The 144,179-nt window shown below is 43.6% G+C and overlaps 4 protein-coding genes and 2 long non-coding RNA genes across 30 annotated transcripts in view; 4 read left to right on the plus strand and 2 right to left on the minus strand.

Moving 5' to 3' along the window:
• The first annotated feature begins 5,732 nt into the window (after positions 1 to 5,732).
• Positions 5,733 to 6,324, plus strand: LOC118241758 (uncharacterized). Its single transcript, XR_004776347.1, has 3 exons — positions 5,733 to 5,749; positions 5,833 to 5,938; positions 6,278 to 6,324. It is a non-coding gene; the product is annotated as an uncharacterized LOC118241758 (long non-coding RNA).
• An 8,097-nt stretch (positions 6,325 to 14,421) lies between these two features.
• Positions 14,422 to 20,653, minus strand: cahz (carbonic anhydrase). Its single transcript, XM_035528653.2, has 7 exons — positions 20,191 to 20,653; positions 19,566 to 19,763; positions 17,878 to 17,996; positions 17,288 to 17,380; positions 17,112 to 17,174; positions 16,861 to 17,016; positions 14,422 to 15,429 (listed from the first exon to the last, which is right to left on the minus strand). The coding sequence occupies exons 1-7, from the start codon at positions 20,222 to 20,224 to the stop codon at positions 15,310 to 15,312; spliced, it is 783 nt and encodes a 260-aa protein (XP_035384546.1). The 5' UTR covers positions 20,225 to 20,653; the 3' UTR covers positions 14,422 to 15,309.
• A 6,573-nt stretch (positions 20,654 to 27,226) lies between these two features.
• Positions 27,227 to 106,763, plus strand: dlgap1a (discs, large (Drosophila) homolog-associated protein 1a). 14 transcript variants are annotated; one of them, XR_014125932.1, is made up of 14 exons: positions 29,264 to 29,401; positions 57,071 to 57,156; positions 77,424 to 78,537; positions 81,494 to 81,705; positions 84,909 to 85,086; positions 86,591 to 86,828; positions 99,972 to 100,399; positions 100,710 to 100,789; positions 101,587 to 102,005; positions 102,305 to 102,396; positions 102,523 to 102,675; positions 102,870 to 102,985; positions 103,175 to 103,205; positions 103,932 to 104,067. XR_014125932.1 is itself a non-coding variant. In XM_081722998.1 (13 exons), the coding sequence occupies exons 4-13, from the start codon at positions 77,500 to 77,502 to the stop codon at positions 104,145 to 104,147; spliced, it is 3,054 nt and encodes a 1,017-aa protein (XP_081579124.1). In that variant the 5' UTR covers positions 27,227 to 27,875; positions 57,071 to 57,156; positions 60,723 to 60,835; positions 77,424 to 77,499; the 3' UTR covers positions 104,148 to 106,763. The 14 variants fall into 14 exon arrangements, 12 of the variants coding, with proteins under 12 accessions (XP_081579124.1, XP_081579125.1, XP_035384465.1 ...); XM_081722998.1 differs by lacking the exons at positions 29,264 to 29,401; positions 102,870 to 102,985; positions 103,175 to 103,205 and adding exons at positions 27,227 to 27,875; positions 60,723 to 60,835 and having other exon boundaries at positions 103,932 to 106,763; XR_014125931.1 differs by having other exon boundaries at positions 102,870 to 103,357; positions 103,932 to 104,062.
• Positions 106,764 to 107,200: 437 nt separating this feature from the next.
• ptf1a (pancreas associated transcription factor 1a) lies at positions 107,201 to 113,559 on the plus strand. Of its 2 annotated transcripts, XM_081723004.1 has the most exons (3): positions 107,201 to 108,913; positions 112,363 to 112,932; positions 113,043 to 113,559. In XM_081723004.1, exons 1-3 carry the CDS (start codon positions 108,637 to 108,639, stop codon positions 113,243 to 113,245), a joined length of 1,050 nt encoding a protein of 349 aa, XP_081579130.1. In that variant the 5' UTR covers positions 107,201 to 108,636; the 3' UTR covers positions 113,246 to 113,559. The 2 variants fall into 2 exon arrangements, with proteins under 2 accessions (XP_081579130.1, XP_026857075.3); XM_027001274.3 differs by lacking the exon at positions 107,201 to 108,913 and having other exon boundaries at positions 110,150 to 112,932.
• A 373-nt stretch (positions 113,560 to 113,932) lies between these two features.
• Positions 113,933 to 121,157, plus strand: LOC113572019 (uncharacterized). Its single transcript, XR_003410055.3, has 3 exons — positions 113,933 to 114,302; positions 115,319 to 115,441; positions 120,110 to 121,157. It is a non-coding gene; the product is annotated as an uncharacterized LOC113572019 (long non-coding RNA).
• Positions 121,158 to 125,002: 3,845 nt separating this feature from the next.
• The window catches only part of LOC113571998 (uncharacterized), a 19,211-nt gene continuing 34 nt past the window's right edge, over positions 125,003 to 144,179 (minus strand). The window contains exons 1-17 of one of the 11 annotated variants that reach the window (XM_081723732.1): positions 144,075 to 144,179; positions 143,505 to 143,611; positions 142,144 to 142,287; positions 141,898 to 141,980; positions 141,644 to 141,791; positions 138,110 to 139,470; positions 137,946 to 138,011; positions 134,683 to 134,748; positions 132,699 to 132,812; positions 132,295 to 132,374; positions 132,123 to 132,181; positions 131,844 to 131,931; positions 131,086 to 131,169; positions 130,905 to 130,983; positions 128,705 to 128,860; positions 128,057 to 128,160; positions 125,003 to 127,571 (exon numbers count right to left, since the gene is read on the minus strand). The exon at positions 144,075 to 144,179 is cut by the window's right edge and continues 28 nt beyond it. In XM_081723732.1, the coding sequence (XP_081579858.1) occupies positions 130,974 to 130,983; positions 131,086 to 131,169; positions 131,844 to 131,931; positions 132,123 to 132,181; positions 132,295 to 132,374; positions 132,699 to 132,812; positions 134,683 to 134,748 (501 nt within the window). In that variant the 5' untranslated portion in view covers positions 137,946 to 138,011; positions 138,110 to 139,470; positions 141,644 to 141,791; ... (2 more) ...; positions 143,505 to 143,611; positions 144,075 to 144,179 and the 3' untranslated portion in view covers positions 125,003 to 127,571; positions 128,057 to 128,160; positions 128,705 to 128,860; positions 130,905 to 130,973. Of the gene's footprint in view, positions 127,572 to 128,056; positions 128,161 to 128,704; positions 128,861 to 130,904; positions 130,984 to 131,085; positions 131,170 to 131,259; positions 131,932 to 132,122; positions 132,182 to 132,294; positions 132,375 to 132,698; positions 132,813 to 134,682; positions 134,749 to 137,945; positions 138,012 to 138,109; positions 139,471 to 141,643; positions 141,792 to 141,897; positions 141,981 to 142,143; positions 142,288 to 143,504; positions 143,612 to 144,074 lie in introns of all 11 variants that reach the window. The other 10 variants (XM_081723731.1, XM_081723728.1, XM_081723736.1 and 7 more) reach the window with 10 other exon arrangements.

A 144,179-nucleotide genomic window follows, 5' to 3' on the forward strand; every position in this document is an offset into this window, starting at 1 on the left:
GGATTAGTGATTTGTGCATGTTAACTAATCATTATTTGTAAATGTGGATCTCATGTTTCAAGAGGAAGGGTGGGGCTTTGGTCTAAGATATTGTAAACACTTTCACTAATTTGTCCTGTGAGAGACAATAACAACATATGCATTTTATGGTTAAATACTCATAATAATTCATAAGATCATCAAACATTTCATATGATGGCATTTTTATCTCAGGATGAATATGTGTATGATTCATTTTGCAAAAGAAGCATGGAATCTGTCATTAATACTGCCTACTGCATCAGTGAACTCAGTGTCATCTTTGTGAACTCATAGGTTAGTAAACAGATCCTTCTAGGAAATCAAGGGGGAAAGTTGACCTGCAGTGCTGAATTGGTGCAGTGTTCAGTCTCAGGTCTGTTACAGAGATGCAAACCTGCACAGGTACCATTTCCAGGGCCTGCAGCCTGGCTGGGGAAAATAATAAATAGGGTCTGTGAATGCCAGAGTAATTGTAGATGCTGGTTATTCATTAAGACCCCTTATTTGCTCACTATTGAATGGGAACCTCTGAAAACAAGAATGTTGAAAATATCTGGGTCGCCTTAGGATTACTGGGGTTTTCTTCCCTCCTTATTCCATTCTCACATAAACTGCATCTAGTCTTCTTTTCCATCACAACATGTTCAGCTGTACTATTAACTTTTATTTCCTTGTGCTTTTCATAATTCATATCAATATCCTGATTATGAGCCTGGAGTTTTATCTGTTCCTCCTATTATACGCTGTTATGGCCAGACGACCACAGCTTAATGAAAAACTATAAAGTTTATTTAAACTGAAGTATTTAAGATAAAGGAAAAAGTGTCCAGTGCAAAAGGTCAAATTAAGTCCTGAATGGAGATGAAAGTAAGATCCAAACAGTACGCCATAAACCGCACAGCATGCTTGGTTCCAGCATGGGAAATACTGGAAAGAGAGAAACAGACATTGGCTTAAGAACCCCACACAGTCCAATGCTTCCCCTCTCTCAGAGACCTGTTCCTAACTGCACACCCAACTGGTGCAGCACATAACCAGAGCCCTACCCCTGGCCCTGCAATACCCTAACTAGCCAGCGGAGGACATGGGGTGGGGGGGTTGTATTATGTTGTATTATATTTCCTGTCTGGTTTGTGACACTGTACCCAGTGTCAGGTTGTAGATGTAAAAAGAAAAAACAACAACACAGATTTGTAAATCAGTTAAGTAACTCTCTCACGTTTTTTTTTTTTTTTTATCTCATATACAAGGTTTAAAATTATTTAAATTTTTATGGTTTCAGTTTCTGTTTAAATTGCATATTAAAGTGTATATTAATATAATATTTCTAATTTTCTAAATGTATGCTTTTGAATCATGCATCCATGCACCATCCCCTTCTATGTGACTAATGTGACTAATATGTAAACATTCATGTTCTTCTTCTCCCCCACCCCCGTGCTTCATAAATGGATAACTGAAACTTTGTGATTTCACCAAAAGAAATGCCAAACCATCATTTCTGCTTGCCAACCTTCTCAAGAGGCCAAAAATAATTAGTCAGTTTCCATTAAGTAAAATTACTAACCACTTGGGCAAAGAATGGATTAGCATCATTTCTTATGTAAGTTGAATCAATAAGAATGATCTTTTTCTTCTAGCATCTCAATTGCTCTTTTTTGGTAGTATTTGTGAAGTTGATTTAAAGGCAAGAAGACATGTGTACTCATTACTTCTCTTCCTGTGTTGCAATTTGACACTTAGTGAATCCACAAAGATCAAGAAGTACAAGAAGCCAAGCGGAATCTATATTGGCAGTTCAATAAATGCCACCATATTCAATTGCAAATCATTTAGGGTTAGAGCCATTCAGAGTACTTAGACAACACTCTGGCAGAGTTTCCTCAATGACCCATTAATTGTTCCATGGGGATGTGGCAAGCTTGTAACTACCAGGCTTTTTCATGCATTATGGTCCTTTTGAGTTTCTGAAGCCACTTAGGCAACAATATCCCAATCTGCACTCTAAAAACCCAATAAACGCCAGCTCAAAAAACCACAGATGTTTTCTCTGTTCACCCCTCTGATGATGCACTGAAGTCCTGAGCTACCCATTTACAAGGCACCCACACCAGCTTCACCACCCAGACTGGAGCGATGGGCCTAAGTATGGCCCCAGTTCTTCCATTCCTGAACATCATGTCCTCGTGTGCAAGCATCCGGTGCGATTTATAAGCCCTTGTAACAAGCGTTCTCTTATCATGGTAATTTCAGAAGGGCTTGCAGGGCACAAGGCTTGAGGAGTTCTAGGGCTCTATGCTCTGATGTTTAACACCCCTCACTCCTAACCCCGATTTACCTGTTGAATGCTAGCAGGTCTGGACAGCACAGCACTCAGAGTTACTGATGGATGAAACAACAAAATGATCAAAACCCCAACACAGATCCTGCTGTGCACATACGGTGGCACGCAGAGTGCTGGTGGATGGACCGGACTACTAAACGGTTATAAACTCGTGCTGGGTAACTCACGATAGGATGCCCCCACCCGACAGCCCTCCAAGGAACTCTATCAAACATGACCTGTGCTGTTGTTTTTTTTGTATTCAAATTTGTCTGCTATAACAAACACAGGAGCTGCAGATACAGTCTCTGTGGGTGGTATAGCGATGGCTGTCAGTACCGCAGTGCAAGGCCCTGAGGCTACAGCTGCTGTGCTCTTATCTCCTGTTAGGATGGTGGTGTCAGTCCAATTCATCAGGTATCACGAGACTGCACCGTCATGGCCTGATAAAATCTAACCTCAAAAGCATTTCTGAGCACCAGCCACCTAGTAGAAGCCATTCACTACTCAATAAATAATGTATTATACTCATGAATAGGGTTAACTGTTTTATAATGTATAATTTTTTAATATAATTTTATAATATATAATTTATTATTACTATTTAATGTCACCTATTTTGACATATGATAATTTTTTAATAGGCATAATACAGAGAGGATCCTGTCATTGATGTAATGATGAGCAGGTGCCACTTACACTCACTAGGCATTTTATTAGGAACACCAAAACATCTGTTCACTCAGCTAATTAACCAATCAGCTAATCCTGTTGCAACGGTGCAGTGAGTACACTCATGCAGATGTGGATCAAAAGCTTCAGTCACATCAGAATGTGATAAAACTCTGATTTTAGTATCTTTGACTCTAGGATGGTTGTGGGTGCCAGAATTGCTGGGTTAAGTGTTTTAGATATCACTGATTTCCTGAGGTTTCCCAATAGCTGCTGGCATTTACACAGAATAGTGGAAATAAACCACAAAATACATCCTGTGAAAGGCACTTCTGTAAATGGAAATGCCTTATTGATGAGAGACATCAGAGGAGAATGGAAAGATTAGTTCAAGCTGACTGTGAAGCTACAGTAACTCTCCCAGTGACAACTGTGAGCAACGAAGCACCTGAATGTTCTTCAGCCTGATGATTTTCAATTTCTGCTGCAAGAAGCAGATGGTAGGGTCACAATTTGCTGCACACAGTGTGAACCCATGGACCCAGCCAGCCTTGGGTCAGCAGCTCTGGTTGGTGTTGCTGGTGTTCACCCTGGTGGTGATGAATGTTTTGCTGGCACACAGCACACACCGTGATAGCAATCAAGTGTTACTCGAATCTCACAGCGTTTCTGAGCATTTTGTGCCTTTATGACCACAAGTTAAACATAATATAAAGCTCATTGTCAGCATGATAATGTGTCATGTCACAAAGCTCAAGTCATCTCAAACTGGTTCCATGACTATTCCAATGAATCTAGTCTCTTTGAGTCCAGTCCCCTGCACATAGTTACGCACGTCATTTGTGTATGTTTATAAACCCCTCAGTTTGTAGAGTGAGTTGTTGGGTCATTGCCACCAGTCAGTGCTTGTGTTTGTGATGACGGTTCCTGTGTAAGTTTATGTTTATTGTACAACGTTTCATGCTCGTGTTTATGTCCTTGTGATTTTTCATTGTTTATTTCGCGCTGCACTGGTTTGTCATGTGTGAGTGTCATTATCGTCTATCGTTTGTGTTTCGGGTGAATAAACTGTCTATGTCACGAGACGCTTCTGCATCTGCTCCTTCCCCTGCGGCACTCGGGCCATCACAGCAGAGTAAAAATATGCACCTGACAAGTCACATGATGTCATCATATCAACAAATGTCTTCCATGTGAAGTCCATGCCATAAAGATCTTGGAGATGGAAGATCATGAAGAAATAAGATCTTCTCCTGTATCTGTATAGTCTTCCTAATCCTCATCCTGTCCTGTGAGTGCACTCTCTATGCACCTGGATCAAGAATGACCACCGTGAGCTCATTCTAGGCCTCTGGTCAGGATACTCTCCCTAGTAAACCCAATCCTAATCTGCAGTAGAATTTAGTGACCTTCCTTTTATTGGATTACTATCACATCCCTAGAAAACTACAACAGAATGACCTTATCAACTGCTTTTACAGAAGCCAAATGTACTCTTGTAAAATTATGGAGCCTTCCACTACCATAACCTTCATTTCTTGTTTCAGGGACATGATCTTTGGTGCATGCAATGGCTAGGATAAATAACGCCCTTGGTCGGACTTTATTTATTGTATCTAATTAGAACAAAGTGCCCTTTATAAATCAGGTGACTTTTTCATGTCTTTCAACGGGCCATAAAATGTTTACTTTTTATCACTCGTATCACTTTTATCACTTTTATTCAGACTTATTCAGTCATATTTTCACACAGGTGAACTAAATTGGGTGAATCTTGGACCTTGGTGTACATGGATTGTGACGGCCCGAGAGCCGCAGGGCAAGGAGCAGGACGTTCAGACTCCCTCAACGGTAATAGATGTTTATTGTGAAACAGAAGACAAGGGCACTCACATAAATGGTGTAAACGTAGTACATGAAACATCGTGAAACACAAACACTAACTAGCAACGATACACGTACCTTTAGGTTGACTGACAATACAGCGCACACCAATGTCGGTTTAAATACACACAGACAATATACACTAAACCATCTGCAGGTGTGCGCAGACATCTGGGGCATGGCTACAAACAAAACCATTACAGTGATTTCCCACTGCATGCGGCGGGCCAAATCACGTGGCCAGTGAAAAGAGGAGCAGTTTGTGACATGGATACTATGTGTTATACATTGATGTAAAATATACTTTTAAATAAAATAAATACACACACACACACACACACACACACACACATATATATATATATATATATATACATACATATATATATATATATATATATATATATATATATATATATATATATATATATATATATATATATATATATATATTAGAGAACTAAACAAAGTGCAGAATTAACAGAACAAAAACAAAAAGGCACATGGAAAAAAGCAGGAAGTAAACAAACAGATGCAAGGCCGGAGTTGCCATGGGAACTGTGACACCAGGGAGTGGCGATTGTGACAATCCAACATAGATTTTTGGATGCAACATAGAAAATGGGACATTGAGATCGATCGTAATGGACTGCTTGTGTTGGGACAGAAAAGATCCAGCTCATATGTAGCGTGTCTCTGGTTCAGGGAGAGTAAAGAAGGGACGTGGAAGGCAGCCATGGCACCTGGAGCTCGATGTCACATCAGGGCTTGCATAATGTTCAGCTGGTTGGCATGACAATCATGCTAGAAGGGTCAGCTGTGCAAAGGCCAGGGCTTATGCATGTGGAGGTGAGTTCTGCAACCATGGGGAGGGCGCGGGTGGCAGGAGGTGGTCAGCTCTGTGAACTTGCTGCCTTTTTTTTGTTTTTCAGGCAAAGCCGTTTCACCACCTGTTAACATGTGTTAACCAGCCCAGGACCTGCTGTTTGGGCTACAGCCGCCTTCCTGTGCATCTCATGGTCCAACACACCCGATTCGGTACCGTCAGCATGAAGTGTTAAAAGAGGCAAGCTGTATAAAGCAGGGGTGCCGCGAGACGGCCACCACGAGCCACCTCCTGCCTCTCATTTTCATTCAGGAGTGGTTTACAAATCCAGTGGTGGTCTGTTCTTTGAATGGTGCTAACACACTCTGTGTACATGCGTGTGTGTGTGTGTGTGTGTGTGTGTGTGTGTGTGTGTGTGTGTGTGTGTGTGTGTGCACTCCCAGTTCATCTCAAAGCTGTCACACAATTCCTATTTTTTAATTTAAAGCTCAATTCAACTTCATGTACTGAAACTTCTCCTTTATTGTTTTGTTTTGTTTTTTGATCTCAAGCTGCAGGGCCCACCCGGGATGGAGGCATGGCTTAACACAGGCTTTGAGGAAACACCGCTACCACCTTACAATGAAAACTGCTAGAGTTTATTAAAAAGAACTTTATGGCAAGAGCAGAGGCGTGAGACATTTAAATCATGCACAGCATATATAATGATTATGTATTATTCATTGCATTATGTGATTTAATGATATACTGCAGTTTTCATTCTACATGCTGATATGAAATGTGTTTAGTCGATAGATAAGTCATGGAAGTGTGGAGTGATATCATTTGTATGCTGACTTGCTGACAGATGAATATTCTATAGCCTGAAGATGTGCACCGGTGCTGGAAGCGATTATGAAAATAAAGAGGAAACACAGGGCCACGTTTCTAATCTTTCGGGGCTGTCGAAAGATGGTCCTAATCATCCTACCCTTCTGCATAGCAGTGCACTGTCATTTCCATTTCATGACCAGGCATGAGACTACAGTTGCTATAGCTACCGTTTCCAGTTAGCCTTCACAAAAGAGAGGGAGAAGATGAAAAGGAACGAGGATGATGATGATGAACAGAGTGCGTGTGTGTGTGTGTGTGTGTGTGTGTGTGTGTGTTAGTGTAGGGGATACCATGTTACATAAGTGATGTTAAGCATAGACTTACTTACTATAAATCAGGTAATATTATTGGATGTGTTTTTCAAACTTCTGACATTTCTAACACTCTTTCCAAGGTTCTCACTTGTTATTTAAACATTTTCTTTTTATATTCTAAAATGCCATCCTTTCTCTCATATAAATAACATAAAACCACACAAAAGTGATAATGAAAGAACATATGTATTATATTACATTGTGACACAATATTATTATGTGCGTGTGTCTGTGTTTCAGAGTGAGACTGAGAGAGAGTGAGAGAGAGATGCTGTAGCATTACTCTGCGAAGTCTCTTTCACTCCCTCTCTCGACATCCCTGAGCCTGTGCTTTGTTAGAGCTTTGTAATGACACACACTATCAATGCAGCTTTTATCTGTTTACAAAGACACAAACAAACACACACACACACACACACACACACACACACACACACACACACACATACACACAGAAAGAGAGAGAGGGACTTTAATGAGGGCTACTCTCCCTCAGCACGCATGCGGGCACTCTCAGTTCCCCCCACACTCTCCGTTTGAAGAGGGCTGCAGTAACTGTCATGCTGAGGCCTCTCCCTCGCTACGCTAATCGACTCAGTGCTCCTGACAAGCCTCTCGCAGTGTGGCCAAATGCTCGCAGGGGTCATCTTCGCACCCTCTCTTCACCCTGCTGCCATAAACACACTCCAGCTCTGCTGCACCAGCCGTCAGGATCTGGCTGATAGCAAGAGCTGGATATATCAGCCAGCAAGATCATTCAGGATCTGTTTCCAAGACGCACAATAAGCTTAAACCTATACTTAAGAGTATTTTCCACGGGAATTTCCCGTAGGCAAGTCCAGGAAGCCAGGCCTTAAGGTGGCAATGAGCTGCACTGAACCTGAACTTTGGTTGTAAATCTGTTTTTATCCAACTTGAGCACTGTATCTCAGTGCAATTCCCCGCAATGTGCTGTGAGCTGGTGTTTTAAATTGATATTGTGACTAAGCTACAAGCTTAATTGATAAGCTCCCTGTAAATCTTTCATTGGCTGATGCCTTGGAAATGAGAAGTACTGATTTTTAAAATGATTTACTGAGCAATTTACCATACCTGTATATTGCCTTTTTTCCAGGAGTATTTCTGCTTGTCATGTTTAATACTATTATCTTCCACTCACCCCAGGATTTGGTGCTTTTTTCAGCATTGCTGAAAGCTGCTTTGAATTGAACCATTATGCTTTTCCAAGGGAGGAAAATCAATTTAATAGTATGTTTAATCAGGGACGAGTCACCCAGTAATATCTTGGCTTCAGGTCAGTCAATAGCAGGTTTAATGACGAGTGACTAACCTATGTGCTGTGAGCCAAGGTCACAACATACAGGCTGCTAGAGAATGTTAGGCTTGTTCTACTAAAAGGAAAAATGTTATTCAGGCATATGGAGGTCAGTTACAGGAGTTTAAATGACTATTCTATTTGTGCTTTCATGTTTAATGTGACAACCCTCCTTTTGCAAATGTGTGTGTGTGTGTGTGTGTGTGTGTGTGTGCGTGCATGCGTGTGTGTGTGTGTGTGTGTGTGTGTGTGTGTGTGTGTGTGTGTGTGAGAGAGCAAGATAAAGATAAAGATAAAGAACATGCTGCATGTATGACGTTTGTTGAAAGTGTACAAGCTGTTGCCTGGCAAAATTAAAAAAATAATACTCCTCCCAACATAGACTCTCTCTCTCGCACACACACACACACACACACACACACACTGCCGGTGCAAAGGTGGCAGTACCTTTCAGGTGAAATCAATCTCATGGCTTCCTAGCTTAGAGCCTAGCTATCTTGAGGTAAGGTAAAGGGCATCAGAGTGTTTCAGCATACCACTAGAACAGAACCTTGTTGGTCACGTTCATCAATAACACAATAACATGGCTCGATGTACCTCTGCTGTTCGGCTCACTTGACCTGACTGATGTGATTTATGTGATAACCCGCTCCACCTCCCACTGAGCTGGATATCTGAGAAGGTGCTGACGCACGTCTTTTGACAAAACGTATTAAATCATTCGCACGCACACTGGGTGCTTCTGAACATCTACTGGAGCTCCAAGCTAACGCAAGAATAACATAGCTGTGTTTGCCCTATTTAAGTAAACACCGACCTTCGACATTTCTGCATGTTGGACTATGGCGCCTTTCTCGTAAATGTAATGTAATGTAATTAACAGTAAGGCTTAATGTCATGTTGTGATGTCATTTAAAGGAAATAAAAAATAATTACATTTGGTTAATGATGAGCAGTTACAGGAAGTCAACATTTGAGAACATCCAACACTGCTTGTCTGTTTTTAATAAGATGTAGAGAATGCTTTTGATGTTCTTAGGACTGTCAGTGGCCCTGCAAGGGTTTCTAGTCATCTAGTTCATTTGGAGTTCTCGTTGGCTTTCTCTGCAGTGTGGTTTAATGTAATCTGGAATTTCTGGCCATAGGTGAAGGGTGAAAGATGAATGTGCCATTTTGTGTTAGCAACAGTGCAGAGTTAGCTTTATACCAGTCTAAGTGAACCATAGAATGTCCAATAGATCACAGGGCATGTTAGCAATGAGCGTATGCGACTGACCAACAGTTGGCCAAGGTCAAGGTGGAAAAAAGTGCTTTCTTGCATGTCTCTTTACCATGAAGCTAAGGTCTTACCTTTCTTATGCTGTATGCCTGAAAAGAACTTGTTTATTTCACGCTTGACTTACTAAACGTCAAATTCCCGCAAAGGCCAGCCTGTCGAATGACAGCAGACTAACTAATGCGCAAGCACTCTGAGAGTAGCACGTTAATTGAACATGCGTTGATTCCTGTAATATGAGTGAAAACATGAGGCCTAATGATCCTAACCAGAACTCCAAAACCCTGAAAGGAAGCAACACGCGTAGCAAACAAACGATCACACTGAGACACTGTGCGCTCGGGCTGTTGCCTCAACTGACTCGACCTGCAACATGCGTTTGAAGTGCAGGCAATGTGAGCTGCAGGTAGCACACATAAGAGTCACACATCATGTTGCCACATGTTGAAAAATGTCAGAAATGCTGTCAGACGTTAGCCAGATGAATTTATGGCAAAAATGACACGTGGGGACTGTGGGAGCCCTAGGCTGACAGCAAGTTTTAGTGGAAATGATAACAAATACTGACAGGTTTGTTAGTTAGGAAAGGCACACCCCAAGTCAATTTATCAAGTCTGGGCAGCAAGGTCTGGGCCACCATGATAAAAGAGGGACATTGGGTGCCAGGGCATTTATAGATCTTATTCATTTTGTATGTACACACAATAATAATTATTATTATTATATGGGTTAGTGGTTTTATGAAAAATATGAAAAGATATTAAAGGTATTCAATTTGGGAAGTGTGTGTGTACACCACATAAGGTATACAATTTGGGGAGTCCAAGCATTTTGGTTCAGGCTTGTATGTTCTAATGTGTCTGTGAACAACTTTGTTTTTCAAAGCTGTACCATATAGCTGAGTGGATCAGCTTTTGAAAGTGGCAGTGCAAGTCTCAGTCTTTACTGATCAATAACTCAGTGGGTTTAACCCTGTTGTAACATGTAGACACAGAACAAGATGGAGTGAACAAAACACAAAAAAGGGGTTTTAAATGAAAAGCAAAGAAAGTAACACAGCACCAGCAGTACAAACATGGCACAGACAAACTTTGGCAGTCAACCATGCAGCTCAAACACAATGCAGCACAGAGAGGCACCTGTGGAACTTAAATAGGGAAGTAAGATGAGGACCAGGTGCAGGGAATTAAATAAACTGCTGTGAATGTGAGAGTGATCATGAGGTGCGAATGGTGGATCTTCAGCTGATTAACAAATGTGGCGTGACACCTGGAATGTCACAAGACTGATCATTCTTTTTATGGCGCAATTATTGTATCTAGTAACCTCTACAATCGTTAATAACCAAATTCTGAAATCATGAAAAACTCCAGAATTTCATACAAATAAATAAGTAAACAGCAAAAACCACAACAGAATATTCTCTCAGAGGTGGGAACTGTTAGAGGTGTCCTACAACTCCTGGTGCAGCAAGCCCTTTTGAATGGAATATATATTTTCAGATAGGCAACGAGCAACAGGCTTTATACACTTTCTACAGCCTTTTCTCTGCAGCCAATGAGCTCGCAGGTAATTTTTTTTCCCAGCTAATGGGGTGGGAGAGTGGGTGAGGTTATTTATGAGCATTAACATATAGAACTGGTATGATTTTTCACTTAGCATGAACGCTGTAACCATTTCACCGGATGTACAATTAAACTAATCCTAATTAAATATATTAGAAAATGGATTTGGCCTTGATGTTTATACAAGATCAGCTCTTACACTGTGGGCCTTCCTGGTCTTTAACCATTGTGCGCATTGTAACACAAACTGTATTGTGACACAAATACATTCTGTTGTGCATTTGTAGACGTACTGTTGCATAAGTGCATACTCCATGCCACCCTCCCACTTCTTATCAGCCAGTCTCCATTCCTTATCTTTCTCCCCCAGCCTTGAAACTAAGGTTCCCTGGCTCCGCCTCCTGATGCTGGCTCACCCAGTTCTCCCGTTCACACAAGCCTACACTAGCTCCTGTGTAACAATCACCATCGGGTAAACATTATCACCGGCTGTATGCACAATAGGTTTTCCCAGGCACAGGTTAAAGGTGTGATTAAACCCAACATTTAGAAGCCAAAAGCCAGCAATGAATTTGTAGATTTTTAGTCCTAGTTAACAGGAGACCATGCCACCTTTTACCACCATATAATCATTCACTGCTATGTTGACATTGTTTGGCTGACAAATCTTTAGGCCTAAAATAATTAGGCTTAATGTTACTGACTCTGCACTGGAAATCCTAGAGTCTAGAGCCAAGCTCATAGGAGAGCGGCACTGTTCCAAATCCAAGACAGAGGCTTAACATCCCTCTCCCCAAAACAAGCATTCCAGCATAATGGTTGTGTTTTACTTATTGTAACAATCAGGATTTTGGCTCGAGTCTTTTAACACATCAAGTGTCACAAAAGCTAATGCCGCCGTGTAATCTTGTTGATCAAGGGATCAGAGTGCATTACACCCCTCAGCCTTATGAATACTGCCAAAGAGCAACCCTGTGTTGCTGCAGCTCGGTTTTGCTGGCAGGGAGGGTGGGGTGCCCTACCTATTTTAAGACACTTCAACTTATGCATACACATTTAAGTAACCATAAGAATTCCAATTTTGCAAGTGACTTGCTGTCGTTTTCCAGTTGTTTAGGTGCTAATCCACTCTTCGGACTTGGCAGTGTACCAACAGTGTGATTATGGTATTAGCCGGGCTTTTTAAACTCAAATCCTCCAGCAACTCCTACAGCCATTCAAGAGCACTGAAATGAAACTGATCTGGTTTTCCAGGTACAGTAGTGTTGTTGTGTGAGCTTTTATTCCAGAGAGCTCCTCGGCAGTGCAAAGGAGCTGTCAGCCAGAGTGATGACACCGCATTCCATATATGTACGTAAACCCACTGATGATGCCCAGCAAGCATGTTGGCCTGGATTGGCGATTAGCTAGCAAAATGAGATATAAAGCTGTGAGAACAATGTGATTGGGCTATCTTGCACTTAAACTAAATTTGGTTCTGATCAGGAGATAAACAAAATTGCATGTTTTTTTTTTTTTATCAGAGAAGGTCAAACCTGCACCCAAATGTCTGATTCGAACACTTTTCAAGAAGTCATTATCCATAGTGTTTATATGCATTTTTATCAACAGCCTTAATAATTTCAAACATTTGATCACTAAAGATTCAGTGCTATAAATTGTTCTTACTTTCATTAAACAATTCATTCATCTTAAGATGAAAACCAGATTGCATTTTAGGTGCCTTTCCTACAGCTACCCACATCATCCTGAAGTGTTCACAAACTTTCTTTCAGGTGTACTTGTGTTAGACAAAGGCTGCTGCCCTTGTCTGAGTTCTTGGTCATGGAGCTAACAAGCCTTGAAAGGGCTAGCACTGATTCATCCATTGTTCAGTGCCTTTGCACAGTCAAATAAATGAAATTCTCCCTTTCCACTTTAATCTGTATAAAGTAATAAAGCTGAATTTTGTAGATCAGAAGGAATTGCTTGATTTGTCTAAAAGCTACTAGTGTAAACCAAGAAGGGGAATTATTAATTTACAGAGGATAAAACAGGAGTCTACAACCTTCCCACAATTTTAGCATGATGCGTATGCTCGCCTATGCCCCCCCCACCGTTCTGTCCAGATCCATCTCTAGTCATCATCTCTCCCCCTCCTTTCCATGTCCGTGTGGACCCTTCCTGTAATTACCCAAACTTCGGAATGCTTCAACTGTGACCAGACTGCACCAATCAGACGGATAGATTTAGACTCATTGCAAAAGACCAAACTGTAGGTAGACTGTAATTACGGTCTTTTTTTCAGCTTGGTTCTTTAAGGTATGGATGAAAGACTACAGACAGATCTCTGGGCAAGCACATGGCCTCCAGAAATGTGCCTAGAAATCAGTTTTTTTTTTCTGGGAAACAGGGTGTGGTGTCACGTCTTTTATAGCACCCAGACACGTGCTCACTGAGAATGTTAGTCCGGAAGGGACAATGTGAGGAGAGAGAACTAGTGCGCTAACACACAATCACATGCAGATTACGTAAGCATGATACCCACAAAGAGCCATCAGCCATGTCTCAAGGCGGTATCGGGAACAAGACTGGCGTCCAGAATTGTCCACATCTCCAACAGTGTGCCAACATACAAATAAAGCATCTTTCACAACCTCTCTTGTACTAGTGAGTGGGTAATGGATTGACTGTGTCCTCACAGTTGGAAAAAACAAAGCTAACGTGTCTAGCGTGAATTTGTGCGTTAGAGGCGCATGCAGCATTGCAACATTTCAGTGTTATTCAGTACATGGGTAATGGAGCCAAACCTATGTTTACAACTGCTTTTGTGGTGGTGTCCATTGTAAACAAGAAACAACAAAAAATAAATAAAATAATTAATTACCCTCTTCGATTTGCATGTTGTGCTCTGGGTCCCATGACATTATATATATATATATATATATATATATATATATATATATATATATATATATATATATATATATATATAATTCACAAATATATATAAAAGATAAAATGAATTAGTAGATGTAACATATATTATATGTGTGGGGACACATGACAAACTGAGACAGCCTTGTACTTAAAACCTGAATGCCTGGGTCTGGGAGGCTGCAGTGTGTGTAACAGCAAACCCTTCAGGTCATGCAGCAGGAACAACCCAGTAACCCGAGACCTGAATGACTGAAGGAAACATTTGAAACTACTCCAGGCTGTGCCTTTAAGAGATAAAGCCCAGATTGTTGTATCCTGGGGCTCTCAAGTCCAAATGGCGACGTTTATGAACCGTCATCATTGTATCCCAGCATCACAGCTCACCGCGTCCAGCACCGCTTGGCTTTCAGACAAAATCAACATCAGTCACTGATAATCTTAAAATATACTCATTTATTGTTCATAAATGTTCATTCATCAAATGTCAAACATTAGCCTAATGACATTATTCATATTACTCTTCGAGATTAAATATAATAGTACATAGTGGAGGATTTTATAGTCAAACATTTCTATTTCAAATATTACTAACACATGCTGAAGTGTCTTTTTGGCATTGCACCATTTTCCCGCTCCTCAGAACGGGAGGGAGCTATACAACATCAACAAGGGCTTCATTGGCACATACTGGGCTTCTGCTCAGCCTTTCAGATGACACTCTGACAACACACTTTATACCTAAGTGCCACTATCTCTCACACACACTTCATCTCATGCCGTAGTACACCTGGAATAACCATGATTTCTATGGGGAAAAAAACCCTAAACAAAATCCAATATACATAATAACAAAGTATTTTTCTCTCAACCAGAAGGAGGTGGGTTTGCACAGCTAAAATGGCACAATAACATAGCTGGGGGTTGTGGAATAATATGAAGTGCTGTGTATTGTGTTGTGCCTGCAATTAAACGATTAACTGGAATAGAAGTACTTTAATGCACTTGGTTTATTCATGATGGACATGTAGATCTGTACATTTCCAAATGCATGTCTACTGTGCAATATGTCCTTTCAGCACTTTGTCTCATTGTGTTCACTTGTTCTAAAGGTAATAGCTGTTAGATATAGCACATGTAATTTAATATGTTGCAGGCACTGTGAAAGTAGACATTTAAAGAAGCTTGCAAATCAAGTGTTTATTTTCAAGTAAAATAAAATAATATAAACAATCATATCGACTGTGTTGCTGTCAGCAGAAGGAGCACTGTGACTAGAGGACTAGTACAGTTGAGACGTGGTCATGGAGCTGGCCACTGCAGTTTACTTGAAGTTGCAACGGACTACGCGTCCTTTGAGAGGCTGGGGGGGCCTGAAGTTGTCCTGCATATGTTTAGGAGCCTCTTCTTCTGTGGAGAACAGCAAACTACGGAATATAGTCATCTAGGGGCAAGGAGAAAGAGACAGAGTGAATTAGAGAGTTCATTCATTTCTATTTCACTGTTTTTTGGAGGAAATGCAGAGGCGGACTACGCATTACGCTGGGCTGTGTGTCCTTCTCAGATCATTTTAAGGCTGAGTGTCCAATAACAGCTGTTGTCTACATGCAATACAATGCTGGCACATTTGTTTGAATATCAATACACTCAAAGAAAATTATGTAGTGTTAGTTCCTTTTGTTTCAGTGCCAGGGTTCTAGTCCCCCCACGTTTTTAGCTAACCTTCCACCACCTTTCTGAGTCCTCTGCCACGCACTGTGTCCTGTGGTCTGCAACTATTTCCCTCGTCTTGAACTAAATGCAGAGGACGCTTGCCCCGAGCAACGCTCACTTCCTCTGCCAGCGCCAAGTGCACCACCATGATTTCTCTCAGCCATGGCGGGAACACAGTTAGGATTTAGACCTTGCCGTGTCAAAAACGGCAGCTCACGGAGCAGCAGACCACACTGAATCACTGAATTATTTCAACTTGCAGAATTATCAGACTGGTCACTTGTGCTTCTTTTTAAACAGCAGTCACCATAAATGTGAACCAAACCCTTAAAAAGGCTTAGGAACATCCTAGTACTTTGGCAGCAAGTAGGAACGTTGCTGTCAAACCAGTGTTGCTGGCTGGGTGGTGTTTATTCGCGTTGGCGTGGGTGGGGGAGTGTCTGTGACAAAAGGCATGTGAGATATCCAGATAATTATGACATGACAGAGCAGGATTGTCTAGAGTTTGGTACTTGAATGAGGAAAACATCCTTCACCCTCTTCCAAACAACGGGTGGGAGATACCACACCCTAGCAAACACTACTGCACTCCCACCCCTTTGGCATCGAGGAGCATCGAGATAATGTAATCTGTCTAAACAGGAGGTAAACTTAAATATGTCCTCCCTGTTTTTTCAAGCACTCACGTCTGCTAATTGCAGTAAGGACACATGCCACGTGTCCGGAGTAGGTAAATAAATAAGTTCATACTGAATAACTTTTAACTAATCAGTTTCATGTTACTGAACAGTTCATGCTTCATCTAGAGCACAAATCCTGAAAATGAGTGAGACAGCATGTGCACTACACAGCTGCTACGATGCTTATACTTACAACACTTATAACCATTATTTGACTTCCATCATAGAAGCCTGGCTTTACTGCACAGATTTATACAGCAGGTATTATTCTACTAGCTGTGTAGCTGGGGGGAAAAAAATGTCATCAAACTATATTACCTCCTCACCGGTCCGTTCTTAAATATTCCAAAGTATGATGGCTAGAATAGGACAGTTAGGATTGTGAGCCGATGGGTTTACAGTAACGGGTCACCTTTTCTGCTAGCCGTGCACTGGGCATTTCCACATATGGCAAATCCTCATTTGATGATGGAACAGCATACCTGGGCATGGCTGACACTGACTGCATCCTTCAGCACGATCCAGGTGACACTTTCACACAGAGGGGGTGTGGTTAGAGAGCCTTCATAAGTCCAGTAGTGCAGATGATGTGGCAGCAGGGTTTTTGGGTCAAAGTTTGTAAATTCGGCTTGCTTGCCCTGGAATGGGGGGGGGGGGGATCAAATGTTACTTTTATGAATGAATGGACAGATAATTAAGTAAATAAAAATTCTGAGGCAAAAGACCCTCTCACCTTTGACTGGATGGCACTGAGTTTATCTAGCACTTTCTGCAGACTTGGATTGGCACTACCAAGCTAAAGGGGTCAAAAAGAAAAAAGATTGACACATTGAACAAATTTGACACATTGAATGAAACTGATTCCATACATCCCATGGAGTGAATTTAAGGAGTGAAGTTTGGCATAACCTTGAGGAAAACGCCAACAACAGCCAGCCCGTCGGGCTTGTCTGAGGCCTCGCTAAAACTCGGGTACTTGGTGTTCCAGTGCACCAGGTGAAGCTGGAGACGAAAGGAAGCATTTAAACCAAACCATGGCATCACAGCATGCACTGAACAGACAGGCATGACACAAGACCATGGGAGTCTCTATTAGCCAACAAGGTCACATTATCAGGGTTTATGGGCAGATTCAACGCTGCCTGCACTACAAGACTGAGGCATAATACAGAGAAGAAGGAGATAGGGAAGACGAGGCATTTCAGTTGCCATTTATGCATCAGTGTTTCTACTGTTATTTTATGTGCACAGATTCCTCATGTGCAGCTGTGAGACCACCTTATACGCCAGTCTGATCTGTTTCTGGGAGCCTTTTAGAGCATGGTGTATTCTGAACAACTAGAACTGTAATCCAGTTGAACACCAACTACTGCAGTTTTATGGTAGCGTCTCCCCACGCAGTGTCTTTTAGTTTAGCATGAAGCACAAACACACTCCAGACAGGAACGGAGATGACAGAGAGTCTGTCTGAAGTGTCACCAGGGAGTGCCGGACTCTACCTCGCAGGGGAACGGGATGCCCCCGATGGTGTGCTCAGATCCATGGTCATCTCTGCTCCCCCAGTGGAAGTGGAACTGCTTCAGCCTGTACGTGCCAGTGACAGGCCCTCCACTGAGAGCTACACACACACACGCACACACACACAAACACCAGTTAGTCAAGCAACTGCATTATACAGTATAAACAAATGATGCATCGTGTCAATAATCTGCTAAAAAATGCAGTCTTTGCACTCTGCTATGTGCTCGTATGCAGAGTATTAAAGAAATAGTTCAAGAATGATTTCAAACCAGGCGATTGATGAAAACTAGTGGAAACTATTGTGGATAATGTCATTTTCATAATGCTAACTGGTCCCTTTGTTTACTTTTTTTTCAGTCACAGTAGCATTCTGGATGGGATATTCTTTTAAAGTCACAAGAAAAAAAAGAAATAATTACAGCCCCTATGATCAAAAACTCTGAATGTGAACAGCAAAAGCATGCCATAAAGATTTATATAATAATTATTTGTCCAATAATTATTTGTCCATAGGCAAAGTCAGTATAATATTCATCTTGAGTTTCACTGAAAATGGCAAGTGTTTCTCATTCTTCAGTATCACTGTTTCCATGCGGTGACCCTATACTGAACATCTGCGCACACAGCCAGAGTATTGAGATGGAAGTAATGACGTCCAAAGATTACATTTTCGGGACGCTAACTGCTTCCTCTTGCCTCCCCTTTATCGCTAGCATTTTTCCTTTAGCGCACAAGTGTAGAATGTATGTTTGTTCTCCTTCGACTTAAAAATCCTGCTGAAAAAAACTCTCCTTGTCAGTCCAAGCGGGCAGGGGGGATCTGACTCCATTCTACTGCCCATAATAGAATACATTAGGACTGAAGTGTACATAAAGCATAGTGGAGCGGCTGATGGCTCTAGCCATGGGAAACGGAGCGCTCTTATTGGACGCTCTTATTTCAGAAGTGGTAGAAGGAAATTAGAGTGAGCCGACTGAAATCAGACTCCACAAAGCGTGTTTACGAAGCAGGACTGAAAACAAAGCATGTTGTTTTGGCTAGCAGGGGGCACATCTGCTAGTGGAATATCATCCAAGCAAAGTCCTCTGCAGCTAATAACTTTCAAAAAGATTTTTAAAAAAGAGTCACAAAACAGCAATGAGGATGTATTTAAAGAAATGGCAGTTTATTTTTGAAAATGAAAAAATAAATAAAATATATACTGAAAAAATACCAGTACCAAAAGGTCATAAGCACTCTACCTGTATCACTTCATTTTGTAGCAAAACCTAATGACCTAATGCCCATAACCAACCTATGGCATCATCTATCCTGTGTATTGTTTCATTGAGATAATGTAGTGGAGCAGGTAAAAACATGGCCATTACAATCATCACTCATGACTCTTCTCCGACAGTTGAAAGGAGGTGTATTTGAGACTAAATCATTACTTTTCCTTTGAGTGCCATATTCTCGCTGCGAGCTCCTGGGTGACTTGTTCACTGTGCCCATGTGTTATTGGTTGTGGCAACCTGTGTGCAAGAACCCTTTTTGCCACAAGAATGAATACAATCTCTCATTTGTCTCTCATCATTGTCACTGATGCTCAGACAATTTATGTTTGCATACATATTAACAAGGAGCCATCTGAAAACCTACAGGGTGACCAAGTGATAAATGCACTCACTTGATTTGTTGGTATCGTCAGCAAAACCCACTTGGAAGGAATGGCCATTGTTGATAATTTCAGTAGCAGTGGAGGGCTCGTACTTCAGTTTAAGATGTTTGAGAGTGGGATCATATTGTGCTTGGCTTGGTATAATCTCAATAGGAGACTGTCGGGTTCCATTAGCAACTGGGTACATCTCGCCCCAGTGAGCTGGCCCTGTAAAATTAAATAAAATTCAATTCAAATAAAATTTGCAATCAACAAATTTTTTTGCCACCATGCACTTGTGGGGAAGAAATCATTATATGTAATTGTAGCTATAAGTGATTGTGCTTGAGAAAGATTTCATATTCTTCCAAAAAAAACTTGATATTCATCTGCACTGTTAAGCAATTGTTTTTTACAATTGACCAACATATACATTTCTTTAATAAGTACTTTCTATAGGAACTGCTACTTGTACAAATGTAACAAGAAAGATCACTTTATTGGCAGTAAAAAAAAATGTTTAAAAAAAACCTATTGGACGGGAGTGAAATAAATGCAATATGAAAGCAATAAGAAAAAATCGAAAATAAAACACAACCGGTCTAGTTTATGATCAGTGTGATAGTTTATGGATTAGCAGAAGAAATAGGTTTACCATTATCATCTCCATATCCCCAGTCGTGTGACATGGTTCCTGTTAAGACTTTTCGGGAAACTGAAGTTCGTGTATTGTCTACCTCACACTGTAGATGCTGAAGACAAGCCGGTGACTGCCAGGGCGTCCTGTCAAATGGCAGCCTTTATATAAGCGTCCCATCGACTGGCGCAAAAGCCTTATCTCAAATCAGTGGGCTTGGCAACATAAGCTCAGGGCACGTCAGACACCCCAGGAGGACTTAATTGGAGTCTGTGTAAAGAATCGGTGCACGTCCCCCTCCCGATGCACTTCTCCATACTGTCTCGTCCCAAAACCATTGCGATGCTCGCTCCGGCGACATCTAAGGTGCTTTGTGGAGAAGGCTATGGAAGTTAGTCTGCATTCCGATAGACGAACACTACCGTGCCAGCGCATTTGCCAGTTTTCGGGCTAGATTTTTCTGCATGAATGCCTGGAGTCTGATCCCACCGTCATGCCATTTCCCTCCGAGCGCCAATACGTTATTGCGATGTCTCACACACTGAGAGAAATCGGACTGCACTGGGACAGAAAGAAGGAGGCGTTATGCCTATGGTGCCTGTGAACATTCTGTAATCCGTATTCTGACACATACTCCCGTCCTCCCGTAACCGACACCCTGCCCGGCGCACATTTAAAGGGACCAGTAGACTTGTAGGATAGTTACGAGCGTTACGACAGCGTACTAAGATGCAACAGGAGAGATTAAACTGCTTATGTGTTTCGTGTTGGAGTGATAATATTCATTTGCGCGGTGTTGACGTGTTGATTGTTTATCTTATACAGCTATATATATATATATATATATATATATATATATATATATATATATAGAGAGAGAGAGAGAGAGAGAGAGAGAGAGAGAGAGAGAGAGAGAGAGAGAGAGAGTCTCGTGTAATGAACTAGTTGTGCACAAAATGTATTATACTCCCATATAAAATAATTTGCTGCCCTCGTTTGGCTAACTCATGAAAAAACGCCCAGCCAAATAAATCACAAATGAAAATGCCAACGTAACTGTGATTGGGGGAAAAAGGGTTTTAGGTAAACATTTTTGATAACGCATTTATTTAACCTATATAATTTTAAACAATACAAATGGCAGTAAAGTAACAAATAGGAACGATTTGTTTACTCTTTGGATCCGCCTTTTCCACCCCGTCCACGAACACAGCTTAAGTTGTCATGACTTCACGTTCGAGAGACAATGCAGGGTGTTTATTAATAATGCTTAGTTATTTCAATATAGATGATAAATGTATGATATTGTGGTATACACTATGCAATATATTACAATATTTATTTTAATGATATCCTATGAGTTTATCAGTCACTACCTGTATTAGCTTGTTAGCATCGTTAGCTGCTAGGGAGACTGTTAATCATTAGATAGGAAGATAGGAGCTGGTTCAACCAAAACATTGCTTTACATAGCTCTCTCGGTGGTAAAGATTTATCTACTCTATTCGATATATAAAGTCTTTCAGTCAAACAGTTAAACGTATACAGATTGCGTTTACATAACTAACCTATCCAGCTATCCAGTCTTGTCCAGGAGGAACGTCGCTAATTTCTTGCTTTTCGCATTTCAATTGAGAAAGCACTCCAGTGTTAACAACTCTTCCTTTAACACGTTTTTTGTCTTTGTTTTTGTTTTGTTTTATTTTGTTTGTTTGTTTGTTTGTACAGCGTGGGTTATTTTTTGTTTTTTGTTTTTTTTTGCCCCATTGCTCAAATGGCGACCCTGTGCACTTAACAGATGCCGCCAAAACTGACGGAGGTGGTGGTGGAGTAATGGGACGTTGAGGAGCGTCTCATGAAGTGACTGACAGGAGGTTAAACACAGGCAGGACTCCGGTCAGTTCTTCAAATAGGTTTTCTCAGGCAGCTAATACACATATGCTAATACACATACCCTTTTTTCATATTTCGTACTTATTTGACTTTATTTGAATTAGTAAGAAGGCGGGGTCGACTAAAGTGCAGTTTTGAGTGAATGAACTTCACTGGAGCAGGGATTTATTCTGTGGAACTCAATACAGTACCTAGACTTTCTTTTTATTTCAAAGCATCTTTACAAGAACAAAGTGTAAAGGCCCCTAAAGAGCAAGCCAGAGGCAACTGTAGCAAAGAAAAAACAACCTTGGTTGAAGGAAGAAACCTTGGGAGAACCAGACTCAAAAGGTAACAAATCCTCCACTTGGTGACAGTGGATCATACTGGATAGAAAATGTACAAAAGCAATTAAGTAATAAGTCAGGTGAGTCTGGGTGGCCAGGTAGTCATCTATGTTCCTGAAAGAGGAGAGCAGGAAGTGCAGGTTCAGGTTATGCAAGTCAAGGTGGCTAGGTAGTCCAGCTTGGGGAAAGGAAAAGATCATTCTCAGTCAATTGATGTCAATTTCTTTTTATAGAATCATTTACCCTATTAATGCCCTGTCTCTTTCTTGTTTTTCCTATATTTATAAAATAAGTGAGTTAATAATATATGTTCTAAGTAAATTATATTTTGAGCCACTAGGTGGCAGAACAAAACCATTATTCTGGGGGCTGCCGTCGGAAGTGAAAAGTTGCAGTGGACATAAACAATAACCTATGGAAGAACTTTGTCAGTTTATTCACTTTTAAGAAAATGAAAGATTCCTTGACATTTAATTAAAAGAAAAAACAATTGTCTCAGCTAAAACTCCTTAACAAACTGATATTGGAAAGCAAAAATCTAAGATGTTTGTTTCTGGTGAAATACATCCAAAAACGTAAACAGTCTAGTAAAGTACCTATAAATTTGGTTAACGCAGTATTAAATGTGCACATGCTGAACACTGTTTACGAAAGGAAGGGAAACAAATGAACAATTTCCACATTTACCCTTGTTGCATAAACTTATTAAATGTGCCAATGAGCATAACACAGACAACAGACGAGGTATTTAAGTGAATTTACAACTGGGCAAAAAGAAAATAACATTAAACTGATTAATGAACATTAAAAGAATGAGCATTAAATTGACCAGAAATATTGATAATATTGTGTATGATTAACAGTTTGTCCAGAAATGTGTGGAATATTAAATTTTTCAATGGAATATCCACACTGGCTTACAGAGGCCCAGCTTCCAACTCAGCTTTCAGCTTCCATCCGTCTTGTTTCTAGTAGCACATTGTGCTTGTTAATCTGAGTTTAGTGAACAGGCTAATTGTTCATGAGAAAACACTTTTACACTTATGTTAGCACAGCGAACATAATGCAGATTAAAGAAAATTCTTCTGAAACCTTACAAACTATTCCTGTTCTAAGAAATGAGGGCTATTCAGTATAAGAAACTGCCAAAATACTGATAAGGTGGTATGTATTACCACTTTTGCAGAAGTGGGCAAACTGGCTCTAGAATGCTAGAAAGAGAAGTGGGAGGCCCCAGTGCACAACTATGGAAGAGGAAAAGAACATCCAAGACTGAGAGTTTGAGAAACAGAAGCCATACAGGTCCTGAAACAGCAGCTTCGTTATATGCTACATGCAAAACATTAGTCATCAAAACACTAGTTTACATTAAAGTGCTACATGCAAAACACCATTGACAGAAAAATCACCATTCTCAATATTAACAGATAAATCATATCTGAGACTGGATAATAAAAGGAAAAGATTGAGATGGGCAAAAGAACACAGACACTAGACGGAGAAATATTAGGGGAAAGTTTTACGGAGAGACAAATCTAAGTTTGAGGGATTTGGATCACATGGAAAACAAATTGAGACGCAGAAAAGATGTACAGATGCTGGAGGAGTGAGCGATGCCATCCGCCAAGCCTGATGGGGTGAAGTGGTGAGTAAAAGGGATCATGAACAAAGAGGCCACTCTGCAATTTTGCAGCGCCATGTCTCACCCTCTGGACGGCACTAGACCGGAGCCAATTTTATCCTACAACAGCCGAAAACGCTCAATTTACTCCAAAAGAACTGAGGCAACGTGTTGCCTCAAAAATTGAGCCTCATAACTCACATAGCTGAGGTTCATGGTTGGGGTCACTACACTTAGAAAATAATAATGCGGAACATGAGAATTAATCACAAGTTGACGTTATTCAAATTGATAATTTAAGACTAGTTGATTTCATTTATGAAGTTGATTATACTTGACTGATGGATTTATTGAGGTTTTATTCGTTGAATATTCTATTTTATGTAACTAAACAACACAATATTTCAAATATATGAATTTGTTTATTAATCAGTATGCTGACAATAGCTTTATATAGCTTGATCACACGCTCATGCCCATTCGAATTCTTTTACACCTAAACATGTCCTGAAGACTGCAATTATGTGTTGTATGAACTCAAATACGTATTATGCAATACATAAATGAGTCCATAAAGAACATAAATAGCATGTGGAAGGTCATGGAATATCTGAATGTTTACTCAAATGTAACAGATCAAATTACAAGTATAGCTAATATCAAACTCTGAACTTGAAACAGAATCTTGTAATTATAACTTAAAACTAACAGACAGTTTACATTTGCAGCCAAAGTCGTGAAAGCAACTTTGATTTCCAAGTTTTGATGAGATTACCGATTATTGCATTGGTATAGTAAAGACCAACATCAGGTTTTACAGTGAATCCTGTTGAGCTGTTGTGCGAGTAGCTTGAACAGAGTCCTGAAAAGGCCACAATAGGAATCTTTTTTTCTTCATGTGCATGATGTATTAAATTGTGTTCATTGTGCGTACAAATTAGTTTACAGTGCCAACTAAATACTAAATAGAGATCCTGTAATCGCAAGTTGCGCACACAATGTAATTTACTTGTGCATTCATTTTTTTGTATGTTGAGTACTTGAATGAATAAAATAGTTTTGCTTTATTTCACCAAATCACACAAGAGCTGAGCACCACTTGGAGGATAGTTCCTCATTATGGGCCTGTATAATTCTGATTTGTTCAGCACTGAGTCATTAAAAAGCACTTATATAGTTACTTCTACGTTATGGGATGTGAATTTTAACTATAGATTAGAAGATCATGCTGTACTCAAAACCAGATATCAGTATTTTAAAATATTTCAAATAAATTATAAGCATTAACAATATCTTGATCTTGATACAAGTTGACCTCTTTTTTTGACAAAAACATTTGGCAAAAGTGTTGGACACTGGATGGTGAAACACAGAGACTTCACAGATTGCTGTTGGTTCATGTGGTTATTCCAGCATGATGATGAGGGTCATTTCTTATAAGTGCTATCTTTGCACCTGTTTGTGAACCACTTTTCAGAAACCTAAAATGTTTAGTTATTTATTACAATGAATTTAATAAATCAAACTCGATTGTGTATTGTATTGCGCCTGTGTCGAAAATCACACTTAAAGTCAGTACATTTAATCAGTGCACTGCTCACTAGCCTTCAGTGCTTGCACAGTGGGCACAGTGCTGCTTCATCTCTATGTAGTTTCTTGTTGCCACGTCAAACTAATTCATATTCACCATTTAGAACGTTGCGCACACAAAACCAAAATACAGTTCTTGCTTAGCCTCTTGAGAGCTCTACAGAGGATGGAGATTTTTAAATTAAAGAATATTTTTATACTTTAGTTTTTTTCTGTGCTTTACGGATACATGCTGAGAACACTTGCAACCTATTGTGAGCAAGAGGACTGACAAGAATATGGCTTTACTGTCATGAATATGCTGATTTGGATCATTGGATTATTTGGATCATATGGTTACACCATGAATTCAGTAAATGGTATGCACACAGTTTTGTGACCTCTGTTTAGAACCTCATGGCAATATACTAATTTGTATACACAACAACATCAACAGAGTTACAGAATGGCAAAACTCTGCAGGGCCATAACTGATACCAACGTCAGATTCTTTGACGAAATCAAAGTTTTAATGATAAAATTATTATTTCAATCAAATATTGTTTATTTCTAAGATTATCAATGTTTTCTGTTCACCTTGCAACTCGTTTAATAATAAAAAGTTTGAGTTGTCAGGGAAAATGTTACATTTTCTGCGTGACCCAAAACCTTTGACATGTAGTGTATTATTTATTTTATTTGTTGTCTAATATCAGCACAGCTGTAAAACCCAGTACAGTCTCACTGTAAGAATTGTCTAGCTTCTGAGATCCCAGCCACCTCCTTAAAAAAAGGTAATGCCGATTCCCAATGATTGAAGCAACAAACTCTGGTGCTTCTTTCCATTTCTTATTATGGCTAATCATGGGCGACCGCACTACAAATCTAGATCTGTGAAAAGGAGAAAAATCCTTGTGCATCCCACCCATTCTCCATCCAAGCCTCTGTGTGCTGCAGTAATGGCAGTGGAGAATGGGAGAACTTTCATTTGCTCCTCATTCAACTGTGTGATTAGACTGTGGTGAGGTGGTGTGGGGTGGATGCTGTACAGATGGTGGCATCGGGTGGTGTCTGGGGGTGGGTGCTCTGCAGATTCGGCCGGCTGCGTCATTGCCCGCCGATTACCCATTATGCTGCCCTCTGAGCCTCTTTAACACCTGATGTTGTGGTCTAATTGGTGTCTACCCAAGCTCATTTTTAAGGGAAAGTATGATTACAGTGACCATAGCCTTTATGAACCCTGTTACATAAATGTCTTACTCACGCTATACTATCAGTTTCATGACTGGTCCTGTATGCTTGGCTTCTGTTTTCATGGTCTGTTCTTGTTAAATGTCTGTACCTCTATGTAAATTTCAGGCTGTAATTTGTGCTATTTCTGCTGCACACACACACCCTCTCTCTCTCTCTCTCACACACACACACACACACACACACACACATATATATATATATATATATATATATATATATATATATATATATATATATATATATAGTATTTTTGGTGTTTCCTATAAATTCAAAGGCATCTGTATAGTAAAACATGCACAATAAAATGCAGAATCAAAGCTGCAGTTGTTTGTGTTCTGATGTAATGAGGGTTGACATCTCTGCAAACACTCTGGCACACAGTGTGCACATCCTCACCTGGTGTCGCAGCAGCCAAGGCAATGACAGCATGTTTGCTCCATACATCATCTACTATTGTCCCTTTACTGGAGAATACAGAGTCCTTAAAGTAATGCAGTGTCCCCACTGTACCGCGGCATTACCTCAAATGTCCCACAGAGTAACTACGTTGTCGTTTCCTTTCTGCCTGTGCACAGTCACCCACAGCGAAGGAGGGGAGGTCACAGAGCCCGGAACCATGGAATCCGGCGCTGACCAACTACCGATCCTTGGCATGGATTCGCAAAGATGAGTGACAGAGAGAGAACCGCCCGCTTTGTTCCACCAATCACAGCTGAATAGAGGCTGCTTCCTGTCCTTTCTGGCCCTTCTAAATGACAGGCCTGGTCTCTCCAAAGGTGAAGTTGCTCTCACGACAAGTCTGTGGTTAAAACGTGGCATAAGGCTAGCAGTAAGTGCTATTTTTCTCCCTCTCCTCTCCCAGTGCCTCTGGGTTTTACTAAAGCCCTGGTTCCTCAGTGAAAGGGTGGTACAGAGACACTGAATGGTACTCCACCGATGTCGCTGAAATACACAAAGCTCAAAACAGAGTCCTTTCAAAGTGCCTCTTGGCCTGCGGCGAATACTGGGATACATACAAGACATCAAACAAGAAAATTATGGTAAGAATATTTTCTAATTACATTTATCGAAATTCTTCTTAAAGGTAAAGGAGAAAAAAGAAAGCGGATCCTGTCCTTAGAAGTCTTTTTTTCATCCTCCCGTTTGCCGTAGGTGTCACTATCCTTCAAAACTGAATGATTCGAGTAATCCAGTGAAGAGTAATGGAATAGACTTAAACTTACTCTAGACATAAAATAATGTCCTCGCTGTGGAATAACACAAAAAGGTTGTAGGTTGTCAAAGCAACACTGAAAATTGCCCCGCTCATGCATTTGTCATCAATCAATACATGAAAATGATCCATTCATAATCGTTTTACTTTTCTGTTCTCCATGTTTAACGTTAGTCTATGTGGCATCGTCCAAAACCTGGCACGGATTAGGCATGCCGACCAAACAAGAACTTTGTATGAAATAATAAATTTATCTAAAGGGTAACGTTTTTCAAGCACAGAGATATTTTCTCATAAGCAAGACCTAGGTTATTCTGTCCATTGTGAGAGCCAAAGTAGTCTACTTTTTTGGAAATTCAAAGTTGTCCTACGTCCTGTAGAAATAGGTAAAACAAATGTACAACCCGGACGAATTGCACACCTGAAAGAGAATCACCCCTCTTCATGTGGAGGGAAAAGCGTCACTTTCTTTGACAGAGATTTTACAAACTTTTAAATCTTTTACAATGATTTATTGCCGTCGCCGCCTCTGAAGCTCAACGATAAGAACGGACCTTGTCGAACTTAAACCAAAGAGGGGCGACATAGCTCCAAAAATCCCTCCGATTGCAAAGTAATAAACAAATGAACATATATTTCCAAATGTTTTTGCTACTAGCTAGATAGAATTATTATTTTTGTAATGGTCTCCGTTTTACTGTAGATTGAGCAACTGTAGTTTAGGGGTGACGAACATATCCTGTGGTGTGACGCGAGACCTGACCTCGGAGTGCGCGAACGTGCAATTAAACGGCTTCAACAATTAAATGGTTAAGTAATCGTTAAATATAACGGATACATGTTTAGCGCGTAGAGTGTCCCATTAAGAGTGTTTGGCTGTAGGAACGTAATGATTTAAGGAAACGTTTGTGTTTTAAAGTTGTTTTGAGTTTAAAACTATTGCCTCTGTGTCACCGTGTGTATCTTAACTGTGTATCTTAAGTTTAAAGACCAGCCTTCAGATATATTATTTTTGATACGCCTTTTACAGAAATTCCTCCAGAAGCCTTAACCTATGAGCCCCGTTTACACAGACCATAAGTCATTTTTCATCTTAGGATGCATTCGTTGAGGTTAAACGGCCGCTCCATTCACTCCGACGTCCGATCCGCTCCGCGTTTTCCGACACGCTATTCTGAACCGAGGACCATATTCGTATCTCCGCTGCAGCAACAGCGCGCTGTCAGGTGCGCAGGGGAACGGCTCGACTCTCGTATCTCAAGCAGCCCTCCTCCGTCCACAGCGCTTTTCTTGTTCTGGTCGGTACTGCTCACTATTTCAGGAATATGAACTGTGATTAATACCGAATCCGAGGTAAGCCTTTATTCTTCCTCTGAGCTTTTGCAGTTGATCCACAATAGCACAGAATGGTTCTATATGGGTCTATATTGCAAATTACCTTAATTGCTGAGGCAAAACCGCGCCATTCATATTGCACTGAATTCTTTCAGATACGAGAAGACCACATTGACTAGAAAATGCATCTGTACTGTCTCCCGATCGATGTTTTACATTGGTCAAGACTTAAATGTTATGACATCGCGTTCCGTCAGCACTGCCTCTTTATCGCCAGGCTGGTACATTACGCCTGACGTATAACAAAGACCGGCTTGCTAGCAATTTGTATCGACTTTCGTGCTGCCAGTGATGTAAACCTGCGCATTAAACGATAATCAAATTTATCTTATTGAGCTTATCAGAATCAATAGAGTCGCACCACCTACGCCACAGTGTGAAACGGGAATATGCAGGCAGTAATAGGCATCTATCAGTCTAATGAATTAAAACTGGAAGCCCTTTACCCCAGCGCACTGGTCTCTTGGTTTATTGGTTGTTTCCAGGAGAATTATGTGGCTTATACGTCCGTGCTTCTGCTGATACCCGGTAGCCTATATCTCACTGGGATTCATGACTGAATTCCAATGTATCCTACTTACTATACGTGACTTTCCGTCTGGTGAGATCAATCCCTGTGCGCATTCGCAAGATGCGCACGTGCTTATATCTCTTTCTACCCCGAAAAAGTGTCTCCATTATTGCATGAGTTGCTGTCCTTTCAGAATTTGTTTGTCTGTGTATACGTGTCTCCATTATTGCATGAGTTGCTGTCCTTTCAGAATTTGTTTGTCTGTGTATACAGAAACAAGAAAGTACACGAAGTCCAGTCTGATATCAGACTTGGTGGAGGGTGACAGGGACCCACTTTAATTTCTTGTCATCAGTCATCACAACCTGTTTCCATGGTCGCGACCTGGTGACATTTCTGTCCTCTTGGGGTTCACCACAACCGTATGAGGAGAAGCCTCACCACCCAGTTCGGACTGAATCGTAGTAATTGCTCTTTCTGTACAGTGCAGTTCTTTTAATTTTCCTACAGTATAAAAGCTCTCTCTGGGCTTCAGGATGCATGCGAGAGCACCCACCTGGTAAGGCAGGTGCGCAAGGTGGTTGCAGCAGCAAGATCGTGGGTTTCATTTCCAAGGGGTATGCATGCCGTCATTCTGAGAAATATACGCAAGCCACTCTGCAGAAGAACATGTACCAATGCAACTGTGATGTGTTCCTGTAGCTCAGCTGGTGCATCAAACACCCCAAGGTGCCAGCAACACCAAAGTCATGGGGGAAGTGCACTTCCTGTCATACTCATAAATATGTTAGTTGCTCTGGATAAGAGTATCTGCCAGTGCTGGTAATAGACTCATAAAGCAGTGGTAGCCAAAAGAAATGGCATAACTATTATTATTATTATTATTATAACCTGTTTCCCAGTACAGAAAAGCACCTTGTCAGTGTATCGCTCCAGGCCCTGTGCTTGTTGTGATAGAGACCTGACAAGCTTTCCATGCCTTGCTCTGGGACTGGGGGAAGATGGTTTACCTCCTCTTAAATAGAGTGATACAACCAATCCTGGCCATGTGTTTCGTTTAGGCACATTTAGCTGTCCTACAGTACAGTGCAAGGGGCAGTGTGAAAAGATATAGTTATTGGATATACACATCAAGGAGGAGGCATGCTTTAGCCACACCCTATATCCATGGTAGCTATCAGAGGACAGAGGAGATTGTGGGTAGTAGGTAGTAACTAGCAATGGCATACATTGGGAGAGAATTGTTCAGAGTTGAGTGAAGGACAGAAGGAAAGAGAGATAAGATGAGGGAGAGAAAACTTCAGAGTGTTGTCTAGAGTCTTCTGCTATCTCTTCAGTTTTGAATGTTGAAATTAAGGCATCATGAACCAATGTATCTGTGGTTTAAACACGAGTCACTAAAATTGGAAGAAGTATAAGCTGTGAAAAAGGACCTTGTCAAAAAGGATAAGCTCATATGCAGTGTAAACTGATACCACAGTCCAATACCAGTATCAGTCCTGATGTCTCCATAAAGTGATCTATCGGGCAAGCTCAGCTGTGCAGTATACAGATAGCTGTTTGTTTCAGCCAGGCACAGCAACCTGGAGAAACTAGCAGAGAGCAACTACCGAGCTTGGCTGTATCCCTTTCCAGCACCACATCTGCTGCATTACTTGGAACTACAAATGAAATTATCCCATTAGGAATGAAATGATTCCATTAGGAATTAAATGATCCCATTATGTTCTATAAAGCTCAATTAAAGACAATAACCAGTTTAATAAAATATACCTTGGGGCAGCTAGGATCCCCTGACCATGACCTCTTTGTTGATGCAAAGTCCAACCTCGTTTTTATGAAGCTTCTTTGAATTTCATAGCTTGAGTTTGAATCCATTAAAAACTATTTAGTCATGCAAAAATGGAAGGATGTGAGAGGTGGGATGACCAGGGACACAGCCAGCATGTGTGTGACAGAGCGATGCTCCAAGCCAGTCAGTTTAATGCTATCTGACTGTCGATTTGGTCAGCTCCGTTCTCATGACTCAACGGAGATGACACACTTTCATAGCGCATTACTGTCATGTGGACCGAAGAGGCCCCTCTCTATTATGACTTGCGACCTCTTCAGAGCAATTTAAATGCCCCGCAAGCTTTTACCGCATACACACACCTTTACTCATGTTTTTAACAAGAACAAATTTCTGTCTGGGCCATATTGCAAGAGGAGTATCAAAATGGCTCAATGGACAGTCCTCTTGCATGTTACTTATACACTTGAATTAAGAGCCCTGCTTCACAGCAATCTGTGATGGAATTAATGTCAAATTATATCAAATCCCGTTGTCTATTAATGGCAGTGCTCTCACAGTTTGATTCTGCTGGTAATCTAATTTTTTTTTCTTTTAAAAAAGTTTAGTCATTTAAAGTACTAACGGTCCTTAGGTGTATGAGGTTGGTGTTAGTCCTGCCTGTAGATGCACCTGGAACAGGTAATAGTGGGGGGCATGCATGCCAGTGAAGGGCTCCATATATGTGCATCTTCGTGAGCCTTTGCAGAAGTCCTGCCTGTCTCTGGGGAACAGGTGGTATTTATGCTACTCAAGGTGGGAGGATGATTCACAAAAAAAAAAAATGCTGCTCTCGGTATAGCAGTGGTTGCATCATGAAAGCACCCATGATTCACCGCAGCTAGCTCAACTGATCTGTGTATCAGAGCTGACTATACAAGGCAAAGTATGGGATTATAAAGTCCTTTTGGTTTGCCACATTGGTAATATGTTGGTAATATGTTTTGAGACACTATAGTCTATTTGGTACTAGAACTGTGCTCGAGTAAGTGGGATGTTGCAAAAAGACACTGGACGAAATGACACGGAGCTAATAGTCTGGCCTATCAACACAGGGGACCTCCACCTAAGTGATATCCACTCTACTGATAAAGCCTCCAGCAGGGCCCCCCACAGGTTTTTTCCTGGTCTCTCTTTCTCTCTCTTAAACACGCACACACACACACACACACACACACACACACACACACACACACACACACACACACAGACTCATGCATTTCATTGATCTGCTCTCTAAGCCTCCCAAATCACCAACAGGTCAACAAGCCTCAAATGGCAACAGCCCTGCATCTATAGTGCTACTGCCACCCAGACAGCAGTATATATGTACCTCCCAAGGCTGTAGCCAGAGAGTTGCAAGCATGATGTAATTGCTTTTGCTCTGTTTTATAGCCCTCCAACTGTTTTCACTTCTCAGTGCAGCCAGTGATGCAGTCTAAGGATGCCACAGAGAGCTTCAACAAAGCAGTTCTTTCATTTGACAAACAAATGTCTCAAAAATAGAACTTCTGCTAGATGTTTGATCTAGAGGAAGGTGACATTCTAACTCCATGATGGCAGCATTAGTTGGATCTGGGATGGCTGTGCATTACCCTTGATTTGATTTAGAGAAATGTTCGTCTACCACATTCGTCAGCCCCTTGGTCTCCAGCGCTCTGCCCAGATATGCTTGGGCTGCCATTACCACACCTGTACTTTTACCTTCCCCAAACAGCCTGCTACACCTACCAGAATCATAGCTCAGAGTGACCCCCAGGCAAGAAAGGCTAATGTCCACACACTCCAAAACACTGCTAAAGAGGCAGAGACCTCAGAGACAGCACCCAGCCTCTAATTACAGGAGCTCCACACATGCTTCCTGCATCGGCTGCAGTGCGTTTCATGGTTGAGCGAAGCCGTGCGGTGAGAAATTACGATTCTCTCTGTGCCAGGTCTGCTTGCGTCGCACAACGCACCAAGCGACTTGGCTCAACTGACAACCCCACGCCTTTATTACCGACAGAGTTGGGGGGGGGGGGGGATGTCCTGTTGCCACAGCTACGGGCCCACACGCTTACAGCAGAAATGACGGTGGGTGGCACCAACAGAACAGCTCGCACAGTTTTTCTCCCTGTGAGAAACTGAAAGCTGGCCGGAAAGCCTGAGAGATTGCCTTAATATTGCCCTGATTTTACGAGGGCGACTGTCTTTGTGAGGAAGGTGCTTCTTGGCCAGAGAGATCTCTTGCTGAAGAGATAAGGGTTTCTATAATGTATCTAGAGGAGAGAACCACACTTCAGCCATCTTTTTGAATCACACAATATGCAAACATGTTCCATATTTCTAGGAACATGAAACCTAATCCTTTTGACTTGTGATTAGTTTCGAGACTGTGGGTGTAAGATGAAACAGACATACACACACCGGCTATCTGACTGGTAACCACACCACAGTGTCAAAGCAACTGTCTAACCTGAAGAATAACTTTCATTTGAAACACATGTCTTAGATCATACATGCAGAGTGCTTATGGGTGATTAAATACTGTGTTGGTACAAGTTTATGCACACTCCACACTTTTCTGTAAAATTGTACAATATGCATTTCATTAATATTTTTTTAGATTTTCAGTTGTAAGTGTCCTATATCCAGCTCATCACATGGACAGCCACTAGACAAAAAAACAGAAGTCAGTCCTAGCCACCAGTACCACCTGCAAGCATTGCCATCACATCTGCAGACAAGATGCCATCATCAGCTTTCACTAGGCAGATCCCATACCAGCCATGATTCAGTTTCGCTTCAGGATTCCTTAAAGCTCTATTGGGAGAATTCTTATTTTGAAGTAAATAATTGTACTAAGATGTAGAAAGAAAAAAAAAAACAAAAACAAGCCCAGGAGCAGCACAGCCTGGCCAGTACAGAAGTCATGCTGATGGACTGTTGCCTGGAAACAACCCTATTACAGAATTAATCACCAGCACCTTCAAATCTGCAGGGTAGTGTGCTTTGCTAATCATGAATCTTTATTAATAATAATTTTATAAAAGATAAGATTTAGTTTTTTTGCTACCACATGCTGAGATCACAAAGCTTAACTAGGTGTTTTATTTATAAGTAGCTGGTGTGCATGCATTTGGGCTGACTCACAAAGAAGCGAAAAAAAACAGGTGAGTTAAACCTAGGAAAGCAGACTGATCCAAGGTCAGTGGTAGTACTCACATTTCATGGATGAGAGGTGCAGTGCAAAAATGGTTCAGATTTGAAATTCAGCTGCTGGTTCAAAATCTAAATGAACCTATAGTAAAACCTGCACAATGCCTTCACATATTGGCCCAACCTCAATAACCGGCTATACAAAAGACTAGGCGGCACTATCATGTATAACTCCTGTAGCTCAGCTTTTAGTGTGAGGTGCTAGAAATATCAAGGGGGTTCATTTCCCAGGGGGAACACATACTGAATATATAAGTACTTTCACTCTGAGAGTGAAATGTTTGTAAGTGAATGTTTAAAAAAGGCCTTTGTACTACTGTGCACAACTAAAAAAGCTAAGGGCTGTTAATTATAGTGGTAATGACTGGGAGTCTTTGCTCGCTGTTACTATTTGTGGTCAAACTGTTCCTTCAACTCTGCCACCCGGCCATGGGCTTGGCAATATAGAGGTGGTGCTTTCTTCCTCCCCACTCCTCACACCATCCATCAGTCCTGCTGGAAAGTGTCTGGAGAGCCTTGCTGTTAAGAAGAGCCCTGGCCCGTTGTCAGAGGTGCGTCTTCGCCCGCTCTCTGGTTGACTGCCAGCTTGCCTTTCTCCATGAGGTGTCTCGGTTATTGTTTATTTATTTTTCACCACTGGCTATTTTAGGAGATGAAACCCCATTCCATTAACTTACATTTGATCGCTTGTGGCATCAAGGCGGTATCAGGAAGACACCTGTTTGTGTGGAGCTTGTCTCATTATCTTTCTTTTCACTGAGGGCAATGGTAAGGCTTCTGACCTATAGGTCTTCCTTATTGCTCTGTTGGATGGGGTAAGTCTTAGAACTGTTCTAATATTTCATAATAAATAAATTCATTAATAAGAAACATTTCTATAAATTGTATGTGATTTTATGGAGAAAACAACTCAGCTTCAACTTAGGTGGTCTGTCCGCAAGATATGACAGGGCTAGGCCATTAAGATATTCTGAAATATCTTATAAATATGTATATATGTCTTGAAACGATATCTTTTTATACAGCTGTTTCGTTTCACCGCCTAGCACATTTCAATGAAATGTAGCTAGCAAGCTTCCAGGGACTTGCATGCTGCGTTCAGTTTGTAGAGAAGAGAGGCAGCCTACGTTAGCCAAATATGTCATTTCATGTAGATCCAGCCTGCTTCAAATTATTATTGTAATATTGTAAGTTTTATCAATACGTAAATGTGTTGGGGCACAGATGTATTTCTAGCTACACGTTAATTGTATTTATTTCGATTATTATATTGGTTACTTTCGAGAATGAGTTATGTTCTACACTTATCTTGCTAGCTAAATGAGCTATTCGTCAGAAGATCTTGAAGATATTGATTTATAGGTACACTGGCGTGTTAACTTCACACCAGCCTGGCCGCTGTTCCTCCAGTTACTGCAAATATGACTGCGGAACACTAGAGGGAGCCAGCGAGCAAAGCCTCAGCGAATGGGGATGAATGCGGCCAAACGTAGCATTAAACATGGCATAACGCCAACGTTAGCTCACCAACCAATCAAAATTAACCGACGAAAGCATCGTTTGCAGATAGCGATGCATTTGGAGTAATACTTTAAATCAAGTGAATGGGTTTGAGCTTGTACCGTGACTTGGTTGCGTTTGTAGCTATATGGCTACTTGCTGAATCTTGACCATTACGTATTTTATTTACATGAAATCATGTTCCCAGTGTGGCTGACGTTAGCTACTTTTTCTTACATCTCAACTTTTTCACTTTGGCCTTGCAAAGGATTTCAGCTCCCTTAAAAGTATTCAGATTTGTCTCGAGTACAAATAAGCTAGCTTTTTTTGCAAATCAGTATGCTCAAATGTTCAAAGTCAAAGTTGATTATTTGTCAGCAGATTTGTATTTACTTATTGGGTTTTTTTTTTTTTTTTTATTAATAGCTGAAAAAATGCTGCTTGCATTATAATTCCACCCTTTTAGATTAGCCATCGGCAGGGCCTGGGAATTGTATTAATACTGAAAGACATGCAGTTGGTCATATAGTGCAGGGACATACTGCAAGACAACCTGCTTTAGTCTGTTAAAAAACTAAAGCATGTGCTGTAAAAAAAACTTCACCTTTCTACAGGATATTAATCACAAGCACAAGGAAAATCAACACAGGCATGGTCAAGAATCTGTGGTACCGTTTGGAAAAAACTGAACAAACTCAGTCTCAAACGTTGTGCAAAGCTGGTACGAACGTACCCCAGCAGACTTAAGGCTGTTATTGCAGCCAAAAGTGGTTCTAATGTGTAAATGCATCCCCACAACGTGATGATGCCACCACCACACTGAGATGTTTAGAGCATTTAGAATTTTGGCCAGAAACCTTCATTTTGGTCTCATTTGACCACAGCACCTCTCATACTGTCTAGCCAGCTCCAACCTTGCTTTGTTGTGATTTTTCTTCACTGTTGGCTTCTTTCTAGCTACCCTACACTTGCATGCAGAAGTCTTGATATTGCTGACTAGCGCAGATTAACTCCAGTTTGAGCCACTGATCTCTGTAGCTTCTCCAAAGGTATTGGCCTCTTTGTGGCTTCCCTCACAAGTCCCCATCTTCCTCTAAGTTTTGGGGGATGCCCTTGTCTAGACAGGGCCTGGGTGGAATGATGTAGCTTCCATTTCCTCACAGCTGATCCAGCAGCGCTCACTAAGATATCCAAACACTTTGGATGTTATTTTGTAGCCTTCTGTATCTTGTGCATGTCTATAACTTTCTTCTTAGAATGCTCTTTGATGTTTATTTTCACACCTTTCCTTCAGATTCAAACTCTGAGCAGTACCTGCGTTAAGGTGGTGTTTTATCTAAAAAAAGTGAACTTTTAAAGTGATTCACAGGTCAGATGTGGGCCAGCGGTGTCCATGTTAGGGCAGTATCTTTCAGATGTATAAACCTGGAGCTTTACAGCGCAGGAGTTGAATACATTAAAGAAGATTTCAAGGAGTAACCTCAATGCATTATAGTGAAAAATGTAGAAGTAGTAGAAATTTCAGTGTACTACTCAAGGCTTCCAAAGAAACAGAACATTTCAGACAGTCCTTCATCAAATTTGTGCATGCAAAGTGTGTGTCTGTGTGTCTGCAGAACAAAGTCGATAATAAGATGCAAATAAAATAGCACATTATTAGACATGCCAGTCTTCCATGACAGTGATAGGGGGATCTTGTGCAGAATTGCAAATGTGCCAAAATGGTTTTGCTTTGGCATTTTCCTTTGCAGCTAAACATTTTTTCAAGACATCTCTTTGGTCACTCTTGGATACTTTTTTTTTTTCTTCTTGGTTGGAGCACAAAGTTAGAAGCCTTTCCTGGCCCACATGAAGTGGGTTTATTCTGCCACTGTTGGACATCTGTGTCAAAGCACACGCTGGAAATCATGACCCACTGGACGTGGCTGCAGAGATACAGTGGAAGAGGCTGTTCCTGGCCAGCGTGTTGAGGATCTGGGCTCAGTGCAGTGCAGGGACTCTTTTATTTGCAAGCTGCTGCGTCTGAATGGTAGTGTGAAACCAGTCGACGTGCTCGCCCGAGGGGGAATATCTAACCAGGAGAGAGAATGAACTCTCCAGATGAACAAATTTGTGCAGAGAGACTTCCTGCCTTTCACTATCTTGAAGGATCAGTGCAATTTCATGTGCTTTTAGAGAAGGAAAACAGACTGCTTTGTCCTTTAGAGGAAATTGGTCCTGCAGGTTTTGAGCGCCTCTGTTTAACTACTGTGTGAGATAGTTAGCTTTCTCTGGCAGGGTTAAAGAGTGGGTGAGTATTCTGGCTATTTTCAGAGATGCAGTAATGTCATATTAACATTTTCTCTAGCTTCCCAGCCTTCCTTTCTGTATCTTCAAAAGAACACTGTGCAAAAGTCAAGGAACTAACAATATATATTTTTTTTAATCCCACACTTGATTATTAGAAGGCACACTCTTTTAAAGGGCAAGAATCTCATTAAAGCAGTTGTACACATGCTTTAATTAATTGTGTTGCAGCTTGTCAAATCCCAAGTCTTAGCAGTCTTCACTCTTCTTTCTACACTGGAGCATCTGTGGCTAATTATTTAATTGGCAAGCAATGCCATTGCTATCCTCGCCTGGCGATGTTGATAAGACAAAGTGCATTATATTTCTATCCATCAGGGGACTGAAGTCTGTTGACCAGAGAGCCCTTCATGCCTTGCATGCATCAGCAGCCGGGTACCCGTGAACTGGGTGTGCCGGTTGCGGCTTTGGCTGTTCTTTCTCTCTGCTTCATAACAAGTTTATGCAGGGCCACCCTGGGAGCAGTAATTAGTGTGCACAGCACAACATAGAGGACAACGGGCAGAAGCAACAGCAGGGAACCTGTCCACATTAAGATCTCCAGACTCCTTTGATTTGAGCACTTTAATTATCCCTGAGTGTATCCGTGGTAGAATATGAGTCTTCTTTTTGCTACATTTTAAAGTAAGTTAAGAAATGGTTCGTATTATCCTTTTTTTGCCTTTCAGAGTTTCACCTCAAGAGAAGTTGATATGCCTTTAAAAAAACAGTTGTAAACAGTGCATTTAAAGCCCAGCAAGGATCAAGTTCCTTTAAATAAGAAAATGTAAGGTACAATAGCGTGTAAAACTGATGTAACATAGATCCTTTCCCCATTTTATGCATCACAAAGTAAAATTACAGTGTGACCACAAACATCACCTAACGCATCTTATACCATAATGGTATAAAATCTGAAACTTTGTTGGTACAAATAGTTATCCATAAACTCCAAACGCATAAACAAAGAACGCTTGCTAACAATAAGAATTTAATTTTGTTGGCCTGTATACATTGATACATTACAGGAAAGGTCACTCGCAAACATAGAAACGGGAAAGGTTGACAATTCCATTATGCTGGTGTGTGATGTCACTCGTGAGGAGTGACAGTCTTCGTTCTCTGCTATCATGGTATCCCAGAGTTTTGCTTTCATCCCTGGAAATTCTGATCTATATAATTATTTTTTAGTACTCTGCTTACCACATCATGAGCTGGAGAGTTGAGGATTAAACCGTTTAATCATTTTAGTTGCTTACGCTATCATGCATGAAACCTCTTTTGAGGTTAAGCTGTAATAAATACAGTGTTCGCATGTACACTAACAATGTTCTTGATTGACTTTTGTTGCAAATAGATTTTAATGTGAAGGGATTAGTGATAGATTAGTGATAACGATCCCTCAAGGTTTAGCCTGGTCATTTCTCAATCCAGCACTGCTGCAGAGTTTCAGTTTTAATATTTTTTCAAGACAACATTGTTGTACTCATGCAAGTAAACCAATTGGAATGTTTGTTTTTCACACAGATGCAGAGTCTGACTACATTACATATTACATATTTATGGGACAGTTATTACTTTAATGTATTTTTTATCCTGTTTTTTATAGCATGTGAAAATGGAAATCATTTGAACTAACATGACCAGTGTTTAACTTGTTACTGCCATAATAGTGAGCCAGATCACTAAAATGAAACATAGATCTACAGTTTATAGACATTTAGAAAGGGAGTAGCAGTGAAGAAATATTCTAGTTAACAGAGCTTTGGGGTTTTGAGTGGTCACTATGGAGTGAGCGAGTCAGAAAGTGACTGTGTCTCCTCAGTTGAGAAAGTCTAGACGTCCTTATCATAAATTACCTTCATCTTCCAAAGTTCTTTTACTTAACTATTTCAAGGCAATTTCATTGAACTATGTTCTAATCGAGCACATCGAGCAGCCTCTGTCTCCAGCCTATGGTATTTAATGTCATAGGCCTATAACAGTATTCCTTATAGATGTCACCCACAGCTTTGCTCGTGGTTCTTAATGAGACATGTGGTGAGATAAATGACCCCTGCTCCAGGCTCTGCTACAATGACATACTTTGTCGGCTGTTCCCAAGCGCTGGCTAGAGTGTGGCTCTGGATCTGGGTTGCCATGTGTAGGAAAAATGGGTGTTGTCTCTTTTATTCATTTATCATCAGGCCCCATGAGCAATGCTCGTGTTAAACACCCCTTAGTATTACATAAAGACTTCAGCTTTCAGCCTGCAAAACCTGCATCGGTTCTGAGCTCAAGTCACCTATATTCATGAACTTGCATGCAATAATAAACACGATTAACAACAAATAAAAAAACAGTAGACAGATAACCCTGGCATGTACAGTACCTTTCATATGTGAAGTACAATTTAGATCACCGTATGCAGATGACAAATTAGGGTGAAACAGTAAAGAATAAAACTCTACAATCATTTAAATGCCAGTTGACTAAAATAATATGGGTAAACATATGTAACACACAATACATGTGAAAGTATACAGATAAATGAGTGCAGCAATATACTGTACCGAACCTGTGTGTAAGCGTGTGCCAGACATGATGATCTGTACAGTATCTACTCATTGTACTACAGCATGACAACACCAGGATGGTTTCAGCACCATGGACAGAGCATCATTTCTTTAAAGGTGCCATAGAATGGCAAACTCTGTTTTTCTTGGCATATTTGAATAATGAAAATGTACTTAAATGGAATGACATGCTTCTCGTATCCTCCTTCCAATGCAAATAAAAAGGAAAAGAAGGTCAATTCCAACATCCTTAATCATTTTGTAACAGCCTCGACTCATTAATATTTATGCACCCAAAAGTTACATACACCAGCCCACGTTCTAGCCCTGGCAATATTAATATGGATCTGCACAGCCAAAACTTCAACAGTTCTGCAGGTATTATGGTGAATGCAACAATGACAGTGGAGCAAGAGCATGGAAAATTGCAGACTATATACAGAAATGTACCCTTCCTGGCTGTGAAGGGGATGTCAATACTTTTCATCCCTTGCCCCAGGAAACGAACTGTTGACATTCATATTTAACAGGATCACAGATAACTTTAATTCATCTGCTTTGCTCTGTTTCTTAAACCTTGGATAATATCATTACGGCTTCGCCTAGCACTGAAGAGAGGGGCAGTTCCAACTTTATTGGCATCACAAACACAATCGCAACCCATAAGTAGCTAGCCATGCTGCGTAATTTTATCCACTTTTTGCCTGTTGAAGCCAGATCATCTTAAACTGAACGTTTCATGTAGGCTGCCAAACCAGTGTGCCTGGTGGGGCATCCTAGGGAGCACAGCTATCCTCGAAAATACTGGATGCCTAAATGCTTCATGGTTCAACTCTCACAGTTGTAGCCATTTATTCTGACATGCTGATTCTGTGTAAGCCAGCATGTTGCCTAGCTGCAAACCAGCCAATCAGAGCAAGACTCACAAAATTATTCATGAGCTTACTAAAAAAGGTAAAAGAGCTTGTTTCATTCTAGGGCCAAAATACAGGCTTGTACATGAGTGTATAAAACTGGATATAGGCATTTTTTGCCTCGGCCAAAGTCACATACCTTCTATGTGGACATGAGAAAACAATTGAAAATACCAAATAAATGCATTCTGTGGCACCTTTTACAACCAAGGGAAGCTTCTGCCCCTCACTGATTTGTGTAAATAGATGGTAAACTAAAGCCTTTGTCAGTCCGATCTCCTCTATTCAAGAGTAACACATCATTTTCAATTGAGCAGAGATATTAATAAAATACAACTATAAATGTTCATTGGCCTCATGAGAGACATTTTCATCCTGTAGTTGATGGTTGGTCTTTAAAAGATTCCATTTGTTTTAAAGGACAGTATGAAAAATGTTTTAAGGTCATTTGTTGTATGTGCCAGTGAAAGAGCTTTCATCTCTTTAATCATATAAAATTCTTGCCAATAAACGGAATCAACAGACTTCTCATACACTGGAAGACCCACACTGTGTTTCCACAATAACAGATTTGACTGCCCATAGAAACATTATCTAACTCCAGATGCCAGGTGTACTTTCTTCCATCCTCTGTATCAGCAAATCTTTCATGAGACAAAATTGGGAAAACAAATAAATACACCCCACCCATCCCACCTTTTAAAAACCACAGAGCAGATTCTCCCTTCAGTGCCGACTGGAGCTCGCCGTGGGCCATGATGCCTGGACTTGAGAGGACTGCTTATGCCATTCCGCCTGAACGCCTTGCCTCGTGTCGTCCAGCCGTGGGCGGGAATATTAGAAATGACAGGGTGTTCATCGCAGAATGTTAATGAAGTCAACGGAGCAATTCACTGCCCTACAGAACATTTTAAAAGTCTTGCACCCACACAAATGCTGCAGCTGTGTCATCGCTTTGGAATTAGAAATACTTGTTGCACAGTGACACACGTTGTTAATGTAATGCTATTAATGATTCAGTCGCATGTCATTGTTGAAGGGGAACATTGCTCATTCCTAACATGAGTTTTGGAGCTAATGGAGTTACAATTGTCTTTGTTGCAGCAAATTAAACACAGGAGGAGTCACACATGGTCCTGAGTGGAGGGTATTTGTAGTGACTGGCTGATCCTGAGCATTCAAGCACTGGTATCACTGCACATACACAGAATCACTAGAATTCACATGGCATTCCACCCAAAAATCATAGAATGATCATAAAACAAGTGACAACTTTATAACCATGAAGTTAGATTGGAGGATTGAAGTTGTTTCTAGAAGTTCTGTTACGAGATTTATTTGTAAGCTCTGTTTTCTGGTCTTTGGCTGTTAATTGTGAAGGGTTTGCATAGAGAAGACTGAACTAGCATATTGCTGATTCTGACTGTATATTTATGTGCCACCTTTTTTTGGAGCTGAGGGTCTAGAGTGCAGACAGTACCTGCAGGGATTTCCCCCATCCTGAGCTATCACCTTTTGGTTATGTGTTATTATAGCTGAAACCTGTGTGTGTGTGTGTGTGTGTGTGTGTGTGTTTATACTGTAATCCTTGAGGGTGTTCCATTTATGGATTGGATGTATTTTTTTCCTTTCTTTCCTTATGAGCCTTCTCTCCACAAAGCATACCACCTGAGGTCCTTAGCATTTTAACATAGCATAACATACAAGAGCTATTATAAAACTATCTGTGTCAGACTTCTTTGACTTACTGTGCGGTATTTGACACGGAGCTAAAAATCAATAAAGGGCAGAAGTGAGTCATTTTTTCAGTCAGTTCTTTATAAACCTTCTTGGATGTCCACACTGGAGGTCCGAGCAGTCCTTGGGGATACGTGTGAGCGATATGGGGCAGTCACCCCACCTGACCACACCAGGGATACAGAGGACTGTCCCTCAGATGTATGGGGTTGGAGCAGACACTCTTGAAGGGTCAGCTGGGGCCAGGGGCCGGCAAGGGCGACAGCCAGGTGCAATCACAAAAGCAAAGATCTGAGGAAAGGAGAGGAAAAGATAGAAGGAATACCACCATGTCACACACACTTGCGAAATACCACCGTGTCACACACACTTCTACATGACAGTGGGCTGCGACATCAGATTCGGACACGGAGTCTTCCACATGCTGGCAGAACAGTTAGTTCCTCACTGTTCAGCCACAAAAATGGATTTTGGATTTATTTATATATATATTTAGCCAGTTATAGTCAGACTGGTGAATTTGAGGAGGCGGTGAGATGGCCATGAGCCAAGAGGAGAGGTCCCTGTGCCATGTGCAGACTGGGGAAGGGAAAGCAGAACAAGACACGTGGGATTGGTTGGCCCAGACGAACTGACAAGCTTCTCATCACATTAGCAAGTGATGTCGAGAGGCTGCGTTGTCAACATGGCTGCCTGATGTACTGAATTTCGGAAAAACTGCCCATTTTGAACTTCAAACTTCGCTTCCTGCATTACACTAAAGTGACTCCTGTCAGCCCCACAGTGTGTATGGAGGGAGGAGCCTCATTACATACTGTGATCCCGCTCTCTGCAGAATCAGATCCTGGGGCAGGTTTATCTAAATCAGGAGCCTAGGACTGACAGCTAATTACCAAACCTTGTCTCTCCTCTCTCAGGTGTGTAACGGCAAAGAGAGGCACCGTGGTCCTCTAGCGTAACTGTCTGTGCTCTAGGTCTAGGTTCTAAGTCTTAGGTCCGTGACGGATTTTGGACACAATTTAATCATAATCTAGGTCACTTGAGCATTAAATGTACTTTATCACAGTGTCATAAATTCAAAGGAGGTTGGAGCAGTCATAGAAGATTTTTGATTGCCTCGTTCTCAGACGTACAAAAAAGGCATTAAGATACTAATGTTCCTGGCGCTGTTCTACTCCAGCCACTCGGGCATGTATGCCTCTGTGTTAGCTTTGAACATTTTTTGATTTGCTTCTCTCAAACCCAATCAGCAGTTCTCTCACTCTGGGCCAAGAGCATCTTTGTCATCTCGTCTGAATAAAGCAGACGCGTGCGGCATGTTGGGTCATGTTAGCATATACCTCGGCGGTGCGTGGCAGGCGTGGAACATCAAAGGTGGAGTGACCTATGGACACTATAGCTGGGTGGATGGGAGACGGACTCCAGAACTGTTGAAGAGCCTTGCTAGATTCTGGTGTTTGTTTATTTATTTGTTCAGCTTTGGTGTTGTTTGTGCTGCTGCTGTCATCGCTGTTTAATTCTATTTGCCCGTGTATATGCTAACATGACCTAATAGCAAAAGACTCACTATAATGCTGTGCAGTCACTGCACTGGCAACAGGGTCAGATCGCGATGAGCTGGTGGAACAAGCCCCCTTTTATTATTTACACATTCATATTGACCTTTATACGGAGTCATAGAGGAACAATGAAACTTTGTCAAGTCCTTCATGATGACCATAAAGGGAGAGGGGGGGGGGGGGGGGAGAGAGAGAGAGAGAGAGAGAGAGAGAGAGAGAGAGAGAGAGAGAGAGAGAGAGAGAAATGTATTATTTAATCTGACTGTCAATAGGACTGGCGCAGTGCTTTAGCACTGACGTTTTGTCTAATTACACAACACTGGAGATGATGACTACACAAAGATGGAGCAAATATATATATTTAAATAATTTAAATCACATTTGGCCTGCTATGATCCAGTATATAAACTGAATGTGATGCACCCATCAGGAGTTGCAGAATTACACAGCTTTCCTATAATCCTAAAATCATGTATCCGCGTTGAGCTGTTTTTTGTTGTTTTTTTCTCCTTTTGCTAGAGAACAGCCCTCCTGTGGCATGTGTATGCGGAAGCAGCACGGTGTGATTGTAATGAGTGTACCCCAACACCCGGCAGCTGGCTTGGCCCACTGTACATTCGATTTGCCCCCCCCCCCACCGCCCGTCCTGGGAGTGTACCAATATCAGCATCCTGTTTGGCTGTGAGTCACCATGCAGGGAGTTTCAACACATGGTGCACCTAAAGAAAGCCACCGCCCTCCACATCCCCTGTCTCCTGGGGCTTCCGGCTTCCTCTTGTAAGGCTTGATTAGGGGCTGTAATTACTGTGATGCATAGTGGGAGCAGAGAAGGCCCAGCTGACTCATACCAACAGCAGTCGGGCAGAATGAGCACCCCACCGGGGCAAAGCTCCAGGCTTTAGGGTTAATGCATCCACGTCATTACTGAGGCACGGGGCAGATAATGTCTTTAAATGTGATTAGGTGGGATTTTGTGTGTGTGTGTGTGTGTGTGTGTGTGTGTGTGTGAGAGAGAGAGAGAGAGAGAGAGAGAGAGAGAGAGAGAGAGAGAGACGCAGGTGAGCTCTCCTGTAAGCATGTGTTATTGTTCTCAGCATCATTTTTTATAATAAAATTCAATGCACTATACTTGAGTGTATGGTTTACTATATCATATTTAATTGTTTGACTGCACTCAGACAGCCTTAGATCCTAATTTTAGTTTTTTAAGCTTTAAAAGAAAATGCCTGTCTTAGTTATGACAGAGGAGAACAAAATGCAAATGCTAATTCCATTTTCAGCTGAACCTATGGCTTGAAACTCATGGTTAATTACAGTGACATGACAGCAAAAACATGAATTCCAAAGGATCTACAACCAAGTTCTTAACACGATCATTTTCATTATATTAATAGCTAATATTAATATGTCCAATTACTTTTGGCACCCTTATACACATGAAATAAGAGAGTACATCCCTTTGCGTTAAATCTGACAGCTGTGCACTTCATCATCATTGCTACATTTCAGTTCCAGCGTAAATCATAACTGTCCAAGTACTTACACACTGTCCCAAAATATACAGATGTCACTGTACATTAAATTTGATTCTCAGTGATTGTCACAGTATCCCAGAACTACACCAGCCCTGGGCTTCATGTCTATTACAGTTGTGAAGTCTGTGAGGCCACTCTGGCGGTGATCCAGCCATGTGTGTGTGGGGGGGTGGGGGGGGTGGGTGTGTGTGTGTGTGTGTGTGTCTGTACTGAGGATAAGGGTGTTCTGGGAGACTGGCGTCAGCAAGGTGCCAGTCTTCCTGCCTACTCTGTGCCATCTCTCAGTGGTACGGCACCAATGTGTGTGTGTGTGAGTGTGTGTGCATGTGCGTGAGTGTGTGTGCATGTGCGCGTGCGTGTGTGCGAGTGTGAATGTTCGTGTGTGCGGCCGTGCGTGTGAGTGTGTGAGTGCGTGCACGTGTGCGTGAGTGCATGCGTGTGTGTGCGCGTGCATGTGTGCGTGAGTGTGCGAGTGTGTGCATGTGAGTGAGTGCGTGCGCATGCGTGCCTGCGTGTGTGCGTGTGAGTGCGCGCGTGTGTGTGTGTGTGTGTGTGGAGATGAGAGCTCATTCAGAGGCACCAGCTATTCATGGGACCTTTTTTTTTCTTTTTTGTCTCACCGTTACACAAGCCAAACATCACTCCACTCTAGCATCCATTCGTTTGCTGGACACGTCAGAAATGGCCGGCTATAAACAGTCCCCGTTTCTCTGTCTCGGGTTGATACCCAAGAGGAAGCTTTCAGAGCTCTGTCTGACTAGCGACCCCTTCCTCGGCTCACGCTGCTGTAGCTGACCTCTGACCCTGTAGCCAGAGGTTGCTTTCTCTGAGCCCACACAAGGTGAAGCACAGGGCAACCCCGAAAGAGACCTGGAGCTGGCGGAGAGGATGGAGCATTCGACCCATTTTCTCCTCGTGGTTGGAGTCAAGGGAGTGAGAAGTCTATTGATATCGGAATTGTTTAGACTGCTTCCAGCGGGGACGCTCCTGGACTGGCTGACTTCACACCTCTCAGTGGCCCTCTCTCTCTCTCATTCTCTCTCCCTCATTCTCTCAAGCTTTATTGGCATGAATGTTACAAGTTACGTTATTGCCAAAGCAAATTAACATAAACAAGAAAGGGGAAATAGGTAGGGAAAAAACAAACGAACATGCATTATCTACAAAATAAATGAATTCCAGTCTTTAATCATCAACATTACCAACCAAGTGAGAAAAAAAATAAATTACTTGATGTCCCTTAGGATGTAACAAATTGCTACCAGTTTTGTTGCTTGCATAATCAGCCCACTCTTCTCTCCCAAGATACAGGCCAGTTGTTCTTTATTACTGCAATCTAGAAATTCAGGGTGGATGCTGCATATGTTCTTATAGAGCAAGAATGGCAGTAAATGCTTAATAGTTGAAAATTAGTAAATGTAGCTCTGTCTCCACCACTCCTGGATGACACTGGGAACACATCCTGTCCTCTCTGGGCATGCAGGTCTGTCCACGACCGCCAGTTTCAGTGGCCTGGCTGTGCTCACTGAGTTAGTACATTGTCAATATTTTCATTAGGTTTTTTGTCTTTAGGTCAGTTAAGTTGCCAATATATAGTCTTGATTTAGGGCCAAATAAAGTTTGTGTTGTGCTTCTCTGGATTCTTTCCAATATGTGATGTATTTTTGTTTTTCACTGGTTACGCTTTGGTCAGGTCTGATTTTTGGGGGAAGTAGGAAGTTGTCCTGAGGCTGTTTGGTGTTTGTAATATCAGCGGTTTTCAGTTTACTGAGACTCAGGGCCAGCTGGCCAGCGTTCTATAATGGACTGAGTAACTAAATTTTACATTACCAAAATTTTGGTGCTCTTTTTTTAATCTTTCGTAGTAGATTGATTGAGTTTTAAATCAGCATGGCATACATTATTTGGTGTTTTCCTCTGTACCCTGAGGATACCTCTACAGAATTCTGTATGCACTGTCTCAGTTAGGCATTTGTACCAAATTGTAACATAAACGTAGCCCATGTTTCCTGCAAAATCAAGACATCAACGTCTCTCTGAGGTTATGTTCACCTTACAAGCCACACATTCTCTCTCTCTCTCTCTCTCTCTCTCTCTCTCTCTCTCTCTCTCTCTCTCTCTCTCTCTCTCTCTCTCTCTATATATATATATATATATATATATATATATATATATATATATATATATATATGTATGTATGTGTGTGTGTGTGTGTGTATATATATATATAGATAGATAGATAGATAAATAGATATATATATATATATATAGATATATAGATATAGATATATAGATAGAGAGAGATAGATAGATAGATAGATAGATAGATAAAATTAAACTTTTCAAACTGAACACAGAGTTTAAAGAACCAATAAATCATTTATATGCAAACCACCAAAAAGTGCACACAATTTTTAAAATTATTTTTACATTTTTTCTACACAGTGCAGGTCATATGAGATGGAGAATCAAATTACTTTGCAATCCTCCAGTGAACAAGTTTATGCTCCATAGAGCAGGTCCCCCACATGGAGGCAGCAAGATTAAAATAGATTTAGTACAGGATCACCAAAACATCCACTAGGGGTCACTATAATGGTTGTTTCATAATGTGAAGAAGAGACATTGGAATCCTGACTTATTGCTCCTTTAAACCTTGAATATTCTGTAAACATATGCAAAAAGACCTCATTCTGTCTGAACGTAGATGTCTGTCTTTTTATTCTGTAATGAGAAAATGTATGAAGTGCAGGTTTTGCTTTATTCACTGAATGTCTGAATTATATACAAGACTGAATTATATACATTACATTTGATGATTGTGATGATTATTATAGCTTTTTATTTCATTTTATTTCTCCATTCGTATTTTAATTACAGCATGTCCGTTTCCATGTCCATTTCTTGGTTGTGTATGTCTTACCACAGTGTATCTCTCTTGCGCTCACTCTCCCTCTCTTTCTTTCTCTCTCTTACTCTTTCTGTGTCTCTTACCCCCGTAGTCTTGCACTGTCTCGCTTTCTGTCAGTAAAGTAGGCGCTAAAATAAGCCCGTGCTCAGCATTTTGCTAATAAATGCTATTTCTGCTTATGCTTTTACAGTGATACAAACCTTTAGCATTGTTTCAGGTACATAAGAAATGCAATGTTTATATAAAATGCCATACTGTGTGGTGATACAGTAATGCAATGTTATATAAAAATACAACAGAGGTTAAAAAGAAGAGGTAATGTTTATATAATCACTGAATATAATAAGTTAGTTTTCATGGTAGTGGTTTTGGCCTTCCTGATATCTCTGTGTCCATATCTTAGATGAGAAGCAGCATCTACTCTGTGGCCAAATTACAATCACACTCCATGCATGTTAACCTTATTTAAGGTCTGTGCTTTGTATTTAAATACAGTGTACAGCTGCCTAATAAATTACAGTAGCCTAAATTTAAAAGTGGGTACCCAGTGCAGTATTGTGTGGGGAAGCTGATGTCTAGACTCACCGTTCCTAGTTATAGGCCTGAGTGGGTCAGGGGCTGGTTGATTGTCATGGGATAAACATGGGATGTCATGGGATAAAGGTGGCATGACAACAAGAATGCAAGAATAAAATGCTATTTTTCCTATGCCATAGCCTCCTCCAGCAGTGCTCCTTTAACTTACCGGGTAGAGTAGGTAGAACAAAATGCTAGCAACAAGATCATGGGTTCATGCTGTGAAATGTAAACATATTCATGCGTATTACAGAAATGTTACATTATTAAAAACAAGGGACTATTTCAAATATAAAGAATAATGTCACATTTAGATGAGCCTGTTTTAATATGACACATTCATAATTATAACCGACCTCATTGGCGATGGAAGGACAGTACTTGCGAGGGCCAAAGGCTTTTTTGTTTATTTGGGGCTTGAGCCCCAAATGGTTTGAGCCAGGCCACGAAGTGTTTTTCCTCTAGAATAGCCAGAGGCGTCCGCAACGTTAGTTGAGGGTTACAATTTTGTTGACGGTAATTAATGCTCCCCACTGGCTTTAAAAACACAAACACTTTTGTCTTTGAATTTTTGAAAATGTTACCTAAGGGGTGCAGAAAAAGAGTCATAAATCTTTTTCTTTTATAAGATCACCAAGCACCAGGAGTGTTTCACAGTGAAGAGGGTTAACATATCAGTACAGTTAGCTAGTTAGCTAAGGCAGTGAGCTGACGGCATTATAACGGTATACATGTCTTCCCCTATCTATAAATGAGCTGTTATAGTATCTTGTGTATAGTTCCTGTGTCTCCTCTGCATCTCATCTCCTTCCTACATCTGGCTTTAGTAATGTGCTCCATGCTACACAACCCAGCACGAATTAGGTAACAGATGTGCCAGAATACATTAACTTTGTGAATTACACACTCTCTCTATCTCCCTCCCTCCCTCTGACTTTTCTCTAGGTAGAAATATGCAAATATCTAACTGCTGAATTAGCCTAAGCTTCCTACGCCGCCCGTCAAAAAATGATTGGCAGGCAGGGAGGGGCCTGCGTTTCCCTTTAATAGTGAGTTTAAAAAGTTCATGTGAAAAGGATCAGCATGTTCCCAGAATATAAGATAAGACAAGAAAAGATTCATGTGGATTTGGTGGATCTCAAAACCAGATCTGAGATTGCGCATTTCAACTTGTTTTAGCTCTACATCACTAAGCACAAAGAGAGAAGATTGTGTGTGTGGATGCATACACAAACGCAAACACACACACGCGCGCACACACACACACACACACACACACACACACACACACACACGGATGGGTCGGTGGGTGTGTTTACTGTTTCTGTGTGTAGAATACTGTTTACGGTGTATTGCTATTTTAGATTGCTTGCAGGTACCTGAGCACTATGCAGTTCACTGAATTGTGGTTTCTTCAAATATATCTCTGTACTCATTTAATGGCAACAAAGCTTATTCACACATATATGCGTTCACACACACACACACACACACACAGCTTGATGTCAACCGAGTGGAAGCCTGTGTGACTGAATCAGTGTGTTTACCTGCATAGAGCCAGGTAAACCATTCTCATTTAAACATTTGTGAGAACTGAATGCGCCTACTACTAAAATCTTCCTGGAATACCATGACAATTTCTACTGAAAGACATTTATGAATGTGTCAGTGCATCACGTGCAGTGGGCCTTTACAATGGATTTTGGGTAGAATCTCCTCTTACTCTCTGTACCATGACAATTTGCCATGTCCTAAGGGACTATAGTGAGTATAAAGACAGAACAGCCCATCAGTTCAGCCCTTCTGGGAAATCAGCTCAAGCCATTACATCACCCTCACCAGCGGCAGTTTAGCCGTTTGGGTTATGGAGCCTCATCAAAGATGAGATCTAATGATCAAAGCCAATGATGCTTGTCTGTTTGAATAACGATGCCGCGGAAACAGCTCATCCCCGGCCCGCGTCCTGAGGTTCGGGAAGAGGCCGCCCAATCAAGCGCATTCATTTGATTCCGCGAGCCTAGCAAAAGTTTTGTCTCGCGCCACATCCGCACGCGACTCCCTAGCAGTCATCTTAGCGCCGTCGATATCCGCTCACGCGGCGTCGTTGACACGGAGCTTGATATGCAAATGTTGGGTTAAATCTGAATATTGATTTGATATCCATCTCTGCACAGACCGTGAAAGACGAGTGGAGGTCTCCCTTGAATTACAATAGGCAGTGATGAATTGGAAGTGAGGTTATGGATTTTATATACCGTGAAGGATGATCTAATAGCTCATCAGTAAACCCAGTGGGAAACTGCAGTTTTTGAAGGTTTTATGCAGCGATTCAGAACAAAAATCTGTGGAATTTAATTAATGAATTAATTGCAATTAATTAATTAATACCTACATACATACATACATACATACATACATACATACTCTTAATACAAACTAAGATAGCTGATAAAAGTTTTTTTTCTGTTTAAAGAACTTAATGTACTTAATGTAATTTGTAGCTCTTAATATTTATTTTTTTATTGTGAAAGAACTAATTTTAGCATGAATAGTAATATGCAAATTCCATTACAAAATATATATAAGGTAAGGTAATGAGGTACGGTAATACCCCAAAAATAAAATGAGCATTAAAGCTTAAATGTTTGTGTATGTGTGACTATGTGTTTTGGGTTACATAGTGGGGGTTTAGTCCTGCTGACTAGAGTTAAATTTAGTACTAAGCATCATTTTAATGTTGTTTTCAATCTGGCTCCATCTGTACTGTATAAGCAGTGTAGTGACATGTGTAAAAAGTCTCTCTGCATCCACTGAGGTAGAAGGAAGATGAAAATGTATGCATGGGCATTCTGTCTGTCCTGGGAGCCCCAACCTCTCCATGCTCACTTTTATCCGTGTGAATGTAATGGTGCCATTACTCAGCTGACGCTGGGCTAAGGGCAGGCGAGGCTTGGACGCAGGCCTGAGTCTTCTTTCTTACACCAGCCACCTTGGATGAATCAATCACTGGAAGGGTTTTGAAGAGCTGCATGTAGGGGTGCATCTGCTGCAACCTTGCTCAACAGTCAGCCATGGCTTCCTGGTAGAGTTGAGAGCAGTCAAGCTTCTCTTCCTCATTCAGCTCCCTCAGCTTCTCTCTGGTCCCCGAATGCCAGTCCTCAGCACCTGCCGTGTGGCCATACTCATCATCTAGAGGTCACCTAATTCACTATGAATGGTGAGAGTCGATGGGTTGGCTATATTTTCCAGTTTGATTAAAGTAGTCAGGATCTCTGACCTGGGCATCAAGCACATTTTTCTCAGCTTCTCATCTTTCTCAGCTCTCTCAGTTCCCGAACAGCATTGGTGGACAGTGGTAGGTCTGGTGTGTCATATAAAACATCGGTTTACTCTACAATGTACTGGACAGCCTCAATCCATGAAGCTCATCTGGTCAGGACTGCAAACACTGACAGGAGACAAGTTAAAAGCCTGCACATAGTCCCACAACTCCAAGCAGCACCCTGCAGAACGTCCTTTTTATCAGGCCACAAACCCTGGTGAGGTTCTCAAAGGTGACTGGGAAAGCCTCCAGCACTAAACTAAGGAGATGAGCCAAACGTGCTTGGAGTTGGGAAACGGGCCATGAAGAATGGTGTTGAAGGTTTTTTATATAGCTTACTGTCTGTGATAAAAAGCCCACACATCACTAAAATTGATGTTGTAATTGTTAAGGCATGGTATAACCGAATGAGACACTGTGGCAAAGTTAACTTTTTTCAAGGAAAACAGCATCTGCTGCCAGAGATGGCTTTCCAACAAGTTGCAGAAGACTGGCAAGGACACAGCAGCCACAAGCATCTGTTGTCTCATCTAAAACAACACAGCTGGGCTTCCCCATCTACTACACACTTGATGTCCTCCACATGCTGAGGGAACAGTTGTGGCAGGTAGTCAGAATGAAGATGGAGCTGGAATGGAGTCTCCCTGTTTGCAGTATTTCTGCAAAAACAAAGCCAGCTTGGGGGCTTTCTACAGTGGAATAAAAGCACTGGTAAAATCTAGCACAAGCTCCTTATTCTCCTCTGTTGATAGGGTCTTGGAGAAGGAGGTCATAGTCCAAGTCCTGGATTGTGCTGGATAATAAAGAAAAAGCCTGGGATAAAAGGTTATTCTACCAAATGCATTTTTATCAAATAACCGTGCAAATTAGGTACACGCACACGAGGCTATCACAAATCTCAAATTGGACGTTTGAAGATGTCACTAATATGGGCAGTTATCCGTGAGGTATTTCACAAAGCAAGATTTTGCCAAGATAACTTGAGCCAGAAGTCAATACTGGAGGCGAAGTATCTTCTATCAGACAGTCCTCATTTAGGCTTAAATTATCCAGATAACTTGGAAATTGTGGATCCTGTCTCACAAAGCATAGTCAGTGTTCAGAGCAGCTGCCAGAGTTTCAGAATAAAAATGAACAAATGCAACCATGCTGCACTTGTTTTGCAACCCAGATTTAGGTACTGAAAGCAAGATTAATCCCTGTGTGTGGGAATGAAGCATTTGTGTTAATGTTCAAGCCCATGAAATGAAGAGGAGCCTTAACTGACATACAGTTTTTCCTGGTAAAAGTGACCCAAATCCAATTATCAGCCCAAATCTGATATTTTTGTTGCTTGATGCAGCACGCTCGACCAGAGGTAGACAATATTATTAAATTGAGACTCCAGTAACAGCCACTAGAATAAAGATAATGCTCGTGTTAATCTGCAGTGGAGACTGGATGCAAATTCTGGGAAAAAAAGAGCATGAGTGCGAAGAGGCGAAACACAGCCAAGCTTTTAATGAAGGGTCTCTGTGGAGATAGCAGCCACTGCACGTCATTGTTTGCGGGGTCTGTTACCTCACTATCTCGCCACTGAAATCGTCCCTCACTCTTGTCGTCCATCTTTCTTACCAGCAGTGCTACATTGTGACAAAGGTTGTGCCGGATGGACATAAAAGCCTGTGTTCATAGATATTTCAGAAGAAATGGCTGAACGCTGCCATAGGAGATCTTGGCTGCAGTGTCAAAGAAAAGTTAAAATCTGAAAGCAAGGTTTAAAGAAAAACTTGTTTACCTCTGGATGCCACATGCCACAAGAAGCATTGTGCTTTTGGACATGTGAATCAGTTTAGGAGCATGATCTGTTCAGACCAATGTTGAATGTAGGTTACATTAAAAAAAAGTATTGTGAACAGCCTAACACAAAAAAAATTGGATATGGTCAGAAAATTGGATTTGGGCTACTTGCTGTGTGAATGTAGCCCTTGTGAATGATTTTACAACCCTGAACTCGGAATTCCATCAGAGTTCTGCCAGCATAGATTTGGTCTGGGTCTGTTTATCAGCCATGATGATTGAACTTGAGTGGTGGCAAAACCTCTTGTAATACCACACCCAGACTTCAACCAAATGCTCATGTTTTGGTTTAGTTACTTTCTTATTTATTTTTTTTATTCCTTACTCAGTTTTATTGTTCTACTTGATCTGTACTCCTCGGCACAAAAGGAAATTAGCGCCTTGTTGTTTTATTTGAAGGCATGCTGGTAATTTTTTACGGAACTCCCCAGGGACAACTGCATTTAATTTTTTATCTTTGAGAAAAAAATATCATAATCTGTAGCCACAGATTTGTTAACTGTACCCTTATATTTCATTCCTTTATGTATCATTTAATAATAAACATAAGGTCGCTAACTAGGGTAAATGCCTGTCACAGTAGTTCTGTAATGAGCAGCGCTCATCCATGGCCCTTTTGAATACCTTCACCAGCTCCTTTAGAACACCCAGCATGCACCTGCAGTCTCTGTTGACTTCATTTCATCCTTAAGACACACTTTATAGACATACAATTACAGACTGCTTTGTATGGTTTCCATGCACGGTTTATCAGCCGCCCTGTACTCCATTCATCAATGGTCAGTTGCTCACCACACCATATTTGGTGAACCATTCTCAACACAGCAGTATCCATAAACTGAATACTGATGTAGGCCTAGAGGATAGCTAATACAGATTCGCATGTGGCAATAGATGGGAAAGAGGTTAAATGTACACTGACATAAGGTGATTTGTGTGTGTGTGTGTGTGTGTGTGTGTGTGTGTGTGTGTGTGTGTGTGTGTGTATATTTAAAAAATATTGTCAGTATGAATAATTTCTCTGTTCTGTTTTGATGTTTCTGCACACTGGGAGCTTTGCCTGTCTTTGCTGGGTGTTCTCTCTTTGCGATGAACACACTGCTTCTGCTAATGAGGGTTATAAACCACCTCTTTCACGATTACTTCTCTTCATCAAATTAGGAAGCAGTATGTTTGTGTTGCAAAACATATCCTTTTTGGTGTGCTAGCAAAATGTAATAGGCTTGTTTCTGTTTGTGCTCTCCTCCCACCCCATCTTTTTTCTCTCTCTCTCTCTCTCTCTCTCTCTCTCTCTCTCTACCTCTCTATCTCTAGTGAAGCTCAAGGAGGAGTTTGAGGAGTTTGGTCAGAGGGATTCCAGTGACTGGTGTACACAAGCCTAAAATGAGGATCTGCTGAGAGTCAGTATGATTGCATGCATTACCCTCAGTTTGTGCGGCGCCGTGCGAGCTTGATAGGAGTCCCTCCAGTCTGGCCTGGGACTGCTGCTTCGTATGTTTGGATAAGCTTTCTGTATGATCCTGCTTATAATGTGACTTCATGGCTGTGCCAGGATATCTACCATGTTCAATCCACATTTAAGCTTAGTTTTCTCCGATATGAAGCATCACATAGCCATGCACGCACACACAAATCTAATTTATTTATATAGTGCTTTTTACAGCACACATTGACATAAAGCAGCTTTACAATTGTATAGGTCCAGATCCCTAATTTGGAAGCCAGTGGTGAGAGTGGCAAGGAAAAACGCCCTGACTGGAGTTGACACGCAACCGTTGACAAGATTACGGACGTGTAGAAGCATATATCTGTTGTTGCTTTTGGCATTTATCCTCTGCAGCTAGATATGCTAGTCAGATTTCCCACCAACTCCACCCCAGACATCATCACCACCCCGATTACAGCACCACATCCTGAAGCTCCAGGCATTAGCCCACAGCGACTCTGTGTGAAGACCGTTATATCACTCTGTCGGTTCAGTGATATGCAACAGTCATGTGTAACAAATTGGAAAAAAAGACAGCTTTTAGTCATTTTCTTCATTATCGCCGTATTTAATGGACAGAATTGAAATTAAATCAAAATCAGATCTTCAGTTTGCTATTTCAGTTTGCTAAATACTGTGACATCAATGTTATGATAGCTATCAAATCGCCAAGTGAATGAGTGAGATATATCTTTTTAGCTCAAACGTTAGCATGCTACCTACCTTGGATGGTCTCCGTGAAATGACAAAACGCTGTTTAGAGTGTGGGTTTTCATATTCATATAATTGTTTTAATTACAGTATGTTTTTTATTAGCCAGATTTCCTTTCCATACAGTAGGATCATCAAAGCAAACAAAACGCATGGAACTAATTGAAATTAAACTGCATAGCTAAAAGGCCCTTTCCCATAACCATTACTGAACAGGCAAAACTAAATCATGAATCATTGATAACTCGGTCATTATCTTAAGTTATCAGGCAGTTATGACACGTTAAGAGGCCTAGCTTGTGACTGTGTTTCACCAAGTCAGTGCTTTGACAGCCTCTATCTGATAACGTTGCCTCAGCTTTGAAATACTAAAGGGGGTTTGACATGTTTTTCATTAAACTGCTTTTCCAAGCAGTTCTTTTCCAGTCAGTTAATGCAGCTCTGCCTGTAACATAGTAAGAGCGTCTTAAGATGACTGTGACTTTCCAGATGAAAAAGCTTCGGACTATTTGTGTGACTGAGTCTTAAGACTAGGGCAGGAATGAGATCTGACAAAAGGCAGGTGCCTGTCAGGAGCTGAGTTACCCACAGCACCACATTCTTTTTCTGACACTTTATAAAGGCCAGGTCTGCATGAGAAGGCTGACAAACCATTAGCGACCTCACTTGTATGAAGCAGCAATTACTGATGTCGAAAATGACATTTCGTTGCCTGACTTTATTACCGTGATACTTCAGGAGACGACGCATGTCTTAAGGTTTCTTAACACAATGTGGAAAAAGTGTGTGTTGGGGGGGTCTGAGGGTTTAGATGTTCTATAGGATTTTTACACTTCAGAACTACTTGATGATAGTTATTTGATTTTCAAATATGGATTTCAAGATCTTGAAATCAAAGTCATAAAACCTACACCAACACAAATAGCATATGCTATTTGTAAATCTTTATAATGTGGCCATCTACTCAGACACAGTTTGCAATATCGCAATATCGTAGCATGGAACAAACAAACAACAAAAGCTATCTTAATCTGTATTATAAAACCAGCTACAGACCTTTGGGTATTAAAGTTGCTTGTTTTGGACTTAGAAAAAGCCTTTTCTCATCATCCTTGGCCAAAATTACTGTAGCAGGGAGAAGAAGACAAAAATACACTTGCCGTATGTGATGCTGCACAAATCTAGGCAGCATTCTGTATTCCGTTTGAAGACCACAGTAGTCTCTACCAGTGATGATCAAAGAACTTAACCCCACTCTTCTACAAACCTTCTACAGAGGTTCTAGTTAACCTTTCCATTTTGACAAAGGAAATGTTTCCTGCTATATTGCCTCCACTGGCATCACTGAGAAAGCTAGCTGCATATCACTGTACCTCTAGTGGCCGGTCCTCATAAAACAAAAGAAGGGGTATTCACAAAGGGCCCTTGAACTGACCAAGGGTCTTAGTTATTGGAACACCAATTGCTGCAAGATTTTTATAACTGGACTGCAAACTTTGGCGGCAGATGCCCCACAGCAGAGGTGTTCGTTTTCCGCGCGCCTGACATTTCTCGCTTGCCCAGACTGGCGGTGTCTGATGCCACCCACCTGAGGGGCTTTGCGATTAGCTGATGAATTGATGTTTTGTGTTCTGGCATACAATGCATGAACCATTGAAGCTTAGCGCTGTCCACTGAACCAGACAGGAAAATGCTTTTTGTACATTAGAGTTTCTTTGGTTTGAGGGGGAAAACACTGGAAATAGTACACATTGTTTTTTTTATATTGTGTTTTGTTAACTTTTCTCCTCCCAGAGGGTAACAGAGGATGGTGCATGGTGAGAACTCACTCATTTGGTACTGCCACGCCACGTGTCTATGGCCTGAAATCAAATTCCTAAAATTTCTCGTTTTCCCTTTGCTTCCATCATTTAAAAAAAAACAAACTCTTATTTGGAGAACGTTTGAGGTCACACGTAGCACGTTAACCTTGAACGGTGGTGACAGCAGTGGGCATCCCTGGACCGACATCCTGTGGGTGTGTTTTGCTGCCGTGCCAATCAGTGCTCCCATAATGAGTTAGTTTCTTTTTTTCTTATCTTGACGGAATCATGGCATGCATAAGTCATGTCGTGATGTGAGGGAAAGTGCCCGTCGGGTCTTTTATCTGAGATCTTAGGGCATGTTTCATCGCTTTAGGTCTTATGTCTTTGCTGGAAAGGAGGTGATGAGATCTGAGACTTGCTCTGTAATCTAGCCATCACTGCAGACAATGCAGTAGTTTACACTTTCACTCCAGTGTTGCTGCTTATTGCCTATTGATGGTACTAGGAAGTCGGCATGTTCCTGTATTCAGCGCGTTCCTCTATTCAAATGAACTGCTATGAAGATGCCGCACTGAGTTGAAAATAAGTATCTGAATGAAGTGTACACCTTTCAGGTCTTGGGGAAGTTATTTTCAAAATGTGATATTACATATTGCTTCATTTTAAAGTGCGAAATTCCACTCAGAAAATATTGGCACAGGCAATTTAGCAGACGCCTAAAGAAATGATTCTACTTTGCAGAGCTACACTACCACCCTGGGAAACAGGATTGCCGGCCTGTTTATGTTATGAAAAACTAAACAAAAGTCTAAATAAATAAATGGTAGCCTGAATAAATAACTGGTAGAAGAAACATCTACATGAGAAACTAGAAGTACCAGATTCCACAAATATAAATGTATATGTACATGTATATATAAATGTCCCTTTATATAGTAACTCTAAAAACTGCATTGTTCTACAGAAGTATTAAAGGAAAACAACCGTAAAAATGCTAGCATGGCTAGAGGAAAGACAGTGAGGAACACCTAGCCTGATTCTTCATGAGACTCTGGAGCATTCCTGGATGAGGTTGTCGTGAGTTACTTTCCTGTTTTACTAGCATCATTTCCACCTTTTGGATTGCATTTTACATAACTGCATGCGTGTAATTACCTCCGTGGGCCCATGGCTATGTATGCAGAGTTCTCTGCGGTGATTGCCCACCTCATCTGGTTGTGACCACCCCACCCCCACCCACGCCGAGTCTGAGGTGATGAGCTATCAGGCTTGCTCTGTAATCTCACTATCACAGCAAATTAAGTTAAACGAATTCTCCATTTCTGAACATTATAGTTCAGAAAACATTTTATTTATCTATCAGGGTAGTTAATTTTTTTTCAGAAAATGTATTAACAAATATTTGAATTTAGAGCCGCAGACAATGCAAAAATCCTGCCCTGGCATTATGCCCTATAGAAGACTACAGCAGGCAATTTTGGGGGCCTGTCTTTAACTGGGCCTGTCTGTGACTCTTTTTTGATCCTCCAGTGTGAATAGAGCAGGCTCAGGGGTGACAAGACCATGTGCTGCTAGAGGACATGCTGCTTAAACTGACCTAGGGCCAGCACAGGGGCCGGTGCCTTGTTTAACAAGGTGATTTTTTTCCAGATCAGCTGTGTGTGTCCTGACAAACCGTCAACAAACCCTGAGATATGGCAGCCTCAATAATCTGGGCCAAAAACGCATTTTAAAACAACCTGTTTGTTGTCGTCAGTAAATGCTTTTTGGATGGAGGCCAAGAACAGAAATGTTGCCCTTATATAGAAGAAACGATGCGGATTGGGCTGCTTGTCCAACGGAAGCCTCTAAGCCAATCAGCTTCGGCGATGTTACCATCGCACAGAATGTTGAGCTTTGGGTAGCTCCGCCTTCTGGTACGTGCTGACTGGCTGAGACTGAGGAACAGAACTCGAGCCGCTTGTGTCTGTAATGAGAGCCTGAAAAACCCATTAAAGCTGAAGGTAACAACGGGGCAATTCAAGATTGATTAACCTTCCCAGCTCTGGTAAGTGCTGGAATTAATCAAAATCACATCCATCTGAAAACATCCCACCCCGTGCTGCTGAGATGAATACGTAAGCACATGTACTGTTGGTCGTATTTGGAGCAAAAGGGGGTGGAGCCGAGCAGGGCATCATGGGTAAGACAGCGATGGCTTGGCCATGCTGCAGGGAAGAGATAGCGGAGTTTACAAACCAGTCACGAGTCCAGGGGTTGCCTTCTCTGGAAGATGGTGTGTGTGTGTGTGTGTGTGTGTGTGTGTGTGTGTGTGTGTGTGTGTGTGTGTGTGTGTGTGTGTGTGTGTGTGTGTGTGTGTGTGTGTGTGTGTGTGTGTGTGTGTGTGTGTGTGTGTGTGTGTGTGTGTTGAGAAACAGCTACAGTACCTCCATATATCTCCCTCTGTTAATTACCAGGCAATGACCTTCCAGGCAGGATTTAGTGAAATGCTCACGTGAACATAAAGACCATTGGGCCCTCTTCCCCTTTCAATTTATTCCATCTCCTTCACGTCTTAACCCCTTGCACAAACGCATATATGCACATATGTGCATACACACACACACACACACCACCACCACGGCTCTTTCTGCCTCGATGTGCAGCATTTCCTGTTTCTGCGGCAGTTGGGTCTCATTGAAATGTGCTGGGAGGTGGTTAGTCTTTCCTTTACAGCCTATCAGAATAGCGCACCTTTAGAAATGTGTAACATGGTTTCCAGGCTCCCACAGACATACATAATTCAATACATTCTAAGAGCAGCGTGTATTTTACATAAAATGGTCTCCATTTTGTTTCCTTCACGTCTCATTCTCTCAGTAGATGATTTATGCCGTAAGATTAATTTCCCTTCTCAGAAGACATTTTAATTAGCACAAGGCATTTCCCTTTACTGTCAACACATTTACATTTATGCATCAACTGCCCAAGTTTTTAACTTAATATTCTGTATTTTATTAGCCTCTGGCGTTTATTTGAAGTGTCTCGCGTCAGATCTTTTGCTGCACCGGGTTGCTTTCACCGCATGGTGTCAAAAAATACATATAATCTTCAGATGCACTAGAGTGCACCAGTCTTTTAAAAGGCAGATGAGCTGCACTCTGAGTGTGGAAACTGTTGTCTTCTCCATCATTCCTTCTGACCTACAAATGCATATGTGTGTGCGTGCGTGCATGTGTGCCTGTGTATGTGTGTGTGTGTGTGTGTGTGTGTGTGTGCATTCCTGTGTGAATCATGCTGGTACCCTATGTGCTTAGTTTAGTCTGGTCTCCTTCAGTTACCACATTCCTTCATAGCTGCACTAAGCCAGTAGTGGAGAAGTGTTCTTGGCAGGGTGAAGAGCTTTGTGAGTCTTTTCAGTTACTATGAGTGGATGCTTATATACTTTTTAGAACAGAGGGTTGATAAACTGACTCCCTGAAGGATGCCAGTGTATTCGGAGGCCTGGAATGAAGTGTAGCTTTATACATATTGCATGTATATGACAATGTGTGTATGTGGCATGCTACACTGGAAGCTGCACGTGTTTTGAAGAGTCCCCAGTGCAACAGGAAATGGTTTGCCAAAACTGTCTGCACATTTCAGTGGTAAAACTTAGTAAAATTTTGTTTTTTAATGAGACTTTGTTTAATAAGTGTGCTGTGACTCTGTGAGTTCCTGTAACAACTGTCCTAGGGGACTGAATTTAGCCTGTAACAGTTTAGTTTGCATCTGAAACATTATTTATGCTAATCACACAAACCCTCCATTCCTTCCAGTCATCTGAACCAAGGCAGTCAACATTTAAGAGAATGCATTTGCTTTGGGAGAACGCGAAAAGTGCAGCCGCTTGATATCTGTGCGCTTGTGCATGTGTCTGAGGGTGTGTGTGCGTGTGTCTGTGCGTGAGAGAGAAAGAGAGAGAGAGCTATAGAGAGAAGTGTAGCACATTAATGAATCTGTTTTGGCCTGGGGAAAGTGTTTCATGAGGAACACAAGTAACTGATCTCTCTGGCACGTTGTGTTGGAGAGCTGCCAGACCCCCACCCCCCACCCCCCAAAGCAGTACGATCAGGCTCTTATTTACCTACTCACCTAACCTGATGTATCATAGGGCCTATTTTCATAACACCTGTGTAGCCAAACATCTTAGCAGCAGCCTCATTGGGCACTCCCTCAGCATAGGGCAGGGGTGCCCAAATCTGGTCCTGGAGAATTTATTCAAAAATTTAGTTCCACCCCTAATGACAATAGACCCTGATATTAAGATGCTTTTGAAGGACGCGATTAACTGGATCAGGTCTGTTAGAACAGGGTCGGCCCTAAACTCTCCAGAGTGGTTTGATCACCAAGACCAGATATGGGCACCATATCTGTCCTATCATGTAGGACATTTGCAATTGGCATGTATAGAGGTAGGTGAGCCAATCAATACAATTATTTAGCTGATGATTTCTGATATAAACTTTTTTTTGGTAAGCACATTATTTTCAGCTTGTAGCTCTTGATGATACTTGCCAATCATTCACCGATGTTGTCATGCTGCCTGACCTTACTTAAGGAATCCAACTTGTTTTCCTGTTGGATTATTTGCCAAGTTTTCGTAACACCCAGGACTCTTTTCAGTGGTTTACAAGTGTTTTTCACTACTTCACACGCAAGATTTGAATCACAACCCCATGACATGTTTAACCACTACTAACATGGCAGTGACTGTGAGGATGCCAAAGATATTTCAGTATTCCATATGTTAGCATATGCGTGCTTTTCTACAAAGCAGCTTTTGCTTTTCTCCCTTGAGGAGTTTTGCACGAAGAGCCTCAGGACCAAACCCTCGGCCAGGATTTTCTGACGGCTGGCGTAACCCCCGTCCATCTTCACAGCACTTTACACAGCCTCTACATAAATTGCTTTGCTTTGGTACAAAGTCACAGGCTTTTACAAAGAGTGCCGTTTGGTTGGCAGGGTGTTATATAAAGGAAGCAAATAAAGGCTTGCGTTTAAATGGCTAAAGTCCAGCACATAAAATCCAACAAAAAAGAGCCTGTGAGGATGATCCAAGTTCATGAGAACATCAGCTGATCCCAGTTTGTTTATGAAACCTTATAAAACACTGCGCTGCCCATATATCCCATTGTTACCATCTGTAAGTAGAATGCTGAGATAAAAGTCACATAAGTGCTCAAAATTGCCTTTAGCGGCAGCCAACAAGCACTCGTTTGTTGGTCATGAATACAGGCAGTAGAGTAAGCAGCAATAAGGGACCTCTCCAGTGGAAATGACTGCTTTCTGGTAACGAACGTCTTCATTTGTGACGGCAGCGTGACGCTCCAGCTGCTGGTTCCTGTCAGGAGCCGCACCACCCACACCGTCGCTCCGTCGTCTACCCCGGGCCATGTCTCACGCCGCTACATCGCAGGAAGCAAGAGTCACTGCATCCCAGTTCTGAACCGAATTGGAAGAAGTGGGGGGGGGGGCTTTCTTTTTTTAATCTCTTTTGGTTTTTGTCTCTGTCTCTCACACATTCCCTGGCTCTTTGTCTGTCTCCCTTTCTTTTCTCTCTCTCTCTCTCTCGCTCTCTCTCTCTAGCCCACGCTTAGTGCAGGATAAGTTGAATCATGGGGCTGAGTGGGCGGCAAATGTGCTCCTTTACTCTCAAATATGCATAGACTCAAACACACACACACACACACACACACACACACATGCATGCAGAAACACGTACATACACACAGACACATCACACATATACACAGTCTGACATATAATTTAATTTATAATCCTTTATTAGCTTGGCTGTGAGTTTACAGTTTTGCATCATAAATGCAAATAATGATTTTTCATATATATATATATATATATATATATATATATATATATATAAAGACCTCCAAAAATTCAGGTAACTTGGGTGAGGTAAGATAGTAGCAGTCTCTTATGTACTGATATAAACTATTTCTAGAAAATGGGGAGACAAATTTATCTACCAAAGCTGGCATTTCAACTTCTTTTTCAAGTATAATGCGTTTTCAAAACCAGAAAGAAAGGGGGATGCATTGTTAACACTTTCAAAGTTTTTCAAAGAATGTCTCTCATTGATATATTTTGCGCAGTGGAGGAGAAAATGTGTTTCATGTTCCATCGCCATTAGCCTGCAGTACCTACACAGCTCCTTCTCTCTTCCAGGTTGGGTTCACATATTCTGTGCTTCTGGAGAAATTTTCTGTCTTTGGAGGATCACAAATTTGCCAATTTCTTGGGTTTTGTTTCTGGTAGAGGAGTTTAGATTCTGATGGACATCAAGATGCGTGTCTGCTAAGCACAGAGTGTAAAACTCAGTGGAGAGGTGTTTGGCAAGCACAGTGCCATAATTTATGGATTATTGGCTTGCCTGATGAGAGGATGATTGGCTGGCGTGATTGAGTAATTTTCAGTATTTCATTGATCTCTCTTGTATGCCAGTATGTAGCAGATAATTATAAAAGGCATCAAGGAATTTTTGAACCTGGTTTTTAGATGTGAATACGTATATATAGCAAAAGGTAAATTTCACCTTTACATATTAAGCAGATGCTCTTATCCTGAGCAATTTACAATTTCAAGCATGTTAAAGAGGGAGGTGAGTGGAGTGGAAGGAGTCTTACCCAAGGACTCTTATTGGTGTAACCTAAAGCACTTATCTGCATGGTGTTTGAACCACAGTCCACCCATGGGAGTAGCAGCATTGCTAACCCCTTCTCTATACTAACCAAATGAGGCTGCCAATTAATCAGCAAATGCCCAGACCATTACAACCCTGACAAACAATTTTGCCCATAATGCTTTGGACAGGGCTTGAAATTATGTTTAACCAGTTCCCTCTACCAATGAAGCTGTTTCCTGTAAGCAGGCCTGTAACTTGTGCTTTATCCCAAACACAGCAGCTCACACTCTTTTGACGAACCCCAATTTGGAAGGGACTGGCCTCATCTAGACTGTGATCTTCTCCTTCCTCACTGCTTTGTTTCCCAGTGGTGGGTTACAGATTCACATGTGCCTGCTGGCGTTTTTGAAGCTCTTCCTGCCAGTTGAGTGTACATAGCACATGCTTTTTCAGAGAAACACCCACCCCAACTGGGGGAAGAGGTGGCAGAGTGGTAAAGACACCATAAAATCAGCCACTGACTGTAAGCAAGTGACATTTCTACGGTGCAGGTACATGAGTGGTGCAAACTGCAAGTAACAATCCATTTAGTGTTTTAGGAGGAAATGCTGATGTTTTGATGAAGGCTAATACTTTTGTTCTGGCTTTTTTATGGATACATTAACCCCCAGATGGTCTTTCATATTAGCATCTCTGGAATCAGACTGAAAATGTAAGCCAAATTCAGGTTTGCATATTTTTTAATAGTATACCCCCACTTCTAACAACATCATAGAAATTAGGGCAAATGCATCACAAGAAATTCCTAGAAATGAGGGCAAATGCATCACAACTCAGAGTGAAGGCAGAGCTGGAGGACTGAGGCGTTGGGTTTGGACAAATCTCTCCTTGGTCTTGCTCCCTTGTTCTTTTCCCTCTAGCAAGATCGCGATCTCTCTCTCAGGTAGACTCAAGGTGGTATTATCTATGCTGTGCATCTGTCATTTACTGTATTATTTGTATCACCTCATTAATATATGTCTAGAATCTTTTGCAGGGAGTGTTTGTACTTCAGTAACTTCTCAGAATTTGCTACACTCCAATAAAAAATGGATGGGGGTTTTTCTCAGAAATGTATATGCTTTTTGACGCTGGTCATTAAAGGAGCAAACACATTTTCTGTCTCACGCCATCTCAGGAGTCATACAGAGTCAGGCTAAATTAGTAAGTTATAACTGGTTATTATGGGTGTTTTGCTAAATCAACAGACACATTTCGAGTCAGTTACATTTATTAAGTTTTACATGCATTAAATCTTCATCTGCACCTATTTCCAGAGTTGGTTGTAGGTAAACCAGATATGGGTAAGTAAATACAAAAACAAAAGATTTTGATAATTTCTAATAAATTCTAAAATATAATGAGTGGCTGTTTTTTGATCAGCACTTTTATGCTGTGTCATTAATGGCCTGGTTGGGTAGAATGGACTCTCCTCTTGTAGCTCTTATCAGCCAGACAGGATTGCCTCTGGTCTAGATCTGCCAAAAACTTGGCAGCATGCCAGGAATGCATTCCATACTCTGTGCTAATTGGAACGCAATCATGTCATTCACAATCATGACCTGTCGAATGCAATTTGTGTGGCCGTATGAAGGATCCACAACTTAATAGGTCAAGAGAGTGACCCTCCATGTTCCTTCATCAGCCATCTTATATAATTAACTTTAACCATGCATGTCATCCCAGCTAAGCCATATAATTAAACCTATGAAGCCTTACATTCTAAGAATAACTTTATATAGTAATATTACTGCAAAGGATTTGTTGTTGGTTTGAATTGTTATATGTCTTCTGTAAAGGTCTGGAAGGCCCTGAAGCAAAGCCAGTGACTGCTTCATACTGACCCAGATTTTGTAACTGTTAGCCAGGCCCTAGGTCTGTTTTTACATCTCGCAGTGAGATTAAAACGCAATCATAAATGACTGTTTATGCAAATTCTGTGTCAGTTGCTCATATGCTACTCAGCTCTCATGTTTCAATACTGGCTCTTTTCGTAGTGTTTTACTTATTCATAGTATTCATACATCATAGTATTCTACATATTGTAAAATACTGGTTGTCATTAGAAATTATCGCAATAATACTTCTCTGCCATATCGCCCACCCAGATTAGAAGCTTTATGCTCGTTTCCCTGCAGGAGTGTACTAAAGGGAAAACTCTGTTTACACAAATATCACATGAAAGCTTTATACTTCTATTAAAAACAGACCCAAACACTTGCATTGAAGATGTCCCCTTTTCACTTGAGACTGGATTCAATCATTTCTCACTAAAACCAGCCCCAATTTCTGCTTCCAATGGTGAATTGTTGTGGGTGTGGGAAAGGGAGAGTGCAACAACCCCACCCAGGTTCCACCACTAATACAAATGTGCCCTAAACACCAGACCAGAGAGCCAGCAGCCAAAGCACCCCTTTAACCTGCCTGAAGTGACAGTCCCCATCACATCACCCTCTCCCTTTTATCACCACTCTGCGTGTGTGTGTGTGTGTGTGTGTGTGTGTGTGTGTGTGTGTGTGTGTGTGTGTGTGTGTGTGTGTGTGTGAAAGAGAGAGCATGTATGTGTGTATACCTTTTCCCCAGTCTTTAATATTTTGGTATTACTGTGGGTGTATGTGAAGACACACAGCAATAACAGACTGGCAGGAAACAGCTGGAAACTTCAGCCTCGTTGTTTCTCTTAACCACTCCTTTCAACCTGTAGTGCTCATGAAAATCTGCTCCAGCATCTCCACCCTGCTCAGTTTTACAGAACCTGTATTTACCTATTTGTGAAGGAGTTTCAAAAATGTGTCTGTATAGATATAGTTCTAATGTGTCTATAGTTGAGTTATAGTTATAATATGTCTATAGACACCAGTTTTGTGTGCACATCCTGAAGTTGACATGTGACTGATGTCAAAAACATCTCCATCATTTTTATTTATTCTTTTAACACTCTCTGATGGTTCCTGTTTACACTTGTGCATGGCTTTGATTGCTGTTCTCCAGTCTTTAAATGATTGGTCGTGGTGTCTGATTGGACACAGCCAAGCACACTGGGGTCCCCCTGGCATTGCAGGCCTGGCCCTAATCAGAAGCCAGACTCAAAACAAAAACACCTGTCCCACAGGCAACGTGGAGATTCTGGCGATGTGCGAGCAATCGAAGGCTCGCACAACCCCGCACAGGAACAGATGCCACCTGTGCGTACTCCTGTGCATGGTCAGAAGAGTGACCCGGGACAAGCTGCGCATGAATATTACCTCTGACTAGCATGAGTGTCACTTTGAAAACTCTCCCTGAATGTTAGTCTTAGGCTAGTCTTAACGCTATGAGGCTTTTTGGAGAATGAGTTCTATTGGCTTAAACCTGCATTTCCATTGCAAAAAGCAGCATTTGAAATTCTCTAGGCAGCAAGCTCTTTTTGCTTGAGGCAAAATGGCGTAAGATAAGCTCTCTAAACTCCCATTGCACATTTTTTTTGTATTTTGTTAAGCTCTTTGTGTTTCAAGCATGGAAATAAGTCAACCAACCAAGCTCTAATATTGGACGCTTTAGAGCTTGCGGTGATCTGGGGTCTCATTTGCCTCAGGGCAAACCCCTAATCTCACACAATCACACAGACACACACAAACATGCATACGCAAGCGTGTACCACTATCCCTTTAATTGTTTGAGTGTTCATCCTCTAAGACATACACATCTGAGAGACTCACTCTGAGAAGGCGGATAACCCACATATCAGAGCAAGAGATGTGAGAAATATGTGCTGTTAGTATTTGCTGGTTGATTTCTCGATATTTTTTTTGCCTTTTGCCAAGCTATTTCCTCTCCAGTTTTCTCACATTCCCATGTGGGAAATTAGCAAGGCCAGCTTTAGCGTTCATTTGAAATATTCATAAGATGCCTTCCTTTTTTCTAGAAGGTTAGCTTGGCTGCTCACTTAGTCAGCACTGTCTGTTCGTTGGGGGGGTAACAGAAGAGGAGGTGTGGGATTGGTGAGGGAGGAGAGAGAGGAGAGACAGAGTGAGAGAGAAAGGGAAAGAGTGGGATGAAAAAGAAAGAAGGTACGAGAGGAGAGAGAGAGAGAGAGAGAGAGAGAGAGAGAGAGAGAGAGAGAGAGAACATGAGGCAGAGAGTTTGGCCTTGGAGTTAGAGGGAAGAATACAGATAAAGACTTCAAAGAAGGTAGAGAATGCAAAGAGAACCCTCACACACTAGAACTTCCACATATTGTCCATACAAAGACATGAGATCTTAATAGTGGAAAATGAGTTGCTCAATAATTGGCTATAGACTTTCTGCTTGCAAAAACCTTCTATGCTTTGCACCATATGTACACATGTACGGTATATTGGGGGAGGGGTGGTGGGAGGGCTTGCTTCTGCCTTAGGTACCGGTGAGTGGTCCGTATGCAGCTGTTTTTAGAGGGACATAAATGTTTTGTTGAAGGGTTGCAGCAATTTGTATTAAAGCCATCTGTTTCCATGGTGACGTTCACCCCACGTCTTCAGAGATATTTCTGGAATGGAACTTATTTGCGCATGCGCGCGCACGCACGCACACACACACACACACACACACACACACACACACACACACACACACACACAGACAGAGAGAGAGACACACACACACACACACACGCAAGTCTCTGCGCACAGGCAATATAGAAGAAAGCCCGAGATTCTTCTGTGAACCTTAATGAGTGGGATCAGGTATATTGCATAAGAGCTGCTTGCAATCGCGCTTACTTCCGACTAAAACTCTGCACTGTGGCAGATGTGAGGAATACGTAAGGAAGCTTATTTGCAGTGGGAGGGGCAAGGCTATAAAAATAACCTGGCTGGTACGCATGAGCTGCTCTGGCCCTGTAGAACCGTTTGAGTGGTTCCCCAGAACACAGAATCATACTTAACTGTGGCACAGGACAAATTTACTTTGGGAGAAAGGCACGAGAGAATCAGATCAAGCTGACAGACAAACCGTCTTAAGGGTTCTGTACCGAGTATGTGTGATGCCTGACTAAGCTAACCCTGTAACCCCCCCCAGCCTGCTTTTTTTGTCTCACTCTGTCTCCCTTCATATCCACTCTCTTTGTCTCTCTTTCTCACTGTTTCTCAGCCTCTGATGTCTGCGTGGGAAGAGAGGGTATCTATTCAAGTTGCGTTTTATTTTTGGCTCGCAGGAAGTCTGCAAACAAAAGCTCTCGAGTCACCAAAACGCACAATAGGGCCGTGTATTGATTCAGTAGCTGCCCCGGCGGCGGTGTCTGCACACCAGCCAATCGTGCGCCAGCCACTCGCTCACCAGCCCGGTCACATACCAGCCAGTCGCGCGCCGTCCGTCCGTGCACCGTCCGATCGCGCACCGCCTCCTCCTCCAGGCCTCGTCGGCCCCGATGAAAGCCCCAAACCCCCTCCTGCAAGAGCATCGAGGCACGAACTGGGACTAGGCACAGACCAAGAGCTCACGAAGGCTTGAAAGTGCCCTTGAAAGTGCCCTCGCACAGTAACCCGCGTGCGAATGACGCCGTCCCGCTTGTTAGCCTATTAGCCACTAGGAGCGTTTTAACCATCCCAAGACTCATGCTAATCATAAGTAATGTTTCTCTTGGAGGATAATCTTGTTTGCTCTAAATAAATGTCAGGTGATTATCAAACTATGGAACGAATCAAATTACAGCTTCTTGTCCTTCTCCTTTGTATATCATCAATCACACTCCATTCCGTTTCCATGCAGGCATCAGTATAGGCCCTTAGGTCATAGAGCTTCGTCTTTTCTGTGTGTGTGTGTGTGTGTGTGTGTGTGTGTGTGTGTGTGTGTGTGTGTGTGTGTGTGTGTTGGGGGGGTCCTGTGGCTTCAACAGGGGAGCCCAACGGGAGCCAAACTGGGGCAGACGGAGCAGCAGTAGTGGGATGGCGGCTGAACGGGACGACGGGTGGCAGCAGGTTCGTTCCAGCCCACCTGTCAGTCACGCATGTCTCCCTGGAGTTTCAGGAACAATAGTCCAGAGAAGAGCGTTGCTTGTTCCCACCTCTCCGATGTGAACAGGGTGACGTGACATCTGCCTGTTCTATTACTCCATCCCAGTATGGTTTCCGTACAGCTGCGGGAAACCAGGCAGTGGACAGTTCGGTTTTTCCCCTCACACCTGTCTCAACACATACGTTAATTACAGAGCCTTCCATGAGGTGACTCAGAGCTATCAGAGTGCAGCAAGTGGCAGTCCAGGGCTGACATCGATATCTTTTTCTGCTCTGGTCTTGAGGACAGAGAGCCGTTACGTGTCCTTACTTTGTCGTTTTGAAGCAGCATGGCTCAAACGTAATGGCTGCTCTTAACGGTCAATCAAAAATGCTAATAAGTTAACAGTGAATGAAAGTTGAGGGTGAGTTAGCATCAACTCATTTGCATCATATTAATCTGGCACATATTGGTTCATTCTCATTAGCAATGTTAGCGAGTGTAAAATTTTCTTTAGTTTCACTTATAACTCTTCAAATTTTTGCTTAATATCCTGTTTAATATCCTTTCGATATTCTTCTAGTTAGACTTTCTTTGACATATAGTTTTTAACAATGAATTCGATCCTTAGGTCAGGCTGGCGAACGACGCTTCAAGTCGCACCCTTTCAGATGCCGTGTGACGAGGCGATGGTTCAAAGTGCTATGACAGGGAAGAATGAGAGCAGTGATCACTACTTGATCGATGAAGGAGGTTTCATGATTGAATACCACTCCTATACTGAAGGCCCTCCCCAACTTACTTACTTTCATATTAGCAGTTTTGTCGCCATGTCTGACAGACTAGGCAGTAAGAATATAAAAAATAACTAAAAAATGACATTCTAATGAATTATGCGGTTTGTAACTTCATTAGGCGACCTGTGACATCTCAGGGCTGGATGCTCTCTTGTTTTTTTTTACACATTGCATTCTGTCCATTGGTTCTCTCTCTCCCTCTCTCTCTCCCTCTCTCTCTCTCCCTCCCCCCCCCCCCCCCCGCCATATGTTCTGCTGACGAGAGGTACATCCTGACCTCCCTAATCACTCACTCTGTGAAACTCTCATCAACAGGAAATCAACAGACAGTTGATTTTCAAACAGTGAGGGTGAAAAGACTATTCAGCACAATAATTAGAAATATAGTCTCTTGGACTCAGAACATCAAACATCAAAGTCATGAGGATTCATTGTCTTATTATTCCAACACTTCACATTTTCAGATTTGAGTAATAATTGGTGGTCACATGACTCAGTTAATCAAATGAATCACAAGATTTGTTGTTGCGTAATTGCAACAGGGTCAGACTTAGTTCAAATCAGCAATCAGCAAAGACCCTACAATAGATTATAGGTGTGATGTATTTAAGGTATGCCTGCCAAACGTAAATGGTAAAAGACAGCATGTCAAAAGTTCATGTATAAAACTAGCAGGGATTGCTGCCTGCAGAGTCAGAGGTATTGATGAAGGAGTCAGAGTATCGCCCGTGACGACGGGCTAGTTGGTTCTGCAGTCATTTTCAGATAAAAAGGGAGTGGACAGTGGATCAGGGCTGAGTTTTAGCGGAGCTGAAAGGTTCCATGTATGTTGGGTTGTTTATTAGCTATTCTACAGCCGTTGCTATTGGCTACCAGTCATTTTGCCTCCACATTTAAACACTCGGAACTTAACTGACTGATTGCAACTTGTCTTTTCTCAATACACCTGTGCTCTGATCCCTGTTTTTTTAAAAAGGGCAGGTGACGCCTGCAAATGTATTATATAAAGGCATAAAGGCATCAGTTTAGCTGTATTCATGAGTGTTTGCCTAAACAGTATTTACAAGTGCACTTAGACTATAAATGTGTATTGAAAGCATCCAGATAACATCTGACCTTTGGTCATTCATGGAAGAGGCCAATAAAAGTTGATGCAGCATACACAGTATACGGTCAGCCAAGTGTTTGACTGTAAAATGTATGAAAGCATTAGGTCCAGCTGTAGCGTAGGTAAACCTAATGAAGTGATCCTTCCTACATTTTACAGGAGCTGAACCTTATCGTAAGGAATTTTTTCCAGCTCCTTTTTCCTGCTCCAGGGGGAAGCGGGCCTCTTATTAGGTTATCAAAACTCTGCCCACTTCTTCCCGTATGCCAACCCCCCCCCACCACCACCACCACCACCACAACCTGGCAAACGTCGGAAAAAGCCCCACGTGCTATTTACTTTCTTTTCTTTTCTATTTTTTTTTTTTTTGTAAGAAGTTACAATAGAGAGACGGCTGTAATTGGCTCGTAACGAGATGCAGTCTTGTAAAGAACGTGGGGGCGACGTGGTACAACGGAAGCATGGTTGTTGCGGCATAAGTCACACTAATTGCGTTCTCGCAGTGTGTGATTGTGAGAGAGGTGACAGTGGGGCAGTGTGTGCGTGTGTGTGTGTGTGTGAGTGTGTGTGTGTGCGTGTGCGTGTGTGCAGTCCCAACAGCACGCCATGCGGGACAGCCGTGTCAGTGCATGCAGGTCGTCGGGACTGCTGTGCTGGTGTAGCTGTCATCATGCCTCACACTGAAACATCACAGAGACTTTCTTAACATCTCCAACACCCACCTCCCTCAGTATCCTCACATACACACAAACGCATGCACACAAACACACACACACACACCCTCCTTCTGTGATAAAATGTTGACTTGATCTCTGGGTCCCCTGCCTCCTGTGAATATGTCGAGTTGTCATCTTTGCGAACTGAGTGCCCCAAACTGCTGTTGTTTTGCCAATCTTCTTGTTTTGTTTTTTTTTGGGGGGGGGGTCAAGGGCGCTATCACTTCATTATGTTGTTCCTAAGGTGCTCTCAGGTGGCACAAGCTTCCTCTGGGGGACTGTATATGTGGCTCTGAGATTGGCATTGAAGAGCTGTGTCCACAAGCATGCTCTGCTCAGCATAAGAGAATCCTCCCTGTTACGATCCCTGTGGCTCCCTGTGTGACTCTGCCTCGCTAAGCTTGCCAGTACAAAGGCTTACTATAAATGAACACCATTCTTCCTGCGTGTTTGTGTGTGTGTGTGTGTGTATGTATGTGTGTGTACACACGTATGTGTGTGTGTTAGATCAGAGGCTTTGTGCTCCAAGCTGCTGCAACCCTCTGTCATTAGACTGTCACAAGGCCCAATAATAACCACTCTAATAACAGGGTATGCTGCTTGCTTGCTCTCTCTCTCTCCCTCTCTCTCTCTCTCTCTCCCCCGCGGTGTGCTCTTCCTGGAGCAACGGCGCATCTTCCTCTCCGACGTCACGTAATTAGCGCGGCTGAATAGGGAGTGGCGCTCACCACCCGCAATTACCAAGACTGAGCCCGACAAAGTGGCGGCGTGAATGAAACGGATGCAGCCGTCTGACTGGCGGAGCACAGCGATGAGGAACCGGGGCACCGAGTGCTCAGCCGATCAACTGCCCGCCCTCCCCGAACCCTCCGCACGGTGCGGGGGCCTGCTGGCTCCTCTCAGGGGCCACTGGCTTCCCGCCTCAGTGTGGCTAAATATACCCCGAGAGTGGCAACCTGCCGGTGCCAAAATAGCAAAACTGATCTTCATTTCTCTGCAGTTACTTACGGAGATTGCCAGGCTCGGCGGTGTGTGCGCGAGTGTTTGTGCGTGTGTTTGCGTGTGTGGTTGGGGAGGGTTTTGGGACGGTGTCTCAGGGAAGGTGGCAAGTAAAAGTATCCATACCACTCGCTAAATCCGAGGTACTGGGAATAAGGATCAAACCTCGGAATTGATTGCAGGGGTCTCCCAACCACCTTGGTGCAGCCCACCAGAATTGGACTTTCGCAGGCTCTGATTACCCCAGGAGCTGGTCTCCCAGCAGCTTTTGCAGCAGGGATGCACATACCACTGCGGGAATCTGAGCAGTTGTGCCAGGCCCATCCAGGGCTTGTGCCCAATCTCCTTCCAGCAAGGGTGACAGTGGCAGTGCCAGGCAGTGGCCACGCCCATCCAGGGCTCAAGAACAGCAGCCACGCCCATCCAGGGCTCAGGAACAATAGCCACGCCCATCCAGGGCTCAGGAGCTGCTAGTCTGAGTCACAAGGGGGGATTTATTGATTCTGGGGCCTTTAGCAAAGGAGGAATGCTTCCACCCCCCACCCCACCCCTTATCTGCCCCAACCGCCCACCCTTAACCCGAGGTTTTCTCTCGGCTTCCATGCTCACTTGTCTGGACTGCTCTTGTACAGTGGGGTGTGTCTAATGTGTCATTCTTTGAGCTGGCTGAATGATGGGAGCATTAAAGAGCAGTGTTGTTTTTTGCGTGTTATATTTTTTTAGGAAAGTGAAATAGTTAGGCCCACTAACCCTTGGACCTGCCCATGAACTGACAGCCCACTTCAGATTTCTGCCCAGCCTCACTTTCTGTGTCTATGGCTGAATTGACGTTCCCCCATAACCCACAGGGAGCAAAAACTCACTTGGATCTATTTAAATCATGTGGATCTATTTAACTGCTGTTAGAAAGAGCAGATCAAGAAGCCAAGGAGAAAGAGAAATCTCTTCCAATATTGTTAATGGGGTACGCTGCTAAGGCAAGACATGTGCTGTCCAGATTGTTTAGCAGACATGTAAAACAGAAATCCTGCAAGGCTGCTCTATCACTTCATTCGTGTTTATTACTCAGCTACAGAAGTGAGTACAGGAAGCCAGACCCCAGCTAAACGCTGTATAGTGTGGCTCCTTTCACCCCGCAAAAATGTTTCCCAGCATTCACTAGTTGTTCCCAGAATACACCAGTGTTTCCCAGTGTTCATGACATTTTTGTGTGATTCCTGCTCTAACACACTCGACCCAGCTCATAACAGCTTCAATGGTTAGCTGATCACATGGATTTAACATGATCTAGTGCATGTGAGTAAATGAGGAGTGACATAATGGGGTGTGTCAGCTTGGGGAAAAGAAGAAAAGAGTGTGTGAGAACTGCCGTTCATGCTCTATCTGTGCTCAGCAGGTCAAGCTGGACAAGTTGGGAGCCGTGCAGTGCAGCGAGTGCATGACCCCGGGCGTGGCCGGGTGACCCCGTCCCAATGATGAAAGGCCTGTCCAGCAGCCGCAGCCATCACCATGTGATGGCCTGCGACCCCTCCTATGACCCGCTGGGTCACCACGTCGAGCGCAAGCCCTACCTCATCGGCCAGATCGACGCCCCGCCCCCGCCCGAGCACCCATATTACTCGTCGCGGGGCTCGTATCAGCCGGACTGCGTGGTGCCTTATGGGACCTTTCCCCGCCGCCACTACATCCCCAGCCACGACTCGAAGGACGAGTGGGCCATAGTGCCCTACGTGGGGGGCGGGGGCGGTGGGATGGGGGGCCCCAAGAGCCCGCGTGGCCCCGTCAACCTGCTGGAGCAGCTGGACCGGCAGCTGCCGATGGCGCGCGACGGCTACCACACGCTGCAGTACAAGCGGGCGGCTGCGGCGGCCGCCGCCCTGGAGCAGCGCAGCGACAGCCCCGGGCGGATCCGGCACCTGGTGCACTCCGTGCAGAAGCTCTTCACCAAGTCGCATTCGCTGGAGGGCCCGCACCACGCCACGCACCACGGCAAGGGCGCCCAAGGCACTAATGGCGGCAAGGCCAGCCCGGACGGCGAGGGCACGCCCGCCCGCCCACGTCGCCGCAGCAAGAGCCGCGAGCGCTGCAAGTCAGCCGAGCCCAAGCAGCGCGCCCCGCCCTCGGGCTACTGGAGCTCGGACGAGCCGGAGCGCGACGCCTGCCTGCTCCGCCATGCCCCGCCGGGCGTCATGACCGTGGGCCGCCACCCAGACAAGGCGCAGGCGCAGTACTTCCCGGAGGCATACGCCGCCGCTGCGGCGGTGGTGACATCGCCGGGCGAGCAGGTGTTGAAAAGCTCGCGCAGCAGCAACGACGTGGCCCGCTGCTCCACGTGCGCCGTGGTGCCGCTGGGCGCCGACGTGGCACCACTCATGAAGAAGAGCTCCTGGTCGTCCTCTCTCACGGTGAGCAGGGCGCGCCAGGTGTACCAGAAGGCTGCTGTTAATGTAGATAAGGCGCTAGTGAAAGCAGAGGCTTATCAGCAGGAGCGCTCATGCCACTTCTTGCAGGTATGCAAAATAAATCATCAAATTAAATAAAAAACAACCCCACCCTTCTTTAAGTTCCTCCCCTGCACTCCCATGCTTAGCTGACCACCCACACGGTCACCCTCGTCACCACCACGTTCCCACTCCTCTCTTCTGGAGAGAAAACCTCCAGCTTTAATTTGAGTTCTGCTGAGAAGTAAGTGCACGCCACTAGCCGCCTTACTTTCTGTTTAGATGGCATCTGTATCGGATCCATTTGATCTCTTTATGTGGTATTATTTTATTATTATTATTATTATTATTATTATCTTCCGAACCTTTAAAACTTCATCTTTCCCAATGTTTTTTTTCAGTTTGTGTGTGTGTGTGTGTATGTGTGTGTGTGTGTGTGTATGTATGTGTGTGTGTGTGTGTGTGTGTGTGTGTGTGTGTGTGGATAAGAGGTGTAGCGATTGTTAGTATGTTTGTGGAGAGAAGAGTTTTTTTCTAATTGAGAGGACATAAGAAAAAGAAATAAAATTTTGCGATCCAGAAACTTCCGCTTTGTGCTGTAGCTTGGCAATCGATGTTGCTCGGCAATCACTGTGGTGTTGTAGTCCGAGCATGTGTAAGAACTGTGAGCTGCTACAGGTCTCTTAAAATGTAGATAATATAGTCCGATAGATACAAACATTCACGGTAATAAAAACACATTAAAGGTATCTGTGGCAGCTACTGTGTTGTGGGAAGGAGAGAACTAGGAAGATGACACTCCTTTTTAAACAGTTAATTCCACTTCTTTTCTGTGTAGTACCATCAGTGCATTCCAGGACTGCATTGTTACTTCATCCGGTATTGGTCATTGTCCAATAGGCCCAGTACCACCCACGTCAGACTTGTAAAAGCACTCAGATGAAGTGTGAGCGTTTGACTGGTTTGACGTTCACACGTGGGAACTCGGCGCACTCATCCAGACCCTCGGCAGAGGCTAGACCAGGCAGAGAGGATCTCTCATGTCTACCCTCTCACACTCTGTCCATGCAGAATAAATGGCATCTCTTTCTCTGTGTGAAATTCAGAGCCAAGTTGCCATAGTAACCGTGAGTGACAGGGCTTTTGCTGAACGGCTCCGGATATGAATGATTGTGGGATGGCACTTGGATATCGAGCGAGTGGCTGATCGCCCTTCAAGTGCCTGAATGATCGCCACTGCCAAATTATCCGGAATGATGGTTTGAAATGGCGCAAAGCAACTTTTAAACTTCTTTAGATGCATGTGTGTGTGTGCGTGTGTGTGTGTGTGTGTGTGTGTGTGTGTGTGTGTGTGTGTGTGTGTGAAAAAGCGATAGTCTAAGTGGGGCTGATATTATGAAGATGTGCTCTGGATGTACAGTCAGCCTGAAAACCTCAGCAGTCTGTGGAATTTAAAAAAAATTTAAAAAACAGTTCTGTCCTGGCACTTTGTTTAGAAAACATGTGGCGGAAGAGGCCAAAGAGAAGCTTTCAAAGAAACCTCCGGAAGCGTAGCCAGGGGGCTGATAATGAGAGCTGATGGTAGCTGTGATGTTGGACACAGTCTTGTATCCCCCGTAAATACAGCAAACAATCGGAACACGCAGGAGCTGGCAGGCTTCCGGCTACTACATGCAGAAGCTGCTGCCTGCCTGCTTGGCTCGGGAGTTCAGCACGGATTTGACGCGGTGGGCAGACCCCTCGCCCGTTTGCCTGTAGTGATTGGAAAGTCAAATAGTGCAGGATATGTGGACAAATTCTGCATATCTGTGTATGGGTATGCATGTGTGTGTGTGTGTGTGTGTGTGTGTGTGTGTGTGTGGGCATTGAGCTGGTGCTACTGGTGTCATCTAGCCTCCACTGACTGCCTTTTATACCGTGCTGACGTCACGCTAGCCCGTTTCCCAGGCAACGGCAGCTCCGCAGTGATTCACACAGCGGCGGAGAAATTCTTCGGCGTGGGATTTTTGCGGCACGCCGTGTGAGAGAGTCTCTCCTAAAAGAGCAGCCATGCTGTGCGCTGTACGAGTCGTGGCTGACTGCGTAAGCAAGCGTCCGGACCAGGCGCCGAGAGCGGATGTGTCCATTGGCACACCAACGTGCCGGGCCTGGCCACTTGACTCTTGATTTCAGACTTCAGAGGAGCCCGTGATGTGAATTAGGCTGTTTTTATGCCTGTTTTTACTAGGATTGTCATTTTAGTTGTAGTGGCTAAAGTCACTGAACGTTTGATAAATTGATGACTGATTTAACATCATTTTTAGCAAGCATATAGTAATTTTGGTCCTCAGTACTGATCCTGGTAGATATGCGAATCATCTGATAAGTGCAGTTTGTGAAGCTTCTCTTAATCACATACACTCCCAGATGTTGCTGTCACAGCAAAAAAAAAAAAAGTACCTTGAGTACCTTTGAAAGACTCTTTGACTATTTCAAAGCTTGCAATATAAAACCACAATTAGGTGGAAATTGTGTTCAAAATGCCCTGTCTGGTTAGGAAGAGGGAGGGCTATGCTCAGAGGCTGCAAACCCTGAGAGCACAGCACTGAGACAGATGTACAAATCTGAGAGGCATCATTAGCCTATTCGTGCTATCTAACACTGGCAGTCTTGTTGATTACATATGCCCAGCACTGAACGTGGGAGGCTGTATAAGGGGCACAAGGTGTGTGTGTGTGAGAGAGACAGAGAGAGAGAGAAAGAGAGTGTGAGAGTATGTGTTTGTGTGCATGTGTGGTGCATGTTTCTATGTGTGTGCATGTGTGTTTATTTGTGTGATGTGTCTGTGTCTGTATGTGCATTTGAGTGTGCGTGTGTGTGTGTGTGCGCGTGTGTGTGTGTGTGCGTGTGTGCGTGTATTTGTGCATATATATTTGTGTCTGTGCCTGTGAGCTGCAATGTGGGGCATGCCAAGGCCGGCAACCACGGTGGCACGCGGGCGCCTTTGGAAACTTCGTGACGTCGTGTCACCTCTGACTCCCTGCAGGTGCCTCAGGACGATTGGGGCGGTTTCCCGATGGGCAGGGACGACGATATTCCATGCAGGCGCATGCGCAGCGGGAGCTACGTCAAGGCCATGGCAGAAGATGATAGCGGCGACTCAGACGGGAGCCCAAAGCCCTCGCCCAAGATGCAGGCGCGACGGGCCAGCTACCTCAAAGCCACCCAGCCGTCCCTCACGGAGATGACCACGCTGAAGTAAGAGCCCTCCCACGCCTTCCATGCACAGCCTACAGCCAGCATTACACCGCATTTCTTATTATGCTGTGATGCAAGTGTTCTGGATTTTGGGGAGACTTCAGACTTTAAAATGTAAGGAATATACACCCAGAAAGCCAGAATTAAAAATCAATATGCAAATGTATCCAGCAATATGCAAATAGATCAGGCTAAGCCACTCCTTGTCTGCTGTCAATCAGATTTAGAAATGGAAGCATTTATGAAATTGTGTTCCAGTTAGATGTATATAAATGCACAGATTTTATCTGCCTCTTTCTGTCTTTGCAGCATTTCTTTTTATCATTACTATTTTCCTGATAATTTACCTGTTTATCAGCATGTCCTGTCGCACAGACCCACTAGATCTGGCTGTTTAAAATAAAAAGACTCAAAAACAAAAGGGTTTAATCCAAAGTGGAATCAAGCTCAAACTCAAATATGTCAGTACTGCATATGTGTGGATGGTTGCCACGATACCTGTTCTAGACTGTGTTTATTTGTTGGGGTACGTCCATGCCACTATCAGTCTGCAGTCATCTATGTGCATCTCAATGCAGTGCACATTTCTGTTCTAACCTACCTCTGTTAAGCCTCTACCAGGCTTGGGTGCTTTTAATGGCTTGGTATGGGCTTGTTGCAAGCAGCAAGACTGAGGGGCTTCAAGGACTGGGTTGAGAACCTCTGCTGTTGACTAGGATGGCCCGCTTGCTCTGGGTCAGTCAGTCAAGATTTGGGTCCACAGGTTTAGCTGAACCCAGTTTAAAGGAATAACTAGCCAAAACTATAGACGATATACTGTTAACTGTGCATGAAACTTGTAGGGCACTGTTATGGAAATGAGAAGGCACCAGTTGGTCTGAAGTTTCTTTCACTGTTTGCTGCTTTGCATTCCTACACGTGCCAGCAGTGATGTCCCTTTTATGTAGGTCACAGAGGTTTACTTGCTGCTGGGTAATTAGCCTAAAATTAGCGTTGCTACTCTGGCTGCGGAGCTGTGCCGGATGAGTGCATTGTTGTGATCGGAGGGTTTACAAGGCTTTGCTGTGATCGTGGGATTAACATAGGCACGCGCACGCATTTCACGGAAATCTGTGAAAGCCGCGTTTTTCCTGTTACGCACCCGAAAATGCGCAACAGAAAATGACTGGTGTATGAAGCCTCTGTAAACACGCTTCCCTTTGGCACAGATATCAATTAATCTCCACAGCAACGCGGGTCCTTTATACAGGCCAGCCAGTAGCTCCGGCACAGTTTTAATTAAGAGAGTTATGTAGACTCTATAAGTAATTACTCTTAATTAGCCCTGGGACTTCTTTAAAAGTGCTGAACTGACATCATAAACTACATTTTCCATGTTTGACTTAGGGTTGCAGGTAAAGCATCGCGAATGCTCAGAAGTAGATGGAAGCAAAATCGATTTTTGCTGCCTCACCGTCGTTATATTTAGAAGCGTATTAACTGATCTGTTTTAATGAGTGCAGTGTGCTAAAACGCAAGCGCCTGTGCACATTATGTTAACCGCAGTAGACCATACTCATGGCTTAGACAATTTGGGGTTGCCATAGTGACAGATCCCCCTCCCCCCCCAAATAAAAAAATCTTCTTTTAAAATAATAAAAAAACATCTTTTAAAAAGTTCAATATGCACAGTAAGAATCAGTTGAACTTTTCCCTCGTAGTTCATGGAACCTGTGCTGTACCTAGAGATCTTGTTTGTAAAGTCTAATGGCAGTGTGAACAGTGCAGGTGTGTGATGTGAATGCTGGCCAGGCCTGGCAGACGCAGACCGGAAGGTTGTGGATTTGCAAATTTATGTTATTATTTTGGCATTATGGACATGTGTGCGTGTGCGTGTGTGTGTGCGTTTCTGTGTTTTATATTGGGACTATTTGGTGGCAAAATGCAGGGATCGATCTTTGTTCTTTTTTGTTCATTCTCGAGGAGAAAGAGGGAACTTGTCTGTTAATTGATTAATTGGTTTAAATTGATGTTATATACGAATGACTCATTCGTTATACCTCTGCCATTACTAATGCAGCGATTATGAGAGGACCGACAGTTAACTGCTGGGAGCTAGCTTTCTCTCACCACTTCTCTTTTGATTTACTCTCAGTAATTACTGTGTAACTGTTCGGGGACACAGAAGGTGTAGAGGAAGCAGTTGATCTATTGTGCTCCTCAGACGATACGGTCCATCTTTTTTGTGTCTGTTAGTGTGTGTCATCCTTGGCTGACGTAGGTGGCAGGGAAGGGCAGTACCATGAGTGTCAGGAGCCAGCCAATCGGGTGTGTGTGCCATGCCACCTGACCAATGACATTATGTGAAATCAGACTTGCTAGGTGCCCTAAGCCCCTCCCTCTGGCTCTGGAGTGTTGTCCTCCACTGTTCTCTGAATTTAACCACAATGTTCTCGAGGAGAGCAAGAGGGCTACTGTGGGGGCCGACTGGCCAGCAGTGCATTCATTAAGAATGTGTGTGCGTGCCCGCATGTGCGTGTGTGTGTGTGTGTGTGTATATATGTGTCATCCACTGATGTCTGGCCTTCTGCTGCAGATATTGCGACTGTATGTGAAGTGTCTGCCTGTCAGAGATGTGTGTGTGTGTGTGTGTGTGTGTGTGTGTTTGCGTGTGTGCGTGTGTGTGTGTTGAGCTTGGCTGTGTGGGTGGCCTTAAGTGAGTTTAGCTGTTTCTTCTTAGCAATGGTTGTATGCTGTCGCTAGCCATAATTCTCTATCTCTCTCCCTCTCCACCTCTCTGTCTGTCTATTTAAAGGCCGCCATACATGATGCAGGTCTGGAGTGTTTTGCATTCGATGTGCGAATGTGTTCTCGGCCCCCACGCCGACCGATGAAGCGACTTCGACATGACAAACTCCCCCATAGCCTTCCAGCAAACTCCCCCCCCCCTTCTGCTATTGATTTCAGAGCTTTAGATTTTGACGGAGTGAAAGTACAGCTCTGAGTACCCTTATGCATGCACTTTGCAGAATGTTGGGTGATTTTCAGATTTTCAGGATGCCCAAAGGGTTTTTTCGCAATCACACGGAAGTTCGTCTCATCTCCGAGGTTCCTCTTTTCTCCTAGATGACAGTGCACCTGTGTGTTGTGTTCTCTCTCTCTCTCTCTCTCTCTCTCTCTCTCTCTCTCTCTCTCTCTCTCTCTCTCTTGCTCCCCCGCTGCAGCATATCTACAGAACATTCTCCAAAACTACAGATCCGGAGTCACAGCTATCTGCGTGCGGTGAGTGAGGTTTCCATCAACAGAAGCATGGAGAATCTGGACCCCAAGGCTCTCCTCGCCTCGCCCCAGTACCGCTCACGCAACGAGAGCTACATGAGGGCTATGAGCACCATCAGCCAGGTTGGTGCCACTGCGGACCGTCTCAGTCCAGAACGGTTGAGTTCAGTCAGAACCACACAATATTAACATTGGTTAACACAACATTGGTGTGGTCAATTTGATCCATCGCCATAACCACGTTCACATTTGTGTGTAATTAACCAAATAATACATATGTCCATTTTGACATTCCAACCAGGTTCATGTGATGGATTGATATTGTTCACAAAGCAACCTTGCTTACTTTCTGTCAAATCGTTTCAGGGAAGATTTCCATAATTACTCCAGTAAATTGAAATAATTGACATTGAATATTCATAGTAACTTTAAATGACACATTTGCTTTAGGAACTTCTGGACTCATCGTAATGCATCTTTAGTGCCCTCCCCCCCAATTCTTACACTTCCTCAGCTTGTACATTTGGACCATAGACCAAAGTGAGACAGGCACACATATAAGGCTGTTGTAGTCTCTAACGCTCCCCAGGCTGAGATCTGCTACAGCAGACCTTAGCCTGACTCCGCATTTATGGATCATGCCTGCCTCCACAAGCACTACTTTCTCCTTCTCTGCCTCCACCAGCATGGCTCCCTTCCGGTCTCAAGAAGATTAAAACCCCGCTCAGTTCCTGCCGCTCAAATCCCGCCGCTCGAATCCCATTGCTCGCTGCTCGCCTCCTTCTGGGTGTCCTGCACTGCGGGGAAACACAGACTTCTCTTTTGAACCCAACACTGCTTAATGGTTTTGTCGTTGAGTATTTTTTTTAACAAGAGATGCCTTTGAAGAGCTGCTGTTCAACAGAAGTCGCGTACCGGTGTGCGCCATGCAGAGTCAGAAGAAGCCCATACGCTATGTGGATTTTTCCGAGTGGAAGTGGGTAGGGGTTGGCAGTCGCTTTTCTCTGAATTCAAATAGAGCCCGTTAATTTCCGCACGTAATCGAATCACCAACTGGGCTGCGTTTCGCAAATGAAGATAGCGATCGTTGTTACATGGTGGAGAGGCTGATAGAAACGGCGTTCGCTCTGCCGTGCAACAATGAGAATTTTAGGAGGCAAAGTCGTTTTTAGCCTGCTAGAATCCTGCTGGTGCTTTTTCAGTGCATTGTGCTGGAAATTCCCATTTGAGATTCCCATTCTTGCCTCTTTTGTATTGAATCACATAAACCTTAATTCTCTGAATGCAGCTCCCATGACAGACCCTCTGCTTTTTCTCTTTGATGCTTTTTCCTCTTGCCAATGGACTGTCCCCCCATGGCTTCTCTCTCTCTCTCTCTCTCTCTCTCTCTCTCTCTCTCTCTGTCTCTCTCTCTCTCTCTGTCTCTCTGTCTCCCCCACACACACATTGCTACATGAGCAGGTAAGTAGGTCTGTTTCGATTAAAACACACTAGCAGGACTGAGGACTCTGGCTGATTTTTTGGTGTCCACTTTGTCCCCTGACCTGGTCGTCCACCCACTCCGATCTACTTTCTTTCCTTCCCCTTTTTCACTCTCACACTTCCTCTCCTCCCCTCCCTTCCGAAGGTGAGCGAGGTGGAGGTGAACGGGCAGATCGAGGCCGTGTGCGAGAGCGTGTTCAGCGAGCTGGAGTCGCAGGCCGTAGATGCCCTGGACCTGCCCGTGCCGGGCTGCTTCCGCATGCGCAGCCACAGCTACGTGCGTGCCATCGACCAGGGCTGCTCGCAGGACGACGACGGGCCGCTGCTCCCCGCCTCACCGCCTCGCACCACCACCACGGTCAGGACCATCCAGAGCAGCACAGGTCAGCTTGGACCTTGGTCCACACACACACGTCAGTATGTATGCCCACGCACTTCACAGCTCTCCCCAGCGCAAGCACACCAAAAGTCGGCGCAGTTTTTGCACGGTTTTCCCACCGTTGGCTTCTAACGCAAATCCTGCAGTTTTGTTTGTTTCGAAAGAGTTTTTAAAAAACAACGCAGTCGAGGAGACATCTAACTGGGCGGTTCTGAGAGCCCACAGTTAATTTGCATTGGTTTTCCGAGTCTCTCAGCACGGCTTTTGGGAATCCGAAGCTCCTGTTCTTTAACATGGCTGTACATGCTGCAGTCAGGGCGGTGCTCCAGGGGTATTAGGGGTCCGGATACTGCCTCAGGGTGGTATTTGTCATAACAGTGTGTTAGGGTCGATAAAAGTCTGAAATGGCGCTGGAGCGAGTGCTGAACGGTGTGCTGAGGAGGTTCTGAACACTGTGCTGAGGTGCTGTGTGGGGTAAATGCCCTCATGCTTTGTGAGGTAGTGCTGAGTGCCGTATGAGGTAAATACCCTCGTGCTGTGTGAGGTAGCGCCGTGTGCGGTAAATACCCTTATGCTGTGCAAATGTTGTGCTGGGTGGGACTGTAGGTTAGCGTCTGCTGTCGGTGTGAACACGACGGTGACATGACAGCCGTGGTCACACGCAGAAAGCCATCAGGCAAGATCCCATCTGCGCTGCTAAGCGGTGCTTTTACTAGCAAAGACAAACGCGTGAGTGAAGAAGCGTGTAGAGGCTGCGTGAATCTTAAGACGCTCGCGGGTTCTGCTGGGAATACACAAGTTCTCCATCTCGCTCTCAGCCTTCCAGACCCACGCGGGAACACGCCGTTCCAACTGAGGCTCTGAGAATGCTGTAGTCGTTAACATGTCATTAGCATGACGCTAGATTCCATAATAGATACAGAATTTTTTCTGCTCAAATTGCAGGCCTTTCTCGAGATGAGGCCTTCGAAATAGAGAGCATTGTGGCACAGCCCTTCAAAACCATAATGGAGGCCACTCGTGTCTAAAGATGTGGACACCATGAATTCCCTATGCTATATGGACAATAGCGGTCAAAGGGTTCTGCTTATTATTATAACTCGCAAATAAAATGCCCGCATTTCAGCACCGACACGTCTGAATCTGGCTAAAGCTTCTCGTTCCTGCGGCAGCCTTTGAGGGCATTGGGGTTTCGCGTGTGATCTCCGAGATGCCCTCTGCTTTCATGCATCTTCTGATCACCCAAAAGTTTCGTCAGATCGGAACATCGGGACACGGGTGCGCTGAGCAGAGCTACAGGCTGCCGTCATGCATGTTGGCTTCTGTGTGCAGACTGAGGAATAGGACTGGAGCCAGACACCGTGGGATTACACAGTCTCTTTCCGCTGGCTCCAGTCCAGCTCGGAAAAAAGGAAGTTCTCCCTCTCTTTCCCAAGACACCTACATTTGGGACAGTCCGGCATGTGGGGGTGTGCTGGTTTCCTTTATTTAGAAACCAACTACAAAAATGTATTTTGATCAGTTTATGTAATGTTCTTTACTACAGCTGTAGCTGTAGCGTTACATTACAGCTGTAGCTGTAGCATTACATTACACTTTACTACAGCTGTAGCTGTAGTGTTATGGTTTAGCGTTACATTCAATAACAGAAGTTTTACATTAATAGGTTTGCAGGATAAAATAGTGGAAGTGAATAGGGGCTTGTTTTCTTTTGGTTAAAATACAGTCTTGGCGATGTCGCAGATAGAGTGGTTTTTGAGAGTAACGAGACTGCCACCCTGCCTGTTGTTATTGTTTTGAAGACAGTTATTTCAGGTGTGTGCCTTTCTGTTATAGAGACATTGTAGGCATCATATTGACATTGTATAGAGAGAATGTATGAGAGGGAATATGTATAATAGATTTGTGTGTGTGTGTGTTTGTGTGTGTGGTCGATCTGCACCTTGACAGTGTATGTCACTGCATTGTGTATGCAGTGCCTTGTGCCTCGACAGTGATGCGTAAGTACATGTCTGTCTGTGTGTGTGTGTGTGTGTGTGTGTGTGCGTGTGTGCGTGCATGCATGCATGCATGGTTTTGTGTGTTTGTGCATGTGTGCTCGTCTGTGTGTACATGGTTGTTTGTCTGTTCATGTGTGTGTATATGCATGTGTATGGTCTTATGTGTGTGTGGCCCTTTGCCTCTCCCGTTGCGTGGCAGATTTAGTCCCCGTCCTTCTGGGCCGGCAGCGTGTGGCCCTTCCAGCTGCCTCTCCACCCACCATGTCAACCCCCCGCCCACCCCGATGAATTATAGCGGGACTGATGGAGGAAGCTGTCACGTCTGACATTGAAAAACCTCGTCCTCTCCTCCTCCAGAACGCTGCGGTGTATCCAAACTGGCAGAGGCGCACCATCTGCCTCCAGTGCTGCTGACAGGCTCACGCGTCCTGCATGCGGCTCCGCATGCAGACTGGAGCAGAAGATCTTTGAAGAGGGTCAAAGTGGAAACAGCCTTTTCTTGCTGATGTGACAGGAATGACATGCTTTCCCTTTCGCGTTGGACTCGGGAGGTTTGCTGGTAGCACTCGATTGCCGTCTGTGGCGCCATGCCAGTTTGCGGCTTATCTTCAGTGCACCCTGTAAGCGGCCTTGTGTGCTGCCGCTCTGCCACAGGCGTGCAATCATCAGGTCAGCGGCGGTGTGACTCCACCCCTTGTAAGCAAACTCATCCATATTCATCAGGCCGTTCGGAGCTCCTCGATGCAAAATCGGGGAGTTATGAATGAACTTAATGAAGGATTCCTCCACTCAGCGGTACAGTTTTCGAGGAAGGCACAGCGTGGGGTGTATTGGTGTTGGCACCGGAGTGTGGCTACGCACAACCCAGCTGCTTGGCCCAGCAGAGTGGCACTCAGTAGTGGCGTGGCTTTGCCCGGTTTGTCAAGAGACGCTGTGTTCTTTGAGATGAAAGGGAGTCCCTCGGGTAGGAGCAGGGCGGGAGTAGCTCACTTGTTGAGGGGAGGAGAGAGGAGAGGAGAGGAGCAGTGAGCGTAGAAGGCAAACGACTGTGCCGCTTGTTTTGCTCTTCGCAGTTATTTATTTTTTCAAATTTTATTTTCATGTCTGGCTGCACAAATTGCTCACGCGAGGCCGGAGTGTGGTTTGAGCTTAGACTGGCAGAGGTCCTGCATCTTCTCAGCTCCTTCTTGACTGATCATTGGAGAGAGGAGGCAGGGCTGAGGAGATGGAAGCAGGCGCTTCCTCTGTTCCCAAAACACACTCCACACCCCTTAGAGAGCAGCGGGTGGGGGGGGGGGGGGTTGCAGTGCCATCCACAGGCATGAGGGGAGTTTCAGGCTGGTTGGCAGGGGTTGCCGACTGTAGGGCTTGGGGGTAGTACAGCCTCTATGGCTGGTAGGGGTTGCAGGCTGTAGGGCTTGGTGCAGTTTCTACAGCTGGTAGGCTGTGCAGTCTGAAGGGCAGAGGGGCAGTAAAGGTTGTAGGCCTGAGGAAAATTAATGACTGTAGGGTTGGCGGCAGTACGGCTGATGTGAGAAAAAAGAATAATTTTGCTACAGCTGGTGGAGCGAAGAAGCCATCTTAGCTAGTGTGGGCTATTGTCTGGGACTGAGTCACACACATGCTCTCACACACGCATACAGAACACATACAAACACGAGCAGTGGGAGGTGAGAGTTCAATTTGAGTTGTACTAGCTGAAATGAATGAAAAGTATTTTTATCAACTTTGTTCCTGCTTCTTATCTGTCTTTCCTGAACGAGTTGTGTTATATCTCTTCATTTCCTTCATTACTTGTGAGCCTTTTTAAGTTATACACAGAAAATTATTCAGAATGGTTATGCAGTAAATCATGTATGTTCACACATAAACTTGTATATGTTGCTGAGAGGAACTTATTGGCAAGGCACTTATTGGCAAGGTGTGTGTGTGTGTGTGTGTGTGTGTGTGTGTGTGTGTGTGTGTGTGTGTGTGTGTGTGTGTGTGTGTGTGTGTGTGTGGCCCTTTGCTTCTCCCGCTGTATGGCAGATTTAGTCCCCGTCCTTCTGGCCCAGCAGCATGAGGCCCTTCCAGCTGCCTCTCCACCCACCCTGTGTATGTCAGTAATATCACTAATCTTTTTTTCCTTAGTGCATGAGTGAGGACGTACACAGTAGAATACACTGACAGTTCTGGCCTCTGATACTTTAATATGAGTGTTCAGTTTGTAAACACACACACACACACACACCCTAAATCCTGGCTGCAAAGCACTATTGTTCTACTTCTATATTTACTGAGGGCTGAGGTTTCTCTTTTTCACTCACTCTCACTCTCACAAACACACACACACACACACACACACACACACACACACCCCTACACCTCTTCGCTTTAGGCTAGGAAGTGGTTTCTCAAATGCAGAAAGATTCTGATTTAGGTTAAGTGACCATAAGATGGACATTAACACTAATGTCACCGTGATATAGCTAGCCAGTAATTATACACACACACACACACACACAGACACAAACACACACACATGCAATCATGCACCACAGTCTTATATGACACCTGCAAGTACTAAGTGGTTAATGCAGCATGATGTTCTGTGAACCTGTGTAATGGGTTTGTGTGCGGTGACAGGTTCTCCAGAGTACTTTGTTGTGATGTGTTTACCCATTTAACCACTGCTGCCGTGCCCTTCTACTCCGAGTGCTTAATCACAGCGATAGTGGAGCTTTGCAGCTCTCCAGCATCACCTGCGCTTCAACGGCATAGCCGGAGTTGACATTGCAGCATGTGGAATGTCATTACTGACATTTCTGTTTCAGAGGTAGAGAGAATTGCGCAGGAAACAAAGCACCGGACAGTTGGATGGTGGGACTATTGGTAGAACATTCCGGTATGTGAGGCACACACCAGCCACACACACTGTGGATTGCTCTTGACATTTTTTGGGCTGGTAGCTGTTAAGTTTTCTTTAAATGTTTTCTGGACGTCGGTTGTGATCGGTGGTCTCTCTCTGTCAGTGGTCTAGCAGTGCTGCGATTTTTTTCTAATGCACTTTCATTTTCTTGTATACGCTTCCTTATAAGCTTGTATAAGCTTGTATAAAATTTTTCTTTAAAAAATTTGCCAAAATTTAGCACATCTCTTAATGCTTTTTTTCAGACTTTCCATAATTAAACTGATTTGTTTTATGACACGGTGGGAAAAACCTAAATTAAATTTTTTTCCAGGGTGTTTTGTTAATACAGTCTTAGTGAAGAAAATCACAAGCTTATGGTTTCACAGCAAAACAGTGATTCTGAAATGCCAAAGGCAGCAGAGAAATACAAAACTCTCATTTTAACACGGCCATGTTACAGTTTTTGCTTCAAAGAGGCAATTTTGTTCCCTGAGTCACTGACTGACACTATGGCCATTTCAACTCTTTTTAGTGAGTCATACCAATTAGCTCAGCATACCAACATGAGCCCTTTCAGCTCTTAAATAGCCCTTCATTTTTTGGCAGAGTTTTTTCCAGCTTGCTAATATTAACAATATGACCTACAATTGTTTGTTATCTATATGTTCAATTATTGCTATATAACAAAATAATATCATTATAATAGCCTAAAATGTATTTGTTGGTATGTGTATTTGTATATATATTTGTTGCTCCTACTTCAAAAATGTATTTCTTCATGTCATGGACCTCTAAGGATTTAAATATGACTGATTCACCCATTCATTTATTCATTAAATCACTGAGTCATAAGATGTAAATAAAAATATACCTCAGAGCAGTTTAGCAGTCTCTACGCCACTTTTGATGCAACGGCCCTGGTGTGTTCATGCAGCAAGAGACTCGATTTTGTGTTGGCCTCATCCTTAGACAGTCAAGAAAATCTCATTCTCATCCCCTATCTGCACAAATGACTTTGAGTCAAACATCTCTGCATAATTAGATGAGTCAAAGTATTTGTATAAGTATTTGAGTCAAAGCTATTGGATATAGAGTAGGTTATTCTTTTCGGACGTCTGCATTAACTCTTGGTTTAACCTCGATTCCATTTACAGCAGAGCTAACCAAAAACGAGCGCTTTAGGAATTGTTTCACGATTTGAAAGATGTGGATCTAAATCTAATCTCTGATATAAATACACTTTTTCTTTTCACTGTATGCACTTGAGTTACAGGATGTAACTACCATTTAAAAAAAAAAAACCTCTTCAATGTGAATTTTGCTCACGAATGAAATCCCTACCAACTCCTATTGTAAAACTAGCATGCACAAGGAAACTCGCTACATTTCAGTTTCACCAGGGAGATTTGGTGATGCACATGCATTTTCTGCATTGATTGGTGAACTAGGCTGTGGGTTGCTTTGGGTAGGACAGCTGAAATTGTGTTGTTCCATGTTAGTATTATTCAGCTACAGATTCTGAGCATGCCGACTTAAGACCCACACCTGTGTACTCCCTGTGTACCCCCACGAGTACTCCCTAGTGCCACGTGTCCAGCCTTGCTTGTGTCTGGCTAGCCAGCTAAGATAGTGGGGCACACAAGTGAATAGTACTGAAGACAGCAATACACACACTGTTGTCTGAGAAGTGGTCATTCTTATCTCATTAATCATGTAATTAAGTAAGTAGCTAGCTATACATTTGGAGTACATCCAAGAATGATTACTTTCGCTAACATCAACTAGTGGCTGTGTTGGAGATAGTTTAAGTTAACATTTAAGATGACTTTCTGCTTGTAATGTAGAATATTAGTGACAATGGTTAAAGTAATGAGGATTACTTAAATTATTATTAATCTAATGTGTTCCATTTTGTCTAGTGTAAAAAAACTAGAATTTTTAGTCTAGTATTTTTGCTCCCCAGGGCTTGAAAACAAGTTGCTATTAGCAAGCCAACAGCTAATTATGTAACATGGAAGTACATCAGTAAACATTTTGACATTATTAAATAGCCTCTTTTCCACTGTGGAGCCAAACAGTTACAAAGACCTTGTAAGGCCATTCCGCAGCATTCCAGACTCCTCAGACCGGTTGGCGTTTTCTTGTTCCACAAGGGCCGTGCTTTATATTAGGGTGAAGCCATACATGTGGCAGAGGCCTGTTCACATAAGTGTGCCACTGGGTTGTCTGAACAGATGGAGTTTTGGGGATTTCTGGACTGTTACTTTGTACACATGCAGAAAAGCACAGGACATGTACCAACGGCAAATGTTGCTGATAGAGAAACGGCAACGAGACGTGGTTTACTTCCATTTCTCATTAAGCCATGCCACCCAAATGGTTCTGCAGTGCTGAGCATAGTTATCTAACCAAGCTGAGAAAACTGGGCTGAGCTTGGATTGGAAGCATTCTGTGCCAAAGCATGTTCATGTGGAAATGCCTTACTCATAACTGTTCAGCCTTGCAGTGTAAAAGAGGATAATGGTTTCTTAGACACTGTACTCAACTTCATGTAAAAACCTTGTATTTTTAGGGTTAACTGCCTTATTTTCTCAAGATTAACATCTTAACAAGAATGACATATCAACGTCTTGGGGTTGTGTGACTACCTCTCGATTGCTGAAATCTGCATAAACAAGAGATCAAAAGGACGTCTTGTACAGAAGTAATGTCTTAGCTATGGGTATACCTAATAATTGCAAAGTACAGAGTGAACTAATATTTTCACACACCGTGCAGCAGATAAGCTATCGAGATAGCAGGGCCAAGGCAGTTTTCTCAGCCTTGTTTGCAACCTCTAAAACACATTTTCTGAAATGAAGTTTATTACTAATAATAATATTAATAATAAATTAATTACATGTTTAAAATGTAAAAAAAAAAAAAAAAAAAAAAAAAAAATAGCTAGAGCTTCAAAATGCACACAAATCAGTCAAATGTATTGTCACTAATGACCATCAATGCAATCAGTTGAAAGCATTGTCATTGTCAAGATGCTGATGAACTGTTAACAATTGGACAATTTTTTGAGGGGAAAAAGTATTATAATAATAATAATAATAATACAATTTCACTTAGAAGCACTGTTCAAGATACAATATATGCTATTGCTAAGCTGCAGGCAGGCTAAAAGACAAAGAAAGTAGAGAAGTACAAGCACATAGGAGCAGGAATGCTGCTCCAGAGTGTAGGACCAGCTACTCTAACAGCCTTATCACCAGCGGTGTGGAGCTTAGAAGAAGGAACAGAGAGTAAAGCAGTGTTAGAAGAACAGAGAATACACCAAAGAGAATACTGATGAGGGAAGGTAAAGAAGTAAGGAACAGCCAAACCATGCAGGGCCTTATATTGCATGCAAGACTGAACAGGTAGCCAACGTAAGTGTATGCGCGTGGGAGTAATATCTTGCCATTTTCTGATAGGGGAAAGAAACATCGCACATGAGTTCTGCAACTCAAAGCCAGAGGTAAGGAGGCTGTAGAGTATGGCATTTCAGCTAATTCAATTAATTAAGACATGGATGAGAAAGATAGGCATGCAATCCACAAACTGAATGAAAGGAGCCTTAACAGAATTTTTAATGTAGCAAATAAATAATAATGTGGGATCTAAAATAATTTCAAGACTCTAAACCCAAGCAATAAGTAGTACCAAGAACCAAGAAATAAGTAGTAAAGTCTGGGATATTTAGTTTGTGCTATTCAGTTTCATTAAGGGTGTTTGGAGAGGCAATTAGTATGACCTTTTATTTATCACTATTTAATAAAAACTAAAGTCATCCATTTTTTTCCAGCCAGGCCTGGGTTTAATCATGTAAATAATAAAAGTTAGTGGACAAAGAACTGAGACCTGGGGAACACCATGAGATAACCTCGATGGCTCAGACTTAAACTGAAATGTAAAATTGTTCTCACTGAATTCTACTATGCACATGTTAACATTCAGTAACATTAGCTGCTGAAAGTTATCTTGCTATAGTTAGCTTATGATGGTTGCCTAGGTGGCTAGCTTACTTACATCCAGCAAATGTTTCAGACAATTATCTTACTAAAAGTGTCACAAGGTGTTGCCTTTAGTTTTCCAGACATTTCGGGCACACTCACATGTATACACCAGCAATGATGCCTCTGTTGCCCTACTGGAGCCTCTGCCCACGATTTTTTCCAATAATTTACAGATGTGCATAGCTCCTTCCTTTCTGTTTAGTATCTGTTTAGATTGTGGGACACCGGTGTTCATCGACAGTAGTGTCCATCGGTACCATACTAAACAAAATCGGCCAGTTCCAAATATACATTGTATATTTTTGAGTATACTCAAGTTTATGACTTTTGACTTTACTACATACTTCAAAAAATAAATAAATAAATAGTTTTAAGTGCGCAATTGGGACACACCGTTACATTCCAGAACCCTTTGACATATCACCAGAAGGTGCATATATACTGCAACGCATCTCTGAAGGGTTAGAATGGTCTGCCTGCTATAAATAATAATAAAATACATGACATTATTATTGCTGTGGAGGCCCTCCTTGGCAGACAAGGAAGCTGTACACAACTTGAATAGTCCACATATAGGATGACTTGATACCCATTTCTAGGCTAAATGTTGTATCGCCGCGAAGCAGCAAGAACAAGGACTGTGATGACCACTGACACAGCCAATCACAACTGAGTTCCAGAAAACAGGAGTAACCAATCCTAGATCGGGTTACGGTTGCTTACGCATGAGCTTTGCCCACAATTGTAAAACTATAATTAATTGAATCTGTTTCACGAACAAATGCTTAACAGCGAGAAGAAAGAGCAGACGAGTGTGACATTTGTTATGTGCAAGGCTGGTTTTCATCGTGCGAGAGTGGTTTATAGCGTGGCCATATGTCCTCTTCTTCCTCACCCTCACACATCTTCGTTATTAGGCCTGTTATTTGTCCCCTAGGCAAGGCTTCTTTTTGAAAACCAGAACATGGTTGTTCAAAAAATCACTTTCGTCACGTGCCTGAGTGATTTTTCTTTAACATTGTTTTAACGTTGATGTTAAGGTTTAACATTGATTTAACACCACTTTAACGCTGTTTGTCACATTTAGCATTGATTTGATGCCGTAGAAGGAGAATGAGGTTCTACAGACACACATGCTACAAACAGCACTAAAAGTGGAACAGAGTCTCCGTTCCTCGAGCTGAAGTGACTTTGAAAGAATGTCTGGGGGTTTTTTTTACGCAGACTGCTAACTACATCAACTCCCACTAAGTCCTCTCCCTCTCACTGGCAAAACAGATCAGATTATGTAAGAGTATATTAGACTCATGCCCGGACGGCAATAATGCCATCACTCTCGTCTCCTCCCAACACGCAGTGAGTCATATCCTTAGGCACAGAGCTATGTAGGTGTTCCACAGACATGCCGCAAATAGCCTTTTCCAACAAAACGAGGGTATTTTTAGACCATCTTTGTGAGCCGTCGTGGGTATTCTTTATTTATTTATTTATTTATTCATTTATGCATTTTGATTGCCTTCACTTGGATTCAATCGTTTGTATTTGTTCAGATAGCAGACACAGCCTGGATTTATTACCATGTTATGTAGTCGTCTAACCGTCTGCCGTGCGTGGACGCTAGAGGGCGTGCTGACAAAAGAGCTTTGTGACTGTGGCCTACGCAGGTGCGGCCTTGACCACTGGAAGGAGAGCTTTGACCTGTAGCGCGCAGTGCTATCACGGGAGCACATACGTGACGCTCTGCTTGTTCCAAAACGCCGCAGGTCATTGCCAGCCTGTGCCTGTCCCCTTATGGCAAAGGATGGTGTGATGGACATGGTGTCAGAGTGCGTGTGTGTGTGTGTGCGCGCGCACATTTGCGTGTGGACCTGGCTTAGCAGATGGGGGGGGGGGGGTCGATTTGCTGAACCAGATGAGGACTTAAGAACCCCACGAACGGCTGCTGTTTATGGGCCTACCTGATGCTAACCTTCATGCCACTGGACAAGCATATATGGGCTAATACAAAAGAATACTCTCTGGACAGTAGTGGACTCTTCACCTTTGAACTTGTGACAGAGATAAACATTGATAAAGTCCTTGTATGCTGCATCTGGCTGGTGGCAGGCTAAAAACCTGAATCAAATGTGGCAGTGCAGTTGAATCAGTGAACTGAGCAACGCTTCAAATGCTGGACTTAGCACACTTCCTCTGGATCATATAATAGTCATTCATCTTTAATTAATATCACGCTGGCATATTTGCTTAGAATTCCTAAGCCTTTTGGCATATGTTTTCACTTACAACTCTGAAGGGGCCAGCATGTCTTCCTGTATTACGCATTACTTCCCCTCTGTGGAACAAGACATTTTAAGTCATGCGCTTTGTGCTGTAGAAGTGCGAGGTGCCCCTGGTGGGCACAAGTGGTACTGCAGCAGACCAGGTCGAACCACGTCACGGCACGGTGCGTGGGTGTGTTTACTCAGCACATGGGTAGGATAACCGCACGGCGTTATGTCTACACTTCAACCTTTTAGCCAAAGCCAAGTCTTCTGCGGTTTCATGCTGTGTTTTTGTGGGGTGGGGGGGGGTTCTTTGTCTCTCCCTCTAAAAGGAAGAGGGGGTGGGTTTGTAAAAAGGCACCTGCAAGCCGCTGGCCACACTGGGCCGCCGCCGCCTCGTTACATCATAGTGTGGCGCGTTCAGAACTGCACCGCCATTACAGAGCTGACTCGACAACCCCGTAACACCTCCGCACCTACCGCTTCCGGTGTCCTGCTGCTCCGCTTTCGGGGTCTTACCGACGCGAGCTTTCTCGCTGTGTCACCGCAGCTCGGCCGAGGCTGTCATTATCTCTCTTCTCCGGCGGGTGCGGGGGCGTCAGCTGGCGGGGGAGCAGGAGGCGAACAAAGCTGGAGCTCTCGCGCGGCTCTCCGTTTCCTGGATACAGCCGCGGCCGGCCAAGACAAAGGGCCAATCGGCGGCGGGCTGTCTGGGAGCGATCCCAGGGCTGCGCCCGATTGCGGCGTCATGGGTGACGTCGCCGCAGATGCAGGTACACCGCGAATGGAGTTGATTAAAGAGGGGGAGAGGATAAGCAGAGGAGGGGGAGGGGGAGGGGGGGGGGGGGGGGAGAAAGAGTGGACTGCAGGGAGGGGGGCGAGATGAGCATAGAGAGAGAGAGAAGGGAACGGAAGGGTGAGTGAGGAACAGGAGAGGTTGTGCGACGGAAATCTCTCTGGCTGATAGTGTGCTTGCGGCAGTGCCTTATCTCGGCAGCGCATGCCGGAACACGCTGAGTTGGAGTGAGGAGTGAGCTCCATCAGTTAACCAGCCCGCTGCTCTCCGGGGCAACGGGGCAGGAACTGTGAGAGAGGGCCTCCCTTATCACCCTTCACCTCATTACACTCACATCGAGACCTTATTTCAACGGTCAAACAGCTCAGTTTTATGTGTGCGTCTCTGCGCATGTATGCGCGTGTGCATGCGTCTGCGCACACATGCATGTATCTGTGCTCTTGTGCGCATATGAACATGGTTGTATTTTATATTATAGTGTACCCCGAGGGCAGAAGATGTTCGCTGAGATGCTGGCTGAAACTTTCTGCACACAGCCAGCTGTCAAAGGAGACAGGAGGTGTCTCCCGGTCTGTTCCCTGTCAGTTGAAAAGTGAGCGAGCCTCGCTGTGCTGTTTAAGAAGAAGTCGCTCTGACATGGGAACACGGGTGGGAGGGCGTACAGGCTAGTTTGCCCTGGTGTGTCTGCGAGCTATAAGGAAGGTCTAGGCCAGTCTGTCTCGCACTGGGATTCGGGAGTGTGATTTTCTTCCTGGTGCTACTTTTATGTAGTGGCCCAGTTCCAACAGCATGGCACAGCAAGAGGGAATGGTGGCATTTAGGCATGTGTGAACGGAGAGAGAGAGGGGGGGGAGTGTGTTGCCATTTTCTGGTTTGCTCTCTCCTGCCCTCTTGTGGATGTTCAAATAGGGACAAGAAATGAAATGAAACATGCACATGCCAAAGTCCTCTTGTACTGTAAAGACTTGTGGATTATCTCATGTTTAGTATTGGATACTGGGTCCTTCTCTCCCTTTGTAGTGGAATGTTGCTGGATCTGAGTCCTTTGCCAACTCCACACAGCATTTACCCTGCGAAACATTGTGAACAGTTTCAGCCCGTGGGGCACCTGTGGCATGACTTACCGCCCCCCATTCTTGCCTGTGACCCCGCTCCAGTGTCGTCGTGCATCACCACGTACAAGAAGACACCCCCACCCGTGCCGCCGCGCACCTCCACCAAGCCGTTCATCAGCATCACGGCGCAGAGCAGCACGGAGTCGGCGCAGGACGCCTACATGGACGGGCCGGGCCACCGGGCCGAGAGCGGGCTCCACTCGGCCCTCAGTAACTCCACGGAGAGCATCGACAGCATGAAGGCGCTGACGGCGGCCATCGAGGCAGCCAACGCGCAGGTGCACGGCCCCGCCAGCCAGCATGTGAACAGCAGCGCCGGCATCATGGGGCCCACACACACACCTCTGCCCATACCTGTGCCGGTGCCCATGCTGCCCCTACCTCTGCCCGTGCCTGTTCCCATGCCCACGCTCGACGATGGACACCGGGAGGCACTGCGGAAGGGCAGGTGCCTGTCCATTGGCATCCAGGTTAGTGTGTGTGTGTGTGCATGTTTTGTTATTCTTTTACTGAGCACGCAAATGCCGAACCTCCAGTGGTGACAGAACATCAGTGCCTTGCCTTGCAGTGTTATAAGCTGTGACAGATCCGGACGGTTTTGCGGAATTTAGACAGATGGAATCGGGGTGAAATATAGACCAAGCCTCAGCTTACACCTGGAGTTTTACTCGCTGTGATGCTATCTGGATACGGTGCATAATTTCAGAGCTAGCATTATCCTGTTTGTGTGTGTGGGTGTGGGTGTGACTGATGACCTGTGTGTGTGATGCGTTTGTACAGGTGGACGGCCCGGAGGATCAGCAGGAAGAGGACCAGTCAAAGTTCCAGTCTGTAGGGGTCCAAGTTGAAGAGGAGAGAAGGTGTGTGTGTGTGTGTGTGTGAGTGAGTGAAAATGCATTAGTACTTACAGGTTCTGCTATATGGTAGCTCACTGTGTGTGTGTGTACCTGTCCTGTCTTTGCTATATAAAGCAGCTAGATCATTGATGACCAGCTGCTGTGTAAGCCCCAGGCACCCACAGGAGCAGCCTGCAGTGTTTTACGTGTTTCATTGTGTGACTGTGTCATTTCCCCGTAAAGACTTCAGAGTATTGTGTGTGTGTGTGTGTGTGGGGGGGGGGGGGGGGGCACGTCTGTGCTGGATTCGTGACCCCACTAAATGCATGTCCCAGTGATGAATCATAGCACTGACTCACAGGTGGTGTGTGCAGCGATCGGCCTCCCTCAGCAGAAGAGGCACTAATTACATTTAGTTCAGAGTCTGCCACTCTGTGGTCCAGTATCTCCAGTATCTGATACACCGAGACTTCGTCACCCTGTCTGTGTGCTTACTGAGCATCATGCCTGCCTGCCCTGTAAAAATGCCCTGTAATTTTCTTTAATAACGCTCTTCTCCAGCTCGTCTGGGGGGTTGGATGGTATCCAACGTTAGGCTCGTTCGGGACGGAAGCGCCGCTGCGCTCCTGTCGCTGCATTAACGCTTGCATGGCGCCGGCTTCGCACGCTCGTTACCACCCGCGACAACAGCCGTGGTTCTGCTGTCAGAGCCGAGCAGGCCGGATGAAAGGGCTTTGCCGTGCAGCCCTACCACAAGCGTCTCTCTCTCTCCTCCTCTCTCTTTCTCCCGCCTACCTCCTGCCTCTTTCCTGTCGCCCCAGCCACCGGCGCTTCACGCGCTCCAACAGCGTGACCACGGCGGTGCAGGCCGACCTGGACGGCCCAGACTACCCCATGGCCGAGCCCCTGGACGTGAGCCTGCCGCCGCTGGGCTGCCTGCAGCGGCAGTACTCCCGCGACGCTTCCGCCTCCACCGTCAGCATCCAGGGCTCGGGCAACCACTACCATGCCTGTGCGTCCGATGACTACGAGGACGTGGGCTTTGACCCCTCCATCCTGCCGCCACCGGACCCCTGGATCGACAGCGTGACCGAGGACCCGCTGGAGGTGGTGGGCCACTCGGTGTGCCAGCGCGATGGACGCTGGTTCCTCAAGCTGCTGCAGGCCGAGGCCGAGCGCATGGAGGGCTGGTGCCGGCAGATGGAGCAGGACGAGCAGGAGAACGAGCTGCCCGACGACAGTGAGTCCCGCCCCCTGGGGCAGTGAGTCCCGCCCCCTGGGGCAGTGAGTCCCATCCCCTGACGCCTGAAAGGGTTGGCGAGTCCTGATTTTCTGCTGCTCCAGCAATTGCAAAAAAGCTGAAATATGTAATCAAATAGATATTTCAAATACGTTTAATTCAAATACTCCCTATCACTGCAGATGAGTTTAAAGAAGGCACGTAAAACCAGGGTAATGTGCTAAAATGTGCGTGCGTGCCTGTGTGTGTGTGTGTGTGTGTGTGTGTGTGTGTGTGTGTGCGTGTGTGTGTGTGTGAAGTCCTGGGGAAGATCCGGAGTGCGGTCGGCAGTGCGCAGCTGCTGATGTCTCAGAAATTCCAGCAGTTCCGGGAGCTCTGTGAGGAGAACCTGGTGAGCGCAGCGCTCTCCCTCAGGACCTCGGACAGCACCGCGGCCTCTGACGCGCTCTACAGGATCTGCATCTTCTGGGTTGGGCTTAACCATCTCTCCCTGTGTGTCCCGCTCCCGACCCGCTAGAACCCGAACGCCCACGCACGGCCCGCAGCGCAGGACCTGGCCGGTTTCTGGGATATGCTGCAGCTGTCCATCGAGAACATCAGCCTGAAGTTTGATGAGCTGCACCAGCTCAAGGCCAACAGCTGGAGACCCCTCGAGCCCCCCGAGAGAAAGGTAGAGGGGGCCTTGCCCCAGCAGGGGGCGTCGTGGGGCTCGTGAGTAAGGGCTTGGCCCAGAAAAAGCCATGCTCAGGGAAATCACATGACTTTAGTCATCAGCATGCTTTAGTGCCGTTGCTACAATGTCAAGGGCATTTAAACTTGCATATGATGTACTAGTGTATACGTTCTTAACATGCTTTGATGCAGTGGCTGTTCCAGGACCTAGCATGTCTTGGCCTATCTTACGCTGGCGGTGAAACCGTGCGTGCGGGACCCGGACTGAGCTGTTGACTCCATGTGCCCCATCTGTTCTGTCGATGTTGGTAAAGTCTTGTTGCCCATACTGGTTCTCATGGCTACAATTGGCTTTTGTGGTTGTGTGTGTGTGTGTGTGTGTGTGTGTGTGTGTGTGTGTGTGTGTGTGTGTGTGTGTGTGTTTTTTCATTCGTCTTCATTTTCTCACTCACTCTTGATTTGCTGACATCCTCTCCGTGTTTTGTTTGTATTGACAGTGAAGCAGTTTTCAGACGTCATTCCATCCAGGTACTCGCTGTCAGCAATGGGGGGTGGGGGAGTGGGCGGTGCCGCCCACCCCCCCAACCTCGTCCCTACCCCTGCTGGGCTGGGCCACACCCTCCCCTCCCGCACACTCGGCCTTGGGCTAGCGCTAGCCGTGGCATGCCATGTGTGCGCAGGTGTGCTTCATCTTCGCGGCTCTCTCTCTCTCTCTCTCCCTCTTTCTCTCTCTCGCTCTCTCGCTCTCTCTCCCTCTCTCTCGCTCTCTCTCTCTCTCTCTCACTCACTATCTGTCTTGCTTACTCTTTCTCTGCACTGAAAAAAATCTTAACAAGTGAAAACATCCTGAATGTAAATATTTCTACTATTTCTAAATATGTTATCATTCTAAAAAAAAAAATCAATTCAGTCTATTTCTAGTATTGCTTTGCTACTAGTTTAAAGTGTCTTACCAAATGACTTACCAAGTTAAATTATCATATGCATTGTCAGGTAAGTATTACTTCCATCAAGCATTTCTTTCTTGAAATAAAGATATCTGTAATTGCAGTCAGATCACTTAAAATTATTTTCTAAAAGAGTTTGAATAATCTTTGTTATTAATTTGGGGAAGCAGACAAGTAGTAGACATATAATATTTCCTCTATTCAGGATGTTTCTCACTTGCTAAGACGTCGTGTTTGGCAGCGCCCTCTCTCCCCCCTTAGCGGAGTCCCCTAGTGGAGACTGAAGGGCTGTGTGTGCTGTGTGCAGGAGAGGAGGCTCCCCCCACCCGTGCCGAAGAAGCCCCCCAAAGCTCACCCCCCGCTGACCCGTGACCGCTCCCTCGAGAGCACAGAGAAGCAGAGGCAGGAGGCACGCAGACGCCTGATGGCGGCCAAGAGGGCGGCGTCGGTGCGCCAGAACTCGGCGACAGAGAGCGCGGATAGCATTGAGATCTACATCCCCGAAGCCCAGACCAGACTCTGAGAGCTCACACGTGCACACGTGCACATGCGCACACAACAACGCACGTGCTCACATGCAGGCGGGGATGCGGACGCTCTCTGGGCGGTGAAACACACAGATACACCTCGCCGGTCTGTTTTCATGAAAGGGTGGCCAGAACTGTGCACTGATACACACATACACACACATTGTGAACCTAGCTGGGAACAACACTTAAGTATTTCTATATTCACAGTTCAAGGTTAAGCAATTGCTGACATACATCTTAATACATACCGAGGCAGGGTTCAGACACTTTGTCTCAGCTAATCTATGTGTGTGAGCTGAGTGTCATATTTATACAACATTCCATCAAATGCCTTTGAAACACTGCGCCTCATTTATCAAATGTAATCAAAAGTATGAGGGTCTTTTTTTAACACAAAAACGCAGGCCGCGCAAGGTCAGGATTCAGTTATGGAGGCTGGGCAATGTGACCCGCCAGCCAATCAAATGAATGCATGGTCACGTGGTGCAGTGGAACGCGTGAGCTTCAGTGATGCGTGTCCTGTGGACAGAAGTAGACACCCATCTTGCCTTTAGCTCCGGGACCGATGCTGCTTTTATTTATTTATTTATTTTGAATGCGGTTTTTTTTGATTAATGAGGCCCATTGTTCATGCTCAGACCTCTTAGTTTGTTATGTTGCACCAAGTGAACACACATTTTATCATACACATGCTTAAGTAGTTAACGCTAACACGCACACACTAACATGCATATATACTGGCACTGAACAAATTGGCAGGGTGTTTGTATATTTGTGATCTACAGTTAATTCTCACTGCTACAAGGAATCCACAGGAGGTTTTTGATGTTAATTGGGGTTTTTTTGCTTGTTTTTTTTTTTTTGTTTTTTCTTTTTCTTTTTTTAATCTCCACAATTGTTCCGGTCTCTCTACTGCTTCCGTGATCATATTTACAGCCCTTCTACTCCATATGTAAAGTTAGGCCCTAGACCTCCCCTCGAAAGTGCCACCTTGTCCACCAGTGTGATGTAGTGACCCTTTGGCAACGTTGACCCCGCCCCTGCCTACCCCGTTGCTACGCCCCCTCCTGCCTCAGCAGAGACAGACTGCTCCATTGGTTGGCAGCAACAGTGCACTTGTGGGTGAAGCCCAGTGGGTCTGGCACCGCGTGGACGACTTCCTCCTCTCTTCCTGCCTTGCTGAGCCTTCCGGACCACCTCTGTCTGCCACACAGCCATGCAACATCACTTTACTTTTAGTTATCAGCCTCCCTCGGCCTTGCTCCCTCTCTCTCTCTCTCTCTCTCTCTCTCTCTCTCTCTCTCTCTCTCTCTCTCTCTCTCTCTCTGTGTGTCTCTCACTGTGTCTCTCTCTTTTACCGTAACGTATGGGTAGGAAATGGCAGCAGAACAGGGTACGTTATGATAAAAGCAATATTCGTTCTGAATTCGAACAATCAGCGATACACTGTAATACTATGATATGGAGGTCTTTTATTTGTGAAAGTTGGATTACTGCTAATGGAAGAAGATGCCTTCAGTATTCTGTAGCCACTTCTGTTTCCTGTACTGATGCTTGCTATTGTAAACGCTTTTAAGTGATATCCCTCTTGACCAGGTTGTTCTCCATGGTAAACCCTCCAGTCATGTGAGATGTTTAGCTCCATCACATTCTTTACTGTGTAATATACAAATTAACTTCCTTTTGGATGTAGAGGGTGGATGGTCTGCCAATATCTAGGGTAAGGGGCTACTCAGGTGACCCCTGCCTGCCATCCCTCCCAAAAAACAAGAAACATGAACCTAAAACAAGAGATGAAAACTGCTGAAAATGCAGGTTTTTCATTGTAGTTGACTAATTAATGTCTTTCCAGTAGCAAGTTCAGTGACTTAAATTTTGTTGTTCTTATAATGCCATGCTTGGAAACAGGGAGAGGCTTTTTTGTATGCTGTATTTTTGCCCATGGGGGAGTGGCTCTCTGAGAGGATCCTGTGACTCAGTGTGTCCAATCCTCCCAGTTGGGCTGGTCTTAGCATTAAACTCTCAGGACGATAGGGGGATACAGTGGGCGCAGCAAAATCAGGGTCTCCCAATGATGGTGTTTTTGTGTTTTTGTGTGTGTGTGTGTGTGTGTGTGTGTGTGTGTGTGTGTGTGTGTGTGTGTGTGTGTGTGTGTGTGTGTGTGTACAGAAATATGTTTTTATTGTGAAACTGTGTGTGTGTGTGTGAGAGAGTCAGAGAGTGTGTGTGAGTGAAAGTCTCTAAAAGTGCTTCCTAACTTGCTTGGTTGACACAATCTTTGAACTTTTTGTTGGAATTATGTGAAGTAGCCTCATTAACTTCTGTGCACATTATCAACCCCCTTTTATTTTAGTCAGTAGTGTTTGTACAGAAACTCTACAATGACAAGCATGCAGACACAGTAATATAAAAATATCTTATTTGTACTTTAATTCATTTGTTTATTTATTTACCTACCTATTTATTTATTGCTCATTTATTTTGTACGGTTTTGATTTTGTTCAGTGATTTACCCTCATATTGTGAATATGTTGTATTGTATGTATAGACATTAAGTGTGCATACATACGATTAACACAATAAATTCTTCAGTCTTTTTCTGGTTTCAACATCTGCACTATATATGAAAGAATATTTACATACTTCTTTACATACTGATGTCACTACATGCTGTTCTGAATGCAATTATCACTGAAGTGGTTGGTGCACTTTCAAAAGCATTATTATGTGTACAACAAAAATAACATTCTTACAGAATATCAGTACTTCTGTCCTAATATTTTTTATATATACTTTGCTGTAATTTAAAAATGGATTCTCTGATGTGTTTGGGTATATATTTTTTTACTTTACCTTGTTCTGCCGTCATATTGTCATTTAAAATCCCAAGTGGTGGTGCGCAAAAAAACAAAACGAAGCATATCACGAAACGTTTTGAATGGGTAAATATTTCAGATCATAATCGCAACCTACAGATATGAATACAATGTATTTTAAGTGGTTCTTTTGGGGGGGTGGGGGGGGTATTTTCTGTGAGCAACTAAACTTTACATTTGACAGCATGTATTTTTCATCCAATGGTGGGTGACCTACGGAAAAACAGATAAGGTAGACGAAACTCCACTGACGCTGCTGTAACCCAGGCAATCGGTGCGAAAACAGGTAAGTCTCTGGTTTATTATTCTTGTTTAGGTTTGTTGTATCTACACTGAACTATGAAAAATTGATCAACTTCCTGTGTAGACGATATTAATACAGTGTCTACTGTATTGCTCGCTGCACATTGTTAAGTGTTAGGCAACATGTCCCCAGTTGCTCATTATAACTGAGCCATTACTATCTCGTACCAATTTTATGATGTGCCCGCTGGCGTCCATGTCTGTAACTACATCGCAATTGCGTGGAAAAATGCGTGAATCGCAACGGACCGACAATCATTTTATTTTCCGCAAGGGGGACACCGGATAATCGCAGTCTTAATCATAAACAGTATAACAAAAATTAATTGTTTAAATATATATATATACTGAGTCTAAAAGAATCGTTTCTCCTAAGCGTAATACTTTTATTATATTTTATTGCCCATAAATTTCATAAATAAATCTTTTAGTTAAACCATGTTTACTTAAACCATGTTTATCTAGAACTACAAACGTGCAACCTTGTACTGCGTTGCAAGATGGGTCTAGTTCATAGTTTATCCCCCACACAGTCACTGAGAGACCTGCCCTTCATCTTTTTATAGATTTTTGCACTTTATAAGTTTATTAATAATAAGAAAATGCATGAAAAGCCTTATTGCGCTCCAGACTGAAAGTGTCGATTTGCGCTCAGAATATCCAGTGCCGTCATGACGACTAATCTGCGGACGCAGCGTTGTTTAGAGTTTGCGCGATAGACGCCACGAAGGGAAAATTGTTGCTAATCTCCCTCTCGGCGAAACACCCTGGGGCAACCACAGATTCCTAAGATTAAGAGGAAAATCAATTAGTCTACGTTATGATGAAACACTAATCTTTTTAACCGCTGAGAAAACAGACCTATTAATAGCCCAAACACCTCTTTAAAGGAAAGGTTTTCCAGTTTTAAGAAGGATTTGGCTATGTCTGATAATCTGTCCAGAGGATGGAGTACATTTGTATTACAGATCCATCTCCGGTTATTGACACCATTCCCGTTTACAGATAACAATAATGAAACAGTTTTCACTCCAAACAAATCTGAAGAATGTTAATTACATAATCTTATGTGCTGACTGTAAATGACATACTAATTTGTGCTATGCAATAAGATCCACTTTTGTATTATTATTATTATTATTATTATTATTATATAAATGTACATTTTCCATCTCGTAGACCAGACTACCTTAATGGAGACCATTTGGAGACACTCCAATAGCGTCAGCTGTAGCGTACTGGGGAATAGGGACACTACCTCACCGGAAAATTAGTACACAATGTCCAAGTAAAAGAAGTGCCGATGCGACATAGTAGAAAGAGCACTTCGTTTGTTCGCCGGTCTATGCAGGGTGTCTCTCCACGCCCCATGACCGCACTTCTAATTTGTTTGGCAATCTGCAGAGCGAGCTCTCCGCGCTGCTTGTGTGAGGACGTAGCACATGTGGCGGGATTCCCAGGCATCCCTAGTGTTGTGCAGCCTGCGCTTCCAGCCGTCGCTGACATCCTGGCCCCTACAAGAAAGCCGCGGATTCGCACGGTTCCCGCTGTCAATGGGACTCCACCCGTCAGCTTTTCAGGTACCTGGTCACTAAACGCGAAGCGTCAAAAAAAAAAAGCCACTTAAGTGGCACAACGCCAAAGCGTGGGGCCTTTTGTGCCTCTTACATTGACCGAAACAATAAAAGTCCGATAAAGATGATTCAGTTTTACATCATCAAGGGAATGCTTCGGCAAGTGCGATCTTTTTCCAGTCTCCAAAACTTCTTGGTCGTTTTACAGTTTGTCTTGGCAGCAGCAGCATCCCATATTATGAACGAAAGAGGCTTCGCACACCTCGGCGCAGATTAGCCTACTTAAAAGCCCTATTTGTTAGATTGCTCAATTAGGCTACTGTCAGTAAACGACCCCCCCCCCCCCCCGCCCTAGCCTTAATCTGTCGATGAATCTAATCTTCGCCTTAATCCTGTTTGACACTAGAGATTACGTGGATTAGTGGTTCCTCCGCGGCGATGGATTAACCCCTTGGGGAATGCATTTTACTTTTTCATCACATATTTTATAACATCTTTATCAATGCAAATAAAACATTTTCAAAGCTAACTACGTTTTTGTTGCCTTTATCGCCTCCTCCGGCTCCAGCCACTACGGACTGTAATGCGTCATGGCCCACGCAGCCAGACATCTCATTTATAATATTCACCATTGTACCGTGTGTTCAAAAAATGCAAGTGGTGCTATTCCCATGCCGGCCCCCGAGCTGCAGCGGTCACTGCCGCTGAGATGCGTGACACTGCTTAATTGATTGTGCAAAGGTGACGGTCACGGTGCTGTCTGCGTGTAATTGGTGAATGACTCGCCCTACTAAATGACCGGCCGACGCTCAGGTGCCACCAGCGACACTCCGCGCAGCTGTGTTTGCGCACCTGAGTGAGCGAATACGACTACTCTGACCAGATCTAACTAACTTTAAAATGAGTTTCAAAATATTTAGCTTAATATTTTTGTCTTAACAACGTGACGCAGCGGGGATAACTAGATTTTGCTAGTTTTAAATAGATTAATGATTTTTCCCCCCTCGGGCCTAATATAAAAATATTACCCACTATAGTTCTATAGTTCATCGTAACAAATTCAATCAAAAATTGTAAAAATAAATAAATAAATAAATAAATAAATTTAAAATTACATTTAAAAAAATTAAATTAAAAAACCCCATTTATCTACATCTTTTTACGGCGTATTTCAGAAGCGTGTCTAGCACACAAGCTGCGGAATAGTCCTGTTTATTCACTAACGGCGGTGGGTCTCTTTGACAGCAGAGCGCGCAAGTGGTGCGATTCCCACGGATTGTCCCTCACGCTGCATCTTGCAGCGGGGCGCAACAACCGTACACTTACCAGGCCTCCCTCCCCTCCTCCTCTCCTCTAACAAAATGACCCCCTCCATCCCTGTTTGAATAGGAGTGAGTAAGTATTGTTTATAGACTCCAACCAGTCAGCATCTCAGGTACCAGCGTAATTTGTTGCGAGGTGCCTGACAAACGCCCTCTTTGGCGTCCACTGTGTACCATACTGCTTTTATGCGCCTACCAGCCCCCCTGTGCAACAAAACCATACGCGCCGCGACGAGTGCCCTGTAGTCCTTACGCTGGTATATTTATTCGTCCTTGTTGTTCGAGTGCTCGCTTAATGACTCCTCAAGCAAACAGAACAAGTGTTTATCTTGCTCAGTATAAAAGAGGATGAACTTTTCTGAAGTCGCGCGCGTGCTACAATGCAGACGAAAACCCGCGCCGCCCAAATATGTCGGAATTAGGTGGCGTGTGTCTATTTCGATGTGTGTGTCAGAAGGCCAAAACTTATGAATTTGGAAACGTGAACTACCGAACTCTTTTGCATTCAAATACGCACTACGCATAGTCTACTTTACAGGTTCAAAATGTTGTCATATGCTTAATGTTGTGTTGCATTATGGGGAAATAACTCTCTAGGATGATATAACTTATGAAGCTCGATATTCGTGTGCGCAAATTAATATTTTATAGGCTATGTGTTTTGCGTAAAATATCGTAATTTACATTCCTTTTGCATAAAAGAAAAGTAATTTCTCCAAGAGTCTGAACAAACTGGAGCTTGCTGGTATATATAACATGCTTTTCCGTTTTTGTTTTTAAATGAATTTACGAATAGTTGTCATGAACGCGTCTTTCGAGGTGGCCATCGGCCAACGCCATTATAAGGCTGGAGACGCCCCCGCCTTACCCCTGAAGTACTCCATTCTTCTAATTGTCTCCTGAAAAGGCGAGTGTCCACTCCGTGGATGCGAACGTGTGGCCGGGCATCGTAAAACGTATGATTGATGAGCTCCCTCTTTCTTCGCGCTCCGTGTTGCTTAAATGACAGTTCCTTTCACTGACATCACTCTTCCACAAATGTTTGTGCTGTATTGTGTGGCCCGCGTGCACGACCGTGGCAGGATGTCTTGATAATGAAGTGCTCGGTGGAAGGGCCTCCGGCGCACGCGAATGGGTGAGCCCTTGAATGGAAGACGTAGGCTACCTGTTTTAAGAGGAGCCCCAAGGTGATGAGGTCAACGTGTCTGCCTGACCTTTAGTATGTGTTAGAACCGTGTTCGTTTTGCGCATTGTTCGTCAGCGACGACGCGAAAAGCGCACCGGACAAGGGGCAACTCCACTTCGTTTGCTAATAAGACTGAAAGAGCACAAGTCTTTCATTTAACGTTACACTGCTTGCTTGTTTGGAACGAGTGTATGTATAATCAGTTGTTATTAAGGTTCTAATATTTCTATGATGAATCATTAGCTAATTAATTATTTAAATAAATAATGTACATCCAAAATAGTAGTAATGTTTGTGATTTAGTTCTAAGCGATTTATTGCCGACCCTTACGGCCCTTTAAAACTATTGTCTGCAACCTATTGAATTTAATGAGTCTTATGTCAAGAGGCAATCAAATAACGTATATAACAAATAACAATTGCATTATGTATGAAGTCAACCGGAGACAAAATCTGTTCCAAGACGTAAAATCATAGACATCAAATTGTCAGACAAACACTAAGGTAACAAGACACAGATGAATGCACGTAGTTTTAATCTGTATCGCCTACTATTTGGGATTTTAAGAAAGACTTTGATGGAATGATTTCATTTGATTTTTTTCTTATTTAATGTTTAATCCAGTCTGTCAAGAGTATTATTTAAAACGCTTCGGCTCACTGGCCCGGTGGGCGTGTACAGGGGGCGGGGCTAGAGGACGCTTATCCTTAGGTGTGCTGCCTCTTCCACGGGCGTTGGTGTTGCTTATCGCTGATTGGTTGGCGCGGTCGGTTAATGGCACGCGACTATGGATGTAGTTATAAGAGTCTTCGCGTGCCGGCTTTCATACTGAACTAACTTGAGTATTACGAGGAAAGATCGAGGAGTGGGTAGTAATTTTTTTTTTTTTTAAGGCACCACGCCATCTCAGCGGTAGAAATGGAGACCGTGTTGGATTCATTCACAGGGCTGGATTCCTTCTCATCCTCTTATTTCGACGACGATGATTTTTTCACTGACCAGTCCTCCAGAGACCGCTTGGACGCAGACGACCTATTGGATGAGGACGTTGACTTTCTTACGAGTCAAATCCAAGAATACTACAAGGACAGTCGGATAGCGCACGACGGAGACTACTGTGATGTTGGCAACTTCTCCTTTTCTTCCTCGTCGTCGACGTTCTCGTACGGATGCGCGGACAGCACGTCGGAGCTGTCCCCCCGCAGAGACGACGGCCCGCTACTAAAGAGGCGTAGGCGCATGAGAAACGAAACGGAGATGCAACAGTTGCGGCAAGCTGCCAATGTCAGGGAGCGCCGGAGAATGCAGTCCATTAACGATGCTTTCGAGGGGCTGAGATCTCACATCCCCACGCTGCCGTACGAAAAGAGACTATCTAAAGTTGACACTTTACGTCTTGCTATTGGCTATATTAATTTCCTTGCGGAGCTTGTGCAGTCTGACATGCCAATTCGGAACCCAAATAACGACGCTCTGAACCAACCCAAAAAAGTAATAATTTGTCACAGAGGAACAAGTAAGTTTGTTCGCCTACATAATTAGGCTCCAATTAATACAACTCATGCGCAATAATAAGATTCTTGTTTATTATTGTTGTTGATAATCTCTGACTTTATGCTTTGTCAGGATCACCGTCTCCAAGTGATCCAGACTACGGTCTACCACCGCTTGCTGGTCACTCTCTCTCATGGACCGATGAGAAACAGCTTAAAGAGCAGAATATCATCCGGACAGCGAAGGTGTGGACACCAGAAGACCCCCGAAAGTTGCACTTGAAATCATCCCTCAACAACATTGAAAATGAACCACCCTTTAACTTTATTTCGTAAGGCACTGTCCTTATTACTGTATACACGTCGTATATAAATTAATTGTGTGGGAATTTCCACGTTGTCCGTGTTCCGTTATGTTACTATGTAAATATTTATTATTATTTCAGCTGTGGAGTCTGAAATGAACATAGAGCCACTGGCAATCATGTGTAGCAACACGTATTTAATTGTTTTAATTACTTGATAATATATTTTTCTAATTTAATTTTGATTTTATGTCAAACAAAACAAACATATTTTTTTATAAAAATGAAACATACTGTGCATCAAATTGTTTATATTTATACTGTTTCAATAAATTCGCATATTGATTAATACGTCTGGGATCTATGCTCACATTCTTCCCTTTGAAAGGGCAATTATTTATGCATTATTTATTTATGCATAAATATATATGCATATATATATATATATATATGCATTTTTTTTACAATGGTCACTGCCACTAGTGCTAACAGTGTAAAAATGGTTAATGGTTATCATCGCTCCTTTATTTTGAGAAAATACCGCACAATCCTGTTTACGTGAATGAAATAATACAGCACGGTAGAAATAATGATAAATGCACTAGTCCGTTATGTTTATTGTGTGAGGTATAAGCCAGTTCTTATACGTGCTCTCTTGGTTGAGGTCCCCTTCAGATAAATCCCCCGAATTTTATATTCACTCATTAAAATGCAACCGCTGAAACATGTCACAGTTCGTCATTATTGAAAGCTGAAGGGTCCCGCTGGTAACCGCGTCAGTTTGGATGTAGAGAAATCAGCCGAGTTGGGCTGTGCTTTAAAAAAAAAAAAAATCAAGTGGGTGTAAATTGTTAAAAGAGCCATGACGTTTCCTTGCGCCTAGGGCTGTTGGCCCCGGGTACTATGCAGGTGCTTCGAAGCATAATTTTCCCGTGGTATCCGCGTCTGTCCATTAGGGTTTGTCGTCTCAACGTCAGCTCGCACCGTTATTAAGAGGTAGCCCAAACACATGACCATGTCCACATGTGCGACATAAACCCGTGAAGAGAGGTTGGAGGATATCACCGCAGTAGGAACGGGATTAAAAGGTATTTATGCAATTTCGATATGCATTGATCTCCAGTAGTTTATTTTCTTATTTCACTTACTCTGTCTGAATGATGAAATGAATGAGACTATGATAAAATGAATATTTTAATTACTGTAAAATCGCATGTTATGGCATAATTTCAAGCATGACCCGATTGTTTCAAGTACAACAACAACAACAATTATTATTATTATTATTATTATTATTATTATTATTATTAGCCGACTGCATAACTGTAGGCTGATTATTTTTTATTATAATCAGTCTTCTAAACCAACTTAACGCAGTTTTAAGAACTAATATTATGATCGACATCATCCAAACTTTCGATGTATTAGCGCCTCATTAACCGCACAGATTTCTGCGATCAACGCACGCTACTAAAACCATGTAATCTCATTATCCTCATTAGAAAGTCAAATGCTACCGAGTCGGACTAAACTGGGATAAAAGACCCCAAACAGCTTGAAGTGACTTCGCTTGTTTGCCCATGGGAACATTTCAATTTGATTATGGGGTCGCACTGACAGCAAAACAATAAGAATACGCAAGAATAAAAATACTTATTGTATGTAGAAAATCTCTCTCTGTTAGTCTAGAATGAAGAAGTTCGAGTTCGTTTCAGGACTATCCACGCCTCCTAACCGGATGATTCAGCACTCTATATTCTCTCTGCTCTCGAGCAGTAGGCCTGCTTCATGTCGTAGGAGAAGGTTTCCCTTGTGTCTGTAGCACTCTAGATTTGTAGGTTCATCTCCAGCTGCTCCCAACCAGCTCCATTCCTTATCACCCGTGTGACTTTCTCACACACGCACACTCTGCTTTCCCCTCCGTGCATTACTTCCCCTTTTCCTCTCTCTCTCTCACACAAACACACACACAGACACACATACACACACACACACACACACACACACACACACCTCACCCCTACAAATACCTTCCCTCTGAAGCTAATAAACTAGAGCTTCTCTGACTTGTCTGGACGCAACTGACTCTGGTCTCTTGATTAAGGGCCACTCTCTGAGCTCGTAGAGAGAACAGACTGGACAGAAAGCCGGACTGCTGCACTTAAAGTGAATAACAAACTAAAGAACCTTACAGTTCTAGGGTCTCATCTGGGATCGTCAGATACAGGTGAGTAAAATTCTATTTTGCTATATATTGTTCTAGACCTCCCGACTGGCACTCCATTAGTTTTCGTTGGTTTTCGTAATTGTTCAGGTAGTTTCGTGGTGGAAGTAATTTGTCCATTTAAGCACCGCAGGGTTGGACATCTTTCTTTCGAATTGTTTTCGAAGGGAAGAATTCGTTTTGTGCACCGTAGGGTGTGAGATCTTCTGGCGGAAATATTTAGTTTTACCTACGAGCTACGAATGGAAAGTGCCAGACATTCGCAAGTTGCGTTCTCGCACGATCCCGCTTGAATTCTTTGTTCTGTCAAACTGGGGGAAGAACTGTAAAACCTAATACCAACACACACACCTGCGGTTGGTCATGGCGTGTGTCCTGGATGGACAAGGAGATCCCGAGTGGAATTATGAGCATATGCAATCTGCATTGGCAATTTGGACTCACATGGAAATATGATGGGGTAAGTTCACAAAACCAAAGAAAATAAATGAACAGAAAAAAATCCACACCGTATAAAACAGACACATCTAAGTCGGACGCAAAAAAATAATGACAATAAACTCTTTATCAGCGCCTTATTAGATAGCATGATCCCTGAACATGCACCTATTGTTAAATTTCATTTCAACACACTATGTGACGGCTCGTTGAAAGACGATCTTACTCGTATTCGTGACTTGAAGGTATTCGACCCCTTCCCTGGAAGAAAAGGGTAGAACAGCCGCGCCCGCAATGGCCAGTCCCATTAGAAAAAAAACAAACTCTAAGGGGCACTCATGTGATGGGAGCGAATGTCATTACGGCATGAGAAATGGAAATTGGATGAAAGAGTGTAGCATGCGTATACGGCACGAACAAGAAAGACAGTGTTCCGCTGGACCCATCACACATGCTGAATAAACCCGTAGTGTGGTCCAAACCTGTACATGGCTGCCTACAGAACATACCCAATTTTTCTTCAATGCTCTCGGAAAGCATAAGCCATGCTAGAGCTATGTGTAGACAAAGTTAATTATACATTTATTTGGTTGACGTTGCGGCCACCTTTTCTTCCCTTATGCCGAGTTCACAATACACTTTTTTTTAGCTCCGATTTTCCGCTCGCACGACAGGTTCTGGAAGACGTCGAGTAAAACTCCAGGTCAAAGCCATATCGTCTCGGCTCTTACTATGTATCCGTTGTTCAAAGACACGATCGCTCGCAGAGTTCCGAAAAATATCCAAGGTGATTAATCTGGACATGTACTATACCGGACTATACCTATTTCTCCATCAATTAATCGAGTAATCGGATAAGAAATACTTTGGTCCTCTCTCTCTCTCTCTCTCTCTCTCTCTCTCTCTCTCTATCTATCTATCTATCTATCTATCTATCTATCTATCTATCTATAATTTCTCACTCATTTTCTTGACAAAACGTTGTTGAGAGACCAAATACAGTAGTCAGATAATGAAGCATCTTGTAGTGTGTGATCCCCTGTAGCTGATAAGTCACGTAGTTTGCAAGCGACAATGACTTCAGGATTTCCAATTACAAGGTAGCAAATTGTGTAGTTGAACAGTACGCTGATGTGCCACCTGTGAAAGTTGTGTAGTGTTCTGTGGCATTAGTGGAACACAGTATGAGGGCTCTGTTTCTGGAGCATCAGGTAGTTCTGTGGGAGGTAGTGGGATGCCTCTTTTGTGCCCTAAAACTTTCACTCTGCCTGTCACTTGCATCAGCATTTTCAACATTTCATCATTAATTTGTGATCAATCCTAACTCACCATTTATTCTTAGGTTGTGACATCATGTTTATATTAGGCATGACTATTGTCTATTTTCAAGGCAGAAAAATTACTGTGGCAAATGCAAATTTTTCACTGGCCATTGAATCATTGAATCATAACTTCTCTTCTGATCTCTTTGTGGGCGGAGCGCAAGAATCAAATGGGTCTGGTCTCATCTGAAACACACAGGGTCTAGCTGTGGTCTTCCACCCCCATGTCATGTAGGCTATATCTGCTCTCACTTGAGAAGGAGGCTGGTGCCAACATCATTGATTCTGTATTGTCACAAGGGGCTTTGACACAAGGGGTTTGTCTCCCTATAAAACCTCAATCAATCCGGTTCACAAACCAGGCAGAGGGGTGGCCATTCCCACAAGATCTGAGGAAATTCATTGTCTTAGTTGTTCTTCTCTCTCCTGCTCTGCCAGATTATGCTAGGGTTCGCTGGCTCTGATGTCACACCTAGCCTTGTGTGGTTTGTCCTCGGTGGACAAGCTCCCATACTGCTGAACTAAGATGACATGCCTAAGTTTCATCCTCACAGAAGGCACACGCATGGCGACTTATTGCAGAGCTTTGGGTTTCTGAGTGCTCTTAGTATGATAAGACCCCAGACTCTCTATGCCAAAATGACGGACCACCAAGATGATACCATCTTTCTCTGCCCTGAATTCGTCTCTCTGCTCTGCATCTACATTAGGCTTACCCAATTATGGCCTACCTTTTCACCTATACACCTGTGAGCATGACGGGGCCTTGGCAGGGGTGTTGGTAGAGGAGCACGGTGGAGGATAAAGACCTGTGGCATACTTACCAACAACCTTAGATTATGTGGCACGAGGCCTTGCTGCGTGCTTGTGCGCTGTGGCTGCTGAAGCTGTTTTGGTGCAGGTTGATGAGAAAACGGTGCTTTCGCATTAGTCGACCCTGCATACCAGTTGTCAGGTCACCACGGTGTTAAATACTTCAGGCAGACAGCACGTGGCAGCTCAGAGGCATAGCAGCTATGACGTTTTGACATGCTCTAGTGTTCTGACCATCTCTCCCAAATTCATCACCAACACTGGAGGAACTCGACATGACGTCCCTTGCACAATCATGCTGTAGGCATGATTTAGCATCCACTTACTTGGGGAATAAGTCACATGTCTCTGTTGATGGCTTGTGCGCCAAATCGAGTGATGGCTTATATCTATGTGGCTATGCTGTGTGTGCAATGCCAAATGTAATTCAAGTCAAATCAAGTTTATTTGTCATTTGCATAAACATACAGGACATTTATGCTTTTAATTGCTTGTGGTTAGGCATGGGTAATCACTTTACAGCAACAGGTTAGCATTAATATACATCACTAATAACAGTAGATAACAAAAACAAACACACAAAATGTACAAACAGCAATAAACAGCGTATACTAAGAATACACAACATATAGGAGCAAGAGAGTCCTAAAGGAGGAACTTTCTGCTATTCAAATATATTAGACCAGGATAATCTAAGAGAAAACTGTATACTGTACTTTGATAGTGACTAGGTGAAAATGTTTATGAAATGGTGCAATATTGAATACTAATAAAGTGCCACAGTGAACTGGTATTGGGGTCCATTCCCAGCCTTATTCCACAACTCAGACAGCCGAGCTGGTTGCTCTGATTCAGGAATGTACTCTGTTCCACGACAAGCCTGACACTATTTACACAGTTAGTCGATATACTTTATGCATTGCCCATGACTTGATGAATCTAGATGAATCTAGTCACAAAGAAGGTTTCAGGTAAGCCAATATCACATTCCACTCTTATTGTAGACTTATTCCAGTCATTTAGCAGTTGCTGAGATAAAGGAACATGATACCCCAACTGTGAGTGATGAAGCAGCAAGTAACTGTCTAGCAAATTCTGCAGTGACTTATGCTGTCAAACAGGGCTCAGTCTCAGTCTGAGAATAGCTGCACATACTCACTGCGTTCACATGAGCTTATGAGACTTTCACTGACCACTGATCATCTGTGTCAGCCGATTATAAGGCATCCTGAGACTTAGGAAATTATAACAAGGGCACAGGCGAGTTGATCAGATGCCCACAAGGCTGGCTTGCCCTGCCTAAATCCTTGTCTTGTGTACCATTTTTATGTGGTGTCTCATGTTGCACGAGGGAGGAGTGGGGTTATACAAAACACTGAAAAGCATTTTTGCCATTATGGATGTACTAAAAGATCTGATCCTATATTTGTGTTTAATTTGTCCAAAAAAAATCAGAAATAAAAAACACCAACCAAACCCTGCCTTCACATCAAAGGTAACTCAGCAGTTATGCACATACCTGAGTATTGAATGGAAGTTCCACATACCTTATCACCCTCAGTCCTCAAGTATTGTAGAGCATGCTAATCTCATATTTGCCAGCAGACCAGCAAAGGCAGCCCAAGAAACAGGACAGAAAATAGGTCAACTTGTTGCCGACTGTCCTTTGCGAAACGTTCATGACTCCCAGTACAACTGCAAAAGTGTCCCCATTTGATATTCTGATGACACAGTGTGGGAAACTGGCCAACTGGGTCCAATGCTAGCTGGCGATTTAGACACAGTCATCTCTGATTATACTGTAGCGCTCATTGGAAAACTCACCGGTGCTCAAGTTGAAGCTGCTTCTTGTCTCCCTTTACCAACAGGTCAACCAACTCACCAGTTTAAACCTGGAGACAAGGTGTTAATCAATCATTCCTGGACCCCCTATCACCATTGTTGCAATAACACAAACAGCTATGCTAACTGATGCTCAGCCTTATCGGATCTATGCTACGAGATTAAAGGGGTCCTGACTTTAGGAAGTGTTGTTCGGATGGGTTTTGTTTTTGTTTTCTTCTCTCGCTCCCTCTCCACCACTCTATTCTGACTTTAGGTTAACCAGACGCTGCCCAAGATCCAGTGGTTCAGACCATCACCACTAACCGCAATGAAATCTCTAATGGCCGGGACCATCAACTCCATGACGATCTCAGAATATCTACGGCAATCCCAGTGTAAACATGTCTTTTCTGTTCATTTAAGACCTATTTATAGTAATAAACATGTGTCCTTGTTTGTTTTATCTATCCACTAGTCTGGAGAGAAAACTTTGTTGCACCTAAAGTGGGAAGGTCAGGAATTTTTCCCACAAGACTCGGGTTTTTGCCTGGCCCTGGAGTAATTTTATTCTCTATAGTTATTCTGTTAGAATAAAAGAGAGCAATGTAAGAATACATTTCTTATAGTTATTATAAAATCCCTCTGTTAGTCTAGAATGAAGAAGCTTGTGTTCGTTTCAGGTATGGACTGCCCATGTCCCCTTAATCTGATGATTCAACATGCAGCGAATGGTCTCTCTGCAGAACTAACTGCTCTCTCAGATCTCGAGTTGTAGCACTACTTCATGTCATAGAAGAAGATTTCCCTTGTATCTGTAGAACTAACGATAACCAGTGGCAGTTAGCTAATCTCCAACTGCTCACAACCAGCTCCATTACTCACACACACTCTGCTTTCCCCTCATGCATTGCCTCCCTTTTCCTCACACACACACACACACCTCACCTCCACAAACACCTTCCCTCTGCTGCTAATAAACTAGAGCTTCTCTGACTAAAACTGACTCTGGTCTCTTAATTTGCTACTCTCCGAGCTTGTAGAGAGAACAGGCTGGACATCAAACTGGACGGCAAACTAAAGAACCTTACAAATCTAGAACCTTAAAGAATCTTTTCATGCCACAAGATCTTTTAAGAGTCCTTTCATGCAGAAGAACAAGGCATCCCCTGCGCAGTGGATACCACCGGTCCCTATCTTGTTAAGGCCTGAACTTGGCAAAGCTTTTAAGACCAGCATAATTGACTGTTAGCGTTTTTACACATTGTTATATGTGTCCTAGAGAAATCAGGCATTGAAAGACACAGAGGAGAGTTGCCATAATGCTTGAACCATCTGTTTCACATGGCATTAATGCTTTATAAGGGCAATGGATTTATGTTTAGATAGTTCTGTACATCTCATGCTTTTCTGCATCCTCAATGAAATGATTGTGAATATGTAAAATGCAGAAAACAAAACAAGTTATGCGTCAGGTGCCGTTCATCATAATGTAAAGTGATTTGTAGATGGCAATAATAATAATAATAATAATAATAATAATAATAATAATAATAATAACAACAACAACACCCTCATTATGACCGTCATTATTTTCTTCTTTGTCTATCCATGTTAAACACTAATTCGGATTGTGATAGCAGTTGCGTGTCAGGACATTCCAGCATAAATCCTATACTCCAGCCTCCTGGGGCATCTCCTTGGCGCACTGAGAACAGAGATTAATGAGATTCTCATAAAATTTAAATCTGATGATATTCGGATTATTGCGCCCTAAAATATGGAGGGTGACAGCGCAAATCCCGAGCCTGCGGCGCTTTCATTTGTGTGTCGCAACAGTAACATCGAGGTACCGGCTGCCGGCACGAATAAACACCAGCGGAGTCTATTGCAACGATCAAATCCCTCTTTTACCAAGACCTTTAAGCCGGCAAAATCCCTTCTTCACACCGTCTCCAGTTGAGCAGGGAGCCTAATACTCTGTGATTACTCAAATTATATTATTTGACAGGAATTATTGACACGACTGGATATGAAGGAAACTGACCAACAGGTGTTTCATTTCGGTTCAAACAAGGACGCTGGAGAAAGGGGGATCCTCATCGCCAAAGTACAGTTCGCTCGGGCGCCCCTCGTTTTACACGGTGCGGAGACCTCAAACAATTGCACGGATATCTTTATTGCTAGAGCTATGTCCGAGGCGTAACGTATCTGTCCTTGTCTAGCTTCTCTCCGATGCACCTGGTATTTCAAACTTCTTTTTTGTGCGTCTGGGCCCTGGATAGCAGCTGCTTAAAACAAGCAAAGAGAGGCCCTTACAACGTCTCCAAGACGTGTTGGCATGGTTTTCTTGCCTTTAATGTACCATTAACCATTGTCTTTACACAATATGGGAACTGTAAAGCAAGACGTGTGGACATGTGCCATAATAAAGCACATTTTCAATGATGCACCCGGATGGAGGACTGCGAGGCGAGTCAGCAAACAGTTTTGTTTCAGTCCGCATGCAATTAGACGCGAGTCCACTGTTGTGTCCTGATCAGGCAATTAAATTTATGTCCGCCGATTTTTCACGTTGGGGAGAAAAGGAGGAAAGAGCTGGCTTCTGAGCCCACGGATTTTCCTTCCATCACCTGGCGTTCAGACCACAGTTCAATTTACAGAGAAGAGCAGTGCCTAGCGTTTCGAAAAGTGACTCTGTTAACATAAGGCCCTCACTATCCCGCGCCATTGTTTTGCCCTGTTAATAACTCATTACCGGGATTTAACCAATCCTCCATTGCATATGTTTGGTGTCTCCATATTTTGATCCGTACGATTAAGCAGATGTTACGATTGAAAACTGAAAAGTCTCAGGCTACTCTAGTCTGAAAGGAAGAGAGGGGTCGACGCGCGGGTGTAACAAAGAGCCTTGGGAGATCCTCAGAAAAAAACATTTACGACCAATAAACAGACTTCAACCTGCTCTATTTCAGCCATTGTGCGGTTTTTGAATAATTAAGGTTAATAAGAATAGGTTTGTATACTTTGAATGCCAGGGCCACAGGTGCGGGGTGACAGGATGAATGATGTGCCTGATTTTTGCCAAGCTCGAGAGCCCTTCTCTTGGACCTTCAAGCTGATAGAAAATATTGTTACTTCTTTAATTCACAGCATTACTTTCACTCGAAACAAAGCCGGGTGATGAAAAGCTTATGTTGTAATGAAACACGCTACGTGGTGACTACTATGTCCTCGAAAAGAAAGAGCGAGTCAATACCCAAGCGCGCTTTGGTTTGTGCGCAAGTAGTCTACTCCATCTAAATCAAATAAAAGGAACCTTTCCAACTTTTAAAAGACCTCGTTTTACCTTTATAAAGCCTCTACGGCTGTTTCCATTAAGCATATGGGGCGAAGGCAGAAGCTTTTGTACAGAACAAGCCCTCGAGACAGCAACCGGTGTCTATTGCGAATCATTTAACTTCTTAGCCAAACGGGATCCAGGATACAAGCGCACAAAGGCGCGCACGCATTCGAAAAAAATAAAAATAAAAGGAAAAAAAAAGTCAGTTGAACATATGCGCGACAGAAACTTCCAAAAACATTATCACACTTTTGTAACATCGCTGTTACTTTCACAAAACGCCGTTTACCTTTCAGTCAGAATAAAAATCACAAGGCAAACGGGGGTGTTTTGCGCACGGGAATGGTCGGGTAGCGAGGGCATCACGTAGAGCTGATAGTGCTTGCACGTTGATACGGGCATTAATCCTTGATTTTCTCCCAGAAGTGACACTCAGTTTAAGAAATATCATTTTTCTTTGTAATAATTTATAAAGATGTTATTTTTACGCGGGCACAACGTGCGGTGCGTGTTTTCAACATTAACTGTTGGTGTGGACTCTCTTAACCGTGTCTCACACTGTGTAGCCTATTGATGTGAACGGCGCCCTATTGTTTTTTTTTTTGTGGGCAAACACTTATTAAAGCTGAACAAAGCTTTTTTTTTCGTGTGCGACTAGGAAAATCATGAACAGCCGATCTGGTAATCTAGACACATCATCGTAGATCTTGAAATTAACCTGTTTTGGCGATCCTGGGTCATATGAAAACAAACGCGCTCTTCGTCTCTATGACTGTCATAAGACTTTATTTCTCACAGTGGAACATTCCATACCTGTTACCGTTATATAACTTTAGTTCCCATTCTGAGCGTTTTCACCAGTATTCTGTCAGTATGGAACTATACTACAAGCACTGTTTAGTAACGCGCCGTGTTGGAACTACGAGTTTAATGAAATCCTGGTAAGTAAATCGCACCTGACTTCCAAAACGCGCGTCCCCGTCTGCTAGTATGCCAGAAACACAAATGGACTTGTGTGCAGTCTGGCTTGACGACTATAACAGCTAAAACATTAACAAAACACTATTTAAGACGACCCCATTGTGCACGTTTCCAATGCGATATAATAACCGAACGACTGGGCCAAACGACACATTAGAGACAGCTGGCTTTACTTGGCCATGGACCTCTCTACCACCCTTGGAGGACCATACACAGCGACGCTGACCTTACCGCGGGGGAATCGCAAACGGGTCTTTGACTGAATTAGTAATAAAGACGTCGTACTATGATCTTTGTTCGCCAGAGAATGGGGTCGAATATTGTGCTTAATATGAGAGGCATTGTGTCCAGCTTTTGCGTGCCTCGTATGAATTATTACTTCTCTTTTATAGCACGCTCCCGTATTTCAAGTCTGGGATGCAGTTACCGTATGCGGTTTTGTGTCCGTGTTAAGTTATCCAGACCCTGCCTGCCACTTGATTCTAACGCTTATTAATGATTTTATTTTGTGCTGTCATTTTGCCATCAGGAGAATGCACGCAAGGGACACTCCACAGCCGAATCCCTAGTGGGAATCGAACACAGAGTTGATTAAAGTTCACCAGCGAACAAATGCCCTCAGGCCCTAATCTTATCCGGAACCAACGGAAGACTTTGTACAATAAATAAACATAAACATAAACACAACAGACAAAAGCTAACAAATGTACTTTGTACAAAATAAATAGACTCATGCAAAGAAAATGTGCTATCAAAAACGTATTTTGAATAAAAATGAAATATTTGATGTATGCAGAAATTAAACATCAGTTTGCGCATCATATTTCGAGTTTCCTTTATTATTGTCACTAAATAATAAAACGTAGGCTAATCCATTTCGCATGTTTCGAAAAGTCTTCAAGAATAAAGGGAAAACTACAATTTCATCACTAATTAGAAAATGTTCGAAACATTTCATGTGAGCATCATAGCTTTCACGTAAACCGATTCCCTCGTATTCAGGGCACTTTTTTACCTTGTGCACAGAAAGAAAAAAAAAGCCGAACAAAAATGTGATAAATTACAAATATGCAAATTTCTTTCAGCGCTGTTGTAAGTGTGTCTAGCTGGAAGTGAATAAGGTCTTGCAGTCAGTCTGTGCGCACTCAGGGAGCCGAGACCCCGGGGCGCCGATCAAAGCGCCCTTTCTCTCCCATCCCCGGTGTTCCCCTACAAACGATTTCGATACAATATGTTTCCGTGATGCACGTCATGTGCTTGGGACACAGAACTCGTTGCATCTTAGCTCAATGTGTCGACCGTCTTTTGTTCAGTAGAATAGAGTTTCAGAAGGTTTTTTTTTCTTTTCGCAGTTGCCAGGATTCTACAGTTTAAAAGCATGCGTCATTTTTCACCAAGTCTCGTTTTAATATTCACAAAAGAAGAATCTATGAAACAGACCGTTCACTTGTTCATTGACATGAACTTCACTGCTGTCCAACTGATCTCTTTTCCTATTCCAAGCGTTTCCCAGCGGGGATGTATTTGCAAAACAAATGCAGCTGTAAGTCCAGCCGTAGAGAGAAAATACTTCATTTCAATTAAAGTTTAAAAAATCAGCTTTTATGTCATTAATAACAAAATAAAGCTTTTGTTACACATAACCTCTTGACAGTAGTTGAATATAAGATGGCGTTACATTTACCAAAACCTCTAACACGAAACAGGCAATATGGTTAAAAAATAATGTAACGTTTGAAGAACAACAGTACATACACAACAGTATTTAAATTAAAAAACATTTCCAATTAAGTTCATTATGTATTTTCCTTTTTTTATATAATTTAAATACTGTTGTTATATATGCTATTGGTGTTTAAAAGTTACATTATTTTTAAACCGAAGTTCATTATATATTTTCTGTACCCACGGTAACCTAGTGAGTGCCTAAAGAATATTCATTATACGACCACTGTGAATGAATTCATAGCCAAGGCAAGAGAACAGCGCAGCGCGACTTGACCGTAAGTTTGGCGTGATTGGCTCTAATGGCCTAGAGCCAGGGCTGGGAAAGCTTCCAGGCTTGACTCCCATTAACCCTCCATGGCGAAACTCTGCTGGAATCCAACACACCAGCTACCGCCATTTATCCCCTAACTAATGAAACTAATTAATTTCTGGAGTTTAACAAAAAAATTCCCGTTTTTCGCGTTGTTTTACAAACGGTGGAGGAAACGCGCGGTGTCGTTAAAGAGGTAGTGAGTGTGTTCAGAGGCGTCCCCCCTCCTGAGACCGTCCAAGGTACCAGTATAAATCAGACACCTGACCGCAGTTCTCACGGGCAAAAGGCTCACAAGAGACGCAAACCCACAGTGGCAGTCTTTAACAGGGCAGAATTGAATAGTGATGTAATGACTTTGACGCTGGGGCACTTAATAGAAGATTACAAGGAATTAAAGCATAATCACATAATGCCAGAGAGTAAGGGCCATGGCTCAGGGATCGGAGCTCGCCATAACCCAATAACCAACCACTCGAAATGACACTCTGTTAAAGGAGAAATTGGTAATTGATTCTAAGCTTGTCTCTAAAAGATCAGGGAGGTGTGATGGAAGCAGGGTTTGGAGTACAGCACTGCAGGGGTTTGCTAGCACACACAAGCTGGAGCGCACGCACACGTGCGCGCACACGCATGCAAACTGGAGTGTCGCACATCTAAATTACCATTGTTCAAACTTACATCCAGTGTTGAACTAGCTATATAGAACATAGCTATATAGTTATCCCAGGCTCAAATATACAGTCATAATTTTATATTTATATTTAGATTTATATATATATATATCTATATATATATCTATATATATATCTATATATATATATATATATATATATATATATATATAAACACACACACACACACACACATATATAAAATATACTATTGGATTATGGGCCTTAATTTATAAAGTAATCTGAACAACCCTAATAAAGAGGGAGTTAATTAATCTGAACTAAACACATAGGAGTCAACAACTCCTGTTTGTTGGTGCCCCTGTGATGGTGATAACTAATGTAATGCCTCCATTCCATTGCACATATTATCCTACAAGCCACAGCAGAGCCGAGGAAAATACAAGAGAGGAAGACAGGAAGCCGGAGCGGATCGGCGTATATTGTTCCAGCCATTCAGACCCTGTCCAAGGCGTGGTATTCCGCTGGGCTTTGTGCCATGCGGAGCATGCTGAAAGCTACGGTGCATTCTTGGATGGCTCCACACGCTGGCTGCAGAACGCAACACGGTTCCTCCCCGTCTTGGGTGCTTGCAACAGGCATTCGGGCTTCGGGGGCGTGGCGGATTATGGCCATTCAGGGCCGGAGTCAATTAAAGCCAGTTAAAAGTCCCCACAGGCTTTGTTTACGCATTATGGGAACTCTGTGAAGTGGGAGGAGAGGGTAAAAAAAAATCTGATGAATACCTTTGGAAGGATTGTTTAAGGATTCTGTGTCTGCACGGGTTTCAAGCACGCCCGGGTGCAAACACTGCAGCAGTATGCTGGAAACCAGGGAGACTCTAAGACAAAATGAACCTTGCTTTAAACAATGATAAAGTGCTGGTGGTTGTAAAAAAGTCATGCACGTTTAAAGCATGCCTAAATTTGGAAGCAAATTCAGATATGTAATGTGGCAGATACATAATTGTATTGGTCATCTGAAGGGATAAAGAGATATTTAGTATATCTTAGATGGACTATTATTCACATGTTCTGCAAGTTATTTTCAATCTGACAGTAATTTTAAATATACATTTAGTTTCATTCTTAAAACATCAATGACCTATGACCAATGCCTGTGCAATGGGGACTTTATTTCTGATGTGAAAATGAAGTGAGAAAATGAAGTGAGACAAGAGTTTTATACTTGAAGTGCTGTGTAAACCGCTGTCTGCTGGTCTGAAGGGGGAGGGAGAGAGAGAATCCTAGCCAATTCATCATCATCTTCATCTTCACTCAACCCCTGGGATTCTGGAATTAAAATTGAAATTAACAATAAGAAACTTTAGTTTTGAAACGGAGTGCACTCCATAGGAATCTATAGTATTTACATTTACAATAAGTCATAGCCCATAAAATGGCTTAAACTAGGAAATAAAATGTCACATTAATGTTGGAAAGATGGGACCTATAAATTGCGATGCAGGAAGAGCGCTTTTTAACCATCCCAAGTCATTTTTTTGTACCAATCAAATGAATGTGAGCACTGCCCATGGGAGGGGCAACATGACATTTCCCCGGCGGAGAGTAAACAGGTCACAGACCCTCCATGCACACCAAGGCGGTGGGAGGGAGAGCCTAACCACACCGTGTAACCGAATCAAAACCAGTGGTTGCCCCTTTTCAGCCTGGTGGAATAGCCATAACAATGCCATTCACAGCAGAGCAGCAAAGACATGCTCCTTTCAGGCCGAGCGAGGGAAAGGCTTTCATCTACTGGAAGGGCCTTCCAGCCTTTGAAGGACAGAAAGAGAGGTCTTTATGATAATCAGAAAGTTGCTGCTCGTCTCTGCACCTTTCCCACTGTTTCTGGGGTTCGGTGCGGGTCCGGAAGGAGTCCGGAGGGAGTCCGGCCGGAGTGCCTGGGTGGACGATGGAGTCGGTGAGGAGGAGAGCAGAGGGAACGGTAGGCTCGGCACTGCCCCGGTGCTGACCTAGGCCTTTCAGGGTGCTTGAACACATCAGAATTGCCTTTGTTGAGGTTGATTAATTGAGTCTGATAAGTTACCATGAATGAAGTTTGTTATAGAGTTTAATGTGGTGGGCCTGGGTTTGTAAATGCCCCTTTCACATTGCTCTGTGGCCAAGCATATGGACCAGACGTATTCATGCAAAAAAAGGAACAAAATTTATGGCTGGGTGTCCTAGCAGTTTTTTCCCTGTCTTTTGATCATTTGCAGAATGACTTTTTTAGCTTTCACCACTAGTCTAACAAAAGCAAAATCTCTAGTTAAAGTGTCAGTTAAATAGCAGTAAACAATATACTTCAAATGCTTTACTGGCTTTGACACATTTTCTGCAATATGGTTAAAATGGTTTAATGCTTCACAAACACTGGAATGTTTTTGTGAATAAAACATTTATTGCATGATGCTTCACTGCATGATTTATCATGCTGTTATAAAGAGATCATATTGTTCAATAAAAGCAAACAAGAAAACCAGCTATTTCCAGTGTACGGCTCCCAAAACTGTCAATAGTGGCACCACTGATGTGAGATGCCGCATGTTCAACGAAAACAGCGAGAGATGCAGACAAGGTCTGTTGGGTGTGGGCGAGGGCTACGGAGCAGAAACTGCTCCAGCCACCTCAGATTAGTGTGGGCTACTCAATAAACACATCCATTCCGTGACAGCAGCGATTTCCGAGCCTGCCCGAGTGTCAGGACCTGCACTGGCTGGTCTCTTATACCCAGCATCTCAATGACTGGATGTCAGCAGTGATGCATAGCATACCTCTCCCATGGCTGAGTTCAGGGCCAGGCGGGGTGGTGCATGGGTCCGTGTCCAGGACCCCCTGGCTGATGACCAGAGGCTATTCAAACCCCATCCCTCAACCTTGTCCTCAGGCATGCTGCCTGTCAGTCGCCTACTCTGTCCGCTCATGTTAGAGGCCCAACAACGGAGCCAACTCTGATCAGTTTAGTGTTATGATTAGGAGTCCTTGCAACTAGTGTGCCACAAGACAACAGGTGCTTGTAAATAGCAGCACTGCTACAAAGACCTCACCCATGTGAATACAACTGTTTCATGTATTTGTTAGCAAATCTGTGTTCTTCTGGGAACATTTCCTAATTTGGAGTTCAGTACATAAAAAAATAGACTAGGTTATAGAGATTATTAGCTAACAAAATAGGTCAAGAGATACTTTGCACGACATATTTATATGGTGTTTTAAACTGATTGAACATTAAGCGTGGCTACATCAGCAGGGTATTTTTTGTCTGATTAAAAAACACAAGACAATTCCTGTAATCTCTACACACTTACAGCAGACAAACAGCCTAGACAGCAAACCCTAAAGATAACCAGAGGAGCCAAGAGCACAGCTCCAGGAGAGAACACTCGTCTGGTGTCTCTGATTATTGGCTGGTTCAACTCCATGGCCAGGACAGCGGTGTAATCTGGCAGACTAATTTGTTAGCTTCAGTGCATCATCTATTCCTGTCTGAGAGCTTCTGTATTGACAGAGGGAATTAAGCCATGCAGTTATCTCGCCCAGCGCTGCCTGCCAAGCTCATTAGCCCAGATCCCAATTATCAAAAAGTCAATAACGGGCAAAGGAGAGATTAAAAGGAGGCACTGCAGGCCGGCCCTCTGTTATATCAGGACCCTAATCTTAAGAACATATAATGTTAATGCCTATGTTAATATACTAAGCCTTATGAGAAATCTGCTCAGCGTGACTGTGCCATGTGGATTTATGATGCTAAATGTCAACTTTGCTAACTTCAAGTACACCTTTTACCAGAACGTAACAACCAAAAAAGCTATGAGTTTAAATGAGTGAAAGCTAACAGAGGTTTAGTAAGCATTATGCAAATGAGATTATGCCCAATACTTCTCACTAGTTGTTAATGTTTGTTCACCACCCACTGTGGCAGGATTAATACTTGAAAGATGGATAAAAAGACCAAAGTGAAATTGCTAATCCTCCTCTGGGCGGTTGTGAGTGGTGGAGCCTGTACTAGCTTGTGAAAATGCGATGGTCAGTACCTCGTCCTCTCAGCTGACGTATGTGCCCAGCCTCGTCTGTATAGCTTACTGGCTGCGGAGCCCCTGTACCTATAGAGGGCTGTAGCAAGAGAACAGCATCACCTTCAGCGATATAGTTAAAGTCCCAGTACAGCTCCAGTACATGCTGGCTCTGATCAGTGGTATCTGAGCAGCATCTTACCAGAGGAGACCTAGTGGGAAAGCAACCCCTTTTACAATGAGTTCCTTCTGGACTCGGGCCCTGGCAAAAGACAGGAACATCCATCTACAAAAGAGACAAATCTGAGACCTTTCTGAAGACACACACACACAAGCGCGCGCACGCACACACACACACACACGCATGCGCATTTACCGGTTCTGCATTTGTGTATCCAGTGCCATGGGGCAACACTAGTGCGTAGAGGGAATGAGGTGATGCAGGACGCATTCTCTGCAGCCGGCACTCAATGCAGTGTGGAGAGCAGGGCACCACAAAAACAAGCCAAGCACAAACCTATGCATATTCATCAGCCAGCAAATGAGGCCCAGCTCGAGAGGGCTAATAACCTTGCACCTGTTAAAGTCTGATCTGGGTTAACCTCGGTGTGTGTGTGTGTGTGTGTGTGTGTGTGTGTCTGAGTGGGCATGTGTGTGTGTGGGTGTGAGTAAACGTGTTTGCATGTGACTAGCTACAGGTGCAGACTTCATTTGCAGTGACATGACGGTAACCCTGGCCTCTTGGTGTGTGAGGCTCATACTGAACGGAGGAGTTTTAGGCTCTGTGCTATTTATAGATTTTATGTTCTGAAGAAAGTTTTAACAAAAGAAAAAGAAACAAACCTGAGCTGTTCAACATTCATTTGCAAAAGTGTCAGTTCCAAAGTGACATGTGGGCACACGCCCAAGGCCCAGGCCTTATCTGATCCAGGCCCAGCTCAGAGGCCCAGACGGACTCACGGCGTAGGTGACTGGCGCCTGGTGCAGTGGTGTCGCCTGTCGCTGCAGGCTCTGGCGCAGGAACATCTCGTCCTTGATGGCGTGGAAGCTGAGACACATGGAGTTATTATATAAACAAACAAATAAATTTAAAAAAGTACTTTTAAAAATGCATTCAATAAAGACAAGGGATTCATTTTAATTTTCAGATGAATGGCATGTATCAGAATGAACACTTTCGACCAAATAAATAAATAGTTGAATGAATGAATGAATGAATGAATGAATGAATGAAAGCACCTCCCCTTGAGAATCTCAAACTTCTTCTCCCATGCTCGGTTTCTCCTATCCATCTGCTTCTGCAGATTGGTACAGAAAGAGGGGCAAGGCGTCCATGTCACTTCTCTGCGCCAGCGGAGCGATGAAACACACACCCAGGGTGGACCGCATGGATCGTGGCGACTGTGCGAACCTGTCAATTTGCTGCTTCTGCATCACTTCTGCTTTCCTCAGTCTCTGCAGTTCTTGTGTCAGCTCCTCATGTGTAAATTGCTTCAAAAAAGGCAACCCAATAAATGCTGATTATCAAGAATCAAACATCTGTCAATTACAGATTGGTATATTGATTTAAATTATACTGATCAATAAAAATCAATTTATATTGATTTATACTGATCAATTTATATTTCGTTTACTGCCAGATTCGTTGAACAGATATGACTGTATGCTGAAGAGAAATGTTGCCCCAAAAATGTTTACACTGCTTTTAAACAGTTAAACCTAGAGGCCTGCTCATGGTCTCATTTGCATACCAGTAAGCAGCCCTCCAAATATGCTTAATGATGTCAGCTTTAGGTGTTCTCTGAGGCTGTGTACCTGCACTGGGACGGCTGCAGGCCAGGCCCTGAGCTCAGTGTCCCGGGCCAGTGCCTGTGGGTCTCTCTGCTTGACCAGTCTGTCCTCCTCCCACTTTTGCTCCGCAGCTAGTCTCTGCGCCACAATAAACACGCATGAGAGACGTTGACTGGACCCGTGTCCAGAGAGCGCGGGGCGTCCGGGACAACCGGCAAGATCGGAGGAGGTGCAAGCCGCAACGGTGCCTGTGTTCCAGCGGTTGCCGAACACGATTTCAATGAAGGGCAGCATTCTCTGTGTCGTTATGCCACTGGACACAGCACAAAGCCCGCGCGTCCACTTTGCGCGGCATGTCCAATTGGGGCGAGTCTGAGCTTTGAGCCGTGTCAGGTCGCCCTGATTGAGTGCGTGTGCCCGGACGGGTGTGAAGGTCAGGTCATCCTGGGTCAGCTCGGACATCCCCGTGCGCCGCCCAAGAAAAGGCGGCAAGGGTAAGCGGGAGGGAGAGTGAGACCTGAATGTGTTGTTAGTCTAACCCAACACAGAAAGGGTGTCAGCCAGGGCCTTTTTTGGTGGTGGTGGTGGGGGGGTGAGTTTTGTTTTGTTTCTTGCAAACTGAAAAAGGGCAAAAAAAAAAAAAAAAAAACTGAAAGGGAGAGTGTTTAAAGGCCCATTGTGTGCTGAAGGGAGTAGGCGTTGATGTTTGCTTGTGGTAATAAAACAGTGGGCAGTGTGAGGCAGTCTGATGGACCGGGCTTTGAACGCGGACACTAATGACCACGTGGAGACTTCAGCCTTTTTCCTCCCAAACCAACCCATGCAGAGTGGAAACACTCATCGCCTTTATTGACCAGCAGCTGTCTGTTTACTCGATTGATCACAAGTATCAGTATTGTGCAGTTAATTTCCTCGCCAGGTACCGAATTATGGGTTGATTAAATTAAAGAATGACAGTGTCGTGTTTTACATAGATTCCACATTGGGTTCATGCTTACATAGATTTCACATTAGGATTGCAGTAGTCTAGGATTGTGATAATCTAGGACTAGGATTGGAAACTAAGAGGAAAGAAGTAAGATGAGACTAGTGTTTCCAGTCATGGCCCTGGAGATCCTCTGAGCTCTGACCCCGTGAACTTTACTCCAGGCTGGGCCTGGGTGGGCCCAAACCTGGAGACCAAACCTGGGCACCGCGACATGAAGAAAGGAACGGTGCAAAACAGATAATAGTGCCGCACGCCCCTCTGTAATGGCCACTACAGTGCGGAAGCTGCTTTATGAAGTGGACTTAAACAGAGGCTATTGTCCAGTCCCCTATTCAGCAGGGCCCCTCACCCACTCCAGCCTGTCGGTGTGTTGGGTCAGCTGCCTGCCGCATTCCATCCTCTCCCAGTGCTACGGAGAGGGTTGGAGTAGCTGCCTTCACCGCTGGCTCTGTGCGCTGACCATACAGACAGAGCCATCCTCCTACTAACCACCCCCATCCTGCCTGTCCTTTAGATGCCCAGCACTGTGACAAGGCATGAATGGCAGAGGGAGAGAGAGAGAGAAGGGGGACACCATGAATGCTTAATGACTGAGCTGTTCTGATAGTGCAGACGGAACAAACCTCATAGATAACGCCATATTTTGTCAGGGGCTTAATTTGATAAGAAAAGGAAAAGGCAACAGAGATAGCCTTCTGTCTGAGATATCTTAGTAGAAATAATGGTAAATTTGTGGGATGAATCATTTACACTGCGGACATACAGGAGGGTTGCACTATTGTGTCTCAGATCATAGGTGGATCAGAGGTGTGTGTGGGGGGGATGGGGGTGTGTGTTTCTTATGCAGTTGTTGATGGATGAGGTCCTGCGTAGCTGCAGGTTGTATTTTAACTGGCCTCGTAGCTCTGATCAATATGTCGAGGCTTCGGAGTGTGGACATTACCCCCCCCCGGGTGTCGCACCCCTAGCCTGAGAGGTCGAGCCCTGCAAGCAGAGATCGTGCAAGGCCGTGACGCTCACCTCCTCCTGGTGGGAGTTCTTGATGGACTCAAACTCTTTCTTCAGGTCCTGCCTCACTTTGGCCATCTGTAGAGGAGACAAGACCAAAATGATGCCGCGGAAGAATAAGGTGACGCCATGACGTGCGTGGTGCGCAAATTCAGAAGGACTAGTGCGTATAACTGTCTGCTGCACAGACTGAAGCGGGTATTTGGATATGTGTGACTGTCTGTGTGTGGAGCATTGCGACCCCCAGGGACCCAGTGGGTGGACAGGATAAGGGAGCAGGGGCCCGTGGGTGTGACCATATGTCAGAGTGCTGTGACAGGCTTTACTCACGTCGGTGTTCTGTGACAGGCTGTGCTGTGCTGCCAATATACAGCCTTAACTAAACTGACCTAAAATAACTACCGATTCTATAACTGCCTTCAGACAAATATAGCAAGCTCTATATCTTCTCTGGCAAACAAAACTTTGTGTCTGACTCACTGAATATCTATAGCCTAGAGCAGTGCTTCCTAACCAGCATTTCATGTTGTGGTTGTGATATGGCAAGAGCGCGCACACACACATCTGATCTAATTTAAAAGGCAAAGAAGGTGTTTTTTAACCAGGCTACTATAGCAGCATGTCGTGGTGAGTGCAGTGGAGAAAGATGCATTACGGGCAGAAGGAGAAGACGCTTGCACTGTGTCAGTTGGCTTTACCTATATAGAAACGTTTCTACATTATTAGCAAATATTATACTGTTTAGTTTGCTTTTTGCTTTTAAACAAATCCCTTGCTTTATATATTTGATATATAACTTCCTCTCTTCCAGCCAGTATCAGGGTGCTCTATTCTTGTGACTTAGTTCCATCCAGATCCAGTTGTTAGAACAATATTGACCCCCCCACCCACCAATACATGGACTGTACGCATGCACGCACGCACACACACACACACACACACACACACACACACACACACACACACACACACACACACACACGCACACACGCACACACGTGCGCGGACACACACACATACACACATACACACATTTGTCTAAAGCAGAAGTGCTTTTAAGACAGACAGCACAGTGGTCAGCCGGTGGTGCTTCAGAGCAGTAGCTTTATGCAGTGGAAGGGCAGTTCATTCTGAGGCCTTTTCACAGAGGCCAAGCGAACACCCAGCTGAGCCCCGAACAACTCACTGGCCCTAGCTGCAAACCCCCCCATACACACATGCACACGCACACGCACACACACACACACACACACCAGCCCTCTGGCCACCGCAACACATTTACTGCTTCATTGATCAAAGTCACTAAAAATAATGTGGAAAAGAAAACTTCATGTTTCGTTCGACATTTTTATGCATAATCTCGGCAGTAGACCTTAACATTGAGTTTGTCAGGCCTGGCACAAAAGGGCCATTCAACAAAACGTGGGCCAGGCTGAATAGGTGACGCTCTGAACTTCTGCAGGAAATATGGGTAATCCTTTTCACTGGTGACTCAACTGACATTGGGGATGTCTTTATTAGTGAGTTTTTTTTTTTCTTTCTTCCACATAGGAGATTTTTTGGATACCACCTGCTCCCCCATCATTAACCTCTGTTCTCATCTACACAGGGTGTGGAACAGAAAAGAGATGAACACTGCTGATCTCCATCTAATATGGCATTCTGGTGGCCTCTGTTTCACATCAAATGAACAGAAATGCACTTATAATGGTTATTGTAGAACCTTCACAAAAAAGAAACCCTTCTAGCCATTTATTTGCAGAGAATTTTTTCTTCTCTTAAGGTACTATATTTCACAATTTCCTTTTCCTAATCCCATATGTCGGTATAAACCCTGTATTAACCTTGTAATAAAAGAATATGGGGCCAACAATGGGAAAGAGACAGCATGATGCTATCTGAAAGAAATGATCGTTGTAGTGTGAAGTGTTTTACAGTGGAGCCCCCCCCAAGCATCCAACTCCATCCAAGGGGCCAATGTTTTTCCACATGCAGAAGACCTTGATGAACTGGATCAGGTATGGCAGGCCCATATGGCCTACAGCATACTTAATGTGGCTTATGATTTTGTCATTACTGTTTTTATAGGATTTTCTAGTGTGTCGATTAGACATGAGATTTTACAACTTCCGCGAGGGGTCACGACAGCGGCGCATGGCAGTGCGCTCCGAGCACAGGCCTCCAGGCTGTGGTTAATACAAGGAGAGAGGGCCCTCGCCACTTGTCTCCTAGCAACCCCGCCAGGTCAGGGGGAGGCTCTTAACCTCCTGGCTTCTGTGTGGCCACATTCAAAGGCCCCATACAGAACTTTGCGCTCATTCACCCGGCACTGTGTGTTCATATTTTAATTTCAGTCATTGTGGCACAACAAAATTCAAGTCAGCCACACATGGAGCCTTGCAGTCACCCACCATTTCTACATAATGTTTTGCTTGCTAACCAGCCCTTAAGTTACTTTCCAGCGAGTACAACTGCTCGCTTTTGTTTTATTTCAGCAAAGAATGCGTTTGTGTCCTGGTAATGGCGTGTAAATTGAAATGCGGCTACGTGTGTCGGCGGGTGTGTGTGACAAAAACGAAAGGGTGAGGGGGCTGACGTTTACCCTGTTGAACTGAGCGGAGTGTTCTGAGCACGGTGCCCCTCCGGCCTGCCCTGGCTACAGCATGGCACAATGCCTCAGCAATCTAACCGCTGGCACACAGCCACACTTAACACCACACACGACCATGATCACACACGCTCTCAATCTTTACAGCCACAGTAAAAGATAAGCTTCGCTGTAAATAACGCACTCGAGTGCTGTTCCAATCCCAGGGCCAGTCGGGACGCGCCGACGGCTCGGCCCCCTCATCCCTCCCCCCCGCCGCCCAGTGCTTGCTGGGCTGCGCTCGATAAGACGCGTGGCAATAAAATGATTTAGTGTGGTCTCTCCCATCCAGCAGTTGCTTGACAGTAGCAGAGGTTGGGTTTCGCACACTGTTGGCATGCCCCCAGGACTAGCACAATCAAAAGCGCTGCAATCTGAAAGAAGGACATTAACCTGACATATGCTGCCGTATTTGTCCATGAGAACACACGGCAAACATTTCAGGTAAGGGGGCGGGTGACCTGGGGGAAATACAGATTAGGGGGGTGTGTAAGGGATGCTAGCTGGCAACCTGCTGTGGTGGTCCTAAAGACCAAATCATTTACATCTTAACAGACGTAACATTTTCTACTTTCTGTTCATTTTCTATTAATTGTTTTCTTTTCTTTCTTCAGGTCGCTCTGCTTACCTTCTTTCTCCCACTTTCATTCTCAAGCTCCACTTGTACTTTCAGTTGCTCATTTTCACTCTACAGCTGAAAAGGATTCAAAGCGATGTTAAATGAAAAGAATAACAAATACATGCAAAGGCAGCAGCTACATGCGCGTGGCTGACATCTGTAATGCATAATACCTTTTCCAGGGTTTTCCTGGCATCTTCCGCCTTTGACTGCAGCTGCAAAATATCTGAGGCTGGCACGGGGCCATGGGACAGAAACAGAGAGGTTTCAGTTTAGTTGGGGCAGAGGAAGACCGTTCCACTCGGCTCTGAGACAGCGTGGGGGAACGGGGACTCGAGAGGCGTGCTTGGGAATGCTGTGACACATCATGCCCATGCCTTTTGTTTCCAGTGGCCGCTGAGAGCAGGTCTGAATGACCCAGATTGCCTGGGGCTCCTGACATGGCTCCTGACCCGGGGCCCCGGTCTTCACATGTCCACTTGCGTGCGCTGACCAAACGCTGACTGCCGGGTTCAAGGGCCAAGTGTGCATTTGTGGCACGTCTGTTTGTGGCTTTTTTCTTTCCATTTCCACACGTTGAAAACTGCGCTGTGTTTAAGGTTAGTCACAGCCAATGCAAAACCTTTTAACAGAAGACTCTCTGGCTTTTCAATGGGACTACAGAAAAAAGAGCGGATGTTTCATTAAAGCTAACAAAATGGCATGCTGCAGAGAAGAGAAGGGGTTTAAAAATAGTTCATTTTCAATCGCCTTATGCGCATGACGGCTGCTTTAAAACATTTGGATGCGATCAAAATCCCCTGGGGAAAATATTCACATGGTTACCAAAGTTACATAAGCAATGAGTGAACATCAAACATTAAAAAGAGATAAAGCCCAGGACCCTTGACGATACACCTGCCTTGTGTTTACCTGCTTCTCACAGGCAACACACACTGCAGGATTATAGCCATGCTTTAACAAGTATCCTCAAACATTGCACAGACCACCTCTCAGTATAAGGCAAGATAAGGATAAGGTCAATTTATATTTTTTCCTTCTTTTCTTTTTTCAAAAAATATACTTCCTCTTGAGCTGTCCTCTGCTTGATTATTTAAAAAGAAAATTAGGAGAAACTGTTTATATGAAGTCTTTTAATACATAAGAATAGAAGATACCCCATTGTATGCCAAGTACACCGTTGTCTGCGAAAGTAGAAAGTGTGAAACATGAGAGCTTTCCATGTGGCACTGAAGATTACCCAGATGCTTTAAGCTCTAGTCCCTGGCAGCCAGAGCTCGACGGATTTGCTCCATTTCGTCGTGCAAGGCGCCGACGTCATCTTTGAGCCTCGCGTTCTCCGTCTTCAGCCAGGCCTTCTCTGGATCGTCTACGGCCCCAGAACCGATCTGGAAAATGACACCAAAGGTCTTTTTTTTTTCACGTCGGCTTTACTGTGCCGAACAAAAGACACGCCGCTCAAGCTGCGTGGCAAATATGAGCAGTCCTCATGGACAAAGCCATCGGATAACTTTCTGCCTCCTGCCACTTCCCCCTGAATAACAAAAAGAGAGACACAAGAGAAGAATAAGGGCCAAGAGGAGGGCACTTTCTTTCTTTCTCTCTCTCTCTCTCTCTCTCTCTCTCTCTCTCTCTCTCACACTCTTTTCTTCTGTGCCCAGAAAGAAAGAAAGCAGCACATTAAATACAAAGACTATAATTCATGGGGACATTTTTTATTGACAGGAATAATGCATATCATACTGTTCGGGTGCCTCTGTCATTCAGGTCAATTTACTCGGGAAGTTCAGGCAGGCAGTTGAAGTCTCTGCACCCGCGAGTCTGGCCTCCGAACCCTAGCAAGCGCCGCCCACAAGCCTTGCCAGGCTTGCCAGGGGGAATGCAGAGGGTGGTGCGGGCTAGCCCCAGGGGGTTCGCCGGGAGCACCGTTTCCGGAGGGCGGGGGCTTGTTGCCTTTGTGCGTTCCCTGGGCAGAGGAGCCGCCGGTGTCACCAGGATCACATCACCCGTCAGAGGGCTGAAGTGCGCGGCCCGAGAGCCGCATGGAGTCCATCAGGTTGCTGTGATGTCGGCACAGTGGGTCCTCCGCCGTGGCCTGACGCTGCCATTCAGGCCGTGCGCATTAACGCGCCTTTTGCATGCCTGTCACACTTAGGACCGCACAGCCGCTCAAAGGCTTTCAAAGCTTCAAGGGACTTTTTTTTGCCTCTTTTTCTCTCTCTCAGTCTGTCTCGGTCCATTCATAAAGAAAGCAGACTGTAGACTGTGAAAGGGCCCTGATGCTGTAACATTTTACTGTCATAGTAGTGAGTCCAAGCAGGGCCGCACACTTCCGCGCAAATGTTTTTTTCTCTGTTGCTGTGCCGCTGACAAACACAGATGTGCTCAGATTTGTGACAGTAGCATCTATGCCGCAGCCCTGCCTGCATATGGCCAGCAGTTGTTTATTCCAGATGATCCCCACAGTAAGGGGCCATGTGTGTGGGAAGCTTAAGCCGTGACTCTTCGTCTGTGACGGTTGGATGATGTTCAGGTCACGGATGACAGGTTATGTCTATCTCGCCTGGACCGCTAACAAACTGGGGGCATCAGAGCCTGTAGTGACGCTACTGTCGGACACGTGACTACGTACTGGGTGAGCGGCGCCTCAGTCTCCTCACCCCGACCATCACCTGCTAACACCTTGCTTTTCCTCTTACTTACACTGTTGCTGAGCCCGAGTAAATTAACACGGAGGCCCACATGATGACTTCCAACTCCAGCTCAACATCTGACCAGAAATACAGACCAAACACGGTGTCACAACGCAGAAGCATGCCCCCACCACCACCACCATTTCTCCATCCTTTACCTCTGGCTCCACCATCTGCTATCAGACAGAACTACAGATGATCAGCCATGAGGCTTGGCTGCGGCCACGGGAACGCTCATTAGCACCGAGAACAAAGCTGCTTCTCTGCAGAGCTGCACTTAGCTCTTACACACTGAGTGGCAGCAGGCTTTGTATGGCTGCTCAAACCTGCCATCTGCCTACACAAGAAGTCTCTGGTTGGAAAGTGCTCAAATGCTATGAGAGAGACGGTGAGAGAGAGAGCGAGAGAGAGCACAAGAGAGGCAGAGAGAGAGAGAGAGAGCGAGGGCAAGAGCGAGAGAACGAGAGAGGGGTCACACAGACATGTGAGAGGGACCACTTTGACACCTTATGACTCATTCATGTTGCTTTGCAACACCACTCTCAAAAGAAAGCTGATGAGAGATTTGTCTCTTCATGTAGAACACAACAACCTGTTTATTAGACACTAGCCATAATGCTCTTCCTTTCCCAATGGCATCTCAGTTAGTGGCCATTAAAATGTTTTTAAAAAGCTCCTAGGTCAATACTAACACAAATTAATTTATATTTAGGAGGACATATTCATACTGAAAGCATTTATGAAGCAAAGAACTATTAGCCTAGTCAGAAAATGTAAAGGCACAATGATGAAACAAAAAGTATAAAACCTAAATACAGATAAATATTCAAATCTGAAAAACTAAGCAAGACCACTGGTAGAGAAGATCTCTTACTGTGACACATTATTGTAAAAATAATTATGTAGAAAATATCATCTTACTTTTACACCATGTTGTCCACCCTTAATGCTATGTGACAGATAATGTAATGTAGCATGGTTTTCTATGAGGTGACTATCTGCAGATTCCAGTACCTCCAGCAAAGCTTTCTCCTCATACTCTCGGAGCTGCTCGCTCATATTTAATCTTGAAGTCCTACTCCTGCAGCTCGTTTAAGAGGTCCCGCACTCGTCCTGTATCACTCGGCACAACCTCCAACGCCTGGCCTCTCTTCGTTTGATACTGCATTTGAAAACAGCACACTGAAACTAGCTCGGCCAAAGCGCGTTTGGCAGAGTGCATTATAATGTTATTAATGCTTCAATGTGAATCAAAGCATTTTCTATACCTTATAGCTGGCTTTGACTACTGCATCAAAGCTGTTGCATCAGCAAACTGCTCTTGATAGCTATTACGCAGGACATTGATTTTCTAAATGGAAGGACAAACATCAGGTAAACATCTCATAAAAAAATGCAGATGTACATTTAGAGCTTTATGGAGCCGAAAAGCAAGAAACATGGAAGCTCATCCCTTTTTAATTACTCCATAATTGTTTTATTACATGGAGAGAGCAGCGGTGTGCACAGCAAACCTCTTTGTGGTGGTTCTCAAAGGCTTTGACTTTGTAATTAATTCTTGTGTACAAGGCCTCCGCCTCTTCCTGCAGCCTGGATTCATACTGAGCCTCAATAAACTTCACTTTCATTGCAAGCTCTTTCTTCAGAGAGTCCATCTCCTTATGGGAAAAAAAGAATGGTAACATGAAAAAAACAAACAACAACAAGAAAACCTGCTTTTCTCAAAAAACTGATAAAATGCAGGGTAAAGAAAGGTTAATATAAAGAGGGGAACATAATGATATTACAGGGCACACGAGCAGAAATGTGGAAAGTTGAATTTACCACCAAATTCCTGTACAGAGAGAAAACAAGCACTGTCAACACGCATGTTAGTGGTGCCTAAATATAAATAGAAGTATAAACATGTGGCATTATGTGTGTGTGAGAGGGCCCTTATTCAGCTGCAAGGCTGCCAATCAATTTGTTTAGCTCTGCGGGCAGGGGGAGTGGTGAACCCGGCCGGTTCAGCCGCTGTTTTTGGGCACAAAGCCACCATATGCCCTCTCAGCAGGAGGTCCGAGCAGCCCACCGACCAGCCACTCAGAAATACAGACAGAGGAATCCTCATCCAGAATGAGAGGCCAGTAGCATGAATGAATTTGCAGGGCAAAACCAGGGAACTTGCTGACAATCATTACTGCATAGTCCACAAAGTGAGGTGAGCTTGCATCCAAATGGAGTCACTGCTTTGCAGTCGTGCCTGGACTTACCATGACTTCCGGTGCAAATGTAAATCTTTAATATATTAAGTGAATTAAAAGCTTTAAAGTTCCACAAAAACAATAAAAAACAGAAATGGGAAGTAATACCATGATATGGGCAACACACTGCACTCCTGCCCTAAAACGTGGGTCCCCTAATTCAGTGCTGTAGTCTTTTTCAGGACATTCATTTTCTGATTAGTCTGGTGTTGTAGGAATCACTTCAAATCTAACTGGGTCAGCCAAAATGTTCTGATACCAGAGATATAGCTATGGGCTTCCTCAGTTCCACAACCAAAGAAAAACAAAGCACAAACAAACAAACAAGCAAGCAAGTGTAGGTCTCTAATATACAACACTGCACTAAAGTGCACTGGAATTCTTCACATTTTCCTACTGCCCTGCTTTTTCAGGTAATGTATTAAATCTGTTGATTTTATCTGTCAACCAGGGAATGAGTTGTGTTTTTCCTATTCCTGACTAAAAACAAATTCCCCTCTAAGAATAGTAAAAAGTTTTTTAAAAATAGAGAGAAAAGAGATGGGTTCAAAAGAAACATGGGTCCAAATATCCAGGCATATTCAGACTAACAGGCTAGCAAATAAGTTTATAGTTTGAACTTGAACATCAACCTTTACAAGTTCTGCACTTTCTTCAGAGAGACGTTTAATCGACGGCAGTTCAGACACAGGCATCCTGACCAAAGAGCCCTGACCTCAGCTGATTCGCCAGAGAATACCTAAAAGAGGGGAACAGGGTTATGTGTTCGAGTCAGGGAATTAACACTTAAACTAGCTAATGCACACACTAAGTGACAACCATCCACAGGTGCAGGCTGCACAATGTCTGCTCTGTTAAATTAAAGCCAAGTAGTTTATTCACACTGCAAATAAAATACAAATAAAACAATATTTTAGCAATGTTGTGGAAATGTCTACTAAAATCTGCTTAATTTACTACCTGAACTGCAGCTTGGCCAAACAAGTAGTCATTAACCAATGTTTTGAGCAGGAATCCTGACAATCACAAATCCTCAATCTACCAAGTGTTTTGTAACATACTAACTATACATGTCATCGCTGCTTCAGTTCAGCCCGCGTTACTAAGCAAACCTAACCGTTAAACTGCACCGTCTAGCTAGACAGCTAACTCTAGCGAGCTTAATTAAAAGGTCTTCACATTTGTGCCAACATCTGTCATACCATGACTGAATTTCCTCAAGCTCTTTTGAAAAAGGTTCTTCCGCCTCTTCATCTACAAATATACCGTTTCGTTTCTGTATAAGATCCATAACTCGGTGGTAGAAG

The sequence above is a fragment of the Electrophorus electricus genome, chromosome 11 (genome assembly GCF_041902795.1).
Source record: "Electrophorus electricus isolate QZ-2024a chromosome 11, ASM4190279v1, whole genome shotgun sequence".
Taxonomy (NCBI): domain Eukaryota; kingdom Metazoa; phylum Chordata; class Actinopteri; order Gymnotiformes; family Gymnotidae; genus Electrophorus; species Electrophorus electricus.

Coding starts and splice junctions, on each gene's coding strand:
- cahz (XM_035528653.2), bottom strand. CDS start 20,224: ATGTCACACGACTGGGGATATGGAGATGATAATG. Junction 19,764..20,190: donor GGGATATGGAGATGATAATG/GTAAACCTATTT, acceptor TTAATTTTACAG/GGCCAGCTCACTGGGGCGAG. Junction 17,381..17,877: donor GCATCCCGTTCCCCTGCGAG/GTAGAGTCCGGC, acceptor TTTCGTCTCCAG/CTTCACCTGGTGCACTGGAA.
- dlgap1a (XM_081722998.1), top strand. CDS start 77,500: ATGATGAAAGGCCTGTCCAGCAGCCGCAGCCATCACCATGTGATGGCC. Junction 81,706..84,908: donor ACGGAGATGACCACGCTGAA/GTAAGAGCCCTC, acceptor CCCCCGCTGCAG/CATATCTACAGAACATTCTC. Junction 85,087..86,590: donor CTATGAGCACCATCAGCCAG/GTTGGTGCCACT, acceptor TCCCTTCCGAAG/GTGAGCGAGGTGGAGGTGAA.
- ptf1a (XM_081723004.1), top strand. CDS start 108,637: ATGCGACATAGTAGAAAGAGCACTTCGTTTGTTCGCCGGTCTATGCAG. Junction 108,914..112,362: donor TCCACCCGTCAGCTTTTCAG/GTACCTGGTCAC, acceptor ATTCATTCACAG/GGCTGGATTCCTTCTCATCC. Junction 112,933..113,042: donor AATTTGTCACAGAGGAACAA/GTAAGTTTGTTC, acceptor ATGCTTTGTCAG/GATCACCGTCTCCAAGTGAT.